At 32.6% G+C, this 119,534-nt stretch overlaps 12 protein-coding genes, 1 long non-coding RNA gene, 1 other non-coding gene and 3 pseudogenes across 20 annotated transcripts; 4 read left to right on the top strand and 13 right to left on the bottom strand.

Moving 5' to 3' along the window:
- The first annotated feature begins 5,759 nt into the window (after window positions 1-5,759).
- Window positions 5,760-13,454, top strand: LOC100789654 (probable methyltransferase PMT27). The gene is made up of 8 exons (XM_003519835.5): window positions 5,760-8,961; window positions 9,861-10,010; window positions 10,677-10,947; window positions 11,030-11,140; window positions 11,232-11,406; window positions 11,943-12,200; window positions 12,614-12,808; window positions 13,032-13,454. Exons 1-8 carry the CDS (start codon window positions 7,834-7,836, stop codon window positions 13,222-13,224), a joined length of 2,481 nt encoding a protein of 826 aa, XP_003519883.1. The 5' UTR covers window positions 5,760-7,833; the 3' UTR covers window positions 13,225-13,454.
- Window positions 11,104-12,010, bottom strand: LOC121173841 (uncharacterized). Its single transcript, XR_005889354.1, has 2 exons — window positions 11,566-12,010; window positions 11,104-11,436 (listed from the first exon to the last, which is right to left on the bottom strand). It is a non-coding gene; the product is annotated as an uncharacterized lncRNA (long non-coding RNA).
- A 4,778-nt stretch (window positions 13,455-18,232) lies between the features above and the next one.
- Window positions 18,233-19,003, bottom strand: LOC100527716 (uncharacterized). The gene has a single exon (NM_001249445.2). It carries the CDS (start codon window positions 18,904-18,906, stop codon window positions 18,553-18,555), a length of 354 nt encoding a protein of 117 aa, NP_001236374.1. The 5' UTR covers window positions 18,907-19,003; the 3' UTR covers window positions 18,233-18,552.
- Window positions 19,004-21,268: 2,265 nt separating this feature from the next.
- Window positions 21,269-24,959, top strand: LOC100818894 (epoxide hydrolase A). Its single transcript, XM_003520234.5, has 4 exons — window positions 21,269-21,791; window positions 22,295-22,477; window positions 23,127-23,368; window positions 24,570-24,959. Exons 1-4 carry the CDS (start codon window positions 21,492-21,494, stop codon window positions 24,826-24,828), a joined length of 984 nt encoding a protein of 327 aa, XP_003520282.1. The 5' UTR covers window positions 21,269-21,491; the 3' UTR covers window positions 24,829-24,959.
- A 636-nt stretch (window positions 24,960-25,595) lies between these two features.
- Window positions 25,596-36,017, bottom strand: LOC100790192 (folate transporter 1, chloroplastic). 4 transcript variants are annotated; one of them, XM_006574631.4, is made up of 11 exons: window positions 35,618-36,017; window positions 35,457-35,533; window positions 34,234-34,310; window positions 33,616-33,709; window positions 32,665-32,758; window positions 27,532-27,605; window positions 27,018-27,131; window positions 26,399-26,470; window positions 26,255-26,275; window positions 26,087-26,154; window positions 25,596-25,821 (listed from the first exon to the last, which is right to left on the bottom strand). In XM_006574631.4, exons 1-11 carry the CDS (start codon window positions 35,739-35,741, stop codon window positions 25,755-25,757), a joined length of 882 nt encoding a protein of 293 aa, XP_006574694.1. In that variant the 5' UTR covers window positions 35,742-36,017; the 3' UTR covers window positions 25,596-25,754. The 4 variants fall into 4 exon arrangements, with proteins under 4 accessions (XP_006574694.1, XP_040867062.1, XP_003519884.1 ...); XM_041011128.1 differs by having other exon boundaries at window positions 27,018-27,128; window positions 35,618-36,016; XM_003519836.5 differs by having other exon boundaries at window positions 25,596-25,804; window positions 27,018-27,128; window positions 35,618-36,015.
- A 2,812-nt stretch (window positions 36,018-38,829) lies between these two features.
- LOC100775592 (50S ribosomal protein L7/L12) lies at window positions 38,830-40,514 on the bottom strand. The gene is made up of 2 exons (XM_003520235.5): window positions 39,725-40,514; window positions 38,830-39,028 (listed from the first exon to the last, which is right to left on the bottom strand). Exon 1 carries the CDS (start codon window positions 40,326-40,328, stop codon window positions 39,729-39,731), a length of 600 nt encoding a protein of 199 aa, XP_003520283.1. The 5' UTR covers window positions 40,329-40,514; the 3' UTR covers window positions 38,830-39,028; window positions 39,725-39,728.
- Window positions 40,515-44,141: 3,627 nt separating this feature from the next.
- On the bottom strand, window positions 44,142-46,468 carry LOC100777733 (peroxidase 72). Its single transcript, XM_003520236.5, has 4 exons — window positions 45,991-46,468; window positions 45,558-45,749; window positions 45,067-45,232; window positions 44,142-44,786 (listed from the first exon to the last, which is right to left on the bottom strand). Exons 1-4 carry the CDS (start codon window positions 46,213-46,215, stop codon window positions 44,374-44,376), a joined length of 996 nt encoding a protein of 331 aa, XP_003520284.1. The 5' UTR covers window positions 46,216-46,468; the 3' UTR covers window positions 44,142-44,373.
- A 4,793-nt stretch (window positions 46,469-51,261) lies between these two features.
- Window positions 51,262-53,100, bottom strand: LOC100790714 (peroxidase 15-like; annotated as a pseudogene).
- Window positions 53,101-56,329: 3,229 nt separating this feature from the next.
- On the bottom strand, window positions 56,330-65,340 carry LOC100780403 (uncharacterized). The gene is made up of 17 exons (NM_001253323.2): window positions 65,063-65,340; window positions 64,883-64,974; window positions 64,564-64,602; window positions 64,396-64,452; window positions 63,523-63,597; window positions 62,515-62,580; window positions 61,595-61,637; window positions 61,189-61,234; window positions 60,779-60,872; window positions 58,868-58,920; window positions 58,657-58,741; window positions 58,473-58,575; window positions 58,297-58,389; window positions 58,044-58,110; window positions 57,779-57,845; window positions 57,623-57,676; window positions 56,330-56,732 (listed from the first exon to the last, which is right to left on the bottom strand). The coding sequence occupies exons 1-17, from the start codon at window positions 65,097-65,099 to the stop codon at window positions 56,586-56,588; spliced, it is 1,218 nt and encodes a 405-aa protein (NP_001240252.1). The 5' UTR covers window positions 65,100-65,340; the 3' UTR covers window positions 56,330-56,585.
- A 730-nt stretch (window positions 65,341-66,070) lies between these two features.
- LOC100791241 (uncharacterized) lies at window positions 66,071-69,878 on the bottom strand. Of its 2 annotated transcripts, none has more exons than XM_003519838.5 (5): window positions 69,367-69,878; window positions 68,991-69,072; window positions 67,728-68,555; window positions 66,727-66,984; window positions 66,071-66,375 (listed from the first exon to the last, which is right to left on the bottom strand). In XM_003519838.5, the coding sequence occupies exons 1-5, from the start codon at window positions 69,791-69,793 to the stop codon at window positions 66,216-66,218; spliced, it is 1,755 nt and encodes a 584-aa protein (XP_003519886.1). In that variant the 5' UTR covers window positions 69,794-69,878; the 3' UTR covers window positions 66,071-66,215. The 2 variants fall into 2 exon arrangements, with proteins under 2 accessions (XP_003519886.1, XP_040866862.1); XM_041010928.1 differs by having other exon boundaries at window positions 67,728-68,579.
- Window positions 69,840-69,911, bottom strand: TRNAH-GUG (transfer RNA histidin (anticodon GUG)). Its single transcript has one exon. It is a non-coding gene; the product is annotated as a tRNA-His (tRNA).
- Window positions 69,912-83,250: 13,339 nt separating this feature from the next.
- LOC100782565 (transcription factor bHLH111) lies at window positions 83,251-87,349 on the top strand. Of its 2 annotated transcripts, none has more exons than XM_006574632.4 (7): window positions 83,251-83,772; window positions 84,373-84,952; window positions 85,606-85,719; window positions 85,815-85,883; window positions 86,134-86,199; window positions 86,409-86,468; window positions 86,928-87,349. In XM_006574632.4, the coding sequence occupies exons 1-7, from the start codon at window positions 83,639-83,641 to the stop codon at window positions 87,030-87,032; spliced, it is 1,128 nt and encodes a 375-aa protein (XP_006574695.1). In that variant the 5' UTR covers window positions 83,251-83,638; the 3' UTR covers window positions 87,033-87,349. The 2 variants fall into 2 exon arrangements, with proteins under 2 accessions (XP_006574695.1, XP_003520288.2); XM_003520240.5 differs by having other exon boundaries at window positions 83,252-83,772; window positions 85,818-85,883.
- A 776-nt stretch (window positions 87,350-88,125) lies between these two features.
- LOC100791772 (phosphatidylinositol/phosphatidylcholine transfer protein SFH12) lies at window positions 88,126-94,163 on the bottom strand. 2 transcript variants are annotated; one of them, XM_006574633.3, is made up of 15 exons: window positions 93,747-94,163; window positions 93,484-93,605; window positions 92,754-92,967; window positions 92,160-92,259; window positions 91,769-92,035; window positions 91,406-91,483; window positions 91,197-91,298; window positions 91,061-91,110; window positions 90,786-90,885; window positions 90,593-90,667; window positions 90,355-90,417; window positions 89,920-90,025; window positions 89,227-89,624; window positions 88,616-88,690; window positions 88,126-88,512 (listed from the first exon to the last, which is right to left on the bottom strand). In XM_006574633.3, the coding sequence occupies exons 2-15, from the start codon at window positions 93,509-93,511 to the stop codon at window positions 88,501-88,503; spliced, it is 1,668 nt and encodes a 555-aa protein (XP_006574696.1). In that variant the 5' UTR covers window positions 93,512-93,605; window positions 93,747-94,163; the 3' UTR covers window positions 88,126-88,500. The 2 variants fall into 2 exon arrangements, with proteins under 2 accessions (XP_006574696.1, XP_040866858.1); XM_041010924.1 differs by having other exon boundaries at window positions 88,126-88,690.
- A 4,402-nt stretch (window positions 94,164-98,565) lies between these two features.
- LOC100305749 (uncharacterized) lies at window positions 98,566-101,118 on the bottom strand. The gene is given in 9 exon segments (NM_001249257.1): window positions 98,566-98,787; window positions 98,855-98,952; window positions 99,214-99,275; window positions 99,427-99,499; window positions 99,612-99,754; window positions 99,863-99,910; window positions 100,001-100,075; window positions 100,871-100,965; window positions 101,067-101,118. Coding segments are annotated over 8 exon segments (696 nt in total). The 5' UTR covers window positions 100,955-100,965; window positions 101,067-101,118; the 3' UTR covers window positions 98,566-98,674.
- Window positions 101,119-103,832: 2,714 nt separating this feature from the next.
- LOC100792822 (protein INVOLVED IN DE NOVO 2-like) lies at window positions 103,833-107,439 on the top strand (annotated as a pseudogene).
- Window positions 107,440-107,797: 358 nt separating this feature from the next.
- LOC100793346 (AAA-ATPase At3g50940-like) lies at window positions 107,798-110,555 on the bottom strand (annotated as a pseudogene).
- Window positions 110,556-114,466: 3,911 nt separating this feature from the next.
- Window positions 114,467-117,075, bottom strand: LOC100788420 (AAA-ATPase At3g50940). The gene is made up of 2 exons (XM_003520244.5): window positions 115,955-117,075; window positions 114,467-115,213 (listed from the first exon to the last, which is right to left on the bottom strand). Exons 1-2 carry the CDS (start codon window positions 116,963-116,965, stop codon window positions 114,728-114,730), a joined length of 1,497 nt encoding a protein of 498 aa, XP_003520292.1. The 5' UTR covers window positions 116,966-117,075; the 3' UTR covers window positions 114,467-114,727.
- Between the last annotated feature and the right edge of the window lie 2,459 nt (window positions 117,076-119,534).

A 119,534-nucleotide genomic window follows, 5' to 3' on the forward strand; every position in this document is an offset into this window, starting at 1 on the left:
TGGAGTTGTCTAACTTAATCGAAATAAACATAGGATTAAACAATCCCTAATTGGTGCAATTCTCTGTATACATAATAATGACTAGTGCAATTTTTTAATTACACCAAGCATTTATTATTAGATTGTTTAATCTCATTTTTATCTAGGATATTTAATCACCCTTATATTAAAAATTAATTAAAATTTACTGGAAATATTGAAAATGAATTTATTGTGACATAAAATTTATAGCTAAGATTAATTTAGTCGCACATTTCAATTATATTTAATGATTCAAAATTAATTCTATTTAACTTTAAAATAGCCAGACTGCCTTTTCTAGGTTTATATTATTATATACGAAATCAATACTGCTAGATGTTTGTTTTAGTTATTGCTATGGCGATTTTAGATGAGCATATCCCCATTAAATGCCCAGTCAATTTCTAGGACGTAACCGAATTTAGCCCCACATCTCAATTTGTACCATTCTAAATTAATTTTACGTCCCATTTTTTTTTCGTTTCGCTTTCACAATTATATTTTTTCCCTACAACTATGTCAAATTTTAATATTAATGCAAATACAATTTGACCTCTTTTCATGGTATGGCAAAAACCACACTACAAGATAATTATGAGTTCAAAAGTAGGTTTTAAGAACCAAACATGAAGCTGCATTGTGCATTACAGCTTTTGATACAGTAAAATGTTATCTTTATTCTTTTCAACCCTGGCATTTTCTGTGATCTGCTAAAAGATAAGATTGCACTATACATCATATAACGAAATGTTAAAGCATTGATATATACATAAAAAAATATTCTTCACAAATTTTATGTGTTGTCGTTATACCATTTACTTTTATATTTTATGAATAAAAAAATCACTTTTATGAGTTTACTTTACTAACTTTTCCCGTATATGAGGGTTGAGTTTGCTCCTGTGATCTCAGATCTGCGAAGTTTGCACATGTCTGAGCAAGTAACAATTCCAGAGTTGCTTATATTTTACCAGTGGCATGTCTGTGTGTACTGCTCCGATTGCATATTGAGGTTAGTATCCTTCTTATGGAAATTCACCTTGTATAATTAACACAGCAGGTATTATTGAGATTCAAACAGTACAATATTTTAACTAATTAATGGTCGCTTAGTTCAAGTTATGTATGTAAGATTTTCGTCAAGCAACAAGCAATTGTGAAGAGAATTAGTCCTATCTTTCAATATAATATATATAGTTTGGATGGCCTTATGATTAATTTTCGAATTAAACGAAATTGCTCATATATATATAAAAATATGCTGGTTACAACTTACAAGTAACATTTAAATTTGTGGTAATCTCTCTTTTGATTCAATTCCAAGTTACAAATGTTAAATGTATTGTCAGAATAACCGAACGTAGGACCACGGAATATTAATTCACCTAAATATGGGACTCATTTGATTTACTTGATTACTTTTGCTGAGACTGGTCCATGAACATATGTGTAGTGTGCGGTGAAGGAGCACCACTTATATCTTTCCTGGATCTATTTGTTGAGAAGAGTGGAACAAGTACCAGATTTTCATCAAGAAATGCTATAATACTTTGAGAAAAAAAAAACCAATTAATTTTTAGACTGAGAATGCATTAATAAAAGCTTTTACGTTTGTTTATTTCAAGTGAGCTCATTGTAGCCAAGCGTGGATTCGAAAACCATAATATAGTTGGATGTATATGTACAAATGATGAATAAAAAAATCAATCTTAATCTAAATAGGCAAATATAAAACCAAAAAAATGAGTTTCATATTTTTATTTGTTTTTTCACAGTTATTTTCTTTCAAAAAGAATCCAATAATTGTGAAACGATTGAACACTAAATTAACTAATCACCTCTCCCAATAGAAATTCAAATATTAATTAATAGTTTGTCATGAGAAAATAATCCCCTATGCTAGACCCAATCTTTGTTAATATTAGCTTCATATATATTTTAAATGTATATAAAACCTTATGAATGAGTGAACTATCTTTTTTGGGTAGGCACAAGTGGCAAGCTCTTATTCTGTATATATTGAAAGGTGACTAGTCAAAGGGTGCCATGTGTGCTACAGAAAATTTCCTTGACTGTAGGGTTCCTGTATGATGTTAATTAAGCAAGCTTTGCCCTCATCAGAATGCTTTACGAACAGAAAGTGGCCCTTTTTGCTGACTTCACTTATCTTCTAGCTAGGTAAGGGCCAAATCCAAATGCCTATATATAGCAACAGATACCATTTGACTTTGCATTCTAATAATGGATATAACCAAAGAGAAATAGAAGATAATTCTTTCTATTCAAAGGAAATTAATACCAATAAGTATAGTTAGTAACACGTAGAAACTAGTAATGAAGAAATAAAGCTTTGTGAAAACAATAGCGCACTTTAGAATCTTACAGGTAGTTCGAGTAATTATCAGCACCTTTGTATTGAAAGCTTACCTAAAATTTCACAACTTTAAAGGCCGGTTTTGAAAATTGCAATTACATTATACATGCATGACTGGTAGTGTCATAAAACGTCATAATTAAATATTGGTGTGGTGGGTTAGTCATTTGTCAATGCCCCCATTATAAATCAAGCTTAAAGGCCTCTGTTGGAAACTTTGACTTGCCAAAGTTTATGCCAACTTAACTAAAATACAATTAATTAGTTAGTACCTTGTCGACTAATTATGCTGTGACAACCATATTTTGTCTTTAACCTATTCTTCTAAAGTAAAGGGTCTCTAGATAACGAGTACTCAAGGATACTCGATCGTTAGAAAAGTCGAGTAAAATGTATTGGGTTATTAAAAATATTTAATTTATTAAAATATAGAAATTATTTAGCTATTACTTTTTTTAAAATTTTTTTATTAGAAATTACACATTTAAGAATAAAGAGAAAATAATTATTTTAAGACGTACGAATAAAACTCCTTAATTTAGTATACTCGTTATATACTATTATTTAATGAAATCCAGCTTATTACATGACTAATCATATATGTGGATAAAACAAAGAGAAGAACTTGAACTCACCCTTAATATCCATAGTTCTTCTTAGTTATTACTTTGAAACGCTGTTGCCCTATGATAATCTTCCAAAGGTGCCCCAAAAAATACAGATGGAAAGTTGTTATCTGAACTTCAACTCCAATATAACCAAGAAAATCTTCAACAGCATTTGAATCTCCTTCCACACACACACACAAAAAAAAAAAAGAAGAAGAAAATAAATTAATGGTTCCTGTGACCATGGTTCCCGAAAACACTTTGTAACGAATAAGTTTAGGAGGCCAGACTATAAATACAGATATATTATATACCTTAGTCAAATGCATTTGATCAAAATTAATAAACAGTTCAAATGCTGTGTAATGAATGTATATCTGTGTCATACCTATATACACTCGGATATAGTGTTGTCCTGCTACTCTTGTCATCCACATTCATTCCATAATGCAATTTAATTTTTCTCACCACAAAACGTGTAGGTCATGCGTGAGGTACAATAATGCCCCAGTTAGTTTGGATCATTATGTGAAGTACAATAATGCACCAATTAAATGAGTAAGCATGAGCCATCTCTTAGCTTGTGTAGTCTAATTGATCAAGAGGGGTAAGATGATTATAAAAATATATATAAAAATCAACAGCAGAAAAAGAAGTTGGAATAAACAAGCAGTGACAATCTCCGGGCCCAATGTTTGTTAAGATTAGAACTGCAATCAGACCAAACCCATAAAAAAGGGGTTTCCAAAAAGAACATATGTATGACCTATGGTTGTGTCCCATACGTACCATTCCTAGTGTCCTGCCCCACGACTTGCAGATTTGTAAAACCATGGTCAGGTTGTGTGTGTAAGGAAGAATACACTAATTGAATCATATGCATGTATTTTAAATCAAGTTCCTGATCTATAACTATAACTGTTTAAGAACAATACACATACTTCATTTAATTAAGTTGGTATTTATATATTTTAATAGTAACATGTCCATATCCTATGCCCTAAAGGGGGGAGGGGGGGTGAGAATCTTTTCTAGGTCATCAAATTGATTGTTATGGTTTTCAAAAGTATATGGTATCATTTTTGTTATCAAATGTGTTAATGATTATCTTCAACTTAATGTAGGGTCTCTTTTATATCTAGAATCAGCAACATGCATGTCGCCACACGAGCTTGTCCCCAATCATGTAGTTGATTACGTTGTTCACATAAGTATCTTTTCTTCTTCTTCTTCTTTTTTATTTTAATAAAAGGCTTAATTAACTAATGAAAAATAAAAAAGGTTAAGTACATTACGTTAGAAACGACGACAATATGTATTATATTTGATTTTATTATGAGTAGCTTTGGAATTTCCATTGATTTGAAACTGCCTCGATTGGACAGGCAGTTAATTAGTACCATCCATATATACTATGGTCTCAGTGAATGGTGAAAGTGATGCACCGCCCAAAATAGTAAGATGGCAACATCAACTTTTGCACGAACCACCTCACCCTTCTTTTGATTATTTTATTATTGGGCTAGTTCGTCAATACCAATATGAATTCTTTTGTCTCTACTAATGATAGTTGCTTATTCTCAGCAAGACACTTTTTTAAAAAAAAATTATATGCCTATTCTAAACTTTAATTAATTGTCCCCAAACCTAAACCCACATATATATGATGAGTACACAATTTTACATGTTCAGAAATGGAACAAAGTTAAGCTATATATATATCACTCATTGCTTCTTTGGACTGGGATCAACTGCCAGAATAGGGAAAAGGAGGCTAGCCACAGAAAACCTAATAATAAGTTGATAACTGATCTATGATGAAATTAAGAATTTTAGTGTAGCTATGTATTTCTATCATTAGTTATCCTTTTTCTCCTTTCAAAATGTTTGACCTACACTAAAGTAATATGGGGATTGAACACATTTAAAAGAAGATGCTATCTTCGGTTGTGCTCCCAGTAAATATACTTTATTTTCGCAGTAACCTTTCAGTTTCTGTGATGAGTAATGTCCCCAGCTAATGTCTTATATATGTAGGTCTCCCCTTGATTACCATTAGGTCACCAGCGCCTATTATTATATGTTAGACAAAAAACAAAGATGTTAGAGAAGAATCTAATCAACTTTTTCATTGGATCAAGCTAGGTTGGAAACCGATGCACCAAAGACCATTAATTAGATATCGCTGTGTCACAGATTCACAACACCACAGTGAATTAATCTTCCTCTATATTGGTTGTGGGCCATAAGACAGGAACCTTTCTTTTCATTAATCATAGGAAATGACCCATGAAAATGAATAGTGACCTCACCAACAAGGCCTTTATATATGCCCACCCATCCAATTGAAAGTTCAACTCTTTTAATTTGAAACAAAAATGCAGAGCAAAATAACAAAAAATTAATAAAAATTGAAATGTGATAGTTGAGAAGCATTAAATTTACTTACTAAATATTTCTAATTAATTAGAAAATATGTAAAATGATTTTTTTTATTTTAAATATAATGAGGACTTTCTTTTTAATGAGTTTTTAGTTTTTCCTTAAGCAATATCCTTCGGATATTTATTAGTATTTGCTTATTTTACTTTGAATAATTTTAACATATAAATAAAAATCAATATATTCTGCATTATTAAATTTTATAAGATGATTTAGTGTTACGAAAAAAAATTCTAAAGTTTTCTATTAATCCTCTATTGACTAAAAGAATGTGACTTTTTTATATATATTTTTAAGATATTAAATAATTTTATTTTTATTTAAGATTTTTTTTAGAAAATATTAAAAAGATTCAAATATTGTACATGCAAACATATTTTTTTTATGCTAAATATTGTACAAACATATGACACTGCTTTCTAAAATACCGCCCATTAAAAGGAAGAGGGAAGAAGCTAATGCATGTGAGACTGCAAGATCCAGTACATTGTTTCGGATCCTTGTTATTTAATGATTCCATGATTTCTGACATTATAATTGAATGCATCATGCATGAAACTACTGTGCATAATTTAGTATATATGTCTTAACAATATTGTATTTAATTTAGATAAAAAAAATTTTTATTAGGATTTTAATTTTCATACACGCACGCACCAACAGTACAAAGATTTTTACACCATAAAAATATCTTAAATATAATTTTTGAAGTAATTGTTACAAGAATTAAAAATTATACCATACATGTCAATTTATAATTAAATGACTGAAAAAAAAGGTTTACTCTATGAGTACATTCTAATTAAATTTGTGAGAAAATTCATAGTGATAATTAAAATAACATGATAAAATAGTCTAATCTTATTAAATGTTTGTGAAAAAAAAATTACATTATCAATACAAAGATTTTCACACTATTAATAAATCATAAAATTATTATAAGTATGATTTTTAAAGTACTACCTCCCTTCCAAATTATATGAAAGATGGACAACCAACCATAACATGAACCTTGTTGGTTTGGTAATAGAAAAATGGAAATGACTTGTATTTATTATTCAACGGCATCCGAAAAGTTAGATTAAGAAAGATCACTTGTTTGCCATTTTGTTTTGAGAATTAACTAGTATAGCTAAGAGTCGTCATTAATCATATTCTTGTCTGGAACAGATTTTACCATCTTTGTCTCTTTTTGTGCACATCCTTGTGTCCTCACTTCAGTATTCCAGATTCAGTTTGTCCATTGCTTGAAAATTTCGTTTGGTATCTGATTAAGGTCCTTTCATTGCTGCTAATAGCCAGAGCTACAATCCCTTTTAGAAAGATCAACAACACTCAATGCATTTTGGAATTTTGTCACACCTCATTTGATTTTATTAACTACTACTAATAATAAGAATAATGTGTCCTTGAAGCCAACTTTTGGAGTGAACTATACCAATCATCGAAGTCTGCAATAATTTAAATGATCAGTGTTAATTATCATGTACGTTTTTCTTCGTACTACTTATTTAATTTTTTGGTCAAATTATTATTATTTCTCTGTATGAACATATACCTATAAAGTTGTCATATTTCTCTAGCTTCCTATCCATAAATGTTAATCAGGCCTTCCGGTATATTATTTGGGCCCATTAAGATACAGCAAATTGCTTTTGGGCCTGCGCTATATTATTACTTTAATAATAGTAAGGTTTCTTTTCCACCTTCTTTTTCTTTTAACTACGCCCCTCGCATCTTTTGTCTTTCTGTTTATCCAAAAACATCCCGTATAAGTGGCTGGAATCAACATTTCAGAAATTACATTCCTGTATTATCTAAAATTTTCATACTTCTAGAATTAAATTTCTAAAACGATGAAACCAAACAACTTTGTGCCTTTTCAATTTTGGTGCATGTAATTTTTTTTATAGTTTATGTAGGTTGTATTTTTTATTTATTTTAATCATTATAAAATATTTTGTTATTTTTAGTTTGTTTTTTAAATCTTGGTTTTTGTATGTGTAAACTTATGAGAATTATAAATAAAAAATTTAAATCTTAAAGAAATTAAAATTAAAAAGACATAAATTTATAAGATTAAAAATGAAAAAAAGCTGATAGGGATCAAAATTTAAAAAATATCACCTCGGATGGAGTAAAATAATAATAAAAAAACATATTTAAGTCATGATACATGGATTATATTCCCACCTGTGTGAAGCATTGTCTGCACGTACGCTAACATAGCAACGAATTAAGCTGTCTTAACAAATTCCCTACTCCGACTCTTTTGGATCATTGATACTTTCCAACTTGCAACATTAATTCCTTGTCCACAAACATCATCGAAATCTCTTTCTTAATTGATCTCAACCTTTGCAATTTCACTCCAACGTACAAACCCTAATGGCACAAGCTACCAAGTCACGCAACAGCAGGAGGCCATCATCATCTTCCTCTTACACATCAACCCTAACAACCCTAATCTTCATCGCACTATGCGTTTTGGGCTTATGGATGCTAACCTCCAACACCGTAGTCACACCCAAAACACGCACTGCCATTGATGATAATATCTCCGAAACCACCAACACCGACCTCACCCAAGACACCACCGCCACAACCACAACAACAAACAACATCCCCGATGATTTTGCTGAATCCATCACAACCATCTCCCAAGACCTGCCACGTGAGACCGCCACAAATATACCACATGAAATCCACACCAAAATTCAAGACCAAAAGGACGCTACGGTGTTCGGCGACAACCCCGGAAACCTCCCCGACGATGCCATAAAGAATGATCTCAAGAAAGAAACTTCCATTATTGCGAACGAAGCTACTGGTTCCGACAGCGATCAGAAAGCGAACGAGAGCGAGAAAGAATCGCAAAACAACATCATCATAGCTCAAGATGAAAAAGAAAACCTAAACTCAAAACAAAACACAGAACCTGAGATTGCAAATGTGAGTGAGAATATTCAAGAAGAGGGCACAGGAGGAGGAGGTAAGAGCAACAACAACGACGATGACGCGAACGTGCAGCAACTGAGAGAAGACAAAGGTGAGGCAGTGGCGGAGAGAGAGCAAAAGGAAAAAGAGGAGAATGAGAAGAGGAAGAAGAACAATAGAAAGAAATCAAACAAGGGTTTGAAGAAGGAGGGGTCATCAACAGAATCGAATGATGATGAGTCGACACAGCGGGGTGAGAAAAAGGGATCATCAACTGAATCGAATGATGATGAGTCGACACAGCAGGGTGAGAAAAAGGGATCATCATCACAGAATGATGAGGAATCATCATCATCAGAAGTGATGCAATTGCAGGATAATTTGAAGTGGAGTTTGTGCAATGTCACGGCTGGTATGGATTACATACCGTGTTTGGATAATGACAAGTATTTGAAAACTTCGCGCAGAAAGCACTACGAGCATAGAGAGAGGCACTGCCCCGAGGATGCTCCTACGTGCCTGGTGCCACTTCCCAAAGGTTACAAAACACCAATACAGTGGCCCAGCAGCAGAGATAAGGTCAGGTTTTTTTTCTTTTTCTTTGTTATTCACAAATGCTAACTTGTTCCATTTTTGTTAGGGTGGGAATTCAAACCACCACCTATCTTTTCTCTCTTTCATTTTTTACTATTAAATTAAATCAGTCTTATATCTCCAAGATAAGGTGACTTGTTTGAAAGGAGTAGAAAATTTAAAATATTGATTCCATGCTTTCAAGGTTTAGATATATCCTGTTTCTTAGGTATCTTGGTTTAATATATTTGAATATCTTAAAATATGAACAAAATTTTAGTTCTGATTAGACTGAAAAAAAAAAACTAAAAAAACTGCTTTTTAGTACGAAGGAGTACTTGCACGAATCATACGAAAGTAGTGCAGATTTTTTTTTTTTTTTTTTTTTAAAGAGAGGAGCCGGTAATTACTTATATTGGACAAAAATCAAAGGATAGTTAAAAATAGAAAGATGATCAATAAAAGGCATTTGTTTCTTTTCTTGCATTTAGCTTTTCGTAAAGTTAAGCATTTTTCAAGAATTATACATAAGTTTTTTCTTTCGTAAAAATTATTCCTTCAGTTTCATACTCACTTTCATGAGCTTTAATTTATCTCAAAAGATTTATTATTTTAAAAAAATTAAAAATATGAGTTTTTTTTTACAATATCTCATAAAATACTTGATTACTTTAATTAGTATGTTTTAATGCTTATAATAAAGATATTCATTCCATAAAAAAATAAAGGTATTTATGACATATATGCTTTACACAAATAGTAGTACTATTAGATAAATAAAAAGAGAAAGAATACATTTGTGCATTTAATTATAAAAAATGTGTGGGTGCATAGTGCCTTTGGGTGGGTATACGATGATATGAGTATCCCAAAATTAAATATTAAGCTTCTTTGTGTTTCAACAGATATGGTACCACAACATACCACACACTTTGCTAGCAGACGTGAAGGGACACCAGAACTGGGTGAAGTTAACGGGTGAATTCTTGACATTCCCGGGAGGTGGCACCCAGTTCATTCATGGCGCTCTCCACTACATTGATTTTCTTCAACAGGTAATGTTGATTTGTTACTAGTACATATAACAGTTAGCAATTAAGGTTGCCAAGGATAGAGTCTACAGGATCATGAAGTATTGATGGACTTGACAAAAATAATATTTGAAAAGTTCTATCATATATTCATAATATGCAAAAATAAATAAATAATACTACGTATAGTATAGTATTAGTATACCATATCTAAGTGCAATATTTTTTCGGGAAGAGAATATTTTTGTCCCTCTAAAATGTGCAATCTGGAATTGGTCCCTCCAAAATTTTCTGTCCCTTTAAAATTTTAATGTTATTGTTCATCCAATGTTAATTCTATTAATGCTTCTAGCAGACAGATTGAATACAGGTTCTTTTTGAGGAATTCGTATAACAATTAAAAGAAAATAGTGGTGGTGCATGTTAAAATAGTGGATGACCATACTATATTTACTAACAGAATTAACATATTGGATAAATAATAACATCTTAAAATTTTAAAGGGCTGAAATGGGACGAAATTTTTTGGAGGAACCAATTCCATATTTTACATATTTTAGAGAGACTAAAAACATACTTTATCCTATTTTTCCTAAAATAGAATTTTACATTCTTAAAGTGTTGATCATAATTTCTTCCTGGTAACTGGTAAGTATACGATTGTTGAAAGGAATGGTTGATTTTACGCAGGCTGAACCAGGTATTGCATGGGGAAAGCACACTAGGGTGATTTTGGATGTTGGGTGTGGGGTAGGTAGTTTAGGAGGTTACCTATTTGAAAGAGATGTTATTGCTATGTCTTTTGCACCCAAAGATGAGCATGAAGCACAAGTGCAATTTGCCCTAGAGAGAGGGATACCAGCCATATCTGCTGTCATGGGTACTCAAAGGTTGCAATTCCCCAGCGAGGTCTTTGATCTTATTCATTGTGCTCGCTGTCGTGTACCTTGGCATGAAGATGGTAGTTAATCTCACTAATAATTTTACATTGTTTAAATTTGTCATTCTATGATGTTATTGAGAAATGTGTGAATCTGTTGTAGGTGGCTTGTTGCTTTTGGAATTGAATCGCCTCCTTAGACCAGGGGGTTATTTTGTGTGGTGTGCTACACCTGTGTACCAGACAATTGAAGAAGATGCTGAGATATGGAAGCGTACGATACATTACATTTTTTTGGTTATTCAAAAAGAAATAATTTAACTATGCATTTTTGTAGGCTCTAACATTTTGTTATTTTCTTCTAGAAATGAAGGCATTAACCAAGTCCATGTGTTGGGAACTCGTGACCATAAAAAAGGATGCATTGAATCAAGTTGGTGCTGCCTTCTACCGCAAACCCACTTCCAACGAATGCTACGAGCAAAGGGAGCAAAACCAACCTCCAATGTGCAAAACTGATGATGATCCAAATGCAGCATGGTAAATCTCTTCATTCTCTTGAATTTGTAACTGCAATAGGAGCATGGACAGAAATTGTTGTATTATATTATATGTTTTACATATATGAGAAATAAAGGACACTATGACTATTCCTTAATTTTGATTGACCAAATATACTATAAAAAAAATAATACATACATATAGATGTGATACTTTGTGCTAATATACACTCAGAGATAAAGGGCAATGTTGGCGGATGCCGGAATATAGCAGAAAGCCAAAATTCTGTCATACAGCCACGCCATTGCAGCCTATGGCGTTGCCATAGTGTGCCTCTCCTTTCATAAATTGCAAATAACTGTTGGCAAAAACTCCACCACGCAATTGCGTCATATATAGTGGACATGGCGCTGCCATTTAACGATATTAACAAGGAGAAAGCAGAGAAATAAATATAGATGTGACAGGTGATATAATGTAACAACAGAAAAGAGATAAAGAAAAATAAGAAATAATAATGAAGTGTTTATTCTGTAGCAAAAGTCATATATCATTACTGATACATTATATTGCAGGTATGTTCCTCTACAGGCGTGCATGCACAAGTTGCCGACTGACAAGGACGAGAGAGGAACTAGATGGCCTGAACCTTGGCCTCGTAGACTGGAAAAAGCCCCATATTGGTTAAACAACTTGCAGGGTGGAAAACAAGCTTCTCATGATTTTGCAACAGACAATGAACGTTGGAAAAACGTTGTAGATGAGTTGAGTAACGTTGGGGTTTCTTGGTCTAACGTTAGAAATATCATGGACATGCGAGCTACTTATGGAGGGTAGGTATATCTCAATCAGCTTGGACTAAAACTATTTAATTTTTTTATGGGAAAAAAAGTTATGCATATTTATTGACTTTTACAAAATTACCTTAAAAGTCGTACAAAGTGATTGAAGAGAATGTAAAATTATTTTAAAGTATCAATGCATCACTATTAAATTATTTTTTATTTGTGTGTCAAACCTTTGGTCTTAATAAATCTATCATGTCACCTAAGGATGTAGCTCAGTTGAATAAATATAATACTTAAGTTGTTGTAAATTTTTTGGTGCATGTATTCAATTTTTAGGAATAAAAAAAAAATCCCATGCCTTGGTAATACTATTGAATCATTGATCATAAGAGTATATCTATCCAAGTTACTCAATTTTTTTTTTTGACAAACATCAAAGTTACTCAATTTGTATGCAGATTTGCAGCAGCTCTGAAGGATCTTCCTGTTTGGGTATTCAATGTGGTGAACACAGATGCTCCTGACACACTTGCTGTCATATATGAACGGGGTCTCATTGGAATATACCATGATTGGTGTGAATCCTTTAGTACCTATCCACGAACTTATGATCTACTACATGCTGATCATCTTTTCTCAATTCTAAAGAATAGGTAAGCAAATGGAAGTAGTGATCTTTTGAACCTCTTTTTAGTTTAAGTTTTATGTACAATGAATCATTGTAAACATTTTTAAACAGTAAAGCAACTAAAATTTATTATAGATATGAATTTTAAAGTAGTTATTAATAGAGTCAACAATCTTATTATGATTGAATGGAAATGTTAATGTATTTAAATTTCATCTTGATCTGGTTTCTTGTTTTGGTTTTGCCAGGTGCAATCTTGTTCCTGTTGTAACAGAGATTGATAGAATAGTAAGACCAGGAGGTAATTTGATAGTCCGTGATGAATCTAGTGTCATTGGAGAGGTGGAGGCTTTGTTGAAATCTCTGCATTGGGAAATAACCTCCACAAATCTAGAGGGATTGCTCTGTGGCAAGAAAGGGATGTGGCGACCTAGCTCTTGAAGTAAATTTGTCTTGATCAAGGAGACAACATTGGTGATGCAATTTAAGATTATGTTTTCAAACAATCTATATGCACTAGCAGTGGCACAAGGTTTGGTTTCTCATCGGCTTTCTATGGCACAATGAAAAGGCGTGACACAATTTTTTACTGATGCATAACATTCAAATACTACCCCAAAAAAGACATGTTGTAATGCACGCACCAACAAAATGAGATTTGCAGTTGTCAACATAAAGTGTCACTATCTTGTTATTATGTTCAATGCTTGAATTCAGAAGAACCAGTTTTCTACTTCAATTGATTATTTAACAGGACATTATTTGTTAGTCTTGTACTTGAAAGAAGTTTCAGCTTAATAGAATTGATTTTTAGACAACAGTATTGGTTCTTCTAGTATTAATTAAATTCACATATTGTGGACGTTAAATTTCATGTATTTCCTCTTAAAAAAATAAAAATAAATAAACTTCATGTATTTCAAATTCATCACTTTGATTGCTTCAATGATTCAGATTATGTAAATTCTGTTGTACTTATCTTCACCTAGTAGGGGATCTTCCTTAGAGTTACCCGATTTAATCTTCCTTAAAAAAAAGGATGTCCATTGAATTGAATATATTTTTGCACCATATCGTAACATAATTTACATTTACAAGAGGAAGAGAATCATAAGAGTTTCCAAATTCCATAAGCTATAATAATCCTCAAGAACTAACAAATTCTTAAGTAAACATATAATCATTGGAGACACCCATTGAATTCAACGCAGTCTTGGCATCATCTAATAACTCAATCAACATATTCAATAATTTTGCATAGAAGAGAATTGTAGGAGTTCTTGAACCACAAGAACTATACAAGTCCCTGGAAACTAAAAACTCCCAATTATTTATATAAACATTCACAGGTTATCCAATTTACCCATAAAACTCCCAATTATTTATATAAACATTAACAGGTTATCCATAAGTTAATAATTTTATTGAGTAAGAGAAGTATGCAAAATGTCGATGGTATATCAAATGGAATAACTCGAGAGGTGTTATATTTTATAGGTTAAATTATAATTTTGGTCCCCTAAAATTTAAATGAGACATTTAGTCTTCCTGAATTTAAAAATTGACAATTTTAGTTCATTTGTCAAATTTCTTTCGTTGACATAAGTTTATATACGTTGACCAACTTATCGCTTATGTGATACACTTATGTTTTGTTATTAACAATTAACTGTGATTAATAAAATTAACTTAATGGTTCTCTACCTCATTTTGTGACCTCTAACAGTAACCCCCAGACTAGCACCTCCTCATCCTCTTCCTCACCAAAACCACACAAAAATTCAAAACAAAAAAATAAGTTCCATACATAATTGATGCGCATTAGTTGAAGGGTGATTAAGAGATTACGAAGCTGGATTACAAAAATTTACAAAACCAAACATTAGTTGAAGGATTTGTGAAAGAGATTAAGAAAGATGAATGAAAGGTTTGATTCCATACGTTATTGATGGGATAAGGAAACAAAAGCCTGGGCACAAATCCCATTCACTTTCAAATAGCTTAGAAAGAAGCTACCATTTTTTATTGGGATTCAATTCCTTCAACCACAGCAGAATTCAAAACCAAAAAAATAAGGATACTAGATTTAATCATCCATAAAAAAAAAGATGTCCATTGAATTAAATATAATTTTGTACCATATCATAACATAATTTACATAGAGGAAAAAAAATCGAAAGAGTTTCCAAATCCCAAAAACTATAATAATCCTCAAGAATTAACAAATTCTTAAGTATATAATCGTTGGAGACACCCATTTAAATAAACATTGTGTGGGCATCATCTAATAACTCAATCTACATATTCAATAACTTTGCAGAGAAGAGAATTGTAGGAGTTCCCGAACCCCCAGAACTATATAAGTCCCCGGGAACTAAAAACTCCCAATTATTTATGTAAGCATTAACAAGTTATCCCATTTACCCATAAGTATTGAGTAAGAGAGTATGTAAGTAATGCTAAAATAAAATGCCAATGACATCTCAGACGGAACAACCCAAGTGAGGTCTTATATTTAATATTTTATAATATTTCACAAATTTCTACAATAATGTATATAATTCTTCTTACATTAAAAAAAAAGGATGTCCATTGACTTGAATATATTTTAACACTATATCATAAAATAATTTACATATACAAGAGGAAGAGAGATGTAAGAGTTTCCAAAATCCAAAAACTATGATAATCCTCAAGAACTAACAAATTCTTAAGTAACTATGTAATTATTTAAGACACCCATTGTACTAAACACAGCCTGGACATCATCTAATAATTGAATGTACATATTCAATAATTTTGCAGAGAAAAGAATTGTAGGAGTTCCCGAACCCCAAGAACTATACAAGTCCCCGGGAACTAAAAACTCTCAATTATTTATGTAAGCATTATCAGGTTATCTCATTTACCCATAAGTATTGAATAAGAGACATACGCACAAGTAATGCTAATATAAAATGCCAATAATGGCAATGGAACAACTCAAATGAGGTATTATATTTAATATTTTATAACATATTGTAAATTTCTATATTAATGTATGATTCTTCTTGCATTAAACAACTCAGTAATTTACCTTTTAGAAAATAAATTTATCGAAGCTTCTTAAATGACTCCACAATGTATCTTACTCTTTTATATTTTATTATGTATCTTAATTTCAACCTAATATATTTCTATGCTAATTGTTAAATGAAAAAAAAATACTTTAAAATTGAAAAAAAGCAATATGTTGAAGTTTGAACCAAAATTGTCATATGAAAGCATAACATAGAACGAACATGATGCCACATTTTAACAATGAAATTGCAATGTGAAACGCTATATAATCATTGAAGACACCCATTGAACTAAACAAAGTCTTGGCATCGTCCAATAACAGAATCTACAAATTCAATAATTTTGCAGAGAAAAGAATTATAGGAGTTCCCGAACCCCAAGAACTATACAAGTTCCCGGGAACTAAAAACTCCCAATTATTTATGTAAGCATTAACGGGTTATCCCATTTACTCATGAGTATTGAGTAAGAGAAGTACGTAAGTAATGCTAAAATAAAATGCCAATGGAATCCCAAAAGAAACAACTCCCGTGAGGTGTTATATTTAGTATTTTATAATATTTCACAGATTTCTCCAATAATGTATAATTCTTCTTACATTAAACAACTCAATAATTTTTCTTTTAGAGAAGAAATTTACCAAAGCTTCTTAATTGACTCCACCATGTATCTCTTTTATATTTTATTATTTATCTTAATTTCAACCTAATATATTTCTATGCTAATTGTTGAATGAAAAAAAATACTTTAAAATTTAAAATAAATAAAAAGGCAATATGTTGAAGATTGAACCAAATTCCCATATTAAAGCATTACAATGAAAGTCACAAATGAAAGTTGTGAAACTGCAATGTGAAACGCTATATAAAAATAACAGAGAGAAACTCGATTAAAGATACTCGATTTAATCTTCCATAAAAAAAAAAGGATGTCCGTTGAATTGAATATATTTTTGCATCATATCATAACATGATTTAAATATTCAAGAGAAAAAGAATCGTAAGAGTTTCCAAATACCAAAAATTATAATAATCCTCAAGAACTAACAAATTCTTAAGTAACTATATAATTATTGAAGACACCCATTGAACTAAACACAACCTTGGCATCATCTAATAATTGAATCTACATATTCAATAATTTTGCAGAGAAAAAAATTGTAGGAGTTCCCGAACCCCAAGAACTATACAAGTCCCCGGGAACTAAAAACTCCCAATTATTTATGTAAGCATTGACAGGTTGTCTCATTTACCCATAAGTATTGAATACGAGACATACATAAGTAATGCTAAAATAAAATGTCAATAATAACATCTCAAATGGAACAACTCAAGTGAGGTATTATATTTAATATTTTATAATATTTTACAAATTTCTACAATAATGTATAATTCTTCTTACATTAGACAGCTCAGTAATTTTTCTTTTAGAAGAGAAATTTATCAAAGCTTCTTAATTGACTCCACCATATATCTTTCTCTTTTATATTTTATTATTTATCTTAATTTCAACCTAATATATTTCTATGCTAATTGTTAAAGGAAAGAAATTACTTTAAAATTTAAAATAAATAAAAAGCAATATGTTGATGTTTGAACCAAATTCTCATATTAAAGCATAAGAAAGAAAGAATATGATGTCACATTTTAACAATGAAATTCCCAAATGAAAGTTGTGAAATTACAATGTGAATCACTATATAAAAATAACACAGAGAAATTCAGTTAAAGATACACGATTTAATCTTCCATAAAAAAAATAAAAAAAGATGTCCATTGAATTGAATATGTTTTCACACCATATCATAATTTACATATACAACAGGAAGAGAATCGTAAGAGTTTTCAAATCCCGAAAAGTATAATAATCCTCAAGAACTACCAAATTCTTAAGTAAATATATAATCATTGGAGACACCCATTGAACTAAACGCAGTTTTGGCATCATTTAATAATTCAATCTACATATTAAGAATTTTGTAGAGAAGAGAATTGTATTTGTAGGAGTTCCCGAATCCCAAGAACTACAAGAGTCCTCAAGAGTTAACAAATTCTTAATTATCTATATAAACATTACAGTATCCCATTAACCCATAAGCCTAGAGGTAGGAATGTAAAAATAAAATGCTAACTACTAAGGGCACAGAAACCATGCCGGACAACCACTCTCTCTTGCGGATATAAGCATACTCTTAATATTCATTCCTCAAAATTTTGTCTCCTCTAATTTTAACCATTCAGTAAATTTTTAAAGGAACTCAAGTTCATTTTATTCTCGCAAAATTACAACCCACCCCGGTGTTAAAAATTGTCAAAAAAAATCAATCATTCTGAGTTTAAAAAAAACTGGAAAAATGCTTAAAATAAAAAATAAAAATCCCAATCTACATTATCAAAATGGTTATAAAAAATACATAAACAAAGTCATGAAAGAAAAAACACAGCGTACTATTACCAAAAAACTTGGGAATTATGCGATCTGAGAAGTAAATCTCCGAATTAATCTTCGGGATTATATAAATCGTACATTTTAGCCCTGGCATTTTTTTTAAAAAAATCAGTTTATTCTACATGTATAATTCCACATACAACATTTCGATCCTTTTTGATAAAAAGGGACAATTCACGAAATCAAGAAATACCCAAAGCTTTTTAAAATTAGGATGTAATATAAATAAATTAATAAAGCTAATCCAAGCGATGTTGAAGATTACGAAGAAGGTTTGGGGCTGGGATCGACCTGTTTGTATCGCTTATTGTATTCTTCGAGTTCGTCGTAGTACACATCCCAGACGCATCGGACGCACCCGCTGCCGCAGCAATCGCCGGGCTCCGGCTTCTCCGGCGGCGGCGGAATCTCCTTCGCCGGATTCGGGGTTTTATCGTCGGGTTTGGGTTGGATCGGGTGCGGCGCGGGTTTATGCGCGGTTCGTGCAGCCTCGGCCATGCGATTGAGTTGGAGAAAATAGGGTAGGGTTCGTTGGAGGGAGGTTTTGGTGGAGGTGATGTTGAAAGGGTGAAGCTTTTGGGTGAAAATGAAATCGGAAGGTGCTGTAGTTCTCATGGTCTCGGGCGCCGCCGCCACCACATTCTCTCTCTCTCTATATTTTTCTTTGGGATCAATTGAAGTCCAATACGAAGATAAGATTGTAACCCTGCCGTTTTATGCAACCCTGCCGCGTTTCCCTAGCTGTTGGTGTGTTGGTGTGTTGTGCTGACTTGTTTTTTTTTTTTAATAAATAGAATTAGGGTAAATTTGCCAAAATATGAGTGTTTCAATTTTAGTATTAAGTTTTATTTAGGGTAAATAATATTTTTTGTCTTTAGATGTAATTTGCTGATAAATATGTCTTTATACTAGGAAAATAAAAAATTTAGTCTTCGAAAATGTAAAAAATACAATAGATATATTATATCGTTAATTTTTATCCGCCACCGTTAATAAAATAGTCTATGTGACATGGAAGGACAAATTTTGTCACTGAAATGATTGTCAACATCACCATACTGACTAAATTGGACAAAAATGTCAACAAGATACTATTTTTGAACGTAAATGTCAGTCATTTTTTGTTATATGAAAATGACAATATTTTTTTATTGGAAGAAAATGTCAATAATTTTTTTGGACCTAAAGGTCGATACATTACACCGGACCAAAAATACTAATAAGTTACTTGGATGAAGAAGTCAATAATTTCTTATTAGATCTAAATATTAGTATATTTATGTTGGACTCATTTGTTAGACTCGAATTTTTTTTTTATTTAAGGATAAACTATAATTTTAGGATAAATTTTTACATTTTTTATTGTTACAAGCATAACATTACAATAACCATTTAAAAAAATATATTAGTAAACATAATTTAAAACAAATATAATAATAATAATATTGATTATCAACCATAATTTATGTATCACAATAGAAATTATTCAAAATAAATATTGTACGAGTTTACCAAAATAAAACATTATAACAATGTACAAATCATTAGAGATGAACACATTGACAATCATTACAGTGACAAATTCACCTCTCTGTGTCATGTAGGCTATTTTATTAATGATGATGGACAAAAGTTAATGGCTTGATATATTTATTGTACTTTTTATACTTTTGGAGACTAAATTTTATATTTTGATTTTTTAAGGACGCATTTGCCAGCGAATTACACATTCAAGAACAAAAGTGGTTATTTACCCTTTTATTTATTTTGGTACTTGACAATTTTTTACTTTTTGAGATAGTCATGTGTCATTACAAAAATGAGTAATGAGATGGCTAATGGAATGTCACGATATCAAAATCATTGATTCAGTAATTAAGTCATTTTTTGTGAGTATTTTTTCAAAAATAAAAATTGCCAGGTACCAAAATAATACAAAAATAAAAGATGTGTGCCAAAACCAAAAACACAACTATTTATAAGTATCAAAAAGTTTTTTATCCCTAAAAAATAGGTTAAGGATATTTTTATACATCACTGATGACAATGACAATTGACAACAATGATAATTATGTTATTTGTTGGTAACGACAACGACAAAAGTAATGATAATAATGATGACAATGATAATAATTATAGTTGTGATAAATATAATTATGATGGTAGTGATGGCATAAAAAAGGTTACTATTAAATGTAAGGATGTTTATTTTTTCAAACTAAATTAAATTCACAATTTTTTATTAATTTTTAAAATGAGTTACAAATATTTCAACTTCATTTTTTTTTCAAGCATGTTTTATAGAAATTACATTTGCAAACTAAAATAAAATAACTAGCCACCACCCCAAAGAGTCATAATCCAAATCACAAAAGTTTATATTGCATTGATTTAGATTTGATATTATTTTCCAAACAATCCAAATGCAATCATAATATTTTCATGAATAAATTAGACATCTCAAAATCAATTTAAATAAAAAAAATCAATTTAAATCAAATTTCGAACAACCAAGCCTAACATTATAAATGTTGTTAAAAATATATTAGTTAGTTGTATAACCGTAATAATTCACAATAAATGATACACAACAAACTTTTCTAGCTATGAGAGTAACCTGTTAAATTTCTCTTTATGTATTAGTCTACAAATACAATTTATGTTTGGACACTTTTTTTTATACTTACTTATAAGTAAAGAAAATAAAAATGAAAAATGAAATGAATTTGTTTACAAGTTTAAATTAACATTATTTTTTAACTTGTATAAAATTTCTCTAATTTAACTTCTCTAAAAGTTAAGGTGTACAAGGTGATTTTAATTTTTCTCTCAAAAAAAGTTGATTTTAATTTATAGAAAAAATTACAATTAATTTTACTTTTTTTTATTTCTTCTATTTTAAATATTTATAAGGAACTTTATTATTTTATCCATGTAGTCTAACTTACTTAATGAGAAAAGGTTTTTAATCATTGTTGCATTTGATTTATTTGGCTGTATGTTCGGTAGATTGCTTATCTATCTAGAACAAACAAAAATGTTTCGGGTTATCAAGTCAAAGTTGTGCTCTGACCCTACCTTTGACAATTAATAATCTCTTGCAACCTGTTCCATCTTCGCTGTCCTTAATTCTTAAGAAACATAACATCATCAGCTTCCCCCTCCAACTTTGGTTAATTTGATCCATAAAGAATTAGACCATGGAACACTTAGACATGGTGAGTGAAGTGAAGCACCAAAGAATCAAAACCAACGGGATATGGATACACGTGGCAGAGAAAGGGACAGGTCCACTAGTTCTGCTGCTTCATGGCTTCCCAGAAACATGGTATGCCTGGCGGCACCAGATCAATTTCTTGGCCCAGCATGGCTATCATGTGGTTGCACCTGATCTTAGAGGATATGGTGACTCTGATTCTCCTATTGATCCCACTTCCTACACTATGCACCACCTTGTAGGTGACATCATAGGTTTGCTTGATCATTTTGGTCAACAACAGGTAACACAATTGTTCTCTTGTCCCTCTGGGTTTCTAGTTCATTTTCTGTGGCCAAGTCTCGGAAGTTGATTGAGTAACAATAAACTTACAACAATTTTTATAACGCTTCTTATAATTCATTTTGTTTGACATTTTTTACTTTTCTTCATGTCTATCTCATAACGGGATAAAATATGTTTTCAATTCTTCTATAGTGTAACTTGATTTTAATCTCTGAATTTTAACTTTAATCAATTTAGTCTTTGAAATTTATAAAAACAATGGTTTTAGTCCTTCTCACAGTGAAAATTGTATGAAAAGAGGAACAAAAATCATTTCTTTTGAAAAGTTCAAAGAATCAAATTGATCAAAGTTCTAATAATTAAGTTCTTTTTTACCAAAAGTATAAGGACTAAAAACATAATTTACTCTATTTTGTTGTATAATTATTTTTGTTTGAGTATGATTGTTGTTTCTTTTTTAATGTTTTTTTTTCTATTTTCTAACCAAATTGAATAATATAGGTATTTGTTGTTGGATCTGATTGGGGAGCAAACATTGGATGGCATCTGAGTCTATTTAGGCCTGACAGAGTCAAAGGATTTGTTGCCCTAAGTGTTCCTTACTACCCTAGGTCTCCAACTGCTAAAACGGTTGAAACTATCAGGAAATTAATTGGAGATGAGAGTCATGTCTGCCAGTTCCAGGTTCCTTGTTCTTTCTGCTTGTTTAAATGGGTTGACATTTATATGTTTTTCAAAAGGTTTTTATGGTAAAACTTAGATCCAATTCTTTGTGTTTTTAGTATTGTTCTTTCATCAAAATTAGAGTTTTACTTTGATAATCTATGTTATGGCGACCTATTGACGTGAAACTCTAATTCTAATTAGAAATTAACACCAAAAGCACCTAATCAAATACATTTAAGTTTGTCCTTTCCTAAATTGGTTTTACTAATATATATGATGACATTGTGTGGTTTGTGTTTATGGGGTTGGGTGTGCTTTCACAGCTAATCTTTAATTAGAATTGAAGTATCATTTTAATAATATGTTATATTGACTTATCGAGTTGAAACTTTAATTCTAATTAGAGATTAAATAGTGATTTCTGAACACCTTATTAATATTCATTATTTTTTTTCTCATATCATATAATTTATGATACCTATAAATTTTTTTATTTTATCTTTGCCTTATTAGGTGTCAAGTAGGTTGATGGGTGTTCAAAAATCAATTTTGTAGAGATTAACACTAAAAGCACCTAAACAACTAAATCTAAGATTTGTCCTTACCTAATTTGGTTTTACTAATATAAGTGATGATGTGGTTTGTGTTTGTGGGGTTGGGTGTGCAGGAACCAGGAAGAGCAGAGAGAGCTTTTGCTAGATATGATTATTTGACAGTGATGAAGAAGTTTTTGCTGATAACACGGACAGATATTCTAGCATCTCCACCGGGCATGGAACTTGTTGATTTCTTGCCAACGCCTTCGGTTGTGCCATCATGGATAACCGAGGAAGAACTCATGGTCTTTGCAGATAAATTCCAAGAGTCTGGTTTCACTGGTCCACTCAATTATTACCGTGCAATGGACTTGTAAGTATTTTCATTAGTACTTTTCTTGTTTAATTTTATTTTCAAGACAATTCAATTTCTTGCAAAGTACATGCACAATTCAACTTTGAATTCTCTACTATAGTCAAACTTAAAAAAACTAACTCAATTTTTAGTGGCCCACATGTTGTATACATTCAAAGGTTACAGGTAGGGGTGGAAATGAGTCAAGCCAAGTCAAACTTTACTAGACTTGAGTTTGGCTTGAGTTGAATATGCAAGGCTTGAGCTTGACTTATTACTTGTCATAAACTTTTTTTTAAGGCTCGACTCGGCTTACATAGAAGTCTGACTTGACTTATGAGCCTATTTAAAAGTCTGCTTAAACACATCTTTGACAAATTAATTGTTTTAAAACCTAGTGAAATACTAACTAAAAAAAGAAACTTATAAAATTTCGTATAAGTAATATACAAATCCAAAAATAATTGATAAACAAAATCATATCGAATTCAAGTTGTTAAAACACAAAGTTTATCAAAAGAAAATAAAAAAAAGAGAGCAGAATATTAAAAAACTATATGGATTAGAGATGATTTATACCAATATAGTCAAATAAAAATATTTAAATTGTCTGAAAATGTTTTTACAAAACATTTTTATTGAAGTATTAATCTGGTTACATTATCCTTTTAATTTGAGTCTTTTTCTTTTTGAAAATTTTTCACATCCAAGTGAACCCTCTAAACACTTTATGTCACTTCATCCTGTCATTCATAATGCCATAAAAATGACATAAATAATAGTTATTATTATTATTAATATTATTATTATTACTTAAACAAGTTGACTTGTCAAACTTAACAAACTTTTTTTATAATTTGACTTTGGTCTTTTTATCTAAAAAAGCTTTTTAAAAAGCTTGAGCTTTATAATAAACAAGATAAGCCGAGCCTTAAATAGGCGGAGTCAAAGACCCTTGACAAGCAGCGACTCAGCTCATTTTCATTCCTAGCTACATGGTTCTGTGTATAAGTCAATTGATAACAAATGTGAGGTTTGTAGAAGAACTTGAGTTCAATTTAACAAATGTTGGACTTCCGGATATTTTGATTAGCAAGACCCATAAAAAAAGACTATACACTTGCCTAGCGAATTGGACTTGGTAAAATCCAGCATGTTTATGTTTTCATTTTCTATGGAAGAATTCATGCTTCCTTACGTTGATGCTCAATGGTTACAGAAACTGGGAGCTTCTTGCACCATGGCAAGGATCAAAGATAACAGTTCCAACGAAGTTCATAGGAGGAGACAAAGACATCGGTTTTGAAACAGCGGGTACAAAGACTTTTGTGGAAAGTGATATTTTCAAGAGCCTTGTTCCCAACCTTGAAGTAGTTATACTAGACGCCCACCATTTTATACATCAAGAAAAAGCCCAACAAGTTTCACATGAAATCCTTTCCTTCATCAGTAAATTATCCCCCAATGCTTCCATGTAATGTTAGTTTTTTAGAGTGATTGATTATTGATTGTTAATGTAAACCCCTTTGTCTAGGTAGTGACACGGCAGCGTTACTTACTAGTGTGATTTTCACAAATTTTATAAGGTAGTGATTCTTCATTTGCTTTATCATCTTAATTTCTGCAACACTAAATAGTACAGAAAAATAGGAGGTCAGCAGCCAAGTATTGTGGATGTGAATAACGAAGCTTATTTTGTGTCAGCTTCGAATTTATAAGTTTTATTGATATAATTAAACGTCATGTTTAAGAAAGAAAAGAAGGTTAATCGTCAGTAATTTAAATATATAAAAATTTCTGTAACTATTTAATATAAATGATGATGTTTCAATTGTTAATTATTTAAATAACTTATTGTGGATCATATTCTGTATCAGAAAAGCAAACGAACCATCTATTTGGTTAACTCTGATTAATACGGAGTAAAGGCGAAACTACAATTCATGAACAATTAACATGTAAATAGAATTTGAATAGATTTATTAATTCTAATATATGTCTAAATTAGGCTTAATTATACTTTTAATTATGTGGCACCGGTGTTTTACTAGAAAATAGTGGTACGAAACTCGAGCAGATGCTCTTCACTAATTAGGTAACAGTTATGAGTCGGTTTTAGCTCGCAAACAGTGAAATGCATGCAAATTGTCAAGATTTACTTTGTTTTTGGGGTTGTCTAACTTCAATGAGCAATTGTGTATTGTGTAGAATCCCATCATTAAAAAGTGATAGGAAAAATGAGCAATTTTTCAATGCAACAAATATCAGATAAGAAAGGAGATTAAACAGCAATAAGGAGAAAGGAAAGAATCATGAAATACTCAGTCATTCCTTCTAGCCGGTTTAAGCAATTTTAGGACATTTTCATAAACAATAAATGTTATCGAAGAAGCGGGAGCATTCTTCAAGAGGTTTGCGGTAATTCCTTTGTAAAAACCTCGGACACTTTCAAATCTGCAACAGAACAAAATCTATAATGGCTTATATCTCAATTTGAAATGATCAAGAGCATATTAATTTGGATACACACAAGAGTAACTATATAGTCTTTATAATTCATTGACAGCATTAGCATTTCACCAAGAGTCAACCTATATTGTGTTGCCATTTGCCAAGGTATAAGCAATTGAATAATGCTAATCACCATTAATATTTATGATTTCTGTCCAGTTTCACCTTTGCTTATTTGCCAATATAAAGATGTAAACTAAATCTAGGATGGGTTTTAATATGTACCGTGCAGTTTCTTTCACAACATGCAAAGTGTCCATATATCTTGGAACCCCATCACCACTGGGTCTTTGCTGCACAGACAAGGAAACTTCAGTCCAGCTCAGAGAAAGATGCACAGTTAAAAGAAAAGAAATTTGTAATATCTCTATCTTTGTAATGACATCCTTGTACCTGCAATCGAGCCCGTATAACCTGAAAAAGGGGGGATAAAGTATGTCTCATGAGAAAGCAACTTCTTCAATGATTGATATATCATACTTAAGGACTGTAGAAGCTAGAATCCTCCTTCCAAAGAGAGGGGACAAACAGTTGTACCTGAAATGGATAGGTTAGAAGTACTGCAGCAAGTTTTGATGTTGCTCCAAGAACAGCATAATCAACAGAATTCTGGGGAAAAGAATACAATATGAAAACATTACAACAGTAGATTTTGGATATAAATATTGATTTGTTTCTTATAACACAAAATCAATTGAAATCATTTGTTAACATCAGATAGAGGGAAGCTAAGAGTACCAGACTAACATGGCTTAAAAAGCTATAAGCTTGTAATAAATAAAATGTAGGCTATGCCTAAAGCTACATTTCTCCCATTTAACAAGTCCCTGAATTCAATATAGCCATTTGAAAACAGGGAATAAAATCTAACTGAGGTAACTAATATCAACTTAAATATACCAAGACCAAGCCAGTATACAATCAAGTCAAAACCATAGGCATCCACTATCCACATGCATGCAACAACCAGAGTCATGATTCTTGAGATATGTCATTTGGCTCTACCAAACTAGAGCAATGATTTATCGGAGCAAGACTAGCAGAGCAATAGTACAAGTGACCAAAAAGGTCAACATCAAAAAATCATTTGAGAAATGTAAATAGTCCAATACATGTGAATTCCAGAGTTAAGTGGATCCAAGGTCCTCTAACTTACCAGCAATTTATCAGGGTTTTGATTATCTACTGTACTTCCCTTACTCTTAAAATCAACAATAACTTTGCGTAGCTCCTCATATGCTGTAAACTGAATAGCACCATGAGAGACCTGCTGAAAGACAAATTAAATTAAGCTCATTATAAAGCATAAAAAGACAATGATAAGTATGATTTTGTGACTTTAGCCAATACTTGATAATTGATATAGCCATCGGAGTTCAAAATTGTCCCTCACCCTAGAGAAAAGTAGCAACCTAATAATGGCTTTAGTAAATTTAGACTATAGCTTCATAAATAACTAAAAAGCTTCGGCAAAAAAGTATTCATAAGCTAAAAGTTTAATATAACCAACTTTCAGACATATACTCAGGAAATCTTGTTAATATCCTGATTTTGTGAAAGAAAGACCTCTATTTTTAAATAACCACAATACCACACATCATATTTAATCAATAATTAAAATATTAAGTGCCAAGATTGACGGGTCTAATAGCAAAAACCAGCAAACGTACCAGAAATAGACCAGGAACAATTCCTCTGTAAAGTGCACTAAATCCTTCTTCCCTCATTATGGTCCTAAATGCATCTGATATTTTAACAGAATAAAATTTCATGAGTAGTTAGCAAATCATATATTGATGAATATACCTACAACATATTATACCAACATATGTTAGTGATCATGTGACATCACATGGCAAACACATTCTGTTAGTCACTTAACAGTTATTAAAAGGAAGGATCAATTGCGAAATTTCTGATAGTCTTTGGGTTTAATTGGAAGATTAGAGTTCATAGTGGCTAGTTGCAAATTATACAATGCCCATTATAGATTGGAAAAGAATGACCTATAATTTTTTTTTTAGGGGTGAATAAGGTCTTTTATCTTTAAGCATAATTCTGTACATTATATTTAATTTGATTAAAACTTTAAGTGCTAAGATTGACACGTAAAATAACAAGAACCAGCAACATACCAGAAATAGACCTGGAACAATCCCTTTGTAAAGTGCACTAAATCCTTCCTCCCTCATTATGGTTATAAATGCATCTGATATTTAATTTTTACAGATAAAATTTTTTCATGATTGGTTAGCAATTCATATGATGAAGATAACCACAATAAACAAAATATAGTGACCATCATGTTTTAAGTAGTTGAGTGAAACATAACCACCTCCCCAAATCACAAAAGAAAAAAAAAGCCAACTTATGTACCTAACTCTTACCGAGAGAATGAGGGAAAGGTCGAGAGAGAAACAGAGTGGGTGAGAAAGATAAACAAAGCGTGGGTGAGTGAGGGATCCTGACGTAACTATGCTGGAAATGGGTACAGCCAACAAGCTACGGTGAAACGTACAAACTGGAGGGATGCACCTGATGTCTTCTCCTTTTACTTCACAAGATTTCCAAAGGAAATGTGTGAAAAAGATTTGAGGTATGAGTTCAAGAAATGGGGGGATGTAAGAGAGTTCTTCATTGCGAAAAATACAAATAGGAGTGGCAAGAGGTATGGCTTCGTGAGATTCAAGGGAGTGGGTGATGTAGGGAGGCTTGAAAGACAGTTGGATAATCTTATAATTGGGGGTCTGAAACTACATGTCAACATACCAAAGCATGGAAGGGAGAGGACGCTAAATGGTGAACCTAATTCAGAAGAGAAGTACAAGGTGGGGATAGACTCAAAGAAAATAATCGAGGGTGTGAAAGATCAATGTAGGAACGAAGGTGCACTAATAATCCCATAAAATGATAACATCAAGCTCGTACACGAGAGCGGTGGTGACAAATAATCAAAACATGGGGCGAAGGTGGACGCCAAGGCACACGAATCCAATGGGAACCATTTCTCACTCGTCGGTACAGCTGAATATATCTATGGAGGAAAGAACATGGCTCAATAATGCTTGGGTAGGAAGACTGAGGAACCTGGTGATGTTTGATAGAGTGGAAGATGAACTCATGTGGGACAGAGGAGAATATATCACGTCAAAGTATCTAGGGGATGACATGGTGTTGTTATTGGGACTCACTGATTCCAAAGCTGAACAACTGTGTAAGGAAGCAACTGACAATGAACTGTCCCTGTTCCATAAGGTGAAGAAGTGAAACCCAAGAATGAGGACTATGTACAGGCTGGTGTGGATGTTGTGCTGGGGAATCCCACAACACGTATGGGATATGGAGAGCATTAAGAAGATTGCATCGGCAGTAGGGGAAGTGGTGGAGGTGGATGACGATGTGGAAGAACTCCAACAGCTGGATAGGGCACGGGTGCTAATTAAAACCCATGGTACCCTATAATCCAACATGTTGTAGCAGTTTCGATCAATGGGGAGGAATACATGGTTCATATGGCTGAAGAAACATGCTATAACTCTAGCAGATGTAAATGTTGGACAGGGAGTTTGATAGGGTCGTCAGAAGAAATAAGCTCTAAAGAGAGTGAAATCGGGACTCCATTACTGGCCGATGATGTCTCACCAAAAAATGAGTGTTCGCTGATAATGACCAAAGTGATTGCAGACAAAGGAGAGCCGTTAGGGGAAGTTGGAGAGTTACGGTTGACTAATGGACAAGGTCTCTCATATGGACCCCAGGGTAATAACCCAAGGTTCCTAACACAATGACCAATCCAAAATGGGTACAAGGAAGTAGGATGTGAACAAAGCGAGGTAGATGGGATAGCCTATGTCGTCAAACACAGACTTGCCCAACAAAGAAGGTCTGAGGGTAAGTGCACGAAAGAGGCAACACGAGGAAGACACACACTCGAGTATGATGGAAAATGGGAAGGAGGTTGCATCGGAAGGGATAAAGAATCATAATCATAGTACAGGCCCATTGCTGTCAGAAAACTTTGAATTAAAGGGGAAAGGGTCATGTGAATACCCTGGGGGTGGTGAAGAAGGTGCTACCAATAATCATAGATGAGAGACAAACTGCCTTCATTGAGGGCAGACATATGTTACACATCGTTCTTATTGCTAATGAAGCGGTTGAGGAAGCAAAAAGGTGTAACAAGTCATGTCTGGTATTAAGTTGATTATGAAAAGGCATACAACTCAGTCTGTTGGGATTTCTTGTTGTACATGCTGAGGAGGATGGGTTTTTGGTCTAAATGGATCACTTGGATTGAGGGCTGTCTCAAATCCGCTTCCATCTCGATATTGGTTAATAGAAGCCCTACGGCTAAGTTCACCCCACAAAGAGGACTCAGACAAGGGGATCCGCTAGCTACACTTCTGTTTAATATCATTACAGAGGGTCTAAATGGCATAATGAGAGAAGTAATGGAGAAAAAGTTGTTTGAAGGTTTTTCAATTGGAAGAAATAATGTAGAAATCAGTATTCTACAATATGTAGATGATACAATTTTCTTCGGGGAAGCCTTGATGGAAAATGTGAAAGCAATTAAGGTGATATTGTGGAGCTTCGAGCTGGTATCGGGACTCAAAATTAACTTTGCAAAGAGTAGTTTTTGGGCAGTTGGGATGTCGGATCAGTGGATGAAGGATGCTGCAAGGTATCTAAACTGCAAACTGTTGGCTATACCTTTTCCCTACTTGGATATCCTGATTGGGGCAAACCTAAGGCGTTGTGAGGTTTGGGATGTCATTATAAAAAAATGTAAGAGGAAGCTGTCAAAATGGAAACAAAAAAATCTTTCCTTTGTGGGTAGGGTGACTCTCATAAAGTCAGTCCTAAACTCCATTCCCATTTACTTCTTTTCTTTTTTCAGGGTACCTAATAAAGTATTAGATAAGCTGGTGAGACTACAATGGCGATCTTTGTGGGGTGGAGGCTTGGAGCAGAAGAAGATTGCTTGGGTAAAGTGGGATTCAGTGTGCCTACCAAAGGAGAAAGGGGGGTTGGGAATCAGGGACCTGAGGAAATTTAATTATGCCCTTCTCGGAAAATGGTGATGGAATTTATTCCATCACCAAGGGGAACTGTGGGCTCGGGTGTTGGATTCAAAATATGGAGGATGGAGGAACTTGGATGAGGAAAGAAGGGTCAGAAGTGAATCTTTATGGTGGCAGGACATCAGATTCATTACTCATTCTACTGAGGAGGGTAATTGGTTTGAAAAAAAGGATAAAATGGAAGGTGGAGTGCAGAACAAGGGTGAGATTTTGGGAGGATGGTTGGAGAGAAGATGGTGTGCCACTCATGCTGAAGTACCCTAAGTTATACATTAATTCTTATCAGCAAGAACAGTTTATCCAGCAGATGGGGAGTTTATTAGATGTAAGCTGGGAGTGGAGATTTCAGTGGAGGCGACTACTTTTTGATGCAGAAAGACATATGGCTGCTAAGTTCTTGGAGGACATAGAAGGTATCACAATATATCTTGACCGATGGGACAAGTGAGTCTGGAAGGGAGATTCAAGTGGCGACTACACAGTGGGGAATGCGTACATGTTGCTTATGAGAGATACCACAGATGAAAATCAGGATGGAGATTAATCCGGGACAGATTGCCAACAAAGATGAACTTACGTAGGAGAAATATCGAAAGTATTGATTCTATGTGCCCATTCTGCAGAAACAAGGAAGAGGATGCAGAACACCTATTTTTCAGTTGCAGTAAAATTCTGCTGCTTTGGTGGGAATCGATGTCCTAGATAAACATCATGGGTGCATTTCCGCAAACTCCAAGACAACACTTCCTCCAACATGCTTTTGGGAGGTCTTCTGGTGTCAGGATACAGCGCTGGTATATTTGGTGGATCTCCTTAACTTGGAGTATTTGGCAGCATAGAAACAAGATTGTCTTTTTAGATGAAAGTTTCAATGTTAGTAAATTGATGGAGGGTGCTATTTTCTTGTGCTGGATGTGGCTAAAAAATCTGGAAAAAGGTTTTGACATACCTTTTCACCACTGGTCCAGTAATATTAGGGATGGCTTTTGTAATTCGGGAGGAATAAGTATATAGACACTGGGTAGTTTTGAGCTAAGCATTCTGTCAGATATAGGGTCTCCTAATTCTTGAGATATAGCTTGTATTAGGATACCATATTTCTGTTTATCTGGCTCAAGATCTGTACACTCATCAGTACCCCTTGTACTGAATTATTTATAATATAATATTATTTTGCTGATAAAAGAAAATGTACCTAACTCTTACATCTTGATCATTCCTTTCTCTAAACAACTGAAATCATTTATATATAAATTAAAGTTTTTTTAACCAGTCTGAAAATCAACATCATACAAGACAATGCAATGGAACAAATAGGATGAATGCACGTGCTTAATACTGGTTAGTAATGAATTACTGAATACAAATATAGTGGTGATATATAACTTGCCCCGAACCCGTAACCATTTTGGGTGAGAGAATAAATGCTCTGTCAAATACCATGACTCAAATTGAACCAATTGCTGAAATTGACCTATTTTCAACTTTTGGATACTAATTTCAAATTCAATTTAGGGCAAGGTAACTGAGATTAAGAATATTCTTATGTGTAAAAGACAATAGTTAAGCAATGCATTTATAGCTAACATCTAGATCCAAAGCACAAATAATATGAATGCTTTTTTTTTTTTTATCAGCAAACAAATAATATGAATGCTTAAAAGTAAAATCCCAAAGTAAACAGTTTAAAATAAAGTTAAATTAAGATGGAGAGCAGACCATAAACCCCAGAGTATGGTCGTGTCTGATGAAGAGGAGTTTGAAGCTGCAATCTTGTCTTTACCAGCCATACTGGATTTGTGAAGAAGGAAACCTGGCGAAAGGCAATGGAAACCATAATAACTGAAGGTTCAGTTTAGACCAGGTATGTGCCACAATATGTTTGGAAGACTTTGGAATCCTAAGCATCCAACTATGAAAGCAAAGCAAGATCTAAAAGATAAGCACATAGATAAGGAAATAGTAAACTTAAGTATATTAGTTCCATTCTCAAACAGTTCAAACAATAATTTTCATTGGCAAATTCATCAATACAGCTCACGTAAAGTACTTCGTTGTGCATTTGATTCCTCTAAAGTGAATCTAAATTGAGGGATTCACTTTAGAGAGAAAAGTAAGGTGTTATATCCATCAATGAGAAAGAAAATAAAGGGAATAGGTTTCAATTATTTTATATTTTATTATACATTTACATGTAATTTATCACAATCTAAATTGTTGATTTCAGATCAGTGGCCTTAACATCTCCCTTTTCCCTCTAAAGTGAATCACTCACTTTGGATGAGTCAAATCCCTTCATTTTATTGCCTTTCATCTCTCCTGCAGCCCAATAGTGCCAAATTTAAAAATGCAAAACCTCGGGCAGCAGAAACTCAACTCCAACATCCAACAAAACTCCAGCAGGGTTGTACAACATACTAAGAATCAATTATATCAATGGCAGATGGTGGAAGGCCTAAATTCCGCCATATAAACGCACCATTGTGGAACACACCATTGTGGACTATGGCGCTGCCATAGCAGGCATCCCTTCACATTTTCCCCATGGCGGTTGGCAAAAAATCTGCCATGCCATTCCACCATGGTGGCCATGGAACCACTATTTAACAACACTGCTAAGAATTATATATGTGGCTTTGTATTCATAATATTGGGATTTTATGCACTTACTATAGCTCCTGCTTCAGCTGCTGAGGCAAGATGCAGACCTGGGCTCAACTTCCCCTCCCTGTTCCTTGCATATCTCTGTTTGGCTCTGTCATAGCTGCAATTGGAAAAAAAAAAGTTTGGTATGATGAGTTTGGTCTTCTACAAAAGCAATCAGATGGACCAGTAACCACTCTAACAGTAATAATTAATCACTCAAGTCTGGAAGGAAAAAATAAATAAATGAATGGAGGGCGGAGAATCCTTTCATCCTTTGACATGTAAAGAACAGACATTTCGAAGTAGTTGTTTGGTGTTAAATGAAACTACTATGTCCTGTAGACTAGGAGATACTAACATATTGATTTGGTCCTGACTAAAAAAGAATTTTGATACGTATTTTTCACCTGTGTGCATGAGGGTGAGTGAGTAGGAGTGAGAGAAGATTTTCAAACTCATTAAACAAGTTAAAATTTAACGGGAGAGGATGCATATATGCACAGAAACCAGGATGCAAACATCAAAGAGTCAGCCATCCTACATAATATCACTCTCTCCTAGTGAGCATCAGATATAAAAATGATAGGTTAAAAGTAGACTTCAATTAAATTCTCATTCTCACTGATGGAATTTAGTACTTACAAGAAGAAATATAAACTCCATGAAATAGTTGACCCAAGAACCCCAGGAAGGAAGCCTGCATATAACCCTCTTAATCCCTGCAGGATAAAGCGTAGCATATAAGTAGGACATTCAAAGTATGACATACGCAAAGTAACTAAAGCAAAACTTTCTCTCCTATTGCAATTTGCAACAGATGTTAATTTGTCAACACCAAACCCATTAATAATACGTAGAAGGAGAGGACATTGAGCCTTCAATGATCCTAGCTGAAACCATGATAATATCCATGAAAATAAGACTCTGAACAAGGTGAAAATCAAAATCTAATGACAAGCAGCCTTGTCACCTATGAAACAGAAACCTCCAAAATGGTTGTTTTACAAGTGTTGGACACATATCACATTGGATATTTTTATATGTTGTATGACTTGTATCTATTATCTAAGCCCTTCCATGTCTCACAATTTCCGCATTTGTCAATATCCACATGTTGACACGGTGTTGTATCCTATATGTCTATGTTGGTCACCAAAATTCGGTGCGCATTGATATCACTATGAGCCATAAGATCTCAGGTCGTGGCATTAATCTTATAAAGTTTCTCTTCACTCTTCACGAATACCAGAAACCAAAGTGCTGACTTCATCACATCTGTAAGATTTATTTTTGCTCAACATCAACCATACTATCTAGGGCGCAAAGCTGTAAAGGTGTCATCTAATTTTATATATTCTAACATTTCTATGCCTAGAAAGTTCAGCAATCAAGATAGTTCCCTTTCTTAAGGGACAGACGAAAATCCTAACAAGTAGCATAAACAGCAGAAAATTGTGGAATGTCACTAATTAAAAGGCTTAACTAAGTTTTTGGTTCTTACAAAATATGATTTTTATTTTTTTATTTCAATCCTTTGAATTTTTTGTTTTAATCCTTTAAAGATTTAATTTTTTTTATTTTAGTCTATGATGTCAAGTAACATTAAGTCAATGAATGGACTATTAATGTTGGACCGCTGTTGCGTAATCATTTAACACCATTTCAGCTTGATAGCAGGTACAAAAACTAAAAAAAATAAATTAAAAATATAAAGAACTAAAATCAAAACAAAAATCTTTAAAGGACTAAAAAAAAATCTTTAGGACCAAAAACTTATTTTAAGCCTTAACTAAATAAGAAAGTTGATAATTAAATCCTTAATTGACAAAAACATTGGCATTGCTACATTAAGAAATCACACAAACCTCGGAACGAGCGATAGTGAAAACGGCGTGAGCGGTGTTCTTGTAACTGGGAAAATTAGAGACTCGACCATCGTTAACTGCAGAATCAAATAATGCTTCTAAGAATTCGAAGGCGTGAAAAATAAGAAATGTTGGTTTATATGAGAAGAGCGAGAGAAAACCTTGGAACCTAGTTCGGACAACATCGAGGGGATGCATGACGGCGACGGTGGCGAATCCAGCGGCGGCGCCGGCGGTGGCGTTCTCCCACTGCCATTGGTCGCGCTTGGGCGCTTCCGTTGACATACGGGAAGCTTCAGATTCAGAGTTGAATTGATATATGCGTCATTGGATTCAAATACGGAGATTTTGACTGCGACAGTGAAGTATGGTTTCGTTTTATTTGTTAGGAGCTTCTCTCAAGGGACTAGTCTAGTCTCTCATCACATGTGCAAAGTGTAAAACACTAGAAAACTTGTTTGGGAGAGATTTGTAGTAGGTTTGAACCTTGAAGGTTCCTCCCAAGTTTATGGGTTCATTTCCCCAATTAGGGAAAAATAAATTCATGTGCGAACTACGTGTAATTTATTAAGTTTTATATAAAGTATAAACTAATCCCTTGAGTAGAGTGGTTTATTAAAAAACAATGCGTTAGATATTACTAACATTTTACCCTGAGTGACGTGGCTGAATTATTCTAAATTCTTAGATCAAAGAAGATAGTACTAACATTTTTCTTAAATTTTCTAAAAAAAAACATTTTTCTTAAATATGCAATAGCATATATTTAGTGAACATTTTTTGTAAAGTTAATGTAGATGCATTAATATTCACAGATTGCGGTTCTTTTGGAGCAGGTATCTTGATCAGAGACCACAATGAATTCTTTGTAAAGGCAAAACCTGTTACACAAAGTGGAACGCCAGAGCCACGTGAAGCTGAAGCCTGGGCACTCATGAAAGCAGTTCAATGGATCACACAACTGGAGCTCAACAATGTTATCATTGAAACTGACTGCAAAATTGTGGGGATGCGATGAAAACCAGATTAAAAGGGGCCTCAGAATTTTACTTTATTCTTGCAAAATGTAAAAATTTAATTTCTCTTAACCAATACTCAAGGGTGAGTTTTATTGGCAGGTAAGTTAACCAAGGTGCTCACACACTAGCTAGGGCATCTAGGTTCCATGTTAGCTAACATGTTTTTGAGCATATTCCAAATTGTATCTTTGCTCTTATTACGAATGAAATGCAATAAGTCTATTTCTCCCCCCCCCCACCCCAAAAAAAAATGTGGCAAAGAGATTATCAACACCTTTTTTTTCTTATTAAATTCAGTCTGCAATTTATTTTCCTCGTGTCAAGTACTCAAGTTTGATGCCATGAGGATAGTGAAAGTGAAATTGTGCCTTTAGTTGGCTCTCTAAAGTTTCAACCGAGAAAACGTAATAATTTGTTTGAGGTTAATTTTTTTTATAAACAAATATTTATCGTTAGTATTTTGTTAATATTTGATCCCTCTCTTTTCTCTATCTCTTCTTTTTTTCTCTTTATCATCAAACCAATCTAATAATTTTTTTCTAACTTGTGATTTATTTGGTTAAATGCTCGAAGCATTTGAATGTTTGGTGATTAATATCCAATTTCTGATTGGCCTATTTGATTTTGTTTTGAATTGTTTCTCTGAACCGCATTGTTTCTAAAAATTAAAAAAATCCGAGCCCTCCATTTAAAAACTAAAAGATTCAATGGTGAAAAAAAACTTTGGCACAAGTTGTTTCACTTATGCACCCTAGTCATCGTCAAGTAAAAAATTGTACCTTTGCACTTCAATCAATGGGCTTGCACCCTTCAATTCAATGATCTACAAACCAAGCCAGTCAATAACGATGCACTACCGGTCTGAATTTGTTAATGGCAATTTTTATTGTGCATGCTATGTCATATAAGTTGACACAGTTGAACAAATTATTCCCAAAACACTTTGGTTACATGTTTTGATAATTTGATAGCACAAATGATCTGCAGGTTATTGTATTCTATATCAAATCAGACCTGAATCTTATAGCATTGGAGATTTTGATATACTTGTACTCAATAAATTATGTCAAATTCATCTACAAGCCTTTATTTTATTGACTTATCTATTTTAATGCCATACACAGGTCATATTATTTGGACAAAAGTATATTTTTGGTAATTTTAATGCCATACACAGGTCACCTTAATAATCTGCAAAATAAATGCTTGTATTAAATGCTAGCATTTTTTTATTATCAAAATACAACCTTTTTTTATCTGAATCAAAGACATATAAGAGGATTTATAACAACTCACGCATCATGTTTAACAAACTCAACAAAACCTCAGTAAAAAAAAAAAATTAAAAATCACTTTGTTCCATAGTCATTTTAAACCAAAATCATCTTTTCAAAATTAAGTTTACATACACTTGTCCAGACACAAACTAAAGGCCAAATGCAAACAATTATTTTCAGTAAACCAAGATCTGCACACAAAATTGACCACACAGATTCTCGACAGTTTCTTAGCAAGAAAATTAAAATTCAAACTAGAAATGTGACAGAAGGGACAAAATGATTATTAATATGGTAAATAAAGTTCATCATCCTTCTTATGTTGGGTGAACTGGAAATCCAATCCCAGCGCCACTCTAATTGGGACCCAGAATTTGCAACAAAGACTAAATTCCAATGTCTAGAAACAGTTCTTTTCAACCACCAATCAAGATAACTCTATGTATAAGAGACACTATGAAACTCATTCTTACTGCTTAGCTTCCCTCCTTGCAAAACTACTCTGTTTTCAGAGATTAATCTGCCTAAGCAATTATGAAAAAGGATGGGATTAAACCGAAATGAGGTGCAGTATGCAGATTTCCACATAGAAAAATTCTCATTATAAAAACTTCGTACCCCATTGCCCAGAGGCTCTTCGCTATGCGAAGGTATGGGGGAGGGATGTTGTACACGAGAAAATTCTCATTATATAAAGAGAAAATTTTCTTCTAGAGTCAAATCTTGTGATCCACAGCATGTGCATATTTGCACACGAGAAAACTGTTGGAAGGGATGTATCAAAACCTCATAAAAGGAGACAAACCAGAATAAGAAAATGAAGTCAATAACACAAACTGTACACATCCAAGAGAAGATAAAGTGAGGAGCAGTATTTGGGGCTTAACTTCAATTCTAGTTGTCCATGGCACATGATTGTGTGGTCATAGTAGTTCAGTGGACAACCAATTGGATCTAGAACTTTAGCAGCTAGTAACATGTGTATGTTAGTTCAAAAATGATTCCACCATCAAAAACCAATTTTACAACATTGGTTAAGAAATGATCAAGAAAATTCAAGGCAAAAAGAGCCTTATGTAAGGGAGAAATAACAATAATTTCATAGTGTGCTCAGCAAAGTTTTCAAATACAAGAAAGGTTAACAGCTTTGAATTATGGCAAGGCATTCCTTGAGTTCCATCACCTGCAGATAACTTGAGTGTGAGGAATAAGCTGCTACACTTGATCAAAGAAGAAAAAACTCTACGCCATGTTTTGTTTGTCATCCTGTCTTTTCCTAGGCAAGTCCAAATATTAAAATACTAATTAGAAAATGAGATTGCCAAAAACCTCTTTTGGTAGCATTCACAATGAATATACATAGTATAACATTATTCACGATTATCAGGACATGCATACGGATCCAACTTCAAATCTCACTTTATGCTTTAGCAGTCTTCCATATAGAATTCATTGCTAGGCAATAATAATTTCATAGAAGTCCAAGCATCCAACACTTCTTCTTTAAAGTAAAATCAACACCATTAACAAGAATCCATTTAACATTAGAAATGGTGTTGTCGTTAAGCCTCACATACAACATGTTCTCTACATAAGCCTCACAAACACTCATGTATTAGTCTTATATAATTTCACAAGCCAAAGACTTTAATTTCTTATTAAGTTTTGGAATCCCTTTTCCTTTAGATCAAACATGAAATCGTAATTTCCGTTACAATATCACATATATGAATACAAGTCCTATAACAAAATGTTTTAAGCTGCATGAGCAGTTGTGTTGCGATTACCAGAATTTTAAAAGGACATCACCCAACTTGACCTGAAGGACGGTGAAAGGAAGTTCCATAAAAATAACTCATTGTATTGATTGAAATGAAAATGATACATGCTCAATGATACCATGGGAGCAACATATCAAAGTTCAAACATAACAAGACATCATCTTCATCTCACAAGAACAACAATTCCGTACCTTATTATTCCATGGAAACCTTAGCGCCAACCTCCTTCATCTTGGCAATGATACTCTCAGCCTCTTCTTTCGTGACCCCTTTCTTCAACACCGCGGGGACCTTCTCCACCAAATCCTTGGCCTCCTTCAACCCCAAGCTCGTAAACGTCCTCACCTCCTTGATCACCTTGATCTTCGCCGCCGCGTCAAAACCCTCGAGCTTCACATCGAACGCCGTCTTTTCCGCCGCCTTCACCTCCGCTCCTCCGGTGGCAGCGCCTCCGCCCTTCGCGGCTCCCCTCGGAATGCCCCTCGGCACGCCCATTCCGGGCACCATGAGCATCGCGATCGGAAGCTCGTTGACGCCGCGCTTCTCGCGCATGACCTCCACCAGGTCCATCACTTCCAGCAGCGTCAGCCCCATCACCTCGTCCACGATCGCCGCCACCTTCTCCGAACCCTGCGACAGCGACGCGCCGCCGCTGCTGCAGTAGTCACGCGCGTGGGAGGGACGCGGTGGAAGGTTCTGTGAGATCCGTGCAGAAGCGAAGGTAGGGTTTTGGGGTCGTCGGGTTAGGGTTTTGAGGAAATGGGATAAGTGTTTGAATTGGGAATAATACCTCATTGTTGATGGTGGTTGAAGAAGCTAGTGGTGAGTTTTATTTCTCAACATTGCATTGAATTGGATGCGGAGTTGAATAACCGGTTAGAGCGTAACTGTGTCAGTGACTATGATGAGAGTGATGTCACGCTCTGGGTCTTCGGCATAAACCCTACCACACGAAGATGAAGCTGATTTGTTTTACGGTTTTGCCCCTCCGTTCACAATGTGAATGAAGAAGGCTCCCTCTGATTTGGGCCCGACCCGGTTTTGTTTGGGCCAAAACCCGTGTATTTTTGGGTGTTGCTAAGTGCACCCAGTATTATTGCTGGTGCACCCAGCACTTAAGATGAAATGACGAAAATACCCTTGATCCGTAAGTCTTTTATGGATCTACTTGATCCGTAAAACCCTTACAGATCAACTTGATCCGTATGCTTAATATCAACATTTGGATCAAGTTGATCCGTATCAACCTTATAAATAAACTTGATCCGTATGATTTACGAACCACCCTCACGCACACCTGTCACAAATGCGAAAAAAAAACAGGGACAATTTTGGCATTTTTAAAAAATGCTAGGTGCACCAGCAATAATGCTGGGTGCACCTAGCAACACCCTGTATTTTTTGGGGTATAACCAATGTAATTTTTAGGATTAAATATGTATGGCCGTTTGGAAAGATGTTAGGATTCTTTGAGAAAGACGATTCTGGAAGCATAAAGAAGACCGTTCGAAAAGATGTAGGATTCTTTCGGAAAGACGATTCCGAAAGCATAAAAAAGAATAGTTTGGTGCGAATTTGTGATTCCAAAATGTAGGCATGTTTTATACCTCTTCTTTTCTTCGCCAATGTCTTTTCCCTACATAGAGTTGTAGATAATGGTGATGGGTGGTGGTATTTGCGTGGAGCGATGGTGTTGGATGGTTGGGTGCAAGCAATGATGGCCTTGAACGCAATCAAGGTGAACCATCAACTAGGGTTCATATTTAAAGGGATACTAAATTTTTTATTTAGTATATATAAGTATTAAATATTAATATATTATAATTTATTAATATAAATATGAGCTTTTTGTTCTATTGGATTGTAAAATGGAAAGAGAAATAAATTAGAAACATAAAAGAAAATGATAAAATTATCATTTTTTAAAAATATAATAGTTCTCAAAGTGATCAATATCAAACAAGACTCTGTCCTAACTGGTGCTCTAAGCAAATCAAAAACAATTACACATTTATAATTATTAAAATATTATTCATCTTAAATTTTTTATTCCTCAACTTATTAATAGGGGTGGAAATAGGTCAGGCCAGACTTTGAAAAACCTGAGCTTAGCCTACGATGAATTTTTGAGACCTGAGTCTAGCCTATAGCTTATCAAAGACTTTTATTTTGGCTCGGCCTGATCTTTTTAAAAACTTAGCCTGACTTGATAGCCTTTTTAAAAGTCTTCTTCACACTAAATCTTTAATATTCATGTGCTCTGCTCTGGAGTAAGAAACGTAATAGGAAAGTTAAAGCAAAGGAAAAGGAAAGGTTAATAGGAATGAAAGCCAATAAAAATAATAAGAAATATAAAGAGACACATGACTCACCTAAATTGTAATTAAAGTCTTACTTGATTATAAGAATGGAAGTTATGGAATAGTAATGTGTAATCAAAGTCTACTAGTTTCAAAAAAAAAAAAATTGTACCCAAAAAATAATATAAGTATAAATTGGTACTAAAAATAATATATATATATATATATATATATATATATATATATATATATATATATATATATATATATATATATATATATGGGGCGCGCTCTAAGACTTATGAGACTTTTGAATAAGTCTAAGCCTGGTCTATTTAATTTAATAGACTTTTAGAAAAGGTTGAGTCTAACATTTTAATTGAATAAGTCAGTTCAGACCAGACTTCATGTAGGCCAGATTGTAGGCCCCTGTAGGCCGACCTAACCTATTTCTACCCCTACTTATTAATAATCCGTTTATAATCAAGATTACTAAAGTAACCATAATATAATGAATAGTTACACATATCATTCTTGTTGAACCCAAGTTCTTTCATTCTTGTTGCACATTTCATTCTTCCTTCTCGGTCCCCTTTTCCTTCTTCCTTTTCTACTCCTCAGCACGTAGAAGTCTCGCTTTCTCTAGAATGGTGCACATTGCCCTCTTCCTTCTTCGTCCGCATTTCTCAAAGACTGTTTAGGAGCTTACGGAATATGAGGAAATGTGTTTTAATTCTGAGCGCACAAAATTATGTCAGAAAATGCAAATGATGATCTGTCGAAGTGAGCTTGACAAAATAATTTTCATTTCAAAGACTCATTTTCAATGATAAGACTTCTATATAAGATAACAACTTTGTTGAAGGTTTTGCTAAGCACCAACTTTGCTGGCCTACTTGTATTTCATCACTAAATTTTTTTTAAAAAAAAACTATGAGTTTTCATGAATTTTTATACATGGAAATTAAGATACTTGATTAAGGTGATGAATCTTTATCATTCCATTAGTAAACTTCAAATGTCCTCCTGCACAAGTCAACCAAATAATAACAAACAAAAAATAAATTAAAGTTTATGCAATTCTAAGCATTATGGGTATTGGAATTTAGCTCAAAGGAAAAAGATAAGTCATGTTAACATATTATAAAGATAGTTAATTAATTTTTTTTTGCTTTAAATAATTTTGTATGAATTATTAACTAATCACGTTATTGTTAATAAAAACTTTTAGAATAATATTAACTATTTATCTTATGGTTACTTTAAATAATTTTGATTATGAATGAATTATTAATGAATTTTGCAACCAAAAATATGAAGACAAACAATATTTCAATAATTATGAAGACATTATTTTTTTTGGTTTGTCTAGGGCACCAAAAATTCAGGACCAAACTTGGGTGAAGGTGGGATGTGATTGAATTGTATGGAGCGGTAGCTTTGTCCGTGTGTTTTAGGAGGTGCAAGAAGCAAAAAGGAAGGTGTAAGAAGTAAAAGCTCATATATTTTTTTTGTTACCCATGGCATTAGTGTAGATGTGAAATATATACAAATTTTATTAATGATTAATCTTCCTTAAAAAACTTAATTAATCGCCCTTAGTGATGGGATCTCTCCTTCCAACTACTTTTAGTAGAGTCTCATTTGTATATGATATGACTAACTTGATGATCTTTTTGAAACTAAGTAAAAGAATCTAAGAGGAACTTGACTCTACTAATAAAACTGAAGTTATTAAGAAGCATAACCTTAAATGTGACTAATATCACTGTTATCATTATATATGGCACCAATATCGTTACCATTGTTGTCATCATCAATATTCATCACCATCACTGTTACCACCAACATTGATATCATCATTACCACTATTATAAAGACTACAACCAACACCACCACTAACACTAGCACGGCCACCGCCCCCACCATCATGGCATCTACACCCTTAAACTAATTTTTAATATGATAAGAAACTATTAAAATGTTTATTTTGAAAGTAAAATTTACATTTTTTTAAACTTATAAAACTAAAAACTGTTTTTTTAGTACCTCGAGCAAAAATCATTGGCTTTCGGGTGAGGATATCTTAGTTCACAAAAAAAAAACCGTTTTTGTTTTTAAACTTGAAACTGAAAACACCCCAAACGATGGCTTAATTATAAGCTTTTAATCTAAAAAGCCTTAATTAAAAATTAATGAAATTATATTGAACTAAAAATTGATTCACCCTATTTTTCGATACAAAAAAGTCACACTGGTTGGTTTTATTATAATGTGGAAGTTTGATTTTGCTTCTCAAACAGAAGAGTACTAACAAATAATCACTTCTTTATAAATAAATGGGAATACACAAATTTCATGACACACACAAAAGTGTTACCTAAAGCCTAAACGCCTCCACTGGACACCCGGGCAAGTGGCAATGGCTTCATGATGAACTCAGCTTTTATTATTTTGGGCACAAACAAAAGAAACATAAATAAAATGTGGTCACATGACTTGGTGTATGATATATTAATATGGCAATGATTGTTGCTTCTTCAAGCGTTAATCCTCCTGCAGTTCTCTCTGATCTCTCCCCTTGAATTCGTCAGAGGAGATATGTTTCCCATCTTGATCATGGACTTGGCGAAATGTTCAAAGAAAATGTCGTTTCTTTCAGCATACAACTTCACTAGTTCAGCAGATTCTTGGTTCATTGTGAAGAGGACTTGGTCTGAACTCAAGAGACCCTTGTAGGCCAACAGGTTCTTGAAGTAGCTGTTGTCAAATTTATATGGGGTGGCATAGTCTAGGAAGAACAGATTCTGGTCACCCCCAGAGCTTGGACACCTTGTACGCAATGTAGAAGCATAGTATTGGTCAAGAGTGGAATCTGGCTCGCCATTGCCACTTTGGTTGTAGAGTCTTTGCCTGAAGGTGGTGCACCTGGCATTTCCTATAGTGTGCCCCCCTATAGCAATTGCACAAAAATCGTTTAGCAATTAATGAAAGTGAGGTGAACTTTGATTCAAGTTGGTGCATGACAACATGGTGATAAATTTAATATAATTGGACGATTATAAAATAATACAATAACAACAAAATCTTATCTCTCTAAGTGAGATTGACTACATGAGTCACATAATGCCATTGCAATGATATGATTAGATGATTATGTCAATCCAAATTTAACCACAATTCAACCTGAACATAAAAGTTTAGAAATAGAAAAGTTTTTAAGGAGTGTATACCTGATAGAGCAACTAGATCAACAAGGTCAAGTCCCTGAAGCTTGAATTTAGTTAGAATTGTCTGGAATGTGTTGTTTGGGGCTGGGATGTTGTTGTTGGAGCCACTTATGCTTGCACCTAGTGAGTCCCTTCTGCCTAAAGGTACTTCCCAGTTTGGTCCACCAGTCTACATAAAAGAGATAGTAGTGAATGGTTTAATTTGAGAAATATTTTTTATTCTTATTTTCTATTTTCACTTTTAACTACAAAGGTATCACCTTATTTTACTTTACTTCCTGTATTTAAAAATTTGTATAGAAAATAGGAAAACAACAAAAGTTAATTTAACTATTTCCTACTCAAACTTTAAGAAATAAAAAATAACATGAAAACAAAGTAGTATTTTGTAATTAAAAATAAAAGTGTAAAGATAAAAAACATTTTTTCAAACCATAGTTACCAAATCCACCATAAGGGAGAGTCTGAAGTATAAAGCAAAAGGAGTCACTTACAAGAACAACTGAATCTCTTGCAGCTAGAGTCAAGATGTCAGCACAAGACACAGTAGAAGGGCATTGTCTCTCTAGTTCGGCTTTAATTGCATCAATGACTTCAAATCCTCTAGCTGAATTACGGTTGGGATTTGATCCCTTCTCACTGTTGATGCTTTCACTGCTATCTAACAACAACGAAGCATCACAACCCTGCAACATCAAATTGGAATTAAGCATTTCAAATAACAATTGGATAAACAACAATATATATTTTCTTTTAAAAAAAAACAACTATATATATTTACCAATAAGACTAAGTACTAAACATCACATATTAATATAACTATGTTTACCAATAAGATTAATTACTAACATCACATAATTATTTATGATATTAATGCTAATAATGTGATGTTTTTGTGCTATAAATGACTAAGTCAAAGGGAGTGACCTTGACAAAACAATCATGGAAATGAAGCCTGAGAATCGAAGCCGCCAATCGAGGTTGCTCTGCAACATACTTAGCAAGGACAGACTTGACAATATGTTGAGCTTGTGGGCATGAATAGTCATAAAACTGAGGGTAGAGGTAACCCTCTTGGTTATAGTGACAGAGGCACAAGGGAGCAAAAGCTAGAAAAGAAAGAAGCAGGAAAAAGCTCATGGAATTGGCCATTGTTGTTTATTTCAATATCTCTTCAAAGTACTAGGAATATAGAAGAGTGTTTGAAGAGAAGTTCTCAAATTTGGTTGCATGAGTACTGTGATGAGGAATGGTATTTATAGAGAAGAACATGGCGAAAAATTATTGCACTACAGAAGAAGAGCTGGGGGGGAAGGAACGAAAAAGTTGGAGTTGGTAGCTAACCAATTTTCAAATCCTCATAAATGTGGAAGGAAAGAATGGAGTTAGTAGCTTTCTTATCAAATAAATTTAACTAGTCTGAACGATTCAAATATTGTCTAAATTTATAATATTATTAGTAACTTATATGAGGGTATACATTTATGTCATGTGGCATGTTATTTTACATGTAATCTGAATAATCACACCTCTATGATCTTAATTAATTTTTATATAATATATAATTAAGATATTTAGTTTTTAAAAAAATATGAACATTTGATGTGTTACATGAAAATTGACTAAAATTATGATACTCCTAAATTATTTAATAATTTCTCAATTAGTAGGAATAGAATTAGACATTGTGAAAATTATAGTTTGGGGGGGATCTCCAAGTATGTAAGGGATTTGGAAACTTAGGAATGAGGAGATAGCACGAAAGCGTCATTATGTGCATGCATATCACGTTTTTATTGGATTTATGTAGTATTGTAAGAAGCCCATGATAAATATTCCTAGTTGTTGGCATGCTTAATAATCACTTGAACCTATAGTTGTGTAAGCATATAGTTTGAAGCTTAATATCTAAGCTAACAGAATTATAGCATAAAGCAAACATGCTTGACATAGAAAAGGCCGAAGTATTGGACCCTGTTCCTTCGAAAATGTTATCGTATTCTTGCAATTAAAGTTATGTTTGAGAATACCTAACTGTTGGTATCTTATTTCAAGACCCGCAACAATTCTTTCCTTTAATTTGTTATTTCATATAGTCTTTTGCTTTACATTAGACAACTAAGAGTTTAAGATCAAACATAATGTCAGTTTTTATAGTTAATTTATTTTCTAGCAAAAAGTACTTATCTTATACTAATATGTGCGATTATATATGATTCGGTCTCTTACTAAAATTTCATATTCGACTCCTATAAATTAAAAAACGTGATTAAAAAAGATATCATTAAAAGTGAACAAAATTAATTCATACTCGATACTCATGATAAAAAAAAAGTTTGTACATATTATAGTACAACCACCTTCAGGGCAAAGACTAATTGCTTTTAAATCAACAACTCAATTGAGGTTTTGATGCTTCACGAGCACATAGCTGAGTCCTGTAATGCTTCCAGATAAATACGACAACATCAAATGCCATCTCGGTCAATCTGCAGGTTATGATTTGCGTCTTATTAAAGGGAGGCTACAAAAGTTAAAGTTGACTCACCTGCTATGTTGACTTTATCAATTTATTTCGAGTTTTCGTTCTTATCAGAGTTATTGTTGTTGCCAAAGTGATTCTGCAATGTGACAAGGGTACACAAGACATATCCAAATTAAAATAAAAACAAAAAATACAAAATTATAAAAGGAGGTTATTTTCACATGTACTATAAGTTTATTAATTTTTACATTTATTTTAAAAGTTATAACAATGATAATTTCTAATTAGTTGATAGTGTAAGTTTTTATACTAATCGTGGATAACCATTAAATTATTAAAATAATATGTTAAAAAAATATAGGTGCCTTTAATATTAGTATATCTAAAAAACAAGTTCATTTTTCTTATTATTTTTTTAAAACAAAAATAAAGCAAAGACATAAGAAAAATTAAAAATAGCGCATTAAAATTAGCCAAGTAGGGAAGACTTTAGATTATTTATATAAAGTCTTAACTTCAAATCTTTTTATCATTTGTGTCAAAAAAAATCTTATTATCATTGTAACATAATAATATGTAAAAATAATAATAAAAATAGCAGAAAACATTTTTTTGAAATTAAATTGTCCTTAAAAATTATTCGTTGGTTGGATTAACAATGAATCTTCCAAAGTATTTATATGTATTTCCTTTGATTGATTTTCACGTTCGTTTGCACAACCAATGTTTACGCGGTTATATACAGACATAATTACTTTTTGACATGGTAAACCCCACAGCCCAAAAGATATATTTCGCAGCTGTCCCGCTCAAACTATAAAATTAAATGGGAATGCTTTTTGACTTCAAAACCTTCAACAATAGTTCAATTATTATGTATCTGTTTGTGTTAGGGTATGCGAGTAACTAAACAAAATTATTAAGGGAATATTAGATAATTTTATGATGCAATGTGCTGAACGGAATAGGTATGGTTGGATATACCAACTATTTTTTCAGAATAGTAGCAGTCTAATCTTCAACTGTGGTTGTCTTCTTTTGGTTCAGCATTATATGGATAGCTTTACTTACTATAATTAAATTTTTGCCTATTAATTATATAGTATATGGTATGACCATAGAAGATAATACTAGGATAAATACGTTAAGGAAGATATAACTTGACCAAATGGTTAAGGGAGAATGAAGGAAGAAGGTAAAAAAGAGGAAATATAATAACTTTAGCTAGAGTTATCAAATCAATCTAAAATTATGACATGCAAGCTAACTAACTTAGCCCAACTTTTCGGTAAGATAGAAAATTATCACGACTTAATTCATGATCATTTAGTACAAGATTTTTTTTAATCCAAGAATCATGATATTTGCGTATTATAAATCTTGGAAATTATGATTTCTAGAAATGATTCAAAATTATTTAGTTTGTCATAAATATTTATGACAAATCAAATATTCATAAGGAGTGATGGTGATGCAATGGTGCAATATTGGAGGGAGAAAAAAGTAAGGGTTCATGACAATAATACTAAGGGTTTCACAAGTGGTTGCGAGGTGTAGTGGTACCATCCCATGTTCATTGTGGTGGTGATGCTTCAACAATGCAATGAAGGTAGAAGAGAGTGAGGGTTTGTGATACTGACAATAAAGGATTCATAAGGGTTCATGAGAAAGGAACACAATTCGAACTTGGGGCTAAGTGTTTGAGACAAGAGTGATAGGAAGATCAAATTTATAGGTTTAGAAAATAATAATGCATCAGTTCAAATGGTTCTATTGAACCGATGAAAATATTGTTATTCTACATCAGTTCAAATTAGAATGGGTGTAGAATTGTGTTTTATACATAAATTAATAAATAACCAATGTAATTATGTTACTTTAATTGCAAAAGGCTAGTGTCAATGACACCGTATCATTTTCTACATCGTTTATTTAACAATCGGCGTAGAATAAGTAACAACATAGAATGATTTTCATGTAATTGTAATGTAAAATTTCATCCAAAATTTGTGTCTCTAATGGAGGCAAATATTGTGCTCCCTTGAAGTTTGATGAAATTATACAGACCTTCCCTTCATTTTTACACAACTTTTACTCCTCTCACTAAACTATGTCATAATAAAACTAATAAAAATAAAAATTCATTTATACATTTATGATATTCCTTTTATACTCTAACATTTAAAACTGTCATTTATCTCTTTTGTTCTTCCTTGGAAATTGAGGGTGAATCTTTTGGAAAGTTTTAGGGTTCTAAAAAAATGTAAACACAATTGTTTGGAGGTTGAAGAAAATGTCGAGGTGGAAAAGAGGTGAAGCTATTCAAGGTAGGGAAACCGAATGAAGTGGACAGGGCGAGTATGGGAGTGGAGGTGGTGGAGTGGGGTGCGGGACTTCATGTCAAAGCGAAAAGAGGTGCAGGCGACGATGTCAGAGAAGGAGTTCAGAGAAGGAGTATAACGTATCGCAAAAAAAAGAAAAACACTTTAGTCAATGTAGAAGAAGCTTTGAAGAAATAAGATACGAACGATCTATGCAAATTATTATTTCATTATTTCTTATAAATCTTTCTTTAAATTATTGTAAAGATACAAAGCTCTCCAACACTTTATATACTTTGAAAGAAAAGATTAAAAATGCTAAGTGATATATCAATCTGTAAGATGATTATATATTTTAGTCAATGTGCAAACTTTCAACAGATCTTGTTGATTTGTTTAGAGTTAGAAGTGACTTAGTAAGATAAAAAATACTGAATTTAAGTCAAGTTTGATGTAGAGTTTGCAAGTGTAAGAGTCAAAAGTGATAATGAACAATACTTGTCACTTTGATAAGTTAGTGAGAACTTGGTGATTGTTAAGAAAGGGAGGTAGTATTAAATTTCTTGTGCGTTTTTTGGTTGGTTAACTGATAAAGGGTTTGGATTTTTTTTTAGTTCTTATATCTCTTTTTTGTTTTTCAAGGAAACTATTTTTCTCGTCGTCGGATACAATTTGAATCAAAACATCTCTAAGTATTTTAGGTTTATATTCATCAAAGGATAAACATGTTTTTTCAGTTTTAAGAAAAGTTTTAAATTTCTATAAATACAATTCAATCTCCTTTCTTGTGTTATTTGTTTCTACAACAAATATAAAGCCATCATTTAAACATAAGAATATCATGAAATCACCATGAGTAAACACATTAAGTGTGAACTGTTGTCAAATAATTATCGTGAAGTTTTCTGGATTTCCTGTGAATATTCTTCATCTCTTATTTCCTAGCATCAAATGTTTAAATGTTGTTCATTTTTAAGCCATCGTTGCTATGAGAAAGTTTGCTCCATCACAATTATCATCTGAAATAATTAGAAGAAAGCACAAATTTCACTTAACATATTCACAAATTTCACGTAACATATTCATTTTGTCCTATGCCAAAGGATTTTTAAGGTTTTTATTTTTTCAGTAGGTTCCATACTACATAGCAAATTGGACTTTGCAGCTTGCACTTTGCACACTACTTTTCCCTTATTTTTTTAAAGGTTGAAGGTGATGATACAATTTTTATTAAAAGTCATCTGCTATTTCTGCTAAAAAATTCAACGTTGTTGATGACAGAGGGGAGACAAGTGTAATGGTTAGCTAAAAAATACAACGTTGTTGATGACAGAGGGGAGACAAGTGTAATGGTTAGTGAACAATTAGGGGGGATTGTAGGGATTGAAAATGGAGAAAATTAGATCAGTGTAATTTCATCAAATTTTAGGAGAAGTTTGTATAATTTACTCTAACACTTATTTTAAGACTTATTTTTTTTCTTACACTGCATTTATTATGAGACTAAATGAATATAAGAAATAGACAAAATTTCATGAAACACGCTAAAAAAATGTGTTATCAAAAGCCTAAACTCCTTCAATGCATGCATTGGCAATATGGCTTGAGGGTGAACTTATAGCTTTAACTGTATTATTTTTGGCACAAACAAAAGAAACAAATTGTTTAGAAGATGACATTGAGATAACTTTGACTCAAGTTGATGCATGACAACTTTTTAGCTTTATGCATAGGTTAAAAATCAACTTTTGGATAAGTTAACCTGAGAAAATTTTTATAAATTAATTTGTGCATAAATTAATTATAACTTATGGAGATTTTTTCTTCTTCTTATTTTTATCTCCTATAAGTATTTATAGAGAAATTTATTCAAAAAGACTCTAAACAGAGGCAAAGTTTAAGGAGTATACCAGATAGAGCAACTAGATCAGTAATGTTAAGCCCCTGTTGCTCAAATTTTGTTTGGAGGATCTGGAATGTGCAGTTTGAGGCTGGTATGTTGTTGTTGGAGCCACTTATACTTGCATCTCGAGAGTCCCTTCTACCTAAGGATACTAGCCAGCTTGGTCCACCAGTCTATACATAAGGGGCATATATGGCTTGATATAAAATGGCTAAGTCTTGATACTGAAAGGTTAAGAAACAGTTTGATTTGACAAAAAATTTTCTGTTTTTATTTTCTATTTCTACTTTTAATTACAAAAATATCATTTTGTTTTACTTTATTTTCTGTTTTTTAATTTCCAAAGTTTGAATAAAAACAGGAAAAATAAATAAATTTATTTTACTATTTCATGTACAAACTTTTAGTATTTTTGTAATTAAAAATAAAAATATAAAATATTTTTTCAAACCAAATTAACTGAATCTCTCGTAAGAGGATACTTACAAGAACAACTGAATCGCTTGCAGCTATAGTCAAGATGTCAGCACAAGACACTGTAGAAGGGCATTCTCTCTAGTAGTGCAAGTTTAATTGCATCAATGACTATAAATCCTCTTAATGAATCACGGTCGTTATTTGACTCCTTCTCATTGACGATGCTTTCACTGCTATCTAACAACACTGAACCATCACAACCCTGCAACATCAACTTGGAATTAAGCATTTGAATAAACAACTGAATATATATAACATAACTATAAGTTTGGAGATATAACGTGGGAATTGGGTAGTTAAAAAAGACTACAAGTTCGGAGAGATAAGAGGTTTGATTCCCTCTATTAATAAAATTTAACGCTTTAGCAAACTAATATTTGTTGATAAAAAAAAATATAACTATAAATTTACCAATAAGACTAAGTTAGGTATTAATTAACATCACATAATAATATATACAACTATGTTTACTGATAAGACTAATTAAGTATTAACATCATATAATTATTTATGATACTACAATGCTAATAATGTGATGTTTTGTGCAATAAAACCACTAATCTTGTTGGCAAGTCATAGGGAGAGATCATGACAAAATAATCATGGAAATGAAGGCTGAGAATTTGAGCAGCATATCCAGGATGAAATACAAAATACGAGGTAAGGATGGACTTGACAATTAGCTGAGCTTGAGGGCATGAATTGTTATAAAACTGAAGGTTGGGGTTACAAAGGCACAAGGGAGCAAAGGCTAGTAAAGAAAGAAGAAGGAGAAAGCTCATGGAATTGGCCATTATTGTTACTTCTTTCAGTATACTTCAAAGTTAAAAAAAAAATGGTTGAAGAGAAGTTTCCAAACTTGGCTGCATGAGTGTTGTGGTGGGGAATGGTATTTATACAGAGAAGAACATGCATGGCAGAAAACTATTGCATTACAAAAAAAGATCTGGGAGGAAAGAACGAAAAAAAAAGTTGATAGCTGACCAATTTTCAAATCCTAATATTGTCAAAAGTTATATATAACTTCAATCTGAGGGTATGCATAGTATGTCATGCATGTGGCTATTAGGGTGGAGTTAGGCCCTCGAAAATTAATAGTTTGGGGGCATATCTAAGTAAATAACAGATTAAAATAAAAAGAATGTTAACAACAGATTTTTATACACTTTTTTAACCACACTCTTATTAATTAAAATTTAGTAAAAATATCAATTTTATGAGTCTTACATTATATTTAATTATTCTCTTTTATAATTTTATAGTTTTCAACAAATTTTAATTAATAAAAAAATGTGTTTGTAAAAATATATTAAAAAATGTCTTCCTAATACTCCTCAAATAGAAGATAGGTAAGTGTATATATGGAAACTTAGGAGGGGGGCTGGGTGTCATTATGTGCTGCTACATGCGTATAACGTTCTTATTGGATTAATGTAGTATTGTAAAGAGCACATTAGATATTTTTTTCCCTTATAGTTGGCATGCTTAATAATTACTTGAACCTAAGTTGTGTAAGCATATAGTTAATTTGAAGCAAACATATGCTTGGCATAGAATCAGCCCTATCGTCCAGTTTTCTTTCCTTTATTATTTCTACATTTGTGCAATTTTGAGCCGTGTACTTCTAATTCAACAAATTTAATTCCTGAATTCTATCATATGTTGGATCTCTTTCTTCATTAGTCTTGCACCTAAATAGTAACGAAATTTATTTACATTAGTTGTGTTTTACTTAATTGACAACCTGATATATATATATATATATATATATATATATATATATATATATATATATATATATATATATGTATATGAGTAACTGGTACTGTGAAAGTAACATTTGATATATCAAAATATTTAAAGATAAAAAAATACTTATTAGAATTTACATGAGCTTTTTCATCTTCCTTTGCACGCATCAAATTTTTTTATGGCTGGAATGATTTCATAGAGAAAATAATGCTTTTTGACTTGTCTTAGTTTGTCGATTAAGAGATAGTTGATAAATAATGCAGAATACTATGTTGATAGATAATTCAATTATGGATCAATGCCTCTAGGGATTAATCCCATGACTTCAAGATACGGGGTACCTTACTTTTAGCCACACAAAAAATGATATTATCAAATTTTGTTATAATTTTGAAGTTTACTCTAATAGAAAGATCCATTTTAAACACATGATAAAATTTAAGGATTAAAATTGTTCAATTAGAAGTATAAGAATTAAAATTAACAAAAATAAAAGTAAGGAGATTAAAATTTCATTTAAGCATTTCCTTTTTATTTCATATACTCAATATTTTGCTTTACATTAGACAACTAAGACCAAACCATATTATGGTACAACCTTAAGGTCAATGACTAATTGCCCTTTAATCTGCCAAATCAATTAAGTGATATGCTTCACTAGCACCTAGACCTAGCCAGCTGATCAGTCCTGTAGTGTTTTCAGATAAACACGACAATATCAAATGCCAGCAGCTTGGTCAATCTGTAGGTTATGCATGATCTGTATCTTATTAGAGGGAGCCCATATACATATATAAAAGTTAAAAGTTGACTCACCTCCTCATGATTTAACTTTCTCATATACTTTATTTCATGTTTTTGTTCTTATCAGAGTTATCATTTTATTAATACACTTATTTTTTTTCTTCTTATTTCCATCTTATTTTTTTAGTATAGTATTTCTTATTTTTTATCAATTTTTCTCTTTTTCTTTATTTTTTTTTCTTTCCATCTCTTTCTGCTCTCTACATGTACACTAAAAAATTAGGGTGTGCCTTTAACTTTTTCCTTCTTAACTAAGAATAGAATGCACAATATAAAAAATTGAAATAATTGATCTATAAATAAAAAATGCAAGAATTTAAAGTTAATTAAAAAACTAGAAATTATAAATGTCTCAAATATATTTTTATCAACAAAACATAATTAAAATTTGCATAAATAAATCATATAAACATATTCATTTTTATCGTTGTACGTACAATTCAATAATATAATTTATCCACTTCTAGCTCCTAGTTATCAATTTTCAATTTTAAATTGGTTTTCTAATTTCTAACTAACTTTTTAGTATTTAGCTATCTTTTCAGTTATTTTTTTTCAAAAATAATTAAAGTTACTTTTTCAAAAATAATTATAATATTCAATGTTACTTATTAAAAAATATATCCGTAACCCCACAAGATATATTTCGCAGCTGCCCCGCTCAAGCTATCAAATTAGATGGTAAAGCTTTTTGACTTCAAAACCATAAACAACACACAGACAATGTGACAAGGGCAAATCAAGGATGAGCGAAATCAATGTGACAATGTGACAAGGGCAAATCAAAGCTAGTTGATGTGTGACACTGTAACTCAGAAAAATACTTAAAAAGTTACAATGTATATGAACTTGTGAATTAATCTGATTCAACTCAAATTGATCGAACCTAACTGAGTTAGGAAAAACAGGTAAAAATAACTCCAAGACACCTAGAAGTTTGTTTTATAACCCAGCTTTCCCATCAGTTAGGTTGAGTCAAGTTGACTCACCCATTGAGGGTTATAATTCGTGCTAAAATGAAGCAGGGTATTGTCTCAACTGGATAAAGTAAGATTTGAACTATATGATGTACCACTCTATATGATGTAACAATAGGATTTGAAAGACCATAGTTAGAAGGTAAACCATCAGAACCTTACCGCCTTGAAAGCCACATCCAAAGTTTTATATTCAAACACATTTGGATGATAAATCACCATTGCCACTAATTTGAAGCAACACATTTCTTTTTGTTTGAGCAACATGATTAACACATCAACAATCAAAACATTAACTGCAATCAAACATATTCCCACTAACCAGAGGATTTAGCACAATTGATTAAATATTGTGCCTGAATTATTGTAAATCTCATGATATCTAAATTTGATTCATGTTGATTAAAAAAAAAACAAAATCTTCCCACTAAGCACATGTTTTACTTAAATTAGTTTTCAAGATGTTAGTAAAAATTACAATTATTTCTTTAAAATCAAGTGAACCAAACATGCAATATGTTATAGAAAATGGAATCAAACAAAACGATTGAACCCCATCAAAATTCAATTTCAATAAAATCCAGTAAATGGAATTCAGCAACTAGATTCATGCTATAACTACCCTTTATTTACTTCTAGATGTGAATTTGTGATTACAAATAAATACATCGGACTGAGGCTTCAAAACCACCCTAAATGAGTTGATCCAAATAACATATTTTGGCAGAAGAAATTCCCAAAAATTAGATATAACATGGTGTCGGACTGTCAGAAAACAAAGCAAAATGAGTAGCGGCACACATTCAAATGGCACCATATTTTCTTTCCGTTGGTCTCCATGCAGCACCTGCACCTTGAGAAGGACCAGGAGGACGTTCCCAAGAGGTTTCACTGCCAAATGCACTATTGATGTCTTCTGGCCGTGAGTAGCCTTGCCCAGCTCCACTAACCTATTTTCATCACACACTCAACAAATGATAGATATACAAATGAAGTGCAGACAATCCTGCTAAACAAATTTACAAACTGCAATATTGATTTTTCTGTGCAAAGTCCCGAGAAATTTCATAGTTTGAAAAAGGAAAAAGGAGAGTACAAAATTTAGGAACAAAAGAACAAACCCATTATGCATCTAAAATTATATCAATAGCAATGCTGACAACACACTCTTTACTAGACATTCTCTATAATTTGGTGAATTTTATGTGGGTCATACTAAAAAACAATAAATATAAGTTTTACAGTGTAGTCCAGAAGAAATTTACCCAATAATAAAATGTGTTGGTGAAAGCTTATGATTTTAGCATTACTCTTTTATTTAATGTCGTTGGTGATGCATGCAATACTGCATTTCTTCATATTTAAATACTTTCAAAATAAAAAACTAAATTTAACTAAACATAACTCTGACTTTAATAAAGAGAAACGAGTATTATTCTATTGACATGCCTTTTCAATTTGACCAATAAATATAAATATAAAAATTAAAATTAATTTAAGAATCTAAACCAATACTCACTCTCAACTTATCATATTCTTATTTCTCTACACAAGTTTTTTTCTCTGATCCAATTTTCTCCCAACCCCTTTGCCCTTTGGATAAATATAAATATAAAAATTATAATAAAATTTTTCTCATGCTAAGCATATGCTTAAAATTTCTCAAATCCATGGTATAGATGTTTAATAGAGTGATGTCCAATATTTAGTTTAATCAAGCTCAGACCTATCAAGACTAATTTTTTTACTATTAGAAAGACCTAATATATTATGAAGTTCAGAATTAAACCATTAATAGTCAACAGTTCCAATAAAAATTAGTAAGGAGCTAGGAACTCACTGTCTCTAAGCACGCAGAAAGAATTGTCATGCCAGGCAATGCATCAATTCCACGCTGCAAAAGGTTAACATTACAGATATTTAAGATGTATGTGATATAAGCTATGAAGAACTATCTTATGCTTGCAACTTGCAAGTGAAAGAGAAAAATCCTGACCTGGCGTTCCACTTTTGTCTTGTAAATGAACCCTCCACAACAAAAGAGTGTTGAAGAGACAAAAAATCTGCCCAATAACATGTTCCCATATATTGAACATGCATAGAAAAAGAATAAGAAAACATTGATGTGCATATATGATGACAACAAGAAATTGTTTTAAGTCTTACTTTATGAACTATATATAGTATTTAGACCCTAACTCTAGGTAATTCTTTTACTTGGCATAATCAAATACAAATTAAATATAAGAGAGTTTCTATACATGCAAGATAGCACTCCAAATATTGCCCATCCTCTTGTGCGACCTCCCCCTGGATCCTGTTTATAGTCTGCAACAATAAATAAACAGAGCGAGGCCTTCATTCAACAGAAATGGTAGTTAAAAGAAAAAAAGAACATTATAATACCATTGGCATAATCACCATACTTGTTCAGTCTTCCTATTAACTAAATACATAAAAAGAAGAGGAATAATAGTAGATTCTAAATCTTCTAGGTGAGTTAGTATCACTCACCACATGTTTTTGTAAGCACAAATTCAATTGGCTCATAACCCTCAACAGGGATTGTGATATTAACTTCATATGGGGTATTACGGGCCACCTCACCTGGAAAAGAGTTAAAGCATTAAACTTTAACAAAGAAAACTCAGCACAGAACACTGATGATCCTAAAATAAGTGGGACCATACATCTCCAATCAACAATCAACATTGAGGGTGACAACGTTGTAGGAGGCTTCCCTTTGGCAGCAGACCCAGACAATCCAACTTCTAGGCCCTTATCTGGAAGTACCTAATTAGCAGCAGTCAACAATGGTCATGTCCCCAGTACCTTAAGGAAAGCCAAAAACAGTTCCCCAGAGACTAAATGTACCTTTAAACTAGGCTTGTGAACCAGGGAAGAAAGTGAAGCAACTGCAGTCATAAACAGAACTACCTGAGTTTGCCCTGTATGAAAGCTGTAAAGAACAAGCATAACATATTTGTAATAATTGAAGGAAAGGTTGGGTAAGTGAAACAACTGACAACAGAAAATAAAATGCCAATGATTAACTAAAAGAAGCAACAGCAGCAGCAACCCTGACCTAAAATCATGGTGGGGTTTCTCAAAACCAATTTGGGTCATGCCATTATAAACCTACAATTTCATAAAAAGTAAATTTAGTATTATAATTCAATTTAATAGTAAATTTAGTGTTATAATACTAAATTTAGTACCATAAATCTACACTTCATTTTGGTATTACATTAATTTGGTCCTTGAATGATTTTTAATATCAAAACAGCCTAAAATTTCTTATTCTTAAAAAAAAAATAAAGTCTAAAAGCTACTGTTTACTGGGACTAAATTTAAATTATTCAAGTTGTGTTTGACTAGCTATTGGCAAACAGCATAAAACATAACATAATAGAACAAAAGACAATAATGTCCTGCATAATGTGTTTGGTAACTTCAAAATTGAACAAGACCATGTGTTCTATTTTGCCTTTGACACTTATTAAAGAGAACAGAATACGAACTTCAATTACACACATACCAGTCTTTTGGTTGTAAATGGGATCTTTTGTCATATATCATTCTATGACAATTATTATATAATTGTAAAAATTATTAATATTTTTTAGTTCATACAAAAATTATTAAACATTTAATGAAATAAAAAACTGACAAATAAAATTTGTGAATTCATAAAAATAATATATAAAGTATTATGAAAAAGTCATGTTATTAATCAACCAACATGTCACAAAATGTTGTTAGTTATTAAAATAATATTAGAAGCAATACATAGGAAAATGTGAAACATGAAAACAAATCAGAAAACTATAATAGAAAATGGAGATGACAACATATATGAGAATGAGAAACAAATTATTAATTCAGAAGACAATTAATGGGAAATGAGAGAATGTGATGGTAAAAAGGGGGGTGGCATGCCAGAATGTGATAAAGAGGAATTGGGGTGCGACCAAGAAAGAGAGACAAAGAACACTTGATGATAAAAGATGAACAACAGAATGGGTTTGTTCAATTCTTCTTGGTTCTACCCTTTTTAATAGAACCAAATTGTCTCACTTTTTAATTTTGATGTTCTGTCTTGTTATATTTTTAAAATACAAGTATACAACAACCTATAAGTTGTGTTCTGTTCTGTTCCAACTTGACTACCAAATGCTATAATAGGAATAGAGCTCCTACAAGGAAGGTCTATGTGAGAAGGCACAGGCAGCTGTAGAGGATCACAACCTTAATGGGTCAGTTTCACTGTAAATAATCGACTAACAGAAGTTTGTTAGTTAGGTGGGACAGAGGGTTGAGGGGGTATTGTACAGTTGGGAAGTGAGGCCAAGCTGAGACTGTGGAATTACTCGGCATTCTTGTGTCATATTGTATGTTCTTTGGATCTGGTTCCACATTGGGACCGATGAGAAAAATCAAGTTCTTGCAATATTTTCAATCTTGTCTCTAACTGGTACCAGTTCTATCACGGTCACACTACCTCAATGACCAAAACTTACCATTTGAACACCACTTTGATGTCACTATTTTTTGTGGAGCAAATTGATTTTCCAATATTCTAGTGAGGACTGAAATGGGGGTTCCCTCTAATTTAGTTCTAGGTTTTTTTTTTTTTTATCAGCAAAAGTATATATATATATATATATATGAAGTACCAGAGGTACTCAGTACAATAGGGAAGAAGCCATACAAATGGTTCCGTAGACAGACAAACATAGTCTGAAAAGGAACCAAACTATGACTCAAAATGAAATGTACATCTGCTGGTAATCCTATTTATGCTACCCTCTGCTACTGTAAGAAGCTCTGTCTAAGGTTACTTGACCAATGGTTAAAGTGGATTGAGAAATCTTTCTCCGCACTTCTAATCCTATTTATGCTACCCTCTGCTAATTTAGTTCTAGGTGCTATGCAATATGCATATATCCTTCAAGCAAACAAATACATATAAGTGGAAGTGGTAGAGTCTGCTCACAAGTTCCCATGATCTTGGATGAAAACCAACAGTGAAGCCTTGAAATACTGGAGGGCCCGGTTTATCACATGGAATTGCAAGATCAACTAAAACTCTGAAAGACATCAAGAATGACATAATATTTACATATTCAAATCATACTTCAACAGCTAACATGGGAAATCAAGAACAGAAATGAAAAGTATATGCCATTTCTGAAAATAGTAAGATGAATAAAAGTACATTAATAAACAAGCACTAGAAAATCATCATGAAATTGATTAAAATCTGATCTAAACTAATTAGTTTGGTAAAAATGTTTATATTCACACAGTGTATTTTCCCTTTTCACATTCAAAGAACTGAAGGAAACTTTTTGACATTTGCATCTGACTTTTTGACAGCTCAGAACAAGGTAAAGTATCAAAGACCTGCAGTTTGATTCATTTGTGACATTACATATGCATCCAGGACGACCTGCAATATGAAAACACAGAAAAACATACGTGATTTGCAACTTGAAACAGGATTTAAAATAGCAAAAGTCTTTTCAATATGGCACTAAGACAGTTTATGACCAACATCATTGAAAAATTCTGCTTTGCATAAATCACTCGATGATTTGTTATTATCTCCCTAGTTTTTTACTCTTTTTCAGAATTTTGTCTGTCCTGCACATTTCAATAACCTGTGCTTCTAAACAACCCATAAAGATAGTTCACAAAAAAATGAAAAAAGAAAAAAAGGAAATTGAGAGTGAAAGGAATCAAGGTTGGATCATGGCTCAAAGCTCACGTTTCATGTCGCACTAACTAATATCTCAAAATATGATCATACCTTTACATTGTCCATTCAAACATTTCCCACATATGATATTTACCTGAAACATGAATGCAAAATGTGAAAGGTCAATGCACCACATAATGATACAAACATTATGCTAAAGAAGCCCATACTTCTTACAGCCAAGAAATCATGTAATGGACCAAAAACATTAAATGTGTTTGGCATGTCAAATAAGCAAGCTTCTAACTTATTTGACTAAATGTTGGAAATAGGTGGTGCAACTGACGTTTATTACTTTTCCAAGTAGCTTAATATTTATTTTTCAAATAGGTGAAGAAAATGGAAATCTCCTAGTGTTTTAACTCTCTCGTATTTCATAACACACATAACACTATTTATTTTAATAATTACAGTATTTATTTTAATTTTTAATAAAATATTTAACTTTCAAAAATCAATAAGAAATTTAAATTAATGAAAAAAAATCTAAAACTAACTTGTACATATACTTTTGTCTACAAAACCAAAAAAAAAATAGAATCTATAGAAAAAGTTACATAAATGTGTCCTTTATGTTATTTTATCACCTACTTCAACAACAAATTTTTCCAAACATGTTTAATTCAATATCTAATTTAAAAGTTGTAAGCTTGAAGCTAGCAGTAAATATGCTTTAATCTAGCTTATAAAATTTAAGGTAGCTTATAAGTTTTAACCTTGCTTATCAGCTATTTTTGTCCAACATAACCTTATTCTAGTGGGCACCTATTTTGTGTCTCTATGCTTGATAATTAACATAGTGCTAGATTCTATCAAATCACACAATTCCTACCTAGGAAATTATGCTTGGTGATATCCCCTTTATTCATAAGATAAGCCCTCTATCCCAATTAGTCAAATAGGATAAGTCATGGGTCTAGTTTATTTTTGTAAAAAGTAAAGAAAAATGGAAATTTCAGAATTGCACTAACCTGGGCTGTTCGTCCCATTTTGTCGTAACTTTGTTCGCAACCCATAAGATCACCATTATAAAATTCCTACACATAGTAAAAATGGCTTATAAAGCAGGGGAGAAGGTATTAAAAAAGAAAAAGGATGAGATCTGGGAGCAAAATGTAAAAAACCAATTTCGAAATAATACATTTGTAGTTTAAATGTCATGAGACTCTACCTATGCACTTACATTAGTACCTGCTACTTTGTCCCTGAGAGGCTGAGACCCATGTATCACATTGACCACAAAGATGATTGCAACACTATTGAAGTTCCATTCTTAGAATATTAATTATTTTTGCAACTTAAATTATTTTCATAGCCTTAGAATATAGGTATGGACCTAACTTAACCCTACAAAATCAGCTTGTAAGGTACGGGTTGTCCCCCTACTTATATACTTTAATTTGGTCATATCTCTAGTCGTTGTGGGACTAAACCACCACCCTCGAGGTTGCAACTTAGGCAACCCCAAAGAGGCCGCAATTAAGGCAGAGCTGGACTGCAATTAAGGCAGTTTTTCAACACAGAATTAAAACACTGCTTATGTGACTAAAATAAGATCAGCATGCTCCTAGGACCATTTGTGCTTTCAATCTTTCATTATTATTCCCACACATTTAACATTTGGCAGATGTGTTTGACACTGCAAGGTATTCTTACTAGCAAAAGGTCAAATAGAAAGCACTCAAAGCAGTGGAAGAAAAATATAATTATAATAATTTCCTTCTGTTGGAAAGAATGTACAAAGGGGTAACCTTATCTCTACATATTATGTATTTTTAGTAATTAGGGTATAATTACACACACACACACACACCCGACGACCACTGCATTGTAAAACACACAGATTTCATCATGCGTCTCTTGTTTTCTCCCCTCTCAACACCTTCCATGAGGAACTGATGTCTAAGAAGTATCCTTACTCATGGTTTTTATTTTGTTCACGCGAAAATCAAAATATAGCATAGGCAGAAGGAACTTACTTGTACAAAGTCAGATTGACCAGAACCAGCAACAAAGTAGTTGAACCTATCAAATCGGCCAAAATCAACATATCCCTGGAAAGTTTTGGGTATCAGCTAATGAAGTGGAAAAAAAATATTACATCCAATAAAATGAGCATGCCTTGATAAACGATGACCTGATTGAAATTTTAGGTCAATCTAGGTCAGATATAAGATCCAAAATTTCTGCAGCTTAACTGAATTTAAGTGTTTGGAAATCATTATGCATCAGATAGTTGTTAAAGAACTCAAAGGAACAGCTGCACGTCTACCTTTTAATAACTAATGAAAGACGCAAACAAAAATGACATAATCTTCCCAAGACCATTAAATAGGGGAAGGAGAAGAAAATAGAAACAAAAAATACATGACCCAAAAAGTGTCCTTATCCCTCTGCAATCTGTAAAAAAGTCTACCTCATAAAGCCATGAGCAGAAACCCAAACAGAAGTAAATAAAATCAATCTATTCAGCCAAATCAGTCTCAGTTTGAGAAGAGAAGAATAAGTAAAACTCTGGCCTATCAGTAGAACATATAAGCAACTCGTGAGTTAACCATGTAACATATGAATGAATCAAACACTGGATAGCTGAAGCAATCTTTGTGAGATTTATAACAGTCCAGGCCAAGTTAAATATTAAATTAAATATGTTTTACATTCTTAGAGATGGTGCCTTAAGTGCTTGATGTGAAAAGTACCGAGAAGATAAAAAAATGCAAAAAAAAAGCATGTTTTTTCTTCTGATAACGCAAAAACTACTCTACCCACAAGCCCAAAATAGGGGAAGAGGAAGAATTAGAGCACATAATAATGAACAAAGCAGTTGAAAGCATGGTGACATGCACTACTACCGTTTGTGATCTACTCTCCACATCTTTGCAGAATCGCACGGACAAATCAGAACCTTGCTGCATCAACAGAAAGTGAAAAACTCAGAAGCAGACCAGAAGGCCTAAAATTGAACACATGAACAAGATCATTCATATATAATTGGCATAATAACTGTCAGAGAGCATTACCTTTTGATCATACTCGAAAAGATAACCAGTCCAGCCACTCTAATTAACCGGTTAAGCAAAACCAAAAACATAACTAACCGTATCATTAATTATTAGAGACTCTCTTTTTAACATTCTCTCTATGACTGACAGAAACTAATCGGAAATTACCAATTTTGGCGGGACCCATTTCTAAATCAAGAGAGAGAGAGAGAGAGAGAGTGATTAAATGAGTAGTAAAACCTAAATCAATGAATGAATTACTAATTTACGATTATGAATATCAAAATACAATAGTGAAATAAAAGTGCATAACATGTGGAAATGAATTGAAGGATACGAAATCAACAATGCGACTAGAATTGTCGAAAGCGTAGCAGTTGGAAGTCGGCATCGAAACTGAAGCCACCCATGGTACCTGCAAAAACACACCTGAAACACACCAAAAACAAAAACGAATTTCACTGCGTTTAAACGACCGGTCGTTTAGGTAAAGCAAGTGGCGAAACGATAGACCCACCTAGGCATAAAACGGAGAACGCCGTCGAACAACGCATTTTTGGGATCGAGCGTTGCTTCAGATTTTGAGGCGGTTTCTGTGAAAATTTACATCTAGCAGTGGATACTAGCGAGAAGAGTCGGAGACGCGCGAAGTGACGAATGAAACGGCATGAAGAGTGTGTTTCGGGTTGCCAGTGATAATGTCGTTTATTTGGCGTCTCGAAACACAGGCAACTAAATAAAATATTGTCGTTTTTCCTCGGTGAGCTTGACGCAAACACCAAGAAGGCTTAGCGAAGGTTCCGTTCTGGGTACGGAGGCAAATTTACCTGGATTCGCTCGTATTCAAATCATTCGACCCGATGGACCATGTAACCGGAAAGTCCTTTTTTTTTCCTTGGATCAGGCATCACAGTTCCTCAACCCACTCGATAAATCCATATATTAGTTCCGTTCATCGTTCTCACGTATGGAAACCATTAAAGTTATTAGAAATTTTAAAAAAAAAACATTTAACTAAAGATAGAAAAAAGTAAAATAAGAAATAAAAATAATTAATTATTTTAAAAGTAACTTTCATTCTCATGTCTCATGACTCGTAAGAATAATAAATAACATAAAATGGGTTTAAATTTTAAGAGTGAAAAACCTTGTTTATTCTACCAAGCTGTCAATTTATTTCTTAGATTTATTAATAAATTATTAAAATAAAAATGAGGAATTGTATTTCATTTTTTTTATCAAAATAAAATAGGATATTAAATGGGTAGGAAATGTCATAGAATTATTCACAGATTTATTCGATTATTGATAGATTTCTTTAGATTGAGAATAATTTGGTACAAATTTTGAAGACCAAAACATTCTCAGGCTGTCTGCTTCATTTGAATCAGTTGAACAGCTCCGATGCTTTCTAAAAATGGTTTGGCCGCATTAATACTAGTAGTGTGATACACAGCCCAAATAATTTAAATAGGATTTAACCAGCAATAACGTAGTTGGATAAGACAAATTGACGCCAATTATCTATCCAAATAATCAAGATCAATATAATTCTGGCACCTATTCTGTCAAGTAAATTCTAGCTATAATTTTACGTTTCCTTCATACAATACAAAACTTTAATCATTGTTCGACCCTTTTGGTTGCCGAACGAGTTGATGAGTAGATTACTACAGTTGCAAAGATGACAAAATTAAACCTTGAAGGGAAGCACAACAAGGTGGATATAAATCTTTTGCTGATATGAACAACCCCACCAATTCTTGTGTTTGACGAGTCAACATGAAAATGTCTTCAGCCGAATTCTTTGTTGCCCATTCCTCTATCAACCTGCATAAGTTGTTCAAATTTGTAGGAATCAATTTATACAATGCATATATCATGCATGAACCGATAGATTATGCAAAGTTAATGGGTAAGCAAATCATTATTCCTTCCCGTTCTTAATCAAAAGAAAGATTTTTAAAAAAAATATTTATTGTCTCCTTTTTTATCAAGAGGATAATAAAAGGAAGAAAGGAGTCAAAGCATCTAGTAAAATATCAAGATAAACAACAGCAAAGATTATAACTTATATATGTTTCTAATTCAAAAGACCAAACGAAAAAGAAAAATCTTCACATATTATATTTTTCATATTAATTGAATATCATGATAAAAAGAAATAATTTGATGACTGACCTTGATTGAGATTCTGTTGCATTGTGGCAGTCAGAAAAAAGCACTTTGATTATGGGCTGTAACTTTAATTTAGCAATTGGGTCTTTGTCTTCTAAACTAGAACAATTCCCAGAACATGACCAAGTATCTGGATTTAAGAGAATGATTTGCAGGACGGGGGATTTGGTTGTCAGATCTCTAATGACAAACCGAAATGATGATTCATCATTTGCACACTCCATCAACTGATTTGCAAACATTTTGCCCATTGTATATTTACTGGTGACAAATATAATGCATTAAAATTTATTTGGGATATATCAGTATTTAACAAACATACTTCAAAATATAACCCTTCTCTCACTGAAATTAAAAAAGAAAAAAGAAAAACTGTAAGGCCTATTAACTGAAAAAGAAAAGTAATAGCAATAGCCTGGAATACACAACATGGATATAATCGTGCTCATTCTCAGTATCAAGAAGAAACAGCATACCAGACAGTTTTCTTTTTTGCCTTTGGCCTATAAAAAAGTTTATGATTAACAACCTTGAGTTCACAAGAATGTCAAGACTATGTCTTCCCCATTAACTCTTTTGTATATAAATGCATGGCATTGATTGGTAAAACTTTTACACACATTATCTGTAGCCTGTAGGTGCTACAAGCAGAAGGACTTCCTGAAGCATGCAATAGCACTGCCATCGGCAGAAGTTTTGTCCACCAATACTTCAATTTTTGAGACTTAATGCTTTTTCTTCCCCAATATTACATTTATACTACCCAATTAATATCTATCAATCTAACTAATTCATTTATTATTCCCAAAATTAGCGACTGGATGAATGAAACTATACATTGAGACATTAGTTTCACTTAAATCCTAGAAGCATACATGTTTTTACCGAATCTAGTTCTCCCTGGTTAGCTGCAACTGAGTTATAATGACACAAAACTAAGTGACCTTTTTTCTTTCTGATAAAGAACTATTATGACAGAGTGAATTTAGTCATTCTTAGCTAACCTGAACATATCCCCTGATCCTCCAACTTGCACACAAGTTGAAATATAACATTTGAAAAATCGTACTCCCCCATCTACAGGTGTCTGTCCCTCACGACATGGGTAGGCTCCAAGGAGAGACGTGCATTGAGGGCACGTAAATTCACGCCAATCAATATCCTTAGAAAGATTTGATAATCTAGCCATGAAAACATCTTCAAGATAACCGTTGAGGAAAGACTTCTGATTTCCCAGAATTTCCACAGTCTCTGTTGGCATCCCTTTCTTTCCAGCAGTTCCACATAAATTGTGTTCACTGTCTCCATGCCCAACATTGCTTGTCAAATGAGCACAACAACTAGGAGTTTGGGTCACATCTTCGGCATGATTCAAATCTGGACATGAATCAGGGAAGTCACCACAACCAGGTTTACTCTTCGCAACTTCACACCTCAAATTCACAGAAAGCTTCTCATCCTCAGGATGTACAAGCCTAGAATTGCTATCAAAAGCATGGGTCACTTCACCATAGTCACTGCAAGTTGAAGTTCTTTCATCATTCAATTCACAGTTTCGCATGCCTTTGACAACACCATCATCTCTGGAGACTTCTGTTACAGTACTACATTCTTGCTCTCCACACCCTTCAAGAAAATTACATTCCACAAGATCATCCTTGCAAAGAGTGACAGAAGCAGAACTTACTAGACATACCCCCGGCCTGCACATATAAGAACTCACATATCTCATCACCATCTTCTCACTTATCCCTCCAAACGAACAACAGCAAGCTCCAAACCAATTGTCCGCCACCTCTCTCCAATTCACCGATGGCATTTCAACAAAATTCCTAAACAAGTAACGATACAATAACCTCAACAACAAAACATTAAAAAAAAATCATTAGCCCCTGGTCCCTATTACTGCCAGTTTATTATCAACTTTTCGTATAATTTGATTTCAACCTCATAGCATCCAACCAAGTGTCAGATATGTAAAACTAAAACCTGGCAATCATACTAACCATTGTTTAGGGGAAATAATTTCACAAAAAAAATATAATAATTATGACCCTATTTTGAGAAACTTCTCCTTAAAGCGCTTATAAAAGAAGAAATAAATGAAATAATTTTTTCCCAGTGTCTTAAATGAGCTTATACATAAGCTAATTTGCAGAAGTTAGTTTTTCCTTGGTATTTTCTTCTCCTACGAGTGTGTGAGGAGAAATTTATACAAAGAGGTTCCATTTCTCAAATTAAGCTGAATATAATATTGGCATATTTACCTGAGAGGAATTCTGGTCAACTTGAAGGCACAAGTTCTGCAGTAGAAGTCAACTTCTCCTGCAGAAGACAAAATTTTCACATCTGCAACAAAAGAAGAAGCGGAAAATAAGCACAACTTTTGAAACAAACAAAAAACAATGTTACACAATACATATAAATTCAAAAAATAAGTAATAAAACTCCAATCAGATACAGTAGTTTAGGTGTTGTCTGTGTTGTTCTCCAATCAGAATTGAAGTTTCACCTTTGGTAACCCGAAATCTTTTAATACAAAATGCAAATTACCACCGTAAAACTTCAATTTTGATTGGAAAACAACACACTGAATCCAAGTTTTGTCCAAAATGAAAAATTAGAAGCGGCATTTCGAGATACCGGATTGTGAATCGAGAGGGTCCGGCGGCGGGGTTTGGGAGAGGTCGAGGGCGGAGAGGATGGGGTGGTCGACGGGGAGGAGGAGGAGGAGCTTGACCTCGATGTGGTCGGAGAGAGGCCGGAAAGCGACCGGAGAGTCGCCATCGACCAAGACGGCGGGGAGCGGAACCCTAAGGGAGAGAAAGGAGGCTGTGAGAGTGAGGAAGGAGTGGGAGGAGTGAAGATCGACGGCGAGGTCTTTGCATTGGAGAGAAGGGTTTAGGGTTTTGTCGTTAGGGAAGAGCGTTAAACGCAGCGTTGGGATGTGGGACTGTGCTTCCCATGTGTAACGCCATCCTTGTTGTTCGCTGTCGCTGCACATTCTAATGCTTGCTCTTTGGTTTGCTTCTTCGCTGAAAATTTGGAAGCGCCATTGCACATTGGCCATAAATAAAACCGCATTTTTCAAAAAAATTAAAAATAATCGTTTGAAGTGTGGCTGCTGGGATTCGAGCCCAGGTCTCCACGGCCACAACGTGGAATTCTTACCACTAAACTACAGCCACTTTTGCTAATGCGAATTTATTTTACGTATTTTCTATTTCTTTTACTTCATTTGTTCGGAATTGTAAGTTCACCAGCCTTTGACCTTGTTGTGTGGCGAGCTAATAATACAAAAATAACTTTTTTTTACGACAAACATAATCATATTTCATTCATAATAAATTAAAGAATTAAATACATTTTTCATACTTATAATATATTTTTTTAACTTATTACCTAAAAAATAATTTTTTTTATTTTATTATCTCATATTTCTAAACTTTTTCTTTTGATACATGTTAATAGTCTTAATCTATTGAATAATAATATAATACTTGTAGTTAAACCAACAGAATATCAGATCATCCGTTAAGGAATAATGTAATAAATTAAGAGAGTGTTATGTCATCATTTAAGGAACTTAAATTAATGATAAGTACCAAAAGTAAAAGTTTAAAAATGTCAGATGATAAAATAAATAAAAAAAATAGGTAGTATGAAACTACAAAATGAGTATATTATAGGTTTTAAAAACATATTTAAATCTAAACTAAATTATAATTTTGATCTTTTTAATTTCTTGAGTTCATGATTTTTGTTCTCTTAATTTTTAATTTTAATATTTATTCCCTTAGTTTTATAAATTAATAATTTTGATTCATCTCCTCAATTATTAACTAATGATTTTGATTAGTATAGTTGATAGGTTAGTTATAAACTATTTATTTTTACCAAAGTTAATTATAAATAAATTAAAAATCATTAATTATTAAAAAACTTAATTTATAAATGATAGTTTTCATTGAGCAATAAGACCTACATATACCTTCGCAAACATCGTCAATGTCAAAAAAGTATGAGAGGTGAATAATAAAATTTAAATATATAACTATAGACATGAGTTGCCCTACATAAAATGGTGGAAAAATTAGTTAAATAGTTATTAATTGTGAGCTATGAGCCACATGACAAACCCAAAATACCTCAAAGAACAGTTTTAAAAGATATGGATGTAATATGATGTTAAGCATAGTTAGAAGAGAGTAAAAAAGGCTAAAAGATTGCAATATATGAATTAGAATGAATTAAAGTGGAAAGATATTACAACTATAAGGATAAAAAAGAATAATTAAACCATAAATTTAATACGTGCATGCGGTTTTTACTGAAGAAAACAGAAAAAGAGAAATACCACCACAAATTAGTAGAACTAATGTATTATAGTAGTTAACTAGCTAACAATAATTGAACACCATATATCAGTAGGCAGTACCTAGGCAATCATAAGTTATATGCATCATTCACATTAGGCAATATGAACCACATAATTTCTTTTTGTCTCTACTTGATTGATAATTTAATATATGTGAAACTTTAATATGGTTAATTATATAATATTTTATCTGTAACCAAAAGAATAATATTTTATATTTTAGAGATTTCAATTATAATAAAATTTACTTATAATTTGATCATTTTATATAATCAGTCGATAATTAAAAATGATTAACTTAATATAATTCTTATCAATGAACTTATTGTGGAAAATAGTTTCATTCTTGTCAGTTAAATTAACTATTTATGGTAAACATATTAAAGTATAATACTATTTGATTAATTGAAAATAAAACTATAAATGTATCACTGAAATCATATAAAATTAATTCATCATTTTTGCATATTTTCTTTTTTCATTGACGATAACTCCTTCATTTAAAATAAATAAAATATTTTATTTAGCCTTTTTTTAACCTTATAATTTATATTTATATTTAATTCTATCAATTCGTTCTACTTATTTTTCTTTTTATGTTAGTTACAAAATAAATATTTTGTTTTCATATTTATCTACTTAATCAAATGTTTGTTAATTTACCTAACCAATTTTCCTCACGATTTTTTATTTAGCTATTTATTTCTTATTTACTGGCTAATCAAATATCAATTTTTCATAATAAAATTATGTAAAATTTTGTCATGTGTTAAGAAAACAGCGTGAAAGTATTATTAGGTTCTTAATAATTATATAATTTCTCTGTGATTATATTTTTCTTAAATATCTCGTTAAATTCTATGAATATTGTTTGAGACTTTGAGTAATCTTCTTTCGTTTGAATTAGTCCATTATCATTTTTTATTATATACATAATGGGGGTTGAGTTGAGCTTAATCAAGTTTATATCTTATTAGTGATAAATGCAAATATAGGATTTAATTTAAAATTAATTGGTTTATTGTCCCTATAATCACGTCCATGTTGTTTTTTTATAGGAGAAAATCAAGCTCTACTATTATTACTTTAATTTTGATTCAATTTGTTTCTTTGATTTTAGCTAAGGGTTGTGGCTTATTGTTAGTGCAGCAACTATTTAACCTTCACTCCATATATATAAAAGAATATATACAATATAAATAGTTCTTTCCTTCTTATATGGTATCAGATTTGTCTTAGTCTTACAGCACTTTAAACACGATCCTTCTATGACACCCACCACTTCCACTACCACCAATGAGTTAAAAGAACTCATGGAGTTCAACAACAATTTTCAGTTTCCAATCAAACTTACTGTGTCCCATATTCATAACCCCACTAACTTCCCTCATTTCACTCAAGCTTCCACCCCACCCACCATTAACTCACCAGATGGCACACCTCACCATCCTACCTTACCCTTTCCCGAACCTGTCCATGTTTCATCTTCTTCTCAATCACTTGCAGTGGAATCACTCTCTCGGTCTTCTATGTCAACTATATCTCAACATCCCATGGTCACTTGTGGAAAAGTTGGAATATTCAAACCAAAGAAATTATTCTCTTTGAGCAAACATCCAATTCTGCCAATTAAAGAACCAACCAGTGTATCCAAAGTACTACAATATCATCAATGGAAGCAAGCCATGTTGGAAGAATTTACCGCTCTCATGAACAATGGTACACGGTCTCTAGTCCCCAGTCAACCCCATTTTAATGTCATTGAAAACAAATGGGTGTTTCGTTTGAAAAGAAATCCAAATGGATTGATTGCTCGTTACAAAGCCCGGCTTGTAGCTAAAGGGTTTCATCAACGACCGGACATTGATTATAAAGACACCTTCAGTCCAGTTATCAAACTTCAAACAATCAAAATAGTCTCACTGCCTTTTGTGACGCTACCTCAAGCATACCATCTCACATGGTCTACAACTCGTTGCAACCAAAAACCATGATCTCACTGCCTTTTGTGATGTAGATTGGGGTGGTGATACAAATGACAAAAAGTCTACAGGTGCATATATTGTCTATCTTGGTCCAAATGCTATATCTTGGTCTAGCAAGAAACAATCCATAGTTGCAAGATCCTCAACTGAGGCTAAATATCACACTATTGGATTAACAACTTTTGAACTTCTATGGCTACAACAACTACTATTGAAACTTGGCATCAAATTAACCAAGCAACCAACTATCTTTTTAGACAATATTGGTGCCACATATCTTTGTGCAAATCCATTTTTTCACTCAAGGATGAAGCACTTAGCTATTGATTACCATTTTGTTCGTGACATTGTTGTCAAGGGTGAAGTCAAAGTGTCTCATGTTCCTTCGAGCCATCAACTAGCAAACTTGCTAACTAAGCCACTCTCCCAACCACGCCATGAGTTTCTCATCACCAAGATTGGTGTCGTTGACTCCTCCTCCATCTTGCAGGGACATATTAGTCATAAATGTAAACATAGGATTTAATTCAAAATTAATTGGTTTATTGTCCCTATAATCATGTCCATGTTATTTTCTTATTATAGGAGAAAATCAAGTTCTGTTTCAATTTGTTTCCTTGATTTTGACTAAGGGTTGCCACTTATTGTTAGTGCAGCAATTATTTAGCCTTCACTTTATGCATGTAAAAGAATATATACAATATAAATAGTTCTTTTCTTATAGAATCCTCAAAGAATATATATCTAATATATTTTTTATTTTATGATTCTTTATTGTTTCATTATACTATCGTGAGAGAAATCTAATATGTTTTTTTAATTAATTAATTAAAACTTTTATGTCTTAATAGTTATTTATTTGACTATCATCAAAGTCTACTAAGATTTATTTGACTATTAAAGACTATGGCCATCTTTTTCAATTCCAAATTGCACTAAAATATTAACCAGTTGCGTACAAGAAATGTGTTATACTACTATTATCATATATAAACATGCATGAAAATGTTAAATCTTTAAATTATATAGCCATTAACACTTAAAAAGAAAACCGTACATTACTCGGGCTAATAATTACTAGTTAATTTATAGTTTTCATCATATCAATCTATTAAGCATCCAGCGTGGATTTCCATTTGATGCCGACAAATGAATTGGCATAGACAGAGATTAGGGACTCCTAGGATTAAAATATGTCTAAAAGTAACCGTACAGCATGGTAATTAATAATGCCACCATCTTCATATCGAACCACAATATTCCAATCAGTTTGCACTATACAAAATGTTATTTTAAATCTACAGTAGCAGTCCTCATATTTGAAAATATATAACATTATATATAGGTTCCTTTTTTCCATACTGCTCTGTTATAAATATTACCCTAAATATTAATTAAATATCAGCACTACCATAAATTATTATAATTTTGATCCCATGACTGACCATTTTTGTCTTATCGGCAACAATATTCGGTACTTGGAGCAAATGCGTAGAATGTGACTGTAAAAACTTAAAAGGGAATATAACAGCCTTTTCCGAAAAATAAAATTTCTGGAAAATGAGAGTAACCTTCTTTTCTTTTTTTTTTTTTGCTGCAGGGAAAATGAGAACCTTTGTGACAACTTAACACGAGAGAAAGACATAGCAAAAGGAATTCGATGCTTTTGAAGATCAGCTACTATACATATATAAGCAATGTATCAAGTACGTTGAAGCTACTTGCTCACTTTAATTTGATTAAATGGCCACTCATAAAGTGAAGTCAAAACACACGTGAGGTACTGTTGCATAAATTATGGATTGGTTATACTGAAAGATAAAGGTATTTATGAATCAAAAATTTAATGGAAAGATAAAGGTGCTTAAGATTTACTTATCTCCTTTTTCATTTGTTCTGACTTTAGAGTTAATTATGCTAAATTATGGATTCTAGAAATTATATAAAGTGGTTGCATTTGTCTCGTTAAGACGTTAACTCAATGCCACAATTCATAAAAAAAAACTCATTCATGAAGATTATTAACTAATATTACTAGACATCTAAACTAATTATAATGCAAACATAACAATATTGTTTTGTATTGATATAATTGATCTCAAAAATTTTATTGCACAACATTCTTTAATTTTAATTTTCTACTTTAAAATATTAACCATGACCTCTATACATTAAAGTCTAAGTTTATAAATGTTGTTAACTTTAAAGAAGTCAACGATGATTGGTTCAAATCAGGCAGGTCTAATCTAAAGAAACACTTAACAAAATTATCATATTACAATGGTTTAATTGCAAATTTTCCTACCAAATTTTATTAGTTTTATTTTTGTAAATTTTACCACTAACTTTTATAATTTATAGATTTTATTACTCAAGTTTTTTTTTCATGAATTTTATCATCCAACTTTAATATTTCTTAGGAATATTCAAACCAAAGAAATTATTCTCTTTGAGCAAACATCCAATTCTGCCAATTAAAGAACCAACCAGTGTATCCAAAGTACTACAATATCATCAATGGAAGCAAGCCATGTTGGAAGAATTTACCGCTCTCATGAACAATGGTACACGGTCTCTAGTCCCCAGTCAACCCCATTTTAATGTCATTGAAAACAAATGGGTGTTTCGTTTGAAAAGAAATCCAAATGGATTGATTGCTCGTTACAAAGCCCGGCTTGTAGCTAAAGGGTTTCATCAACGACCGGACATTGATTATAAAGACACCTTCAGTCCAGTTATCAAACTTCAAACAATCAAAATAGTCTCACTGCCTTTTGTGACGCTACCTCAAGCATACCATCTCACATGGTCTACAACTCGTTGCAACCAAAAACCATGATCTCACTGCCTTTTGTGATGTAGATTGGGGTGGTGATACAAATGACAAAAAGTCTACAGGTGCATATATTGTCTATCTTGGTCCAAATGCTATATCTTGGTCTAGCAAGAAACAATCCATAGTTGCAAGATCCTCAACTGAGGCTAAATATCACACTATTGGATTAACAACTTTTGAACTTCTATGGCTACAACAACTACTATTGAAACTTGGCATCAAATTAACCAAGCAACCAACTATCTTTTTAGACAATATTGGTGCCACATATCTTTGTGCAAATCCATTTTTTCACTCAAGGATGAAGCACTTAGCTATTGATTACCATTTTGTTCGTGACATTGTTGTCAAGGGTGAAGTCAAAGTGTCTCATGTTCCTTCGAGCCATCAACTAGCAAACTTGCTAACTAAGCCACTCTCCCAACCACGCCATGAGTTTCTCATCACCAAGATTGGTGTCGTTGACTCCTCCTCCATCTTGCAGGGACATATTAGTCATAAATGTAAACATAGGATTTAATTCAAAATTAATTGGTTTATTGTCCCTATAATCATGTCCATGTTATTTTCTTATTATAGGAGAAAATCAAGTTCTGTTTCAATTTGTTTCCTTGATTTTGACTAAGGGTTGCCACTTATTGTTAGTGCAGCAATTATTTAGCCTTCACTTTATGCATGTAAAAGAATATATACAATATAAATAGTTCTTTTCTTATAGAATCCTCAAAGAATATATATCTAATATATTTTTTATTTTATGATTCTTTATTGTTTCATTATACTATCGTGAGAGAAATCTAATATGTTTTTTTAATTAATTAATTAAAACTTTTATGTCTTAATAGTTATTTATTTGACTATCATCAAAGTCTACTAAGATTTATTTGACTATTAAAGACTATGGCCATCTTTTTCAATTCCAAATTGCACTAAAATATTAACCAGTTGCGTACAAGAAATGTGTTATACTACTATTATCATATATAAACATGCATGAAAATGTTAAATCTTTAAATTATATAGCCATTAACACTTAAAAAGAAAACCGTACATTACTCGGGCTAATAATTACTAGTTAATTTATAGTTTTCATCATATCAATCTATTAAGCATCCAGCGTGGATTTCCATTTGATGCCGACAAATGAATTGGCATAGACAGAGATTAGGGACTCCTAGGATTAAAATATGTCTAAAAGTAACCGTACAGCATGGTAATTAATAATGCCACCATCTTCATATCGAACCACAATATTCCAATCAGTTTGCACTATACAAAATGTTATTTTAAATCTACAGTAGCAGTCCTCATATTTGAAAATATATAACATTATATATAGGTTCCTTTTTTCCATACTGCTCTGTTATAAATATTACCCTAAATATTAATTAAATATCAGCACTACCATAAATTATTATAATTTTGATCCCATGACTGACCATTTTTGTCTTATCGGCAACAATATTCGGTACTTGGAGCAAATGCGTAGAATGTGACTGTAAAAACTTAAAAGGGAATATAACAGCCTTTTCCGAAAAATAAAATTTCTGGAAAATGAGAGTAACCTTCTTTTCTTTTTTTTTTTTTTGCTGCAGGGAAAATGAGAACCTTTGTGACAACTTAACACGAGAGAAAGACATAGCAAAAGGAATTCGATGCTTTTGAAGATCAGCTACTATACATATATAAGCAATGTATCAAGTACGTTGAAGCTACTTGCTCACTTTAATTTGATTAAATGGCCACTCATAAAGTGAAGTCAAAACACACGTGAGGTACTGTTGCATAAATTATGGATTGGGTTATACTGAAAGATAAAAGGTATTTATGAATCAAAAATTTAATGGAAAGATAAAAGGTGCTTAAGATTTACTTATCTCCTTTTTCATTTGTTCTGACTTTAGAGTTAATTATGCTAAATTATGGATTCTAGAAATTATATAAAGTGGTTGCATTTGTCTCGTTAAGACGTTAACTCAATGCCACAATTCATAAAAAAAAACTCATTCATGAAGATTATTAACTAATATTACTAGACATCTAAACTAATTATAATGCAAACATAACAATATTGTTTTGTATTGATATAATTGATCTCAAAAATTTTATTGCACAACATTCTTTAATTTTAATTTTCTACTTTAAAATATTAACCATGACCTCTATACATTAAAGTCTAAGTTTATAAATGTTGTTAACTTTAAAGAAGTCAACGATGATTGGTTCAAAATCAGGCAGGTCTAATCTAAAGAAACACTTAACAAAATTATCATATTACAATGGTTTAATTGCAAATTTTCCTACCAAATTTTATTAGTTTTATTTTTGTAAATTTTACCACTAAACTTTTATAATTTTATAGATTTTATTACTCAAGTTTTTTTTTCATGAATTTTATCATCCAACTTTTAATATTTCTTAAATTTTACCATCTAAATCTTTTATTTATGTACATTTTATCATCATGATAACAAAACGATGTAAAAAGTCTCTTGTATAAATTTTTTATATCGATTATAGTTATAACCAATGTAAAAAAGTGGTTTTCTATATCATTTATGATTATAACCGATCTAAAAAGTTAAAATCTTGTTTAATAAAAAATTTTGAAATCACTAAGTTTGATATTTAATTTTATAAAATTGCCTAGTTTAGTAAAAAAAAAAAGTCCATCAACGGTAATAAAATACACAAAAATTGGAAAATTAAATGATAAAATTTTTAAAAAAAACTTAAGTAATAAAATTTACAAAATAATAAAAAATAACTGATAAAATTTATAATTAACCCATATCACAATAGTTTAAAACAAGCTAAATCCATCTTAATGAAAATTATTGTAATAAAGAGAAATACATGTATGACTCATGTATATTGGAGGGGGCGCCTAGGCCCCCTGTTTTTTTAATTCTATTTTTTTAATATATATATATATATATATATATATATATATATATATATATATAAACTATTTTAACATTAAATTAATTTTTTATTTTATTTTATTTTTTGACAAAATATTTTATTTTTTTTATAGTATTCATTACAAAAATAATAACATAATATGATTTTTTTTATAAATATTATTTTCTTTGATAGTCTTCATCATTGAAAGAATTAAGATTTTTTCTTTTTTAAAATAAAATATTCAATGTAATTTATTTTCTTTGCTAATATCTTTTTCTTTTACAATGTATTACTGCTACTTTAAAGGTTATAAACATTTATATTTGTAGTCAAATAATATTATTATCTTTTCTTTTATATTGATATGGTTATAATTGATTTAAAGAATTAAATATTATTTATAATTAATTTTTGTCTGTGAGATAAACTTACACTACATAATAAATTGATAACTTTACTATTATTCATATATTATTTTTTTCTTTTATTTCATCTTTTCTTTTCTTGTCATTGTTAATTAACCTCAATCTAATTTTGGCTTTGAATGTATGACAGTATAAATCTAATTTCAAATTTATGAAACTAAATATTGTTATATAAACTTTGGAAAAATAAACTAAATATTAAGTTATACCAAACATTTGCCAAATTTTACTTTCATAGATTTTGGGCTTTTTTATAAAATAAATGATTAATGTTATTTTTTATTACAAAGTCATCTACCTTATATTTGTCCCTTTAACTTCTTCTATTGGGTTCGCCCTTGTGTATGAGTATTTGCACTTTGGTTAAGATAGGAATGATACATAATTAGTAGAGTTATAATATATATGTTTTGATAGTCACATTTTAAAGCATATTTGTATCTTGATCCATCATATGTGGCAATAATTTTAATACTCAACTACATAACCCTTATAACCAAGAGGATGCTTCGGTAGAGGAAAGTATATTATTAGCAAATTGCCTTAACAAAGAAAAGTATATCATCAATAAAATATAAAAAGGGGACTTCTAGTTGATCTTTCCCCCACCACATAACCCTTATAGCCAAGAGTCTTCAGGCATGCCTTATCAAATCGGATAAGTCTTTCGACACCAAGAGGAACAAGAAAGGTGTAATGGAGTCACCATGTCTTAGTCCTCTTTGTCGTCTAAATTCTTTCGTTGGACTACCATTAATCAAAATTGAGACTGGTGAAGATACTAGCCCACCTTTTAGTCCAAATAATATATTTTTCATAAAACTTCATCCTCCTCATCATATAAAAAGAGAATTTTTCAACACACGAAGTCACAAGATTTCTCAAAATCAACATCAACAACCAAATAGTTCTTCCTCTTTTCTGCCTCATCCATCACTTCATTAGTAACAAGTAAACCATCTACCATGCCTTCTTCCCAAGAAGGTACATCGCCTTTCATCAATGATTTTATCCAAACCGCCCTTCAATCTTTTTGCCAAGACTTTAACAATGACTTTACATAAGCATCCAATGAGTGAAATAGATCTATAATCCCCATTCCCCAAGACCTTGGGGTTATCATTCTCAAGAATCAAAGTGATAAAAAAAGGATTTCCACCCCTCAAAGTGGATCCATTTTTCTCAAAACTCTCACGTCATGCTTAAAAACTCACTACTCATCAAATTCCCAACACTTCTTAATAAAATGAAAATTAAAGTCACCAGACCATGGACTTTTATTCCCCTTACACTCTCACATCGTCTTTTTAACCACCTCTTCAATAAAATACTACACATAAGGCTTCATTTTCCATCCTCCCAATTTTTTCAAATTCAACCCCACTCGATAAAGGTCTAACCCCTCCATATTCTTTGAACTTGTTTTAAAGAAATCCAAAATTCCTCTCTTTACAATGAGTGGGTCTTCCTCCCAAGAACATGTTATCTCGAACCTCTTCATCCCACTAAGCTTCCTTCTCCCCATTTAACCATGGAATGGAAAAACTAGGTATTGCCATCCCCTTTGAGCTTCTTGATCCTCAATTTTTGTTGTAAGAGGGATTTGTATCTCCTAGAAACTCTCCAAAAATCTAGAAACCCCTTCTCCTTTCTATTTCCTCTTCCTCCAATCCTTCATCTTCATCTTTAATATTCAATTCATTGATCCTTTCCACTAGGGATGAAAATGAGCTGAGTCAAGTCTTACTTGTCTAACCTATTTTATATTTTCATAACCTAAGTTTGGGCCTAATACTCGTCATGAGCCTACTTTTAGGCCTGAGTTGATCTTTGTAAAAGCCCATCAAGCTGATTAGCTCATTTAAAAGCCTATTTCATATTAAGAAGTGTAAAAATATTATTTTTAAAAATAAAACCACAAATTTTCATTAAAAACAATAAGACAAATTTAAACCATAAGATATGGAAAAAATTTGCCTACAAACATTACATGCGATATACTATCAAAGTCTTTTAAGTTTCACCAAAAGAAAAGAGTTCATATTCCTACTACGTACTTATATGAATTAACTTATTTTAAACATTAATTAAAATGATTCAAATCGTCAAACTACTAAAATAATTTTGTAATTTAAATAAAATAATTATTATTATACATCATAAAAATATTATTGTTAAACGGACTGGCCTGTCATGTTTAATAGATTTTTCTTATGGCCTATGGTTTGACCTATTTAACTAAATAGGTTTCTTTTTTAAAAAAATGGAGCTTAATCTTTTTACTAAATAAGTTGGATCAGACCAGACCTTATACAGGTTGAACCATACAGGTTGAACCATAAGACTCCAACAAATGATTTAACCTACTTTCACCCGTACTTCCCACCAACTCTTTTCATTTGTTCGGCCTATTTTTTAAAAAAATTTAAGGATTCAATTTAACTTATTTATCTTATATAAATTTAATAACTAGATACAATAAACCTACTTACTAAAACTATATTTAAAAACTTTATCAGCAAATATTTTTAACTTACCAATAGATCATTTGTTGAACTACTAGTGATGCTACCAATAGATATATAATATATTAATATACAGTAAGTCTAAGTCTTTAAATAACCTAATAAATTTGCTACGCTATAATAATAATAATATATTATTTATATATACTTAAATAAGTTTATATGTGATTTTAAAAAAATTGTATAACTAATAGATCTTTAATTAAAGAAACTTTCAATCGGGTAAAATATTTTGACTTGCATATTTCAAAACGGATTAAACCTGGTTTGATTTATCTCATTATTTTATTTTAATTTTAATCAATATATATAAATTCATTCTATATATAATACTCTTTTATCTAATTAAATACAACAATTAAAAGAATTTATTAATTTAGTTAGTGACATTATATTTATTAATATTTTATATTTGTATTATTTTGTAAAATTACACTTTGAAATTATTGCAACTCGTTATTCTCTTTTTCCACTTAATTAATTAATATGCGGGAAAAGAATAATAATTATGTATTTTATCTTATTAATTTGTGGTGAGTCATTTTTTTCGAATTCTCACACATTGCAAGAAATAATTTAGAGAGTCTTGTAAAATGGATCAAACAAGTCTCTCAAAAGGTTCCTATAAGGATGAGAGAAGTATTTTTCAAAATCAAATAATATTTTTAACATGAAAAAAATCACTATTTAAATTTTTTAAAACTAATATTTTTTTATTTCATAAAATATTTCTATAAAAAGTCACAAAATTAAATTTATGTAACTCGACAACCTAAGACTATATAATCCAAATTTGGTTAGATTGATATAAGTTATTAAGTTGATAAAAAATATTACTCAAATAATTAATCTAACTCAATCCATAATTGAATAACTTTTTCTCTGAATCTTCCTTTTAAAAAAAACTTTCTCTAGACCTTGACCCTTAACCAAAACAATTCTTATATTAAAGGAGTTATTCAATTGATGGAGTGAAGTGTGTGACTGGTATAACGTTTTTGTTACTGTATTCAATTCTTACAAATAAAAAAAAAAAATCCATATACAACACTGAAACCTAACCATCACCAAAACAGCCATTAATGATGATGGTGGCTGAAAAAACGTCTGACAATTAATGCAATTACAATTTCCCAAACTAATTAAGAGATGACTCTAATTAAACCCAATCACCATTCCCTTTCAATAATAATGATGGTGGCTAAAAGAATTTGACAATACAAATACAATTTCCCCAACAAAGAGATGGCTCAAATAATTAGCTCAATCACGCTTTGCCGCATGACTCAAAATCGATATCTTAACCAAAATTAAAATAGTACTATTATTTAGTTTGATATATATTATTGTAGGCAAAACAAAAGGTCCACTAACCTTTTACCGAGGAAAAAGGTCCATACCACTAGCACAGCTTTAGGAAGAATTTACTTATATTCATGCATATTCCCCGAAGGTGTCATATTTATGTCTATCCTAAAAGCAGAAACACAGTGATCAACTTGTTGATCCGAGAGGACCAGTATATATATGATAACCCTTGCTGTCTAGCACCATAACCCTTCTTTCAGGACCCTTTTTCAAAGCTCTATGCAGTTTTGCTTTGGGAATTTCACTGTATAACTAGAGTTCTTTTGAAGTGAGCTCAAAAGGACTTAACGAGGCAAGAAGAGATTTTGCAACAAGGAGAAAAAGGGTTGCAACTTGTGCATGCATATGGTATCGAATATATATCAAGAAATATATCCCATCTTATTGCATAGTAAAAAGTGAAAGGGCATCTCAAGGTTGATATATAGGGTAGCTATAGCTAATTAGATCGATTACTTTTGTTTTTGGGATCTTCAAGGCTTGGAACAATTATGGAGTTTGCCCGTTTCCATCTTCAGCATCAGCTCCAAGAAGAATCTACTATGTGTATAACTTCAACAATCCCACCACCTGACTCTACACCTTCCTTTATCACTAATCAATCATGGATCCCAAGCAACATGTAGTAAGTGCTTTCACCCTTTTAAGATGAACTTAACTCTTGATTTATAACTTATATACCACAACATATATATATATATATATATATATATATATATATATATATATATATATGATCCCTTTATTGTTGTAACAATAATTGTCTCAGGTGAAACTAATGAATTCGTTGAACTAGGAGTTACGATATTTGAATTCTTTGAACCCCCCTTAGTAAAATATTATAGAAGCTGGCTTCTTATATCACTATTTTTTCTCGGGCTTGTGGGGTTCCCTGTGAATGTTATTCAGCAAAAATTAACTACTTATGGAAAAGATATGGACATTTTCTTTTGATAATCAAGATATGGACATATATAGTAGAAAAGTATATACATCAGTTTGCACAGAACTCTCCACTACTACAAATTAAATCTTTTAATTATTAAAGTTGGCTCGCTGTAGTGGTAGTATATGTCTTCAAATAGTACTATTTATCTTGATTTCACATTTGACCATTTCATGATTATTATTCTACTGCTTTTCTTTGATTGCTTTTCAGTTGTTTCATCTTTGAAACAGTGATAGCATCCATTATAGCTTATAAATGTGTGTTTGTTGTTTTCAGCAATGGCTATGACCGTGGGTTTCTAACTGATCAGTGCTTCACAAATTCAAGAGAGCTACAACTGAAGCACGCCATGACTGATTCACTTAGAATTTCAACAAGGCAAGCCTTTGGTTTTCACAATGGAAAAAGCCTCATAACTCAGCATCCAGTTAGTGATAATAATAATCTCTTTCCTGCAAGAATCTTCAAAGGTGGAATGATCAATACCTCCATGAAGGGTATGGAGGAATCATCACAATATTCTTCTCCTAGTTTCTTATCTAGTATTGGTGTAACTGGTGAAGAGTTTTTTCCCAATGACAGGCCTATAGATGGAGGAACCCTAAGCAGGAGATATAATAATAACTTTGGCGATGTTTCCTTAATTTCAAATTTACCAACCCTAGATATGGCCTCTTCCTTAGTTTCATGTTCTTTGGGATTAAACCCTAAAATGTTTGATCTGCATACAAGTTATGGTGGGAGTTGTGGATTAATCCAACCTTGCTATGATACTTTTGGTCTTAACGAGAGCATATCTTTGAGTCACAGCCATATGCATGGCCGTGAAAACAGTCCATCAAACAGCTCAAGTAAAGTGAGTGCTATATTTTGTCTACATCTCTTCTCAAATATATATATATATATATATATATATATATATATATATATATATATATATATATATATATATATATATATATATATATATATATAAAGAAATAAACTTTTCTTATGACTTTAAAATCTATTTATACACATCTGTTTTTTCTTATATTATCATCTGACTTTTATATGTTAATTTGAAGTTAGGCAAAAAAAAAAAAATAGTTCTGTTGTTTTCTTTTTCTTATGAATGTTTAGCTGTTTGTGAAGTTTTATTTTTTTACAAATATATGCATTTATGCATTTACAGTAATAATTGATTGTGTGTATTTTTTTTATCTATAAATATTAGTTGTTAATTTATTAATTTTTATTAGTGAGAAATTGACCTATTCTTTTCTTTCTTCTGTCTACCATCAAATTAATCTTGTATTTCCAATGATTGTGTGTGTATGTATTTCATATATACCGTCTTAAATCAGGGTGTCCTGGTATTTCTGTAAGCATAACAGAGGCTAAAACTAATTAGTAAATTTGAGTAATATTTGAAACACGAATTTCGTTTTTACATTATAAACAAAATAATTAAGTTTCATCGGTGATCCTATTCGATTGGATTAATTAACCTTTTCTAGTAAATTATAGACTTCATCATTTGTAAGTGAAGTTGCAACGAAGAAAAGGCCTAGCAATTGCTCTCTACCAAAAGAATCTGAAGCAAAAGTTAAGAAGTCAAGGCCATCATGCCCGCCCCTGAAGGTAATATTTTATGATAAAAAGTCATTTAAATTGATGTTTTGGGTCACTTTCATGTTTAAATAAAAATGGCTGATCGATGTGGAGTGAATTTAAAGCAGGTAAGAAAGGAAAAATTGGGGGATAGGATCCAAACTCTTCAGAGACTAGTGGCACCTTTCGGAAAGGTACATCATATCTGATCTCTTTGGTTGCCACTTATTTGCGTGTCTTTTATATGTGTGCGTGAAAATTGAACACATGATACTATGAAATTTATAATTATTTATGTATTATATTTAACTAATTGAAATAGATCTTATTGATTATGTAAGTAGATCTCTCTTATTATTATTATTATTATAAAATAATAATTCCTAAAATATTTTTTTGTTGTTTTTTTGTTTTAATTTAACACTTATGTTCTTTAATTCGCAGACCAGTACAGCCTATGTGTTGAGTGAAGCCATTGGCTACATCCATTTCCTTCACCAACAAATTCAGGTGGATATTTAGACATTATTAGATCAACCGTTATTAATATAGCTGGTAATTAAGCTGCACTGTTTTAAGTGTACGTACGAACCTAGGGCTTGTTAACTAAAGGCCCTTTAACTATATTTCTTCCACAAATATGGAAAGAAATAAATTCACAAATTACGTTGATATATTTCTTTCAGACTTACGTACAATATTCTCTTTGTTCACTGCAGACTTTGAGCATCCCTTACATGAAATCCGCACAAAGCAAGCCCTCTAGAATGGTGCAGCTGGTAAGAAATGCATATACTATAGTTTTTGTTGATATTTCTGTGCAGAATTTGACTCCTAGGCGAAGAGTAAACTTTAGAAAATAAATTAGTAATCATCAATTAGAGAATTTAGTTTTTTGAATGATTTAAAAATACACTTGATTGCTGTAAAAAAACAATATACTTGAATGCCTAAAAAAAATACTTGATTGTATATTTAGTTATAGTATATTTGATAATTATAATAGTTGAGATTGTACGTAATAATTAATGCATGAGACTGTTTTTGCTCTAGTACATTCAGTCATGCGAGACGTTTAAACCGTCTGCACTAGTTGAAAAGAAAAGGAAAAAAAAAGTAAAAAAAATATATAAAAAATGATTATGACATCGGAAAATTAGCTAATTTGAAATTCATCATAAATAGTCCGTCATTCAATACGTGATATAAACTATTTTTTGTTTTCTTGCTACATGCAGGATTCAAATAAGGTAGATAGAAGAGAATTCATGCCAGACCTTCGAAGCAGAGGCTTGTGTCTTGTGCCCCTTTCTTATGCATCATTTATTCATCGTTGTGTTTAGCCATTTTCATATTGATATTAGTAACAGATAACCCAAAATTTGAATAATTTTTTTTTCATGGTGTGCTTGTTTTAGTTTGTGAGCAATGACAATGTTGTAATGTAAAATGTATAGAGGAGTGAAAATTAAAAAAAAAATGAAAAAGAAAAAATGATTTTCACCTCGCTATATATTTTGAAAAATAATAAATACACCCAGTTCATCTTATTTATGTGCTATATAAGCAAATAGGAAAATAATTTTGAGCTATGCTAAACATTAAACAAGGGTGAAATAGCTTTTAATGATTTCAAATTCTTATTGTGATATTTTTCACATATCAGGTTAAACAAACTTTTGGATCTTACTGGGATAGGATCGGGTTAAGGATAAGAAATTATAATTAGGATAATTTACAAGACAAGTTTGGGGTTGGGCTGAGTTCAGAAGAAAAAAAATAACGCGCGCGAACAATTTGTTGGTTCAATATTAGTTAATTTTGGTTCTACAATGAGAAATATTCTTTCAATAATAACATAATGATAACATTTTATATGAAGTTAGAACACCCATTAAAATATTTATTAAAATATGAAGTTAGAATACCGATTAAAATACTTATTTGTTGAAGATATGTGATCATAGGTACTGAAAATTGCATATGTATTGTACGGCTCGATCTATAAGCAGCACTATAATTTCAGTTCAACCTCATGATGGGAATGACTTAAATTAAACTCATTTCTTAACGTTAGTTGAAGAGGGAGTTGATTACATGTTAAGCAATGTCAGCAACACATTTTTAACGTATTTTTTAAAATATATTATTTTTATTATTGATTGAATATATTTTATTAGAAATGATAATTTTTTTGTTAGTCTCACTTATTGTTTAATAAATCTCACTCAGTTTTATATTTTTTGATAAATTTTATCTAATAATAAAAAGTGTTTAGAGGAATGTTTTTTTAGGATAAAGAAATGTACGTGTTAGAAAATGAGATTATACATTACATAGATTTTCTATGAAATGAAAGAGAGAAAAAATGATAAAAAAAAATGAAAGAGGAAAAAAAAATCCGTTTTATTCTTCGTTACTCGCAAGCCACGAGTAACATGTTTGGGCATGTTGGCATTTCATTGAAAACCATTTTTTAATTAATTTACTTGTAAATAAAATGTTATTTCAAGCATATTAAACAAATTATAAAGTGTTGTTTTGTGAGTGCTCGATTTTCATATATATTTAGAAATCCTCTTAATATATATTCATTCCGACACTGTACGTCCAAAATAGGATTGGCTTTTGCATACATTGTGCATCATTTTTTATATACATGGAGAGCAAGTCCAATCCTAGGTACTATAAGATGACATTTGTGGTGTATATATAGATATATTCACATTGTGAACATTTAATGTGTAATATAGATGCATTTTAGAAAGTCTTCGGAAAGCCGAATGAAGAACCCCCACATAAATTGAGAACTTACCAAGCGAACTGCATTATAAAAACAAAATATTAAACACACGAAGAAGTAGGTTCTGTGCGTAAACAGATAACTTGTCATATATATTTGGGCATGCAGTTGTAGTGTACTTACCAACTTCTTCTTCTTCTTCTTTTTCTCAATGTAAGCAGAAAGTTCCTCTTGCTTGGAAAGTGAATCCTCCAAAGCCTAACAAGGCCGATCCATTATTTTTTTGTTGTGAACATATAATAAAAAATTATGCAGCAATATAAAATGGTGAAAAAAAAATGAAAAAACATATCCCTAAATTAAGATTATGCACATGGCTTATTTCTACAAAACTTGTGTAGTTTTCTACTAAACAGAAAATTTGTGTAATCTCATGAAACCTAGTAGAGTTTTTAACTAACTGTAGTAGGTAAGATTGACACTGTAAAGTAATCAAATTTTATAGTCTGTGTAAAAATGTTTTAAGTTACAATGTATTTAAATTTAGGTAAAATCAGGTTTAGTCCATGTTAAAGTTTGTAAACTTAGGTATGTGTAGTTTGACAAATGAGTTTGCAAAAAGCAATACGAGTCTTAATTATTTGTATAAAACTGAGTTTTCAAGCAAAATTTTCACATGCAAAGTGCAAACGTACTTTTGGAGATAATTAATTAATTAAACATGTAACCAAAATGAGTTTATGTCAGTTTGGAGCTCTCCTAATGGAAAACCAAACATTGCTTTATTTGTTTACCTTCTTGGTTGCCAAGAGTTCTTGCTCCAAAGCATCTGCTCTGGTGATAGCAGCATTGAGCATTTCCTCCTTCTCAGGCGGCATGCAGATGGTCTGGTTGTTCATTTTGACCATTTTGTCTTCCAACTCAGCCATGCGTTTCATCACAGTCATGAACTCTTTAGCAGAGATGTTAGGCATAGTAGTCATTTCCTCTGAATTTGTAGCCTGTCCTTTGTATTCGCTACCAAAGTTGGAGTAGAAGTTGGCGTCTGTGAGCTTCTTTGGCATGTTCTTAGTCATCCTCACCATTGTCACTATGCCCATCACAAAGGCCATCACGCCAGTGAAGATTTGAGAGTTCATTTTCTCGTGAATGTTGAACGAATCAACCATGGCGTATGCGTCCACTGCTCCAACTGCCATGAGTAGCACAAAAACACATCATTCACTTCACAAGTTGCCACGAGTAAAGGATTTAGACATAGAGAGTGTGACATTTCTGTGTTTTAATTTGGTATACACACCACACAAGGTGACTTTAAAAAGTTTTAGTCATTTAGGAATATGCAATATTTTTTTTGGTCTAAGCCACAAGTTTAGACTCAAATTTGAATCTACTGGTTAAGTTAGAACAATCTCATGCCAATTAATCCACGCACTTGATGGTAAGAATATACATTATAAAATAGAGTTAAATAAATACCATTCTACCTTTGGATAATGCAAATTTCTCATTTTCATCCATCTTTTTATTCCAAGCAGTTTTATCAGCCTCGGGGACAAAGTCCTCGTAGTTGTAAGCCTTAGAAGCAGGGACCTGTTATATTTTTTCAAGGTTTAGTACTTAAAGCAAATGAGCACTATTTATTTAATTCTCTTAATAACAAAACAAAGGTCACATGAGACTTCCAAAATATGCAATCTTCTGTATAAAACAATGTCTACATGAAACTACCAAAATGTACTTCACAACATCATAGTTGAATTATCTAGTCTAGCGTGTTTAAATTTTCCTTATATATTTACCTCACTAGCTATATTTTGTAATCTACAAGATTGAAGCTATATCTATATGCTGTAATATAAAAGGTTTCTGTAGTTAACCAGATCAAGCATGCATGGATAATGTGAAATATAATAACATACCCCAGCAAAGACAGAAGACAATTGTGCGGTGAGATTAGCCTCCAACTTGGAAGTCTCGTGTTCCTAAACATGCTTATTGATTAGTTTGGATGTTAATCCATAACAGAAGGAACCAAGGGTTAAAACAAAAAACAAAGGGTTTTGTATAGAGAAAACTATGTACAATATAAAATGGAAATGCCAAATGAAAGCCGTTTTTGAGTTATCTAAGTTAAAGGCATTCAATAAGTTATCTCACCTCAGAAGCTGTCTTCTCTTCCATGACAGGAACCTCACATTTCCTTGAACATTTGTGGTCACCATTTTGAACCATCTGTTAGTCCATATAGATATATATTAAGTACATAAACTTGCAAACCAATAACAGAACACAAAATGTTAATTAGCTGAATACATAAAAAGAGGAAAACAAAAAGGGATTGCAACCCCACCTTCATTATATCTGCATCCTTCCAAGGGCCCTTATCAGAGTGCATGCAACCTCCTTGATCAGCACAGGTGCAAGTGCCTCCCAAAAACTCTGGCAACTCACTGGCAAAGCAAAAACAATAGATATGAAGATGGTCAACAAAACCTTAAGTCAATTTTGATAAAAGCTTTTGAATACTAGAATGACAACTATGGAGCAGAAACAGGATTGAAATAAATTGTGGCACAAGGAAAATCAGGTACTGCTATGTTACAGTATTTCTTATCATGAACTCACCTCTCATCAATTATTTCAAGCAATTTGCTTTGATACTTGTTGCCAAGAACCTGTTAAATTATAAGCTCAATTAGATAAAATCTTAATTTATTGACAAAAACAGGTAGATATTATAAGAAAATGTCTTTGTTCTCACATGGATTTTTGATGTGGTCTTTGGGTCAAGGAATGACTTAACGGTATTCCACAACATTCTGAATCCAGAACCTGCATTGATGATGAACATGCGGTTCAAGGTCTGCAGTGAAGCCACCAATTTTATGATATTACAACTCAGTAATCCACAGTATTTATTTGCAATTAAACTTTTATGCAAGTCTCAAGCAAAATAGAAGAAAAACATACCTCAGGGTAGTTGTCACCGTCAATCTTTTGAAGACGGGTGATAAGCTCCCTGGCATGCTTGTTGAAGCTCTTGAGGCCCTGTGACATTAAAACATAGCAAGTTTTCATCATATTTTCATATTTTACACATCACTTTTTCCTCATAGATTTCAAGGTTCATTTTGAAGTGTGAACTGAATAAAAGATAGTAAGTTTTAATTTGTCATGCTTGTTGAAGTTCTTAAGGCCTTGTGACATTAAATGATGTAACTCGAGTTACTTCAAATGGTAAGATCTTTGGTGCAAGAACACAATGTTGTTTTTTTATTTTTTAACTTCAATATTGGGTTGGCTTAAGATAAACAAACTATTTCTGATACGTACCACTCCTTGCACATCAAGGATGGTTGTACTTTGATCGATGTGTTTCTTTGCAGAAATGGAGCAAGCCGCAAATTTCACATCGAATGTCCTCTCGAACTCCTTGACATGGTATTTGATGTAGCGATCCATGGTTGTGACTTGCATCAACTTTGTGGCATCTACTTGACCAATTCTCTCAATGTAAACTGGTCGTCCATCTTTATCAACTCCATGATGTCCATGAGGATAGTATTGCAGGACTTCTTCGAGTTCCTTGAATTCAAAATCCTAGTATAAAAAAGGCACCAATTAAGTAAATAGAAGGAGGAACAAAACTATAATTAAATAAGTGAGAATAAGGGTCACATTCCCCTGAATTCTCACAAATATCATTGTTCAAAAACACAAATACCTCACTGATGGTGTCAGCACCAAATTCCTTCCTCCATTGAAGCATGTCAGACCACATTTGCTTAGATTTCTCAAGTTCAAATTTCCTGGCCTTCAAGAATCTGTTCAACAAAATACAAATAATGCAGGAAAAGTGTCAAGTTCCTACTCATAACCAATTGAATCGATATAATATTTGGTCCTTTAAAATGTTTCTTCTATTGCTTTACTCTTTAAAAATCTCTGCCTATACGAATTGATTTCTAAATTTACCAAGGAGCTAACAAATTCCTCCCTCCAGGCACCAACTTGTAAAGACAAAAACTTTCAAGGATCAAAATAACAAGTAACATATTTGGGGTCCATACTATATATTTACTCTATAACCATTATTTGTAGGAATAACCAAATTTGAATGGAAAAACAATAGATAATTAGAATGGACTCATTAAAGAGGATTTTAAAATTAGGATAGCATTGCTATTCACTCTTACAAAGATGAATAATCTCCACCAATCTAATAAATAGATGACCCATAAAACTTGTTCAATCTAGGTGAATTATATCAAAATTTTGTGCCTCATTAGTAGGAGTTAAGCAAGAAAATTAATGTGACCTGAGCAACATGTGATAATCATCGTGCTTCTCAGGGAGTAGCTCGTCCAAGACAAGAGCTTGACGGAACTCATCAACAGCTTTGGACTCTTCAGCATCGCGGATATCCTCGATTTCAACCGACATGACCTTGCTGCTGCTTCGCCTCCTACTCCTTGTCAGAGAATTCCTTAGCATTTTCTTCAACGAACCAACACGGTCACTCTTTTCAAGAGCTGCAATAATGCAACCATCAATTACATTTGGTTTTTATTTTTTACCAAATTTCTGTGTTTTTTTTTTGTTTTTTTTATAATGATCACAGTGAGATTAGAACATATGAACTCAAACAATATATTACTCAAATTCTCCACTACTAAGCCGAACTTTATGTGATTTTGATAAGAGAAACATATGTTATTTTTTAATCAAAATTGGAATTTCACTTCAGTAACATATGTTAGAACCTGTGATCTCAAACATTATACTACTCAAACTCTCCACTACTAATTAAGCCGACCCTATTAGTAACTTTTATGTAAATATTTTTATTCGAATTATGAGTAGAATCTCCAATTCTAATTAGAGAACAACTCTAAAAAAAGACACAAGAAATTACTAAGGTTTTGTACTTTGTGAAATACATAGTTGTTTTTTGTCTAAAAATAATCTCAACAAAACATAACCAGCAATTTAAGATTAATTTCGGAAAGAAGGAAAAAAAATAGTAATGGAGATGGAAACTGACATACATGTCTTTGGAGACAGGGGTCCAGACATGGTGTGGCTTTTGTTGATAGCTTCTGCTGGGTATTCAGGAGAATTATACACTCGTCATACGAAAGCAGAAAAAAAACATAGCACTCCAAATGCCCTGCATGCATGCAAGAAAATAATTGACCCCACCAATCAGTTAACAATATTCCATTAAACACAAAATAATGAAATCAATAACAACACCAACGTGCATGGCATGCATGCAAACACACGAGGTAAAAAAAATAAGAAACGGAACTGAACACCGAGAGGGAGAGAGAGAGAGAGAATTGAAACTCGAAAGAGGTGTACGAGTATCAATTAGTGGGTTTTTGCAAAAGAAAGAAAAAAGAAAGAAAGAAAAAGGGAAGAAATAAAAAGAGGGTAAAATAGAATGAATGATGACCTCGTACGTGAAAGCGTAGGGGACGGGGAGAAAGGGGAGAGAGAGAGAGAGAAAAGTTGTAAGAAGAGAGGGAAAACCCTGAAAATAGGTTTCCACGATGGGTCATTTGACCAAGTCACGATTCTCTAATTGGAGAAGACAAATTAAGACAGATATGGAAGAAGGGGTTTGGGCGAAACGTGAGGCCGTTACATTCCATTCATGTTATTGCATCCATCTCTTTCCCATTTCCCATGTTCATGTCTCTCTTCCCATTTTGCCAAATTCTTATTCCTTGTTCGTATTTTTAACAATAAATGTTTTAGACTTAAGTTATTAAATACAATCAATAAATAATAAAATATTAATTTAACTACCCCTAAATTTTACTGTTGATATATACACACTAATCTAAGTCAAATTTTAATTTACTCCCATCACATTTTTATCATTTATAAAATTTAAACACTTATTTGTAAAGCATTTGACATTTGAATCTATTTCCATTTGCACCAATGCAATATTAGTTTTCAGTAATATTATTTTATATACCAAATTTACTTGCAAATATAGTAATAACTAATAAGTATATATATATATATATATATATAAACTTACAACAACGCCTTATCCCACTAGGTGGGGTCGGCTACATGGATCAACTTCCGCCATAATGTTCTATCAAGTACCATACTTCTATCCAAATCATTAATTTCGAGATCCTTTTTGATAACCTCTCTTATAGTCTTTTTGGGTTTTCCTCCCTCGAATTATTTGTCTTCTCTCCATCTGGTCTACTCTCCTCACTACACAGTCTACCGGTCTTCTCTCTACATGCCCAAACCACTTAAGTCTATTTTCCACCATCTTCTCTACAATAGGCGCTACTCCAACCCTCTCTCTAATAGCTTCGTTTCTAATTTTATCCTGTCGAGTCTTACCACACATCCACCGCAACATCCTCATCTCCGCTACACCTACTTTATTCTCATGTTGGCTCTTGACCGCCCAACATTCTGTTCCGTACAAACTTATTACTATTTTATTGTATTTTGCGGCATTTTTATCTTTACCTCTGCATTTCTCATTTATTGATTCATTTAATATTACATCATTTATTTTAATTATTACACTATATTTGTCTACAAAATAAAAATTATATAAACATATCATCATCTTTTGTTATTTTTATTTATTAGATAATTCAACAACTAATTTTAACAAATATTTGAGTTTAGTAAATTAACCATACAATTTCCAGCTAATTTTATTTTTTCAAATTTGAACTACTCCCTCACTATTTCCTTCTCTGGCGGTTGATCCATGGCAAAGCGCCAAATGATGCCAACCTGCAACGCAGAGGCTGTGTGACAGTTTCATTGTGTAGCTTATGCTGCAAACATGCTGAAATTACCAGGCACTTGTTCCACCAATTCGACTTTGATTGCTCTTCCTTTCTGTCTTTAATTTTCAGTCCTTCCAACTAGTAAAAAATCTCAAGTTTCTGATGTAATTACCTTTGGTATTGTTCATTCATTATGGTACATATGGTTTTGCGTTTTCAAAAACCAAGTGTTGCCATTCCTCAGGTTATTCACATAATCACATGATTTCAGCCTCTGTTTAGCTCTCTGGAAACTGTTCTTCTAGCACGATGTACAACCCCATTTCTGACTTCTCTTTTTTTAAACTTTGTTGTTACTGTCCATCACAAAAAGGCCCCTATGATTCGCCAGGTTCAGTGACATCCCCCCTTCAAAACTGGATCAAAGTTAACACTGACGGCTTCAGGCGGAATCTTTAGAGACTATAAGGGCTTTGTAGTTGGCTGCTTCTCTGAAAACATCGGTATCTCTTTTAGCCTCAATCCAGAGCTTACAGCAGCTATGCTAGCTATATAGTATATGCTAGTTACAAAGGCTGGAGAAAGCTTTTTGCTGGAGACGGATTCGACTACAGTGATTGCAGTTTTTAAGTTCGTATTTGATTTCACTTTGTAGAATTAATTTTTGATACATTTTCATATGTTTGATCTCATATTATACAAGAATTTAAAGTTGATTCTGAGTTGAAATAATTTTAAATAACTTCTGTATTGGATTCAAAATTTTATATTGAATTTTATTTTTAACTTAATTTTATAATAAAACATTCAAACAAAACAGATCACTTCAAAATCAATTTTAACCAAAATTGATTTCATTCAAAATTAATTTTATAAACATCCATTTAAACACACTAAATCCCCTGCTGTGGTCCTTTGGAAGCTTAGAGACCATTGGTTGAATTGTCTTCAACTTTCAGGTGATATGCACTTCCACGTCTCCCATTTTTTCCGTGAAGGGAACATTTGTGAACAATACAATAGAGACAAACTAGGATTACCCAATTGTAGGTTTAAAGATTAATTGGATTTCTTTGCTGGTGTTAGGAAAGAGAAAACAATCTAGCACCAAAGCAATACTAAGGGCACAACCACATACCGAAATGAAAAACCGTACCACCAAATGCTTAGGGAATTTCACATAACTAATTCTGTTAGAGCTTCTCAGCTGGCAGGATATTAGTGATTAGGAAAAGATGTTGTCTATTGCTTGTCTAGGGAATATCTGATACTGTTATTCTATGTTTCTATTTTGTTTCTTGTTTTGGTTTGGTAGTACGTGTGATATATATATATATATATATATATATATATATATATATATATATATATATATATATATATATATATAATATACTTATCATGTAAGGGCAATAGAGAAAAATAATAGAATTTCCTTCTTCTCTTCATTTTTTCTTGGGAGGGTCCTAGACCTCGAATGTTAGGAATCGCTGAATTATTCTTCAGTTCATAACAAATTGGTGCTGTCATTGAGCTCCAATGGCTACCTTCCATGGCTGTCATGTCAGTCCAAATCACCTCTTCGCACGACATCTTTTCCACACAGCCACCCACCAGCAACCATTTCTGCAACACCCATCCCCTTCGTTTCTGCACACCCCTCATCCTTTTGTACATCCAACTCAATCCCTTGGTATTGATTTTGAAAGCACCTGCAAACGTTTGCTATGCTTGTTCGGTACCACAACTCTACAAATTGTGCGGACCATGCCAACTCCGCCTTCCATGGATTCTACATTGCCAACGACAACGCTAGAACACCAACACACAGACACTTCCTCCGACCTGCCCCTTCCCTGACGTCCTTTAATGGCAGACGCTGAACTTTCCGCCGCTTGTGTGGACCGTCTTGAGGCCGCCATGACCAAACTTGCTGCAGCTCAACTTCGCTTCGTCGAAACCCAAGCTTCCATGGAATCCACACTGGATACCATTCTTCTAAAACTGCCTATCCCGATAACCAGCCACCACTATCCATCTTCTTCCTTCGTGTAGTCACCACCGCCACCTCCGCTTTCCATACCGACTCCGCCACCATGCTCCGCACCCATGCAACCAAGTCCTACACCATTACCGGCTCCGCTTTCCAGGCTAACTGCGTCTCCATGCCCCGTGCCGATGCAACAAAGCCAATCACCCATGCATGCTCTCCACCTTGCCGCCAACAACAAGCACCACGTGCCCCACGCGTTGTCCCTTGTCTTCAATTAGCTCGACCACGCTTGTACCGTTGTTTCCCTCGACAACTTCTTAAGTGTTGTTGTTCATTATGGTCGTGCAGCGGCTCCGCATGACAAACTTTTGAAACATAAAGGCATGACACTGTTTGAGATGGGAGTTGAGTCCTATGGATCTGCCATGGTCACACACAAGCGTCAACCAACTGTTTTTGTACTATGGACGACTGCTAAACTAAGTGAGTTTTGCCGAAATAGACCTTGGGATCCTGATATTACTTTTGGTAGCCATGGTTTGAAGCCCCAACACCTTGAGGACAAGGTGTTGTTGATGGGTTATGGAATGTTAGGAGGGAGAAAACAATCTAGCAGCAAAGCAATACTGAGGGCACAACCATAGGCCCAAATGGAAAACCGTACCACCAAATGCTTAGGGAATTTCACATAACTAATTCTGTTAGAGCTTTTGAGGTGGCAGGATATTAGTGGCTAAGAAAAGATGTTGTTTGCTGCTTGTCTAGGAAATATCCGATACTGTTATTCCATGTTTCTATTCTATTTCTTGTTTTGGTTTGGCAGTACCTTGTGTGAGGTTTATATATATATATATTTTCCAAACATACATATAAAACCCCACCTATTTAATACGTATGAAGAAACGGATAAACACAATTTTCACATAATACACAATTTTCACATAACTATCATGTGAAAATTTACCGTGAGAAGATCTTTTATATATGGACACTTCATTTAAAATTGTGTAATCATATATTTTGATGTAACAATGAAATATTATAGTCGTATCCCAATTTTGTTTTTGTATAACGGTGGTAATGAAGTTTGGTGCTACTATTTCATGCGTACTATTCAAGCCCTGGCCCAATTGTAGTGGCTTCTAAAGTTCTAATGAATTCACATTAATGAACAATACTTAAATCCAGATAATTTATATCAATCTCTTACGTTACAAATTGGAAGTTCTAACTTTTGACACCCTTGGATGTGAGAAACGTTAGCAATTTCCTACAGGGACAACAGGTTCACACATGATACAACAGTTGTAGCGCAGCATAGCTTCTGTATGATTGCAATGGATTCAAACCACTTCCCAAAAGCAAACAAACCAAAAGTGCAACAAAGATTATACAAGCCCAAAATCCAAAAGGAAATGAAGATAAACAGCAGATTTTTCTTTTAATGCCACCAACTGATTAATTTTATTCAGAATCAGAATCAGAACCAGCAATTGTGGAGGATCTAACGACTCTACGTGTACTGTCTATATATTCATCATCTTCATCATCCTCAGCTTTCTTCTCCTCAATTATACCTGTCAAATGACAGTTAAAAAACTTTCCAGTTGCTAAGAAACGAAAAAGAACAAATAGAAGCATTACCTTTCTTTATCAGAAGAGCTTCCAGCGTTCTTGTGGTAAAATCATCTTTACCTCCCACATCTTGAAATCCTACCAATCTATCTACTGCTACTCCTTGTCTGAAGAAAGAAACACCTTGTCCTTAGCCAATATACTGATATAACAAATAAATTTTATCCACTTTTATTATATATACTGTCAGTTTAGTTCAGTAACAACAGAATTTTATTTCATCCAGGAGGATAACTTCTGCCACCAAGCATCTGTTAGCTCCTATATCCACTTTTTTAGGTGGGGGCAGTTATTACATTCACATATTTTTTGAGACCTAACAGAAACATTAATACACTCAATTGACCAAGTACAGATTTAGGCCTCACCTGAACAACAAGACACAAGGCAAAGTCTTGATAGCCAGTTTTGTAACAAAGAATGGTGCATTCTGCATTTCATTTTCAATAGTGAACTTCATTCAATTTCTTTACCAAGACAAACAGTTGCATTAAGATAATCTGTCCAATGTTACAACAGTAACATTGACTCAATCCCTAAGAAAACTCCAAAATCATCTCTATAGAGTGGTTAGTGCTGACCTCTGCATCAAGCTTGATGAACTTCGTATCAATATGCATTGGTGCAAGAGACTTTAAATGCTTATCCATTATCCTGGAAACATTTATCGATACAACAACAGGCACATGTAACCGTGCACGCCAGAAATTAAGAGACATAGAAAGATAATGAGTCACAAGGAATTATATTTAAGTCAACAACATACTTGCATCTATAGAACTCCCTATGGTAGAAGTGACAAATCACTTTTTCACTTCCAGTGACTTCACCTAAGAAATCACCCTCGGTTACTTCCCTGAATTCCCCATGACCTTTCTTCTTCCATTCCTCCCGTTTCTCTGCTTCTTTCTATTAAAGAAAAATTCAGTTGCAAATAGCAAGGCAAATTATAAATAACAGAAGTAAAAACAAAAAATTGAATATCATTTGCATCTCAGTACATATGGAGATTCCCACCTTAAGAGCTGCAATCCTATCTGCATGCAATTTTTCTAACTCAGGATCCTGACATCAACATTGTGTAGACCAGTTATAAGAATGAGGGGATAAACACGTATACATATAAGATGAGGTTGAAAAGTTTGCAAAGCATACATCCATTAACTCGTCAAGGTCAACCTCCTCATGTACTGAACTTGATCCTTGAGTCTTCTCTTGAGCAAGCAATTCCTGCAAGTATCATAGCACATGTTAGATTACACAGATATGTCACTGCTGGCATAAGAATTATGCATAACATCACTCTCCAGAGAAAACTATAGCATAATGTTAGCATTTGAGTAAACAGTAAATTAGTTTAAAAAACAAACCACACAAGACTTACGAGAAAGTAGTACTTCAAAAACTATCACCCAAAACATACAGTATTCAACTATTCACCATCTATGGTATGCTTCTTAAACATAGCACTATATATTAAGAACATTTGATAAGAAAACAAGAAAAGGATAACTTTTTAAGGTAGGAGTTCATAGAAAAAACCTGAGCAATATTATAAGTTAAAAGAGTTTTGAATCCGGCACTTCCAATTCATCATTCCATGGTAGCAGCACTAGTAGTACAATTTTATTCACTCCAAATGAAAACACATGCAAATGCATAGCCCGCCAGGTTCAAGTAGTAAAAAGAACGTTCCAATATCATAAACATCCATCCACCATTTTAAATATATAAATTATGATGCTGTAGGCCTAAACTAAACATAACAACACGTTGGAGGAAGAGGACCTAGGATCTCACACAGGTGGTAAGTGTTAAGTGAAAAACACGCTACAGCATACTCACGTTTACTTAAAATCAATTCTGTAAAATCACGTTGGTTCAAAATCAATTCTACAAATGCGTATCCAAACATGTACTTAAATTGTTTCAAATTCACACACATATCAGCGAGGGGGGTTTTGTCTTCCTTTTCGCGAATCGTGAAGATAATTTGCATTTTGAAGTGAAGAATTGTTAAATTACCTTCTGATAATCACGGGCAGCTGCTGCCATTACGTTTCCAAACGCCAGATTGGAGAGAGTGGACTTCACCGTGTTTGGATCCATTTTTATTTTATCTGCAAAAAAAACCAAATCCAAAACCAAAACCAAAATCAGAAATTAACAACGATAACAATGATGATTAAAATGCAAATTGAAGCGTTGCTCTCGCACGCACCGTTAAAGATCTGTGATGTAGGTGCTAAGCTAGGGAAGCGAGAAGCTTGTTCAAAAATTGAAGGAAGCGGAAATTGAAGCTTTGCTGCTATGTTTTTTGTTTCTTTTGCGTATGGAAGCTGCTGTAGCTATCTGAAATCGTCCCTTAAGAAAGGAGACAGAGGGCAATTGCTTCATGCACCTCCCTTTTTGCTTCCTGCACCTCCCAGAAAAGACCTGAACAGACACAAATACCCTCGCCTCTCCCAAGCAAGTCCCACCTCCATCTAATATCACTGTCAACCAAAACACCCTGCTGCAACCACCCACCACCATCTTCGTCGACCCTTATGCAGGAAAAAAAAAAGCTTAGACGAAGTCAAAAAAGAAAGTGAGATACAAAACTTGACCTTATTTCGAAAAGATCTTTCCATAATACATTTTTTACACTTATAAAAAGACCCTTTTAAAAGTATATTTGTATACTTCATGTAAATAATGACACACTTTGAATACAAGGAAATTTTATTTCTTTTTTATACTACCTTGGCATCATAGGGGTACGAAGATAGGGTTGGAAAAAATGCATAATATATACTATAGTAAAATATGGTCTCATGAAGAAAGACATATTCAATTTCTATTGTTTCTTCCCATAATAGTGCACTTGAGTCTTGAAGAATAAGGAAGAGGGACTCCAGGCCTTTTCTTATCCCTTTACGACATGGATGTTACTTGCACTGCTAGATTGAAACTATAAAATTAAACAATAAACCTGAAAAAAGAAAAATGATAAAAAAATACATCACACATGAGCATTGATAACAAATTAATTCTTACAATGCTATCCACAAATTTGAGTGGACTGAGCGAATATTATATGAATATTATTAGAAGTTATAAAAGATGAGAGATTGAAATTGACGGTGTTATATTCTTTTTATTTCTAGTTTTGCTTTTTTCTTGTAAATGTGTTTTGTTGACAACATTATAAAAGTGATCAATTTTTATATGAGATCATGGTGTAAAATGGTTGCAAGCATAATGAAAACAACATTAAAAAACATCTTTTGCAAAAAAAAATGTTTTAAAACTTCCATAAAGGTCTTTCTAGTATATTTTTATACTTCCAAAAAGACTATTCAAAAAGTCAATTTTTAGGAGTATAAAAATTGACTTTTGGAATAATCTTTTTGGAAGTATAAAAATTGACTTCTAGAACAATCTTTCTAGAAGTATAAAAGTATACTTTCAAAAAGGCCTTTCCATAAATGTAAAAAGAAAAAGTATATTCTCGAAATGTCTTTTTTGGTAGTGTAAAAAAGATAGTATATTTTGAAAAAACATTTCTAGAATATGGTCAAGTTTTGTACCTCGCTTTTCTTTATGACTTTGTATGCACTTTTTTTCTACCCGAGGAATGGTGGTGTGTTTGGGTCGACAATGGTATTGAGTGGAGGTGGGACTTGCTTGGGAGAGGCAGGGGTATTTGTGTTTATTCAGGTCTTATTGAAGGTAGAAGAAGTAAAAAGGGTTGTGCAGGAAGCCATTACCGAGATAGAGGAATCAGGTGTGGACTGGGCCGTCTAGAAACATTTGTTAATCATGGCCCAAAATTTCTAACTCCACTCTTCAAAGACAAAAAACAAATCAAAGTAAATTTGTTTTCTAATATGTATACTATGTTTATTTTCTAGTATTATATAAAGTGAATATCTGATAGAAAAAAAAAAGAAAAATAAGCAACTTATAAAGTTGGGAAGAGAAACTCTTCCATACGTAACCAATTCAATTTTTAATAAAGATTAATCACTCGTAAAGTTAATAAATATGTTGTATTAATTTTTTATAATTATTTAATTTGAATAGGAGATAGATTTTCTCAAAAGGTTTAACCGCACGTTAGCAATCCAAACATGAATTTATCACAGACAATTAGCTCACGTAATATGTACTTAATTTTGTTTTAAGTAGGATTTTGAGTTTATACTTTGAGAGTAGAAAATTTTCTTGGAGCACTAATCTCAGCATATTGCCATATGGGGGATATTCTCAACTTGAATAAAATAAATATAGTTAAAAAATATGGATCTGATAATTAAACTAGAGAAAATCTAAATACAGAAGATAGCATATAGAAAAATACTTTATCTTATAATAAAATCAAATTCAAATATATTTTTTTATAGAATATAAAATCAAATTCACATGATCTGCCTAAAAGAAAAGGACCAAAACAAGAAAATTGGCATTTTATGAAATACTCAAATATCATTAGTGATATAAATTATTACAACTACAAAAATCAATAGTGATATAAATTATTACAACTACAAAAATCAAGTGAATAAACATAAATGATTAATATGTTGAAGTTAAAATTAAATCATTTGAGATACTATTTAAATTTTATTCTTAGCGAAAACAATTTTTAACTAATTTGTTGATGGAATTTTGAATTAATTAGGGTCCTTTCCAATGATGAGGTTAATACAGAAAAAAAATAAAAATTAGTACAACTACAAAGAAAATCACCCTTCAAAAGATTACACTGGTGATAGTGGTAAACAGTAACAGTGTTTCTCAAGTTACTTGATAAGTATCTATGAGAAAATAACTAGTCAAGTAAGTAACTTCTATAAAACAATAATTTCTTTAATAGTATTCTCAAGTTAATTAATTTTAATTTTTAGAACCAACATAAGGACTGAAGTTGCTCTTAAGTATTGAATTCGATTTAGACTTATCTACACTACTCCTCCCACAATTGATCAATCACTTTTAAAGAATGCGTTGGCCATTTGAAAGAGCATATGAATTAGATCATCATGCAAAGAAGGACTGGTTTGTTGATTCTGGGCAGAAGTCTGGCCTTTATGCGTGGGTTGCCCGAGCAGATGACTACAAAGTGAACAATATCTATGGAGAACAACTGCAAAAGATGGGCGATCTCAAAACCATACCTGAGCGTATGGAAGAAGAAGCTAGGAAGCAGGATATACTTGTCTCCAGTTTGACTAGCATTATCGAAGTCAAGAACCAGCACTTAAAAGAGATTGAAGTGAGATGTCATGAGACTACGAACAAAATGAACCTTGCTATGAATGAAAAAGATAAACTCATTCAAACTTATAATGAAGGTATCTATTTTATTGAGCCTTAGGACCAGATGGCCATATACTGCTTGAATCATTGTAGTGGTTAGCACCATAGGATTTACTATTGCTAAATTAATTTCCTAAGAATATTGTGCTGGAATTCAATTTTATATTTTAACAATTGACTATTATTTTAAAATGCTGCTGATCTGTTGTAAGTTGCAACGACATTGTTTTATGTTATGATTCCTTGACTTCAGAGATAAAGAAAATGCGGAAAATTGATTTGCAAAAGTGTGAGGTACATAATGAAAGTGAAAGGAAAAGGTTGGCAGAAGAAATTCAGGAGGTATAGTTTTTTTTCTTATTTTATTGCATCTCCTGTTGTATACTATTGTTTTAAATTGATTGATTATTGTGGTTGATGTTTAGATCAATCTTTTATGCTAGTAGATCTTGAATAATTATCTTTTATGATAGTAGATCTTGCCACGTGTATTAGCAAGATATTTCGAATGTTGTCTTCTGTTTTTATTTAGTGTACAATTCTCATTTTTAAGGATTTTGATTAAGGACTATATAAATCATTTTTACATAACCTATTTTTTTGCTGTGTGATGGGGCTATGATGCACTGATACAGTATGAGTATTAGATACAATATGGATTTGATACGGCGATACGTCATTTCTTAAAAAATATAGGATATGATATCTAGGATTGTTAATTAATTTATAAGTATACCAAATTGTCACAAATAAAGTTAAAATGGAGGTTAAGTGTCGAATCTACATAGACTTTGTTTGTACTTAGATTAGTGTAAACCCAATTTTTTTTAAAAAACTTTTGAATAAAAAAGATGAATTCAAAATGTAAATATGTTTGGACTTAGCATACCAAACTACTTGATATGTAATGTTAATAATTTTTCTTATCTAATATTACCCTAGTTTTTATCCACATCTACTTTGATACTCTAATCAAGTGAAAAAGCCTAATTTAGTTATTTTCTCTCCCAAATTCATTTGCAAAGATAAAATAGTAAATTGCATTAAGAATAAAGATACATAGACTAAACAAACTCATTCTATTCCTTGATATGATTTCATTTAGATGTCATTTCTCAGTTCTTTACAAAATAAACATTTCTCAATGCACAGATGCATGAGTATGAGACCACAATCAACAACAATAAGCTCAGAAAATAACAATAAAAACTGAAATTACATTAAATAGATAATAGAGAAAAATTATATTTCAAGAGTTTGGTCGTTAATATTTCAACAATGGAAATTTAGTCTTTCATTGTCATGAGAGGGTTTTCACTTTAGGGGTTGATGGGAATGAAACCGTCCGTGGACTCTTGAATTACCCCTATTGTATCTTTGGGACCTCCGATTCGCATTGATCAGAAGGATTCTCAATAAAGTCTCTTTACATTCAATTCTTGTTCTTCTCTCTCTAATTTCTGGTCGAATCTTATCAATGTGCTTAAAAGGCTTGTGGAAGGCTTGTTTAAAACTGCTGGCATTTTTATTGGATTTGCATAATGCAACAAAAAATAGCTCTCTTCAGATGGCTGCTCTGGAGCAAAAGAAAGCTGATGAAAATGTTATGAAACTGGCTAAGATCAACAGGTGTGTGGTACCTATCTTTTAGCTATGTTAATAACCAAAAGTGTCCTTGTCAACACCAGAATGACATGGTATTAATGCTATTTGAATACCTATTTATACAGAAGCAAAAAGAACAACTCCATGCTAAAATCATTCAGCTTCAAAAACAACTTGATAAGAAACAAGAGCTGGAGTTGGAGATTCAGCAATTAAAAGGAACATTAAATGTGTTGAAGCACATGGAAGATGATGAAGATGCAGAAGTTCTGAAGAAGGTAGATACTTTACAAAAGGATTTAAGAGACAAGGAGCAGTCACTTGAAGACTTAGTAGATGCATTGAACCAAGCACTTATCGTTAAAGAGCGTGAGAGTAATGATAAGCTGCAGGAAGCTCGAAAAGCATTGGTTGATGTGTGTTTTTTCAAATATTTCTTCCTACTGATTCTTCAAATTAATTTGTAAGAGCATCTCAATGAGATCCATTCCAGTGTCACTATTCTTTCACTTGGCTCATGGAATGGTAGTGTTTTTATTGGTGATTTTACTTGCCCATTTTGAGTGCTGTATGAATTGAAATACGGATGGTCTTATAAGTTACAAATTTACATTTTCTTATGGAGCATTTCCACTTTTTTTCTATTTGATTAACTCTGGTGTGAACTTTTATGATTCATAGCAAGGTAGCAAAGTGACTTGAGTAAAATTAAAATCTCATCAGTTCTATTTCATCTAATAGACTCATAATACTCGATGCTTTTAATGGCTCATTAGTTCATTTGATTATGTAGACGAGACCTAACTGTGATCGAGTGGATATTCTTTGCTTGCGTTATTTTCTGAAAATAATTTGCAATTCTTAAAGCTTTCTTGAACTTTTTACTGTCCAATATTGCTTATTCAAGACTTGATAGTAATCTTTTCTCTCACTTGCAGGGTATGAAAGAGCTATCATCTCATGGCAATATTCGCTTGAAGAGAATGGGAGAACTTGACACTATACCATTCCATGACGCAATGAAGAAAAGATATAATGAAGAGGAAGCTGAAGAGAGAGCTTCAGAACTGTGCTCATTGTGGGAAGAGTATCTAAAGAATCCTGATTGCCATCCATTCAAAGTTACCATGGTTGAAGGGAAAGAAAAAGTGTGCCTGTTAAACATATAGATCTCCTGAAATTATCTTGAAATCTACATGCTTCATTGCATGTCATACTTAATCAAACTTGGTTCACTCCGTTATTTATCTATATTCTCTCAATGACAATAAATGTTTTGTAATCTGGCTTCATGTATTTTTCATTTCAGGCAATTGTTAGAGATGATGATGAAATGCTGAATGAGTTAAAAAATGACTTGGGTGAAGGGGCATATAAAGCAGTGGTACAGGCTTTGTCAGAGGTAAATGAACATAATCCTAGTGGGCGATACTTAACCTCAGTAGTATGGAACTATAAAGAGGGAAGGAGAGCATCTCTGAAAGAAGTACAATTTCTGTTGAATCATTGGAAAGTTCTCAAACGAAAGAGGGGAATGGTGTGAAGGTTTGTAGATAACTATATTAGGTTACTGCATTTTGTCTTTTGAACTCTGTAGCTATAGCTAGATTTTTAGAGAGAAAAAGATCTTAAAAGCTATTGGTATGTAGCTTAGTTAGTTATAACTAACAACCACCTAGAAGTTAGCCTCCATATTCTAGTATGGGAGATGACATTGTGAAGTTAAACTTGTATGACTATATCAATTGCCTTTTAATTTTAGCATGTTTCTTTAAGTAATTGGTATTTTGGTATAAGATATAGACTTAAATATATTTTTGATTTTCCTAATATGTTGTGTTTTTGGTTTTAGTATTATAATTTTTTCTTTTTTTTTAAACGGATCTTGTAATATTTTTTTTTTTGGTTTTAATCCTTGTGATATATTTTTTTTATTTTAATTCCTATAATATTTTGAATTATTTCTTTTTAAAATAATTTGATAGGAATTAAAGACAAATGATCTACATATTACATTCGCAAAAATGAAAAAATAAATATATTACAAGTATCAAAACTAAAACAAATAAATTTTACAAGAAATGAAAAAAAATTATAAAGAAAAAAAATATTACAAAGACTAAAAACATTTAAATCTAAAATATATTTTATTGACTATGATCCAATTAAGACAATATCAAGCCAAGTTAAAAAGGTGTTGGATATAAAAATCTGTCTGTTGTATTATTTAAACATGAGCTAAATCAGTCAAGGTTAAGTTAACGGATTTTATTTAACATGAACTGTTTGTGGAAGATTAGAGTACCTACATGCGAGGCAAAGCCGTAACTACAACTATATTTGGGGACACACTTTAGATCGTTCCAAAGGTGCTAAGCTGATTACAATGTACGTCCTCTCTTGTCATTCTTTGAGTACCCACACCATTTTTTCTCTTGCTGATACAAACGGGTCTTTTCTGCTTGCAACCAACTTTGGACCTTTTAGATTGGCGAAGTTCTGTTTTATGTGAACCATCATTCTCACACACATCACCTTCCATCTTCTTCCTCTTAAGCAGCTTTAGGAACCCTTCTAGCGCCGTGTCAGCATCTTCGCTCTTCATCAGTTCCTCTGCCACTTGTGCTGGGGTTATCTCCATGTCCTCTATCAGCCCTTCAATCTTCCCGAAGAGGTGATGATCTGGGGCGATGTCTAGGTAGTTTGAGGCCAAAACCTTGAAGCCGTGGTAGGAGCAGTAGGACATGTGAATGTGCATGTCCATTCTTCCTGGCCGCAGCAGTGCCGGGTCTAGCCTTTCCTTGTGGTTGGTGGTGAGTATGATGATTCTCTCGTCTCCACAACTCGACCATAACCCATCTATGAAGTTGAGTAATCCACACAAACTCAACTGCATCCATCCACCAAATTATATTGATGGTTAATTTTTTATTTCATTAGAACACATAATCAGTACTCAAGCTCAATTAACGGCGGTTACTATTTTTAGAATAGTATCAAAATATATAAGGATATATGAAGGATAACATATTAATCAGAGTGAGAGATGTAAAAAAGAATGAACCTAACCCATTCAAATCGGCAACTAGTGAAAAATTTGAGCACGAGGTCTTAACTTCAAACTTCACTATTTTATTGTAAGAAATAAATAAAAATGAACGTGTCACTGAGAAGAACTCTTATTCTATTATGGAGGACATTCATTTCTCATGAAAACTCAACATGTAATATTCAGAGGGGGGAAAAATAATCCTTCCTTCCTTCCAAACTGAAACCAAAGGATGGACAGAACACATAGGATAGACTTTCTGTCCCTCCAGTTGGCATCGTTTGTGTTTCCAGTGTTCCAAACATGCCCTTAAGGAAATAGTAAATAATGAAAGAATGATTCTTGAAGAAATAGTAAATAGTGAACGAGTGAGTTAAAAAAGAAAAGGGTAGAAGTATAGGACAAGGAAGACTAGTGAGTATTTGTATGTATACTACAACAAGAACCAAGTCATGTGAGTGGATTGGAACTATGGGACATAACCATCTCAAGCCAAGAATAATTCTCAGACAGAATAGTTACCTACCTACCTTTAGCATCCAAATTATGAGTAGAGAATCCATGTAAAGCCAATCAAGGTACTTTGCAATTCAACAAACATAACATATTAGCAGTTCAATACGTACTTGTAGGATAACATAGGAGAGGAAGATACTTAAGATGACCAACCTGCACATCAGGTTGCTTACGTCCATCTCCATGCCTAGGCCCTGGCAGATCGACAGTACTGCAATCGATGTCCTCAATCACCAGAATAGACCTGTTTTCAGTTGCTAGCAACAACTTTCTGAGGTCGGAATCGGTCACTAAGTTGTCAAGCTGAAGATCATAGATATCAAACTTCAAGTAGTTAGCCATGGCTGCGATCAAGCTCGATTTGCCGGTACCTGGAGGGCCGTACAACAAGTACCCGCGTTTCCAAGCCCTCCCAACTTTCCTATAATACTTCCTCCTCCTACAAACCTGCTCAAATCCTCCATGATGGCACTCTTCTGCTCTGCCTCCAAAGCCAGCGTCTCAAACGTTGAAGGGTGGTCTAAATTAATAGAATCCCACTTGAACCCTCCATAACCATATGAAGTGTTGAGAGTGTGCATCTTCAACACCCTCTCCTCGTCCTTCATCTCCTTTTCCTTCTCAAGAATGAAAGGCAAGTAAGTTCCCAACACCATCTCCTTGTGCTTCTTCTCAAAGCTTAGCTCAAAGTACTTCTTTTCTGCTCTTGTGGGACTATTGCTCTTCTCAGACTCTGAGCAGATTAGTTTCCAGTTGACCTTAACCCCGTTGAACCAATCAACTGGCTCTTCACCCTTTTCCAGCCTAATGGAGAGTTTTTTCTCCTTTGGACTCTTGCTGATGTTGAGCCTCTCATTTTCTGGGGTGATTTTGGTGGACAAGTAAACCTCTGCAGCGTCGTAGACATGGTTGCGCGCTATGCCACTGGAGTACTCTTCGATGATGAGGGCGAGGGCGTTGCAGCGAGCCTTGAAGAAGTAGCGGAAGGTGTTGGTGAGGTAGCAGCGAATTGGTTGAGGAATGAGGTCGTTGGTAATTGAACGCAGGAGCATGATGTAGGCTGTCATGGAAGCATAAGGTGAGAAGATTGAAGAGGGTGAAGCCATAGCCATGTCTCTTGAGGAAAACATGGTGGCTAAGTGTGGAGAGACAGGAGAGGGAAATTGAAACAAGTCCTAGTGATGATGCAACTGTTATTTTTAACTAGTTCTTCTATGCTTATGAGAAGAAAATTTATTTATGAACATGCATGTGGCATGATTCGATACTCTTAACTTTTCATTTCACACTTAATTGGTGTTATTATTTTTTTTCTTTATAAATTGAAAAACTTAAAAACATATTACATAAAGATTGGTGGGATAATAAACACGTGGTGATATCAAAATATTTAATAATTTCTCTATCTAAGTGTTACTAAACACCAAGAAAAAGATGGAAATGTGAAAAAAATATAAATAGAATTCTTTTTTATGTGCAATGGTAATATGAAGATTTGAATTTAGAACTTTACACAAATTATTCAAAATTTCATCATGACACCATTAGTCAAATCCTAATAGATTTATAATAGATGATATGATACAATAAAATAAGAGATATAAAAAGGTAAAAAATGTTAATTGAATATATATTATGCAAGTGTTCATGCATCATTGGAATAATTTTGTATCATCTGTTGCAAGTCATAAGGTTCATGAATAAATTTTTGTTTTCTATTGTATGTCGTTTATGAATGTGTCTACAAACCTGGTACTGATACGTGCACAGTCTAAGCACGTTCCATTTAAGTTTTAATGGTGTTCCAATAACATAAAAATAATCTTTTTTAATGTTTGATATGATGTTTTAGATAATTATTATTAAAGTTAATATTTTTAATATATGTGATGATTTATGATTGAAAGAGTATAAAAATATTTAACATCATCTATGTATATCATATTTTCTCATTAAATTAATTTCTATCAAATCTACAGTATTTTTTTTCAAACCTAATGCAATAAAATCTATGAACTTTTGTTTCACAGGCTAAATTGTATTCTTAAAAATGTTATCGCTCAAAATGTTATTTTCATCAACATGTTTGATAACTTCTTAACATTTATTGGAATATTTTAAAATTTATTTTAAATAAAAACTAAAAAATGGAATAAGTGAAAGTGTGAAGTTAAAATAACTTCTATTCTCACGAGAATATTAGTTTCTCGTTCTTTTATATGAGAATAAAAAGAAAAGAAATTATATATAATATATATTCTTAAAAATAGATTATGTTTTGAGAATAATTTCTTATAACTTATTCCAAACATGAAAATAATTCATTCCTAACTCATATTCCGAAAAATAAATTTGTACGACTTCAAATAAATGTCCTGTGAAGTTCTAAAAAATCAAATCATTCTTTAGTTGTTAAAAAAAAAAAAAAAAAAATTAAGAGCTTGGTGCCTTGGTCTTTTGGTTGGGGTTGAAAAAAGTTCTAACATAATTGTCAATTCATGGACAGCTTTATATCTTCTGTCTTTATAAAAGGAGAAGCTTGATGTAAAAGCAGGGGAAAACCGAAAGAAGTCTCGCAGTAGAAACATGTACCACCCAATTCTTTTGTGTGGAAAATGGACAATGGGGGCGACAAAAGCATCAATAATTAGTCAACATTAAATTTTAGTCATGAAAAGTTGTGACATATATTAGATTAAGTAAAAATTAATTAATAATTACCTCTACAGTCTCCAAATAACATTATCTTACCCGTCACTTTTACACGTCTTCCTCAACCGTATCATGTGTGGTTAATGAAGCCATTGCCAAACTTTCTTTAGGTAGGAAAAAAATAGGAAAACATTCTAAAATTCATTTTTTTTAATATTCCAAACACACTCTTCTTTTAGGTTTAATTTTTAAATGAGATTAACTATAATAAATTATGTTTAATAAATCTAACTTATGAGATAGATGAAAACTTATAAGCTACAAATTAGAAACGGAAAATTGTAAATACTCTCTATTATTGATTTTTATGATAATTAATTTAAAATTTATTTATAAAGTAATTTTTAATTAGTTTACAGTATAAATTACACTAATAATGTATCAAAACTAATTATTATTTTTTTGCACAGTTTTTTTAGCTAACTGGTCCAATTGTTGAAATTTGGTTAGGTCTTTTTTTCTCGATCCAAGCAGGATGCTCACGTTGCAATGGAAAAATAACAAGCTCTATTATTGTAAACTTCTCCAACAAGGAACATAAGATAAGAAAACCAAATAATGGTTAGGTAATATATTTCTTTATTTTTGTCGAATGGAGAAATTATGCCTTTTAATTGCATTTCTTCTCTTCCTTCATGGAATTCAAAAGGTGGGCCCCATGGTTGAGCCATGCAAATTTCTCGAGAAAGATATTGGAAAATTACTGACATGGACAATTTTTTTTTTTAAAAAAGTTATAATTATATATCCTTTCTTTCTATTCATAACTTTTCGTTTAAATGTAGTTTCCATTTGGAGAGATTTTCTCATTTTCAGTTCAAGTTTTAAAAAATTAAAAAATACCCACTTTTAAATTCAGTCTTGGAATAACGTGACAGTGAGAGAAACTAAACTCATCTATGAGAATAATTTTAGAAAAAAATATTAATTTAAGATAAATTTAATGTTGTTGACTAAGTTAATCAATTTTTTTAATTTTGATAAATTAGTTATTTGAATCTTATAATAAGGATCAAAAGGAGTAATAGAATTAAGGAAAGTATTAGGTAGCATGAATCTGTGTAGTATGAAACTGTTATATGATATCACCACTCTTGATTAATTACAATTTTTTTGTGAAACTTTTATACAATACAAATATGATTTTGTTGGATATTTTGATTAAGGGAAGCACATTTTGTTGTGTTTAAAAACAAACAACGGAAACACATTCCATTGATCAAAATATATAATAGATTTGCATTTATGTTGTGTTTTTTATTTTATTTTACACCTCTCTTACACGGCATAAATGTGATTTTATTGTGTATTTTGATTAATAAAATCATGTTTTTGTGAAAATGATTTTTTTTATTAAATAGAAAAGGTGCAAAAAAGAAATGGGCTGAGAATAGCATAAATAAAGGTGAGAATAGCTGTTCCCATAGTGACACTAGCAGCTACAGGGTGGATACATTTGCCTAATAGAAAGCCCAAAGTCTTGGTAAAGATGCTTGTGGCGGAAGAAGCAACTAAACGTAGCCTTTTATTGATACCTGACAAGGGGTGTATGTAAGGAAAAGTTGCTGCTATTTACAAGGAAAGAATTTTAAATGAATTCCTCAACAATAGGAACACATGTTTACGCAAATTTTAATCATGTTATTGACCTACATCTTACTCACATTTTAATCATGTTATTTCCCACATTTAGTCCCATGTAAGTGTATGCTAAATTTTCATGTTTCGTTGCTACCTAGACAACCACATGTGGACGACCATCCCCGTGTATAAAAACTTGGACGACCATTCCCAGGCACCTAGATGACTATTCTCGAACAAAATTTCATAGAAACCTGGACGAGCTATTCCGGCAAAAAAAATGATAAAATACACTGAATGTGCTACCCATCAAAATAGAAGCACTAGATGTGTAACGCCCGACAAAGTTAACACCTAAATCTAAATCTACACCCAAAAAACCACTTTCAAATTCAAGAATTCGACTTCATTTTAAAATACTATGATTCCTAAAAGAAAGAGTTTTTGTAATATCTTTTTCATCTTTTGTTTTTGTTTTTTGAGGAATAAAGATTCTTTTGTTTCAACTCAAAGCTTGAGTGATCACTTTTCTTCTTTTAAGTTCCCTCACCACGTCGTTTTAAGAACAAATATTTAAGTCTCAGCTATTTTAAATTAGGTAATTGTGATAGAAGTGTTAGTTTCCAATAGCGACAATTGCTCAATCAACATCCAAGATATATATTTATAGTTCAGCTATTGTGAATTGGATTCATATTCTCTGCATCCAGGGATTTTCTGCATTCATGTATTTAGCTAATTGGAAGCATTCTCTGCATTCATGAAATAAAAAAGATGTGAAAGGTAAAAAGGGAGATAAAAATAAGCGTAACAACTATACATACAAAAATATAGAAGTATTCTCCGTGCCAATATGACATGAACAGTTAATGCTTTTCTTAGCAAACAAAAATATGGCGGTTTGACAATTGACACCCACTCCCGAACTAACAACAATCCTTTTTCCATCAACAGGTAAATTGTTGTTGGAATACAAGTGGAAAATAAAGTTTCATATTAAATAAAAATAAGAAAATTGAACACCATATAAATAAAGATAAAATTCATAAATATGAGTCTTAAAGTTTTTGATTAAGGTATGATGATAATCAAAAGTTTCAAGAAGTGTTATTTAACTAGGTAGTAATACTTTTCTTTTCATTATTGTTATCATCACTGTCAACTTTTTCTCCTTTACCACCATCATCAATTTCCTTCCTCTGCTGTTCCTCTTTGGCCTCTTGTTCCTTCTTTTTAGCCTCCAATTTCTGAGTTTCTTTCTTCTTTCTCATGAAATCTATAAGCTGTTCGAGGCTAGTTTCGATGTGGCTGCTCTTCAGAAGCTGTTCTGCTACCTCAGCAGGAGTCACCTGGGTTTTCTGCATCTCTTCCTCGATCTTTTCGAAGAGAGAATGCTCTTTGATTCCGAGGTAATTGGAAGCTAGCTGCCTGAAACCACAGGGAGTGCAATAGGACATGTGAATGTGAACATCCATTCGACCAGGGCGCAGCAATGCAGGGTCAAGCTTGTCCTTGTGGTTTGTTGTGAACACTATGATCCTCTCATCCCCACAACTTGACCATAACCCATCAATGAAATTAAGCAAACCCGATAGTGTAACCTGCAATAGCACCAGAAATTATTAGGCTGAAAATAATGTATTTGCAAAAGAAATTTTGGCACCCACCAACTACACTTTGCAATAGCCAACAACAGAACCTACTAGGAAGATTCAATTTTGCAGTGTGAGAATAAGTCTAACACTTATTATAAAAAAAAACAAATATTAATCAATATGAAAGTTAATTGTACGTAGAATTTAACAAAAAATGTTGGTGTCTAACTAGAAACTACCCTGAATAATCATCGCGGTCAGCAAAGATATACAAGAGGGTAAAAGTGACTAAATTCATGTTTATGCAAATCCATGACTCTTGAGGATCCAAATCCAGCCAAGGTTTTCAGTTTTCATGGATAAGGCAGAGCAAAATCAGAGCAACTGACCTTTTCACAAAAAGACAGAACAGAGCAATTACAGAAAGAACAAACTTTTTTTCTTTTTTGAAAGGAAAGAACAAACTTTCCTATTTCTAATTAATATTGTTAATCTAATAATTTTAGAAGAAAAAAAAACGCAGTGAACAGTAACAATTTTCCATCCCATAACACACACGTGTGACACAACTTTATCCTCCTTTTTTTCAGTAAATCTCCACTCCCCACAACAGAATTGTACAGCCGCATTGCTCACCCCACTTACGATCAACGTTTGAAGTTTAACAAGTCAAACCAAAAATTTCCCATCCAACAACAACACACAAATTCCACAGCACAAACAGAGATATATGTATAAAAAAAAAACCTGTCTGTCGTTGTTATGTCCAGAAGCAGCTCTGGCCTCAGCTCTCCGATCATGAAACTCAACAGTGCAATCAATGTCCTCCACAACAAGAATGGACCTATTCGCCATTGCAATGAGCAACCTCCTGAGCTCCGAGTTAGCATTCAGCTCCGTCAGCTCCAAATCATACACATCAAACTTCAAGTAATTCGCCATGGCAGCAATCAAGCTCGATTTCCCGGTGCCGGGAGGACCATACAGCAAATACCCTCTCTTCCACGCCTTCCCAACTCTCCTATAATACTCCTTCCTCTTTACGAACCTCTCCAAGTCCCTCATGACAAACTCCTTCGCGCCACGCTCCATCGCCAGCGTGTCGAACGTGGCGGGATGGTCCAGCTTCATCCCCACCCACGCGTCGCTGATGTTGCCGTACATGTTCTGGTAGTCGACTGTGAAGATCTTAAGCGCTTTTGTAGCTTGTTTCATGGACTTGGCTTCGTTGAGGATATAGGGAAGATAGGTTTGGAGCACCATGTCTTTATGCTTCTTGTTAAAAGTGAGTTCGAGGGAGCGAACCTCGGATTTCATGGTGGCGTTGAGGTCGCGAGGGTTGTGGAAGCCTCTGGACTCGACCTGACGGCAGACGAGAACCCAGTTAAATTTCATGCTTCTGAAAACGTCGGTTAAGGACTCGTTGCGCTCCATTGTGAGGGCGAAGGTTGTGTCTGTCTCGGGCTTGCTGACTTTAAGTCTGCGTGTGTTGGGAGAGATTTTGGCGCCGAGGTAGGTTTCGGCGGCCTCGTAGATTTGGTTGTTGAGGAGGCCGTCGAACTCGTCGATGACCAGGGTTATCTCGGAGGAGAAGCGCCAGAACATGCTGTGGATGCCGTTGGTGATGTAGGACCGGAGCTCCGACGGAAGGAGGTCGCTCGCCACGGAGCGGACCACCATTGCGGTGGCAGCCACCGAGGCCGCCGCCGAGAGCACCGTCTTGGCGGTGGCCAGGTTGGAGGAGGAAAAGAAGGACATTTTGAGTTAGGGGGTGAGAGTGGTGTATTGGCTGTTTTAATAGGAATCAATGCAATTTTTTTCAAATGGGAAAAACCGGAGAAAGATCAAGAAGTGGGCTTCTGGTTGACCCCCAACCAACGTATTTGACTGGGTGGACACTAGACTTGCCGAGCAAGGGAGGGCGTTGATTTTTTCTTGGAAAGGCCAAAAAATATAAATAAAAATTGCACTTTCTTTTTATTTTTTATATTCCTTAAAATATATAATTCAGTATTTCAGTCTTGTTATATTTGTAAAAACTCAAATTATCTAATTTATTTCATTTATTTTTTTGATGATAATAAATAGTCAAATATTTTTTTAATCCTCTAAATTAAAATTAAAGACTAAAAAAATTAACTTTTAATTTAGAGGATTAAAAAAGATATTTTCAAATTTGACAAACTAAAAGTATATTTTAATTCAATAAATATTTCCTAAATTTTTTCTTCAAAATTATCATCATTATTAATACTCTTTTATCTATTCTAATTGTATATCATTATAATTTATTTTAATTAAGGACATTTTAATATAAAAGTAATTATTTCTATCTTGAATCCTCTTTGCTAATTGAATTAACCCCTCCTGGTATTATGTTAAATTAAAACTTTCATGTTCTTTACTAATTTGTTTTATTCACCTAAAATTAATCATATTATCGTCATTTAAAATCTAAACTCTCTTATTATGGTTTTAATGCACTAATCAGTTCTAGGTAAGTAGGCGTCTAACATCATGTAAATGATGATCAAGTGTCACACATGTATAAACTTTATAAGAGAATAATTAAAATAACACAATTAAAAAGATCTTCAAAATAACTAGATTAACATAAACAAATGTCAAGGGTTAGACCATTATCCAAAAACAAGGATGACTAGTCACACATAGCCATGGAAACTAAAAACAAGAAAAATAAAGAACCTCAAACTAGGATAAAGAGGGAAAGAGAAGAAGCAATCCTATGCTCTCGCTCTATACCGTCAATGCGTTCATAGTTTGAAATCTCTAAATCAGAGTCTAAACACCTAGTTAAAGTCACAAGCCTAAAGTCTATAATGCCAAAATACAAAAAAAAAAAAAAAAGTAGCAAAGCATAAAATCTAATTGCAATGACGTTCTTGTGATCATGGTCGTGGGGTTGTGATCTTCAAATAAGTGCTATTTGGACTCCAAATCAGATGTTTGATCATGGGGTCATGATCCCGATCACACACTCGTGATCTTCTCTGCAAGTTATAACAAAACCTCCTTGTTTTAAACTTCGTTTCCATGTCTTTTGTGATCAAACTTCCCTTTGTTTAAATCCTTCACATGAAAAGTGATCTTAGAAGGATTAAACTAAAACAGAAATAAAGAAAACACCATGACAAGTCCTAAAAGTCTGAAACACTAAAAACTAAACAACAATTAAACAAAAAGATATAGATAAATGCAACATTTTCTAAGTAAAATGCTACGCAAAGATGACCTAAAATGCAATGCATTAGTTTCCCAATCCATTATGTATACTCTAAAATAAACCATTTGGTTAATTCATGTTTCGTATATTAAGAAAATAGGAAACAATTCTCAATTCTTAGCGGAATAAATACAACATAATCATGATTCTGTTATTTTCTAAATCGAGACATATAACATAATCATGATTATTTTTTTTTATAAAAAAATCTCAAACAACAACGAAATAATGATTTCGTTGTTATTTGGGTTAAGACACACAAAAAAATCATGATTTTATTGTGTTAGATACACAAAGAAACCATAATTTTGTTAAATTGAAATGAAACAAAAAAAAACAATAACTTATAGATCCAACCTCAACCAATGAAGGGGATTAGTCAATTGAATGAATGAAGTTGATTGGAGGTAGATTTGGTGTATGAAGAAGGGAAAAGAGATGATGGGGGTGTCGTGGAAGAGGAGGGAGAAGATGTGAGTGAGGAAGGGAAAAAGTTAGGAGTGTAGGAAAGGGAGGAGGGGCAGCAAGTAATTTAACCATTTCTGGGGTTAGAATAGCAATTCTAAGGTGAGAATACCAGCCCACCATAGTGTCATTTTGCTTGTCTTTTAGGCCGATGGAATCTTTTGGGCCCATTATTCCACTCAACTTTTTGCTACTTTCACCTCATGTTTTATATGTTATTTTTTTCTGAAAAATATTCCTAATGGGAATGTATTTCCCTTATGCAATATATATTACATATAACAAAAAGGTGCTTTTGTTTGTTATGGTGTTGTCCTCCATACAAAATAGAAACACGTTTTCATTCTGTATACGGTCAACAAAAACATGTTCTTGTTATGTTTGGAGGGTGCACTCCCTAACACAATGGAAACAAGCTTTTGTCTTTTGTTGTGCACAATATACAATGAAAATGTATTTCCATCAAAGGGGTTTGGCCAACAAATTCCTTCAAATTTCCTTCAACCAAGTAGTCTTTTGATATTTTTATTTTGAACTTAATTGTTTATATTTTTAGAATTAGTTTTTTTATGCACAACTTGTAATGGTTCACTTACGCTAAGCAAGACAACCATTTAA

The sequence above is a fragment of the Glycine max genome, chromosome 2, assembly GCF_000004515.6.
Source record: "Glycine max cultivar Williams 82 chromosome 2, Glycine_max_v4.0, whole genome shotgun sequence".
Lineage (NCBI taxonomy): Eukaryota > Viridiplantae > Streptophyta > Magnoliopsida > Fabales > Fabaceae > Glycine > Glycine max.

What these genes read in the sequence shown, in the direction of transcription:
- LOC100789654 (XM_003519835.5), top strand. Translation starts at nt 7,834, where the DNA reads ATGGCACAAGCTACCAAGTCACGCAACAGCAGGAGGCCATCATCATCT. An exon ending in GGCCCAGCAGCAGAGATAAG is followed by an intron (nt 8,962 to 9,860) that starts GTCAGGTTTTTT and finishes GTGTTTCAACAG; the next exon opens with ATATGGTACCACAACATACC. An exon ending in AGATGCTGAGATATGGAAGC is followed by an intron (nt 11,141 to 11,231) that starts GTACGATACATT and finishes ATTTTCTTCTAG; the next exon opens with AAATGAAGGCATTAACCAAG.
- LOC100527716 (NM_001249445.2), bottom strand. Translation starts at nt 18,906, where the DNA reads ATGAGAACTACAGCACCTTCCGATTTCATTTTCACCCAAAAGCTTCAC.
- LOC100818894 (XM_003520234.5), top strand. Translation starts at nt 21,492, where the DNA reads ATGGAACACTTAGACATGGTGAGTGAAGTGAAGCACCAAAGAATCAAA. An exon ending in GTCATGTCTGCCAGTTCCAG is followed by an intron (nt 22,478 to 23,126) that starts GTTCCTTGTTCT and finishes TTGGGTGTGCAG; the next exon opens with GAACCAGGAAGAGCAGAGAG. An exon ending in TATTACCGTGCAATGGACTT is followed by an intron (nt 23,369 to 24,569) that starts GTAAGTATTTTC and finishes CAATGGTTACAG; the next exon opens with AAACTGGGAGCTTCTTGCAC.
- LOC100790192 (XM_006574630.4), bottom strand. Translation starts at nt 35,741, where the DNA reads ATGTCAACGGAAGCGCCCAAGCGCGACCAATGGCAGTGGGAGAACGCC. An exon ending in TGGAGTTTATATTTCTTCTT is followed by an intron (nt 33,710 to 34,233) that starts GTAAGTACTAAA and finishes TTCCAATTGCAG; the next exon opens with CTATGACAGAGCCAAACAGA. An exon ending in GTTGTGAAAGAAACTGCACG is followed by an intron (nt 25,805 to 26,086) that starts GTACATATTAAA and finishes GTTCTGTTGCAG; the next exon opens with ATTTGAAAGTGTCCGAGGTT.
- LOC100775592 (XM_003520235.5), bottom strand. Translation starts at nt 40,328, where the DNA reads ATGAGGTATTATTCCCAATTCAAACACTTATCCCATTTCCTCAAAACC.
- LOC100777733 (XM_003520236.5), bottom strand. Translation starts at nt 46,215, where the DNA reads ATGGCCAATTCCATGAGCTTTTTCCTGCTTCTTTCTTTTCTAGCTTTT. An exon ending in CAAGAGATTCAGTTGTTCTT is followed by an intron (nt 45,233 to 45,557) that starts GTAAGTGACTCC and finishes TCTTTTATGTAG; the next exon opens with ACTGGTGGACCAAACTGGGA. An exon ending in TGATCTAGTTGCTCTATCAG is followed by an intron (nt 44,787 to 45,066) that starts GTATACACTCCT and finishes CAATTGCTATAG; the next exon opens with GGGGGCACACTATAGGAAAT.
- LOC100780403 (NM_001253323.2), bottom strand. Translation starts at nt 65,099, where the DNA reads ATGCGTTGTTCGACGGCGTTCTCCGTTTTATGCCTAG. An exon ending in AAATGGGACGAACAGCCCAG is followed by an intron (nt 61,638 to 62,514) that starts GTTAGTGCAATT and finishes TTCATGTTTCAG; the next exon opens with GTAAATATCATATGTGGGAA. An exon ending in GTTGATTGTTGATTGGAGAT is followed by an intron (nt 58,390 to 58,472) that starts GTATGGTCCCAC and finishes ACTCTTTTCCAG; the next exon opens with GTGAGGTGGCCCGTAATACC.
- LOC100791241 (XM_041010928.1), bottom strand. Translation starts at nt 69,793, where the DNA reads ATGGCCAATGTGCAATGGCGCTTCCAAATTTTCAGCGAAGAAGCAAAC. An exon ending in GGATCAGGGGATATGTTCAG is followed by an intron (nt 66,985 to 67,727) that starts GTTAGCTAAGAA and finishes ATTTGTCACCAG; the next exon opens with TAAATATACAATGGGCAAAA. An exon ending in GCAACAGAATCTCAATCAAG is followed by an intron (nt 66,376 to 66,726) that starts GTCAGTCATCAA and finishes CAACTTATGCAG; the next exon opens with GTTGATAGAGGAATGGGCAA.
- LOC100782565 (XM_006574632.4), top strand. Translation starts at nt 83,639, where the DNA reads ATGGAGTTTGCCCGTTTCCATCTTCAGCATCAGCTCCAAGAAGAATCT. An exon ending in TGGATCCCAAGCAACATGTA is followed by an intron (nt 83,773 to 84,372) that starts GTAAGTGCTTTC and finishes TGTTGTTTTCAG; the next exon opens with CAATGGCTATGACCGTGGGT. An exon ending in TAGTGGCACCTTTCGGAAAG is followed by an intron (nt 85,884 to 86,133) that starts GTACATCATATC and finishes TTTAATTCGCAG; the next exon opens with ACCAGTACAGCCTATGTGTT.
- LOC100791772 (XM_041010924.1), bottom strand. Translation starts at nt 93,511, where the DNA reads ATGTCTGGACCCCTGTCTCCAAAGACAT. An exon ending in ACGGTGACAACTACCCTGAG is followed by an intron (nt 91,299 to 91,405) that starts GTATGTTTTTCT and finishes GCTTCACTGCAG; the next exon opens with ACCTTGAACCGCATGTTCAT. An exon ending in AAGAGAAGACAGCTTCTGAG is followed by an intron (nt 90,418 to 90,592) that starts GTGAGATAACTT and finishes AAGCATGTTTAG; the next exon opens with GAACACGAGACTTCCAAGTT.
- LOC100788420 (XM_003520244.5), bottom strand. Translation starts at nt 116,965, where the DNA reads ATGTCCTTCTTTTCCTCCTCCAACCTGGCCACCGCCAAGACGGTGCTC. An exon ending in GACATAACAACGACAGACAG is followed by an intron (nt 115,214 to 115,954) that starts GTTTTTTTTTTA and finishes GTGCTATTGCAG; the next exon opens with GTTACACTATCGGGTTTGCT.